Below are 136,758 nucleotides of genomic sequence, written 5' to 3' on the forward strand. Positions count from 1 at the left end.
TAAGGTTTTGATTGCTTAGCTGGTGCCAAATTCATAGATATTGGACAACAACCTGAACCGTTCAAGCACGGGAAACATCATGGACCCAACGTTGACCCTGAATAGCATCCCTGATGGTACGGGTGTTTCTTACTCTTGCTGGGACCGCCGCCCAGAGATCTGGGGCCAACATTTTGATGGAGCAACCATTGATCCATCTATCCATCCAGAATAGGGTGCTAGCACCATCACCCACTTGAACAGTCACCAAGGCCTCGAAGAATGCCTTGCCAGTCGTTTTCTCCTTAAAGGTGAAGCCTGATCAAGTCTTATCACCATCCGTATATGCCAACCACAACCAGCGCATCCGAAGGGCCAATCCCATGAGCTGCTGATTGGGAATTCCTAGGCCCTCGAAATCCTTAGGGCAGCAAACATTGATCCAAGCGACCATGCACTTGCCGCCCGAGGCTACCTCACTCCCGCACCAGAGAAAACCTCTAATGAGAGTGTCAATAGCCTTGATGGCCCAAAGTGTGATCTCAATCTCCATAGAGATGTGGATGGGGATGGCACTGAGCGTCGTTTTGGTGAGGATTAAGCGACCACTTCCGTTAAGCATCTTACCCTTCAAGGCTAGTAGGCGCTTGGTGACCTTATCCACCAGTGGCTGCATGGTGTAACATCCCTACTTTTAGAGCATTTAAAAATATGGACCTTTTAATATTTTTCTTTAATTATAACACAAAATCCTTTTCCCAGAATATTCAAAACCATTTTACAAATAAATTATGCATTAAACACACATGAGTGATGCATTTGTTTGCTCTAGGAAAATATTCTAAATCCAAACCCCCAAGACTCCAACAATAATATTCCGATAATTCATTTCTTTTTAGAACCCTAGAGTTAATATTCAATTAAAAACTCTCAAACCAAGCTTATATAAAGTCCCTATCTAAATTTAGCCCTACCCAAACCATCATCAAGCCTCAAGTCTCATCAAAAGCCCCATTTTTATACCCTACCCTAGCTCACATCTTAAATCCAAACCAAATTTGAAAACCATTTCAAATTTAACTTACAAACTCACATTCAAATAAATGAAAACCATTCCAAATGCTAGATGGGCAGCCAACGGCCTATTCGGCCCATCCTCTCTCCCGGCCCTGTCCACCTCCGTCTTCCTCTCCCTCTCCTGGCCCGCTCTCCTCTCTGGCCTAACGGGCTGAAACTAGCCAACCCACGCACGCCGGCCTGGCTTGCCCCAACCTCCCCTCCTCCGCGCTCGCCAGCGCCGCCACTGGCGGGGAGGAATCCCCCCACCGCCGCCATGCGCCGCCACCGTTCTTCGCCGTGCCCCGCGCCGCTACACCCGTGCCTCCTCTCCGGCCTGCCCCTCCCCTCCCTCCTCCCTCTTCCGTCTTGCCACCATCGCATGCACCACACTCGTGCACCGGCGCTCCACCTCATGCCGCCAGTACACCTTGCGCCACCGCCACCATACGTCGTAGCTCCGGTCAGCCAGCCACCCTCGCCGACGCAGCCTCCACACCACGCCACTGCTCACCCCTCCTAGCCTGCGCCTCGCCACACGCCGTGCGGTGCCACGCTGCCCTCGACCGTGCATAGTCACCGCGCATGCCACGCGCGACGTCGCGCCGCGCACACCGTCGCCTAGGTGCCTCCTCCTTTGCCGCTGCCACTGTTTCCCACCACTACCACTATTCCCAGCTGGCGCCCCTTCCTATCGGTATTTTATATACTCCAGGGGGTGGGATTACTAGTCGGTTATAAGGTAGGAGTCCTAGTAGGATTACATAGGAATCCTAGTAGGAGTCCGTCTTCTTCCTTTCTTGCGGGTACTAGGGATCTATCCCCGACAAGCCCCCGTGCGCTTTATAGTAGAGTGTAGCAGCCTTCGAGTACTTTTCAGATCCTCGTCGAGTAGTTTTGGTGCTCTTTGAGTACTTTGTCTGGCTGAATCTTCAAAGTTCCTAAAAGCTGCCATGAGGCTATAGTGTGCTCAAGCCTTGATAATCTTGATTTTGTAGTCTTTATATTTAGAATGTGATATGGAGGGTGGCGAAAGTTGCACTCCAAATGGAGTAGCCCCCGAACCTTAGGTTGATTCGAAGGATCAGGCTGAGGGTCAATAAAATCTTAAATCTTCTTCCTTTGTCTTGAAAAAAACAACCGCTCGGTGTAGCTAATCAGCCCCTGAGTCTTGAAGTGATTAAATAATAAATTCGAGGGTTTTTAGTCTTAATGCAAGTCATCTTTTGAGTAGTCATTTGGCGTCCAGCCCCCGATCTTATGTACCAAGTGAGCCGTAGGAGCCACGTCGAGTAGTTATTTGACGGTTAGCCCCCGGGCTTGGAAGCTAGCTGAGCCACTGGAGATATTTGGAGTAGTAATTGGCGCTTAGCCCCAAAGCCTGGGATCTAGCGGAGCCATTATAGGTACACTTAACGTCCTAGAGAGTCGTTGCTGAAGCTTGTCGTAAAAAAAGATATGCATACATTATGTAGCATATTTGTAGAATTTGGAACTACTGAAATTTATTCACTGATGAATATAATATAAATTTTGTGTGTCATACTCTTGTTCTGGCCATATTTTTTCGAGTAGTTAGTCTATTACGCTTAGGCTCTCAGTCCCTGCTTAGCCAATGCCACTGCGTATGAGATCTTTGTCTCATGTACACGTACTAACATTGCTGCTACAGAGATCTTTGACTCGCGTCCTAGCATTTAGGCATGACAGAAGATCCGAGGCTTTCACGAATTGAGGTGTGTTTTGCTTGAGTAGATTAACAACCGCTAAGAGAAGATATTTAAAATAAGTAGTTGGCATTGCGACAAAAAAGACAACGCGATTGCGCGTAAAGTAGTCATTGAGACTTTTCTACCTTTTTGGTGAGGAGAGCGCGTGTTGCCGTGCATAGGATTTGTGCCTCCTTAGGCTGTACCCGTTGCAAGCCTCCAGCACTCAGTGCACCAAACTTTGTGGCAGAGCCTCCTAATTCGGTGTACCAAGCCTGTGGCGGAGCTTCCAGAACTTATTGCACCAAACACGTGGCGATAGCCTCCATATTCAGTGTACCAAGCCCATGGCTATCGGTTAACATGCCCCAGAAATAATTGGCAAAGTGTTGCTTTGAAGGGTAATTCCCATCGAGAGGCGTAGACAAATAAGTAATCGGCGCGCTGCCCTGCATGTGGAAAATAAGCTAGAAAAATTATGTAAAATAATGAAAAAAGTGACTTAGTTTGATTCGTGGACAATTGTTGATGAAGCCGTGGCAGTCGTCGTTATCGGGGATAGATCCCCAGTACCCGTAAGGAAGAAAGAAGACGGACTCCTACTAGGATTTCTCTATAATCCTACTAGGACTCATACCATATAATCCTATTGGGGCTCGTACCTTATAACCGACTAGTAATCCCGCCCCCTGAGTATATAAAGGAGGGCAGGGGTCCCTGAATCGGTACGCGAAGACCTCATAGAACCACAACAGAGGACCAAATCCTCAACACCAAACAACATCCAAGCGCAGGGCGCAATATATAACACCCAAAACTCGACATAGGGTATTACGCTACTCTAGTGCTCCGAACCTATATAAATCCGTGTCTTGTGTCCTCGCTTTTATCTTCAATTTCCAAGTCCGGCGATTCCCCACCAACCAATCTACTACCTCGAGATACCCCTCGGTAGGTTGTCGGGTATAAAACACCGACATCTGGTGTGCCAGGTAGGGGTGATCGTCGAGATCAATGGGCGAGCTTGAAGGACCTCATCATCAAGATCAATCTACTCGACAAGAAGCAAGTCGTTGAGTCGGAGTTCTGAGCAAACAAATCTACATCGAGACAGAATTGATGCGCTCCGCGTTCCAATCGAAGACCAAGTTGGTTTCCGCCGCAGGCTGCTTCATACGGCTTGTCGATCAAGTCATGCGCGGATTAAGGCAAATAATTAAGTCACCGACGACTACTTCGACTACTCATCTCGACTAGAAAACTAGTTGAGGACGCACTACTTCGACCACTCGTCTCGACTAGAAAATTAGTCGAGGACGAACTATTTCAACTATTCGTCTTAACTAGAAAACTTGTTGAGGACAGTCTACTTTGACTACTCGTCTCCACTAGAAAACTAGTTGAGGGTGGGTTCCACGTGATCAACAACTAGTCGGAATTGACTCCGACTAGTTGGCTTCAACAACAATCGATACGGCTTTATCGACAATCGTCCACGAATTAAGCTAAGTCACTTTTTTAATTATTTTCCGGTATGTTTTCCGCATGCAATGCAACACACTGACTAGCTATTTGTGTACACCTCTCAATAGGAATTACCCTCCAGAGCTAAACTTTTCCAATTATTCCTCAGCATGTTGACTAAAAGCCATAGGCTTAGTACACCGTATTACGGAGGCTATCGCCATGGGTTTGGTGCACCGAGTTCCGTAAGCTCCACCACAGGCTTAGTACACCGAATTAGGAGGCTCTGCCATGAAGTTTGGTGTACTGAATGCTGGAGGCTCGCAGCCGCTATACCCTAAGAAGGCACAAATCCTATGCGCGGCAAGACGCGCTCTTCTTTCCAAAAGGCAGAAAAGTCTGAATGACTACTTTAAGCATAATCGTGCTTTCTTTTTATTGCAATGCCAACTAGTTATTTTAAATGTCTTCTCTTAGCGGTCACCAATATCTTTGAGCAGAACACACCTTAATTCGTGATAGCCTCGGGTCTTCTGCCATGTCTAAACGCCAGGATGCGAGGCAAAGATCTCCGTAGCAGCAGTGCCAGTACGCGTACACGAGACAAAGATCTCACACGCAGTGGCAATGGCTAAATAGGGACTGAGAGCCTAAACACAATAGGCTAATTACTCGGGAGAAATATGGCCGAAACAAGAGCATGACACACAACATTTACATTATATTCATCACTGAATAAATTTTAGTAATTACAATATTCTACAAATATGCTACATAATGTATGCATCTCTTTTTGCTGGTCAAGCTTCGGCGATGACTCTCCAGGACGCTCAGCGTACATCCAATAACTCCGCTAGCTCCCAGGCTCGGGGGCTAAGCGCCAATTACTACTCGGAATATCTTCAGTAGCTCAGCTAGCTTCTAAGCTCGGGGGCTAAAGCGCTAATTACTACTCGGAATACCTCTGGTAGATTTGCTAGCTCTTAAACTCGGGGGCTAAGTGCCAATAACTATTCGACGTGGCTCTTACAGCTCACCTGGCGCATAAGCTCGGGGGCTGGATGCCGCAAAACTACTCGGATGATGATTTGTGTGAAGACTAAAGATCCTCGGATTGATTAATTAATCATTCAAAGGCTCGGGGGCTGATAAGCTACACCCAATAGTTGATTTTTTCAAGATGAAAGAAGAAGATTCAAGATTTTATTGACCCTCAGCATGATTTTTTGATTCAACCTAATCACGGGGGCTACTTCATATAGAGTGCGACTTCCACCACCCTTCATATCACATTCCAAAGATGAAGATTACAAAATCAAGATGATCAAGGGCTTGAGAACACCATAGCCTCATGGCAGCTTTGAGGAACTTTGAAGATTCAGCTAGATAAAGTACTTAAGAAGCACTAAAACTACTTAGCGAGGATCTGAAAAGTATTAGAAGACTGCTGCATTCGACTATGAAGCGCTTGGGGAGATTGTTGGGGATAGATCCCCATTACCCGTAAGGAAGGAAGAAGACGGACTCCTTCTAGGATTGCTCTATAATCCTACTAGGAGTCATACCATGTAATCCTACTAGGACTCCTACCTTGTAACCGACTAGTAATTCCACCCCTGGAGTATATAAAGGAGGGTAGGGGTCCCTGGATCGGTAGACGAAGACCTCATGGAACCACAACAGGGGACCAAATCCTCAACACGAAACAACACCAAGCGCGGGGTGCAATATACAACACCCCAAATAGGATGTAGGGTATTACGCTATTTTGGCAGCCCAAACTTGTATAAATCTGTGTCTTGTGTCCTCACTTTTACCTTCGACTTCCAGGTATGATGATTCCCCACCAACCAATCTACTACCTCAAGATACCCCTCGGTAGGGTGTCAGGTATAAAACACCGACAGTCGTGAAGCCACGACGGTTGTGGATGAAGCCGACTAGTTGGAGTCGATTCCAACTAGTTGTCGACGGTGTGAAGTCTGCCCTGACTAATTTTCTAGTCGAGACGAGTAGTTGAAGTAGCCGTCAGCGAGTCGGTGTTGCCTACTATTGGTATTGCCGCAAGCACTTCAAGTCTTCTGGTGGCCTCCCATGTTTGCATGTAGCATAATTCCATGTATTTCCTTCCTTGGCACGGGAGCCAGCAGAAACGTGAAGGGGTTATTCTGCCTGATCCTTGTGTGTGTTGACCGATACTGACTCGGAGTTGCTATAGTACTCTGTTAGATTTATTCCTTTTTAGACTCGACACGGTAATCAGCTCGACCTTGAACTATTGTCCAGTTACCACGATTTGTACTCAGAGCTCTGATCGAATTAGATTCCATCTTGGAGTTGACGCTGCCCACGATGCAAAATCCACTGGTTGAGGCAGATCAACTCGCCGATCTTGCTTGGTAGTTAGCATAGGACAACGAACGTGCAGCTTCAACTAGATTCATTTTGATGATGAGGTCCTTCAAGCTCGCCCAATGATCTCGACATCACCCCTACCTGGCATGCCAGATATCGGTGTTTTATACCCGGCAACCTACCGAGGGTTATCCCGAGGTAGTAGATTGGTTGGTGGGAAATCGTTGGACCTAGAACTCGATGGTAAAAGCGAGAACACAAGACACAGATTTATACAGGTTTGGGCCACCAAAGTAGCGTAATACCCTATGTCCTGTTTGGGGTGTTGTATATTGCGCCCTGCGCTTGGGTGTGATTTGGTGTTGAGGATTTGGTCCTCTGTTGTGGTTCTATGAGGTATTGGTCTACCGATCTAGGGACCCATGCCCTCCTTTATATACTCCAGGGGGCAGGATTACTAGTCGGTTATAAGGTAGGAGTCCTAGTAGGATTACATGGTATGAGTCCTAGTTGGATTGTAGAGGAATCCCAGTAGGAGTCTGTCTTCTTCCTTCCTTACAGGTACTGAGGATCTATCCCCCGACACTTCCCTTGCCCGAATCGGTCCAGCTTGTTGGAGGTATGCCCTAGAGGCAATCATAGAGATGATGATATTCCATTTGTATCCATGATTTGTATATTGTGTTCATTGAATATCCATTAAAGGCTACTTGAATTGATTTGCAATTATGTGAATTGTATGTGAAACTCTTTACTTGTATGGTTATTCTAAAGTTGTCCCTAGTCGGAGTTCATGTGAGGACACACATGAATATTAGACTAGCACATGTGTTAGTTGATGACTATGTTTCACAAGTCATGGACATGGAGATGTTGAACTAATAATGTGGACACATGTGGAGACATGTGTTAGGACTGACCCAACACGAGAAGTAGTTCTCTCTTTAAAACAACATATACGCTTTGTCCTTAGACCTGAGATTGTCGCATGTATTCTAGATGTGGATCGACCTACTTAGGGGCTATCAAACGCTACGCCGTAACAGGGTAGTTATAAAGGTAGCTTTCGGGTTTGTCAAGAAGCATGCTATGAGACATGGTCAATCAAGATGGGATTTGCCCCTCTCTGATTGAGAGTGATATCTCTGGGCCCCTCGAGTGATCGGATCAGAAAATGCATGGCCATGCTACGTACGGTTAAGAGTTAACCTACAAAGGGATTCCGAATCACAGGATCGAGAAAGAGCGGTCGGCTTGAAGCTAGACCAAATATCGTGAGGCAAAGGGAATAGCATGTATATTATGTTGTGATGGTTCGTCTGATATGATCTTCGTGTGCGTATAGGAGTTGGCACGTCTTGCTAGAGGCCGCTACCGACTATTGGGCCGAGTAGGAGTACTCGGGCCATGTCTATACGTATCCGAACCCATAGGGTCACACACTTAAGGGGCTGGAAGCCCAATTCGGATCTGATCCGAGTTGGATTAGGTTTAGGAGTACTAATGGGCCTCGGATCCAGAGGCCCATCAGGAACCTCTATAAATAGAGGGGTGGGGGCGCCCTAGGGTTGACACCCTTTTGGCGAAACACACCTGCCGCGCCTCCCACGCCCTCGCCTGTTGCAACTCGCGGATCTAGCAATCTGGCTTGCGACGCTTCCTCCCTGCACGTGTGGATACCTTGGAGGTGTTGCGCCTGCAGCACTTGGACAAGCCGCCGACGAGCCACGACGAGCCGACGACGAGCCGCGGTACCGGAGGCGATCTTGCTGTGCACGTGGACGAGCTGCTGAGGAGCTGCTGGACGTGATCGACTACGTACGACTACGTTGATCGACTACGTACGACTACGTGATCGTCTTCACTGCACCGACGCACATCTACATCTTCCGCACCAGTAGTGCGTCGAGTGGTAATCCCGTGATCCTTATACGGCAGTTCTTCCTGGTTATACGCGGTAGAAATTTTGATTTGCGCTAGTGTAGCCTACCTCGTATTCCAACACAGCTCGCCTTCCTATGTTAGAGCAGGCCACCTAGCCCAACTCATCCACCCCTGGTCGTACTTATGACCGTCGAAAGGTGCACGTCCCCTCCTTCCTTCGCAGCTAAGCATGCTGGCTGGCCTCATCCACCTGACACCACGCTGGCGCCCTTATCCTCTTCTCCACCGGTGTGCTCCCTCCTCTCCTTGCTTCACCGCCACACTATCCACCCGGCCTCATCTACCCGAGAGGCGTGGCCGCCTCCTGTGCGCCTCGGGAATCTTTAAAAGGCACCCGCTCCCTCCTTCTCTCAACGCTTTTCACCCCTCACTGAGGTAGAGAGACGGGCTGCGCCCGTCACCACTGTCCCCATCTATCCCCTCCTCTTCTTCCTTTACGGGTGGCAGGGTGTGTTGGGCACCCCAAAAGATCCACCTTCGGTGGACGCCACCTCCTCCCTTCCCTTGGCTGCTAAAGCTGAGCCCCGAGAGCTTGAGCTCACGCCTCCCCATGGCCGCACCCTTTCCGGCCCTCCTCTCTCCTCCATGACAACTAAAATGGGTTCGCCTCTCCTTCCTCTTCATTTTGGTGCAGGCCACACTGTCGGCGGCGACCAAGAATGCCAATCCGGCGTGTCCGCGGTGCCTCACACGGTGGCGGCTATGGCCACCCGGTGGCGCCGACCCGCCCCGGCAACCGAAACGGCATGCCTCTATTTTATCCTATTCCCCGTCGTCCCTCCTCTCTCTCTCTCTCTCTCCATTAATTTGACAAGTAGGTCCAGCCCATGATGCCATTCCCCCCTGGCCATCCGTGCCCCTTCACCCCGCCTCCATGAACAGAGGACCGTGGACATGGGCAGCGCCCGATCCACTGCGCCCATAGGGCCAGTCCACGCAATAGTACCAGCAGCCCCCGCCCACTTGCGCCAACGCATCTAAAAACGCTACACGCACCCCAACTAGTGCACCCCAAATCCTAGTTCAAGCCCTTAGCCACCTCCAAAAGGTCTCCAAAAATCCCATAAAACCCCAAGAGCCAATACATTCCCTTCTTCTGTATAGTTCACCTTATATGAGTCCCTTTTTCATCTTTTACGAAGATCTTAGAGCCCAACCTTATTAGGAAAGATGCCACACCGCCTCCACCCACCGCTGTGCCCTATCCCCTAGGTGCAGGAACGGGTCGAAGTTGAGTGCGTCGTGTGGTCTCTAGCCACTTTACCCGCGTTGTTAAACAACACCCAGTGAGCTGTTCCTCACTGCCCTATCATCGCCGCTAAACCCTATCGCTGCCACACATATGTTTAATCTTGCCTGTCCCCAACCCCTTTAGGATCTATCTAAAGCCTCTGGTCCATTCCACCGAACCTCAAATAACGTCTAGGTATAGCCGTTATGCCATCTGCCTAAAACCTCAAGTCTCATCCAAACACAACCGTTACAACGCCCGACTGAAACTTTAAGTATCAACCCCATCTAACCATTATGCCGCCCGATAAAAATCTCAATTATCATCCAAACCTAACCATTGTGCTGCCCAATCAACCCTAGGGAATTAATCATTGAATTCCCTAGAATTTTCTGAAAATCCCGCCACCCAACCCATTAATTATTTAGAAACTTATTTCTAAATAATTAGTAAATTATTCTTCGAATACCCGGGAATTCATCTTTAATTATCAGGTAATTCCCATAATACTCATGCTTTTCCATCCTTTTGATTTCTTAGGAATTGATTGGTGTATTATTTTATTGATTGTTAATTTATATGCTTTTGCCATCCAATAGACGACTAGGCTCTGCCTAAAGTTGAGGATCCAAAAGGCGTCCGGTCAGCACAGGTTGACTATTTCAAGGGTCGGAGGCCCTAATTATATATTTGTGCACATTTCCTGGGAGAGGATCCGCAAGGTAGATGTTATTGGTCCCTATTTAGGCCCAGTATATCCGTGGATGGACCTAGGGAATGCTGTCCAGAGATGGACACGGGCGGGTATTGATCTCGTAGGTTAGTACCACCTTTTTGCAAGGGTATGGGCTGATCGGATATATGGGGAAAGTGTACACCTCTGTGTAGAGTATGATCTATTCGAATAGCTAAGGCTCACGGTCATGAGCCCACTAAGTCAAAGCCCCCATGATTACCTCTTGAAGCTCTTTGGGAAAGGGATTAGTATTTTGAAATACTGGTGGAAGGTCGATGGACTGGAATCCAGAATAAAACCTGAGGACTGGTAGGGGAGGTAGTTTTCCCCCTCCAGGACCACAACTTTCATTCTATAAAATAATAGTAACCTTCTTACAACTTTCATTCTATAAAATAATAGTAACCTTCTTATAGAGTCTTTACAAAACTCATCTTTCTAAATTCACTTTGCATATGAGAGATGCTTTAGGCTTAGGAATATACCCATTAACCTCTTCCTTGTCCACATCCTGTAATGTGTATAATTACTTTGTAATTGTTGGGATTTGCTTAGTACCAACCTTAAGTGTACTCAACCTTACTTTCATCACACATGTTTAGGCCTCTAGGTGTTTAGACCAACTTGTTAGTGGATGGGCACCACTTCGTAACGCTAAGGTGAAAACCTTTTCTTATTAAATTATACACCTTTTTATTGCTTGAAATACCGAACTGTGGTGATAACTGTATTAGCCTATTGATCCAGGGACTAATGCAGATGATCAGCGGGACTCCCGAAGGATGGTCCCCACACATGGCCACCTTTGGTAGATGATGGATGGAGAGGGGACCCCCAGGTAAGTGTAGGGGAAATCCGTGACCTGACACCTCAGCATCTCAGTGATGAGGTGAACCTGCTCCTCCGAACAATGGATTGGGAAGGCTTGACTCTTGGAGTCGTTAGCCACCAACCCCGAGGCCCTATGAAATAAGGATAGGATTTCTCTAATGAGAACAAGATCCTGAGCGATTAGAGATATGAAAACGACCACATCGTCAGCGTAGAGAGAAGCTCGTTGCTTGATAGCTACTGGATGTAGTGGCTAGAGTAGCCCCCTACCATCCGCCAACTTGAGCATGGCATTAAAACACTCCATGAGGAGCATGAAAAGCATAGGTGAGAGGGGATCTCCCTGCCTAAGCCCACGACCATAGCAGATCCTTCTTCATGGCACACCATTAAGTAGAATCTTGGTACTCGCCGTGGAGAGTAATGTCGAGATCCAGTTAGTCCAAGTCCTTGGGCAGCCAACCGCAGAGAGCAGTTCAGGAAGGAAGACCCAGTTGACCGAGTCACATGCCTTGGCGAGATCAATCTTGAACATGACCCTCAGGATCAACATTGACACTAGCGCCTTCACCGTCCCCAAGACATACATGAAGTTGTCATGTATTTGGTGACCCTGAATGAAAGCACTCTGATTTTGTGAAATAAGCTCGTGCAAATAGAGCGCGAAGCGGTTAGCCAGTGCCTTAGAGAAGATCTTCCTGAAGCTATGGATGAGACTGATTGGTCTATAATCTCTAAGGCTTTTAGGATCTTCCTTCTTGGACAACAAAGTTAACAAAGCATCGTTCAGGTGATGAAAATTTTTGCAGTCCAATGAAGATAGGGCATCGAAAGCCCTAACAACATCCCCTTTAATAATCGACCAAGCCGACCTATAGAACCAACCAGTGAAGCCATCCAGACCTGGGGCCTTGTCGAGAGGTAGTTCCTTAATCACCTCCCACACCTTGGCTTAGGTGAAGGGGCGCCCCAACAAGGAGAGGCCCAAAGATGGTAGACCTAAAGCTTTGAAGTCAATGGCACAGCCTATCTCATGGCTGGTCCCGACGATCACATCGTAGTAGTTAAATGCTGCCTCCGCCTTGTCGTCCTCAACCACGACCGTCATCCCATCAACCTCCAGAGATGGGATGAAGCTCTTCCTCCACCGCTGGTTCGTGTGCAAGTGAAAGAACTTCGTGTTCACATCACCTTCATGTAGCCATTGCATACTGGAGCGTTGCCTCGCTATGGTACGCTCAAGCGAGATCAGGCCCAGGAATCTAATCTTCAGAAAGCAGCGGAGCGCTTGCTCAGCTGTTGAAAGCGACCGATGGTCCTGCGCCAACTCGAGGCAGAAGATAACCTGCTTAGCAACCTGAATCTGAGTTTGAATGCTACCGACTATCTTAGCACTCCATCGCTTCAGATGCTTTGCCGTCTCACGAAGCAGAAAGTCAATGGTGCGCAGTGGGTCAGCGACCGGGCACGGGCCATGCCACACATCTTGCACAACCTCTAGATAACCATCAAATTAGGGCAGACGGCCTGGAAACTAAAATGGCGCTTTGGATGAAACCCGTCATCGAACTGAAGGAGCAACGATGCATGATCAGAGCACCGTGTCGCAAGCGCCTGCAGGAAGCAATGTGGGAATAATCCCTCCCATTCAGTTGAGACGAACATCCTGTCTATGTGTTCTAGGGATGCGACCGTTCATTGCTCCAGGTGAAAAGTCGACCATGAAGGTGAAGCTCCACGAGCTCAAGATCATTGAGAAATCTCCGAAAGCGACACATCATCCTTCTAGAGAAGCGACCATTATTTTTATCAGTGGCCTAGTAGATAAGGTTAAAATCCTCACAAAGAGCCTAGGGTCCATCCATAGATGCGTAGATCTGAGCTCTTGCAGGAAAGCGACCTTGTGTGCGTCCTCCTACGGACCATAGACCGTGGTGAGCCACCAATGCTGGATAGGAGAGCTCAGCATAGCGACCTTCACCGAAATCGAGTGAGAGCCAAAAACTGGGGAGGATATCGACTAGATATTTGTATTCCAAACGACTAGGATCCCACCACAAGTATGAGCCGCAGGCAGAGCAAAGTAGTCAAAATCCATCCCTAACATATCCAAAACCAGATCCCTAGTTACAACATCTAGCTTAGTCTCTTGTAAATAAAGCAATGAAACATTCTCCGACCTAGCGAGTTCCCGAATCGCACTGCGTCTCGCACGGCGGTTTAGTCCTCGCACATTCCACACGGCTAGATTTTCATTCATTACAACACAATTACAAACGACCTTACGACCTAACATGGGTTGGCTCAGACCAGCCGTGCCCCATCGACCCGTGGTCCTCCGGGAACAGCTCCTTGGAAGCTGTCAGAAACTCCTCGTCCTTAAAAATGCAACTGCCAAGAGCTGGCCGTCGTTGTGCCGCCGAGCGAGAACGACCAGCTCGCAGCTGCTCCTAGCTAGGAACCATGCATCAGATCACGTGCCGCGCTCGTTGATCCGCCGGCCGGGGTGACTATCCAGGCCGTTGGGTCATGCACGGACGTCTACTAGCCGACACTCAAGTTGCTGATGTGGCTTCCATCAAATAATCATCACCCATCAGGTTGTTGTTTTCTCTTGGGTGCCAATGCAACTTGTTCAATCCCCCAGCGCGTGCAGGTGCAAGCGCTGTGGCTGTCACACAGGCTCACAGCCATAGTATGGATTCGGTGCCAACTGCCAACTGATGGAGCAAGAGGGATTATGCTCTGTATGCGTACCGCAACATTTCGAAGCCGAAGTGCATCATTCCAGGGTGCCTTGGCCTTTAGGTTTGACACAGAGACGCGTCGAGACACCCGGCCCGACGTCGAAAGACCAGATGGAACAGATGACAAGGATGCAAATTAGAATATAACAAACGAGGTGAGGTCCAGGATCAATCGCGGTGGACACGTTAGCAGAAATTTTTTTCCCCGTTCGATGATGTATCTATGGCGCTCGCCACTGGCTGATGCTTCCGCACGTTGTATTTGGTCCACGCGTCAAACCGGAATACGGCGTGCGGAAAATATCTCCGTTCCGAAGGCTCGAGACCCCTCGCCTGCTTCGCCCGGCAGAGCGCCGCCTTCCCCGTCTACCTCTCGCGCTCCCACGTCCATTCGGCCGCTTCGCCTTGCAGATCGCCGTCTTCCTCATCTCCCTCTCGCTCTCACACATGCACACGGCCGCATTGCCGCATTCATTTCTCATCTTCTCGTGCACCTATGTTCTTTCCCTAGTCTTCCTCAGTCAGCAAGATCGACGACGGCGGCGGCGGCGGCTCCCTTCGGCGGATTGCCCACGGGAGGGGATCCTCGGCTAATCTAGTGGCCAGGGTGGCCGAGCTCGCCGGCCCACTGCTTGTTGTGGATTCAGATTGATTCTATTCCAATTATTTATTTTGATTTCCTAGAATAGAATGAGCCTGAGCAGCAGCTGGATTGGCTGCTCGGTGTCCGTGCTGATATGGGTGCTCAAGCTTTAGGTGTAGGAAATTTGGGTTGTCCACTACTTACGTGTATATCTTTACTTGGTCAATTTTATTTATGTGAAGAGATTGTTCATTTGTAGATAAAACTACATGCCAGAATGCGGAATCGTCAGCTGCAGCAATTGCCACCCGTGAAGTAGTCCACAAGTATCCTTGGGCTGCCTGCCCCGGCATCTAGCTGCACATGAGGCCTCGTTGCCAAAGAGGCCATCAAGGATGTTCCTGAAATCTAAATACATCGAATTGCCGCAGCAACAACGATCAATCAGCCATCAATGGTGTGTGATCAGTTAACCTTGATCCCTTGGTGTTAAGTTTGCTATTGATGTACAAAACATCATACGTGGATTGAATCGTCCCAGAACAACTACATAGCTTTAGTAATTTAGTAATGCAGTTTCTAACCAATGGTTCGTCCAGTTAATCATGAATGTTTTTTGTTACATTTTTAGTTTATGTCCAACATATCACAAAACAATTACCGCATAATCAGCTAGGTTCACTGGTTCAGGATCATGTAAACTATTTTTTTTCCTGAATCTCTGTCGAATTTGCAGGGTTCGATGCTATGTGCCGCATTGAGCTAGGTGGCAAGCATATGGCTTCCTATTGCTGAGTTTGGAGAAGACCTGGACAAAATTGTTTGAACATCTGTTTTCTTTTCCCTCAAATGAAACTTTGGTGCTGATATATCAATTGCTTATTCATACCTTGCTTTTTCTATTCTTTGAGTTAGCCTCCCTGTTCCCCATGTTTAGAACGCAAGAATTGTTCACATTCTGATGCATACTGCACATGTTACATCTTCGTTTAAGATTATTACATACGTTGGGTTGTACCGTTGTAGCAATGGTACTTTGTTTAATTACCCAGCTAATATTTGATTTGTGGTGATGTTATATAGTCCGGAAACAAGGCTCTTTTCTTATATCAAGAAGAAAAAGTGCCTTCTGTTTTATCCCCGTTCATGCTGGCTCTTTTTCCATGTGTCAATAATCTGAATGTTCTTTTCCTAACTTTTGAATTTTCCTTTCAGATTGAAGGTTGTACTAGGTAGTGTAAGTCTCTGTGCAGATTTTCTACTGATAGTACCAGATAAGTCAATGCTTGCAGCGTGTAACTTCCAGGTAATCATTCAATTATGCAAGTTCAGACTCGAACTTATTGATTTTGGAAAATATATGTACCTACCCGTACTCAACTATTGTCAATTGTCAAGCTTAGTAGTCTCAAATTATTAGGAACAATGTTTATATATTGTACGTGTCATTCTTCGCTTATCCAGTATGCTTCCATCAATCTACTATCCATTCTAATATTCTCTACGAAACAAATCAAATGTAAAATAGTGTAGTCATACGCACGCATGGGCGCCAACCACTAGTAACAAAATTAATATCCCGTCTTTATCTACCTAATTATTAATTCTCACTTCCTTTAAAAAGGTCTAGTAGGCATACACGAGCACTATTGATAAACATTTTTAAACCATCCATTTTGTTTATGGATAATTTTATTCTTTATATATATATACCTATTCTTTTTTCCGGACAATATCAATCGATCACAAGGGTAGGTAGATTTCACCACAACGACGTAACCTAACCAATTGATGAGCCATACTTAGTTCGCTTTAAGGTGCTCCCACCTACTGGATCTATGAACTATGGTCACCACCGTGGCAGCATAACCATGCATGGTGTCAACTTCACTCATCTACGCTAAATTTACGCAAAAGGCGGTCATCCTCTGCCAACCTACCTGCAGTCCAGAGTGATGGCATCGTGCAAGCCCAAAATTTGTTTGAGAACATGATTTGAAGCTTTATACTTGGCATGTAAAGATTCTGGGCACCGTGCTCATGTTCTTTCTTCAGGCGTATGCGCCGCTGGGCAGGATGAAAGTCGTTGCAAATAACCCGGTGGTGACATCAATAGCCGAGAGCTTGGGGAAGACTCCAGCGCAAGTTGCTCTACGGTGGAAGTTGCTCTACGGTGGGGGATCCAACAGGGTCAGAGCGTGCTTCCTAAAAGTGCCAATGAGTCAAGGTTGAAGGAGAACATCGACCTGTTTGGTTGGTCTATTCCTGAGGAACTGTGTGCCAAGTTTTCTGAAATTGAACAGGTAAAGCCCCTTTTCAGTTGTTTAGCTGAGGTGCATAAAATGCATTTTTTTTACTCTACTTTTCGTCAGTAAAATTTGGATATGTGCAAGTCTGCATATATAAGGTTTGTAACATAGAAGTACTTCAGTTTAATAGAACGCCATAACTAACACATAAGTATATGGCTGCTTTGCTTACTGATTTTATATGAGAAATTGAGAATTGATAGAACTGCAACTGAAATATGTCTTCTTCATGGTGAACAGGTTAAGCAAATCAGAAACGATTCCTTCGTGCACCCTCAGGGTATGTACAAAACAATTGAGGAGCTCTGGGACGGTGAGATCTGAATGAAAATCATCGCCGGTATGAAATCGAATCCGTGATCAGTGTTGAAACTGATGCCACTCTCTAATGCTGAAGCTAGACATTTCCAAGGTTTTCGACTCTGTGCGTTGGGACTACTTGCTAGACCTACTGCAACGCCGAGGATTCCCGCCGAGATGGAGAAGCTGGGTCACAACTTTACTAACCACTGCCACATCCAAGGTCCTCATGAATGGCATGCCGGGAGAGGACATCCAGCATGGCAGAGGTCTCCAACAAGGGGATCCGCTATCACCACTTCTTTTCATCCTAGCAATCGACCCTCTGCAAAAATTACCGCACCTTGCGACTGAAAACAGGACTCTATCAAAACTAGAGGCAAAAGTGCTCGGCTACGCCTATCTTTATACGCAACAATTTTCATAAACCTGACGGCAACAGACGTGCGAAACATCACAGACCTGCTGGACAAATTTGGCTGCATCACAGGCCTAAGCACTAACATTCAGAAAAGCACGGTGGCTCCCATCCGTTGTAATGGAATCGACCTAGATTCGATCCTAGCTCCCTTCCCGGCAGCTAGAACATCATTTCCGGTCAAATACATGGGCCTACCTCTCTCTCTGGGCAGACTGAAAAAGTTTACTTCCAGACACTCTCCGACAAAGCGAGTGCAAGGTTAGCCAACTGGGCTGGCAAGCTGCTCATCCTAGCAGGTAGGAGAACACTAGTCAGAGCAGTCCTTTCTTCACAGCTGATTTACTACCTCTCCGCCCTGAATGCTCCAGCGTCAATACTAGAAGAAATTGACAGACGACGAAAGCGTTTCCTTTGGACTGGCACATACCAGATCGCGGGAGGGAAGTGCAAGGTTGCATGGCACACACCATGCAAGCCAACTAAATTGGGTGGCCTAGGAATTCTACATCTAAAGAAGTTCGCAAGAGCCCTAAGACTACGCTGGCTATGGCCCGAATGGAAAGAGCCGCGCAAACCATGGGTCGGCATACCAACACCGTGTAATGAGAGAGACAAAACTCTGTTCGCTTCAGTAACGACCATCATGTTAGAAGACGGGGAGAAGGCTAAATTATGGGAGTCAGCTTGGCTAAGGGGGAGGCACTGAAAAATATTGTGCTGGCGGTGTACGAAATATCGAAAAGAAAGAAAAGAATGGTCAAGGACGCATTAACAAACGACATGTGGATATCAGACATTAACGTGGCTATCATTTCATACCTATCAGAATTCACTTTACTCTGGGCTCGAACAAGATCATTCAATTAAACTAAGTAACGCCAAACTCCATAACCTGGAATTTGACCAAGCACGGCGAGTACACAACTGCTTCGGCATATATGGCGCAGTTCCAATCTTCGACACCCTCTAACATGGAGCGCCTCATCTGGAGAACTTGGGCACCGCCCAAAGTGTAAATTTTTCTCGTGGCTGGTCTATCAAAATCGGCTATGGATAGCGGACCGACTAAGAGGTTGGCCCAACCAAAAGCTTTGCATGCTCTGTCACTCGCACGACGAAACACTGCTACATCTCCTTACGCAATGCCGATATACTATACGAGTCTGGGATAAAATATTTGAGTGGACAGCTGCACACGTACCTGCTAGAGGGGATTGGTCTCAATTCCAAACTGTTGACCAATGGTGGGCACAAATAGGATCGATGAGCGGAGCCCCACTGAAGGGATTACGATCTCTTATCATCCTAGTATCTTGGGAAGTTTGGAAAGAACACGATGCTAGAGTTTTCCAACGCAAGTTCCAATGTCTTTTTTTTTTAAGGAAAAGGGCACGAGAGTGTGCCTATTTCATTGATAGAGTAGGGTTACAGCCGCAAGTTCCAATGTCTGGAACAAATACTCGGTAAGATCAAGGAGGAAGCGCGATGTTGGATCTTGGCCGGCGCAAAACATCTGGGCTCTATCTGCTCTAGTGGCTAGTGCACGTTTTATCGATGGCTTTGATCGTAGCTTTTAGACAATGCAGTAGTGAATAGTCACATCCCGGTCTAGCCAAGTTTCTATTACATTATCTCAGCTGTTCAGCACATAGCTGATCACGGAGCTAGCTTTGGGCATAGCATAGCCCTTTTATTCCATAATAAACACAGTGATAACTGGTGAGAAAAGCATCGAGCGGCAACACTGATTTCTTCTCTGAAGCCGAAAGAGAAGGCAAGCTAGATAATCAGCATTTGCCGGCATTCAGATCACCACACCCCCAAGTTATGCAACAACAGTCGCAGGCGTGCAGCGGCGCTGGCAGAAGTTGGTGAGCAAGTCGGCGTACCGGTAGACGGGCGGTTCCTGGCTGATGCTGCTGCCGTCGGCAGTGTACCTGACGCATTTCCTGCACGCCGGGTGGCACCCGCGCTCCGAGAAGTCCATGCAATTGCACTGCGGCGGGTACATCAGGAGGCACAGGCCGCACTTGTCGCAGCACGGCCACGCCCTCGCGTTTGTGTCCATGGCGAACGCCGCGCCTCCTTCCTCCTCCTCGCTTCCTGCGGCAACCAGTTGAGCCGAAGTAACCGTGCGTCTCCCAGCTAATAACAAGTGGTTCTGAAAAATTGGGGGAGGAGTTCTCTCACCTTTGCGGAGTGGCAGAGTTGCGAGGACGGCGAGAACAGCCAGTGCGACGAGCAACACCTGAGGCCTACTCATGTTTGTTTCTCCTTGCAAGAACGAACAGGAACAGCCAGTGTGGCGAGTCTGTTGCCTGGATTTCCCTGCTATCGTCAGGCCATCTTGCAGGACAACAGGAGGGATGCCCGTCAGGCCGTCACAGCTGTGTGTTGCCCCGCTTGCTTGCGCACAGAGAAAATGATGAGAAGGGAGCAAAATGACAAATAGTAAAAAAGTGGGTGCTTCGAAGAGGACGTATGACACGTCTAACAGTTGGCACGAGCAAGAGCAAGCAATACGGAACGATGGACCGCATCATCGTTCCTTATCCATCGACGGATAGACCTTTTTTCCTCCCCAAGGACTATCTCCCCGCTGAGGCATTTCTCGGGTATAACGAAAATAACGACATCTAAGAGTAAGAATTGTAATGGCACGCTTCAAACATTGCAAATAGGCTGCCTGACCAAATGTTACATTAAATCATTTCAGCACATAGCTTTGAGCATACCACAGCCCATAATTCCAGAAACACAGTTTACAGTAAGAAACGATGAGCAATCACCACTTTTATTTCCTCTCTGGTCTCTGCATCTTGATGAAGTATTCAGCCGACCGCCCAAGTACTATGCACCAGCTGCTGCAGGCGTGCAGCGGCGCTTGCAGAAGTTGGTGATGAAGTCCGTGCACTGGAAGAGGGGCGCTCCGCGGACGCCGCCGGTGGTGGACTGGAGGCAGTTCCTGCACGCCGGGTGGCACCCGCCCGGCGACAGGTCCCGGCACGAACAGATCGGCGGGAGCGACCTGGTGCACACGCCGCAGGTGTCGCAGCACGGCCAGGCGCGCGCGTTCGCGTCGTTGCCGGGCGCTGCTCCTCCTCCCTCCTCTCCGCCGTGCCCTGCGTGGCAACCAAAACAGTTGATGAGCCGAGACTGATGCGTGTTAACAAGTGATTCTGACCGAGGAGGAAACTCACCTTTGCCGAGTGGCAGAGCTGCGAGGACGGCGACGACGGCCAGCGTGACGAGCAGCATCTTGGGCCTCATGTTGGTTTCTCCTCGCAAGAACCGGCTGGCGGCAGCGACGACGACTCTCTATAGATGGGATGGAACGTAAGAGGTTACTTGTAGGAGGGGGTGCCCGTCACAGGCGTGTGATCCAGTGGCTGCCCACTGGAAAAGAGAGCAAAACGACAATTAAGGGGTGTTTGGATAGGAGGTGCTAAACTTTAGTAATGTCACATCGGATGTTCAGATGCTAATTAGGAGGATTAAATATGAACTAATTATAAAACTAATTGCGTAGATGGAGTCTAATTTGCGAGACGAATCTATTAAACCTAATTAATCCATCATTAGCAAGTGGTTACTGTAGCACCACATTGTCAAATTATAGACTAATTAGGCTTAATAGATTCGTCTCGCGAATTAGATTCCGTCTGTGCAATTAATTTTGTAATTAGCATATATTTAATACTTCTAATTATTATTAAACATGTGCTAAATTTTAGCAGTGAGTATTCCCTAGCTATGACACACGCGAGCAAGACTGCAAGACCAACATGGTCGTCTGCGCCTAAAGACAGACATGAGGTCTGCTGGAGCCTGGCAGTACTCTCACTCACAATCCATGCGCGTGCAAAACCCGGAAAACCCAATCCCACGATTCCCACCCAGCGAGGCCCGTCAAACTGCACGCGCCACCACACACGGGCCAGCGCAACTCCACTCGGCCCAAAGACACGGAACGCTTCAGGCCGGCTCACCGCTCGGGCGCTCGGCTTGCTCCTTCGCCAGTTTGTCTCATCCTCGTCTCTTTTTTTGGAAACATTTTTCATCCTCGTCTCAAAAAACTCTGCAGCGGCGAAGCCTAGCAGCCGAATTAAACGCCACTGGAACATTCAGCGATGCGCGCCATACCATTTCAGCAATCAAATACAAATAAATAAGATAACAGTAGAAATTCACCACGAAATCACAGTATTTTAATATAAAATTCTAAAGATAGAGCTCATTAATATATTGACATCTACATAATATCTTGAGTTATTTCTAGAACATCCAGAAAAACAAATCATTCAGGAGGTAGTACAATAAGCAATCAAATCAGATTAATATATACATTTTGGACCATCAATATCTATAATTTAGAAAGCTGAGTACAGAATACATATAAAATATAAATTTGCTATCCCTGGCCGCTGCATGAAATTCAGATCTCGCGTAAATGTTGTGTGAAACAACCATAACTTATTTGAAACACAACATGAACTCTTCCTTAAGACATGTTCTGTGCTTTGATTGCAGCTCAATCACCAGACACAACACATACTTGATTGGATGAGCAGGCAAACCACTGTCGTCCATACATCTATGGGCCCACCAGAAGGTTTGGACAGTCCTAAATACGGCGTTGTACACCGAGACGTGTCAGACATGAAGACTACGGTGCAAGACGGCGTGATCTACGTGGAGGACAAGAACTAGTCGAGGATTAGAAAACTACTCGTAGCAATTAGAGTAGGACTCCCTAGTCGAGTCCGACTAGTATTCCTATAAACAACCGACCTGTAACCCTGCTCCCGGTAATATAAGGCGAGGCAAGGACCCCCTCCAAACAAGTTCAATCAATACAATTGAACCAACACACAGGACGTAGGGTATTACGCGACATAAGCGGCTCGAACCTATCTAAATCGTGTATTCGAGATCACCTTTGAGTTCCTGATCTCGGCAAGCCCCACGTATAAAACACTACCTCAGGTACCCCCTCAGTAGGTTGCTGGGTCTAAACACTGATAGCTAGCACGCTAGGTAGGGGATCTCGCTAAGAATCCACTAACGAACTCGATGGCTCAAGTCATCATCAAGCCCACCGTCGCGTTCGAAGCAGGCGCGACATTCATCTTCGGCTCTTGGGTTTGCGTTGTGGACGGTGCTGGAAACTACCACCGCCACATCGCCCCGGAGGAGAAGCAGTACGATATCAACCTTCATCGCCAAGCTTTGGAGGATTTCGTCGAAAAATTCAACGAAATTTTTGACCTATTTCGTTGCTCGAGGGCCGAGTCCGAGTACAACTCGACTTCTTCCACTAGTCGGATTGGTTCCCACGAGCTGGCGCTTAAGCCAGCGTGCGAATCAGTCTACAATACAAGTCGATTCTCGTTCGGACTCCAAAACTCGGGTGCTGCTTACCAAGCTACCCTGTCCAGATCACAATCCTACTCGAATGAGATCGAGGACCTCGATTACTACTCGGATACGGACGAGGAGACTCCTTTATCAGGTCCACAACAAAGCCCGGTGATTACATCTACTCCACAATGCAGATTTGTCTACTAGCCCAACATAAAGCCACCTGCTCTTGCCAAGGACGACGAGTCACACCTTGTCGCCTACTTTGACACCCTCCCATACCAGGAGGGTATCCCTCTGTCGCCTATCTACGAATAAGACGGCTCCACAGAGGTCATCACGTCAAGTTCGGGTAGCTATTCTCTAGAGTAGGAACTCCTCACCATCGTTGCTGTACAAGGTGGTGAGGATGAAGATAAATCAGAAAGAAATCCGCGATGTGAACGTCATCCTGACGACGTTTCGCAGGAGGAGCTCACCGCCAATGTGGAGGGAGAGGAAACCAAAGCTTAAAGGAATCGACGTCGAGTAAGAAATGCTGCCAGAGCAGAGCGTCGTCGCCACCTTGTAGCTGAACTACCCATCATGAACTTGGATCACGCGTTTGAAACAGTTCAATCACGTCACCACCATACTCCTCTCGCCACTATTACATCCATTGACTTGATTACTCGAGCCGTGCCACAAGAACGGCAATACGAGGAGGACACATTATACTCTGCCTCCTCGTAATTATTGTACTCTGCATTATGGTTCAATAAGGCCATGTTATATATGTGACCCGTATTACAATAATGCATAAACATTGTAAGTTCATGACGAGAGCTCACCTTATGCGTTATTGCATAGGGCGCATTATACTTGACTATATATACAAAGCTGTGGAGGTTCATGCCGTTCTTGAAGAAACAGACCGAGTCAGACCGGTCAAACAAAACAACATATGTAAATTATTGATTGTATAAGAGAACTGTTGGTAAAACACACTGTCCTACAGTCAAGGTAACAAGGCAATATCTTGACAGGTTTCATGTAGATGAAACAAACAAATAGAACAAGGCTGGCTCAGCAAGCAAACCAGACCCTGAATTATCTCATGTAAGAGACATAATCGTTCTTTGGCAAATTCTAGCTGTTTTCAAGTGCAAAACGGTGAATGAAGGCAGACACTGCATTACAGAAACTAGCACTACGCCGTAGTACCAGCCTCTTCTTTCCTCTTGCGGGCCCACCTTGGGCTAACCTCGATGAGCCGATGTGGCATAAGCTGCCGCTCCTTTCTGGTTAGCTTCTTGTAGTTGCTCACCCTGAGTTTGGCAATCTTTGCCTCTTCCTCGGCTGTAGCTTCTCTAACCACCACTGTCAATCTGCACCTTGGTCGCACCATGACACCACACCTCCCCTTGTCATGGTAAGACAGCCTCTTCAGGTAAAGTCCCTTTCCCACAAAGGCCTCCTCTGCAGTTTGAAAGGTTACAGGAAAGTACTTAGTTTATAACAAATATAGGGGATGGCACATGCTTTGTTTAAAAACCTTACCAACAATGAGCTTATCAGGATCCAATCCGTGATTGTGGGCTGCATTTGCGCGAGCAGAATGGATCACCTGCAGTAATACTGATGAAAGATGACTTTGGTCATTTTGACACTACGTATCAAGGGAAGCAGTTGAGTAGTCAAACGTTCACTAAAGAGGACTCGGTAAACAGTTTTAGCAGCCCTTTTAACTGTCACTTGCAGCTGCAACAAGCCATCTTCCAGACGCATACCTTGGACCAGCTTTGCTACTAGATTCACCTTCTTTGGGCTCTAAAACAGCCAAAAAGCTTCAGAAAATCAGAGATAAAAACATCTCTTAATGATATAAATTACAGTAAAAGCAACATGCAGTGTATTAATTGATGAAATTTGTGCAACCTCCTTCCCTGTTACCATATATGCTTAGTACTATTTTCAAGTGTTTTTAGTAATTCAAATTGAACCGAAGTTAAGCCATTAGTGCAGCTTCTAGAAACAGGCACTCAGCAACATAGAATCAGCAACTTGCATCCCTGCGACCATTGAAAGGCTCGGGACAAAATGTTTTTGTTGTTGATGATGACATAACCACTGAAACCTCATGAAGCCATATTTAGCTATTTCAGGGAACACAAAGTCTAAATGCAGCAAATTTATGATATTTTCCACATTAATAGATACGCCATCAGCAACATACTCGCTGGCACCTACAGCTGAGTAATGTACCTGTCTTTAGCTTGGTTTTGTTTCTTATACCCGATCTGACCAGTACGCGGGTAAAATTTTGTACCCACACCTATATCCATCAGTGCGAAACTCATTGGTGCATACAACCACGGATCCAATTATCATCCTTTGTACTTGCATCCATTCTTGGTCAATCTTCGACCGAGAAATTTTCTTGAAGTTTTATATTAGCGCAAACTCAAGAATCCTAAAATCTTAATGGTGTGGTTGGCAAGCAACGTGAAAAAATATTAAAAATTAAAGGTGCAACTGAGGGAATAGTCCAAATATCTTGTTTGGTTTCTGATGAAATTAAGATGGAGAGTTTAAAGGAGGATTCTAATCCTCTATTTGGTTCGTGTGTTCGAGAATGGAAATTATACCATATAAGTTAGGATGAATGGTCTTAGGATATCGATCTTTCACTTAAATCATGATTCCCATCCAATTACCACTTCAGTAAGTTATTAGTGGAATTGTTACTCTAAACTTCCACTCGTTCTTTGTCCCACCAAACAAACAAATAGATTTCTAGGTTTGTATAAAACTCTGATTCTCTCTCAACAATTATCTCTAGAGAGCATTTGGCAACCACTTGGAAAGAGAGGAGAGAAATCATTGATATTAGTTGATAGAGAGAATTAAGGTGAGACTTTGATTTTTTAGTCCCAAAATCTTATTTGTTTGTGAAGGGAATTAAAATTAGGAATTTAAGAAGCAAATCCAATATTTTGTGACGGTAGTAGGCGTTTTGGTGAGGGTTTGGAGGAAAGTGGGTATGAAAGTCCAGAGGGTCTAACTACCACCATCATTTCGTTGGACAAATGATAATTGGTTGGGAAATGTGTTTTGAGCGAAAGGTAAATGCATTTGTATTGCTTATTATAATATACGTTATAATTTTCCGATGCATAAACAAACTCCCATTCCATTCTCCTACTTACCTCCAAGCAAACAACGTTAATCAAATGATTCTACTCAGTTGGAGCAGACGAAGTAAAAAATGCATTGACAAAATTTAATATGATAAAAAAAGTTAAGAAATTTTTTTATTTGGTGAAAACCGCAGTAAATTAGACGCCGGAATGCCGAATTGGGGTGATTGTGAGAAGAGAAAAAGGAAAGGAGCAGAACAGTTTTCGTGTGAGTGCTGAGTGCGTCTGCGTGCCTGCGCAAGCGCGAGCCTGATAAAGGCTTTCCACTCTCAGGGGCAGAGCGGCGCCTCCCTCCCCACACCGCGGCGCGAGAGGAAACCCTAGCCGCCGGTGATGTCGGACCCCTTCTACCCGTACTCCCGCGGCGCCTTGCCGGGCGGCGACGGCGCGCTGCCGCCGCCGCGGTACTCGGACCTTGAGGTCGACCTCATCGCGGCCCGTTACACCGGCACCCCCCCGCCCTACCCCTCCTCCGCCGACGTCAGCGCCTTCGATTCGCACGTCGGCGCTTTCGACTCTGGCGTCGGTGCCTTCGACTCCGCACGTCGGCGCTTTCGACTCTGGCGTGGGCGCCTTCGACTCGCACGTTGGCGCTTTCGACTCGCACATTGGCGCCTTCGACTCGCACGTTGGTGCTTTCAATTCGCGCTTCGGTGCGAAGCGATCCGCGGAAGGTGAGAGCTGCCATCTCCCCTGTTTCGGTTGGTGTAAGGCGTTTCCCAGTGTGCTCATCGGACAATGCTGGCCGATGTACGGGAGGGGCGTGGGCGATTTGTTTCCTGGTCGTGGTTACCGTGGTGTATGGACGTATGGCTGCTTTGTTAATCTGAAACTTACTACTGTAGTACGAATGTACGATGATCCATTGACCATTGGCAGTGGCATTTGGAGCATATGTTGGTAGGCTGTATATAAGTTATGGATCCTATGAATTATCGGTCAGGTGTTGTTAGTGTTAATGTAGCTCGTACTGCTCTACTATATATATAAAGTAATTACCAACAGTTTATTATGCTTCGTGGAATTGTGAGGGTACGTGAAACTTACATTGAAACACAGCAGAGAATAGAGAACGGCAGTAACTGCACAATTTAGTATCAGCAGTGCCATTGCCTTCGACTTATATATACTGCCTGTCTCATAGCCTTATAGCCTCTCAGGTGTTGGGTTGTTTGAAAGTATTTATTTGAAAGTATTTATGTAAATGTTGTGTAGATTGTAGTTTCATGGTTCTAAAGGGTCCTTTGCGAATGATCTGAGCAATTAAGGACAAGAGGATCCAGGGGCGGATCCAGAACGGGGCTGCGCCCCGGGCTGAGCTGTTGAATCACACCTAAAATAGTCTAATTTTGTCTCCTAAACCTCATTTTGTTAGACTAAACAACACATAGGTTAAAGGGACTCCATGGTCTCGCCCCGGGCTGCAGCCCGGGCAGCCCAGGCCCTGGATCCGCCCCTGAGAGGATCACCAGCCTAGTTCTCTGAAGGTGCTTGAGTCGCGAAGCTTCTAAAGGAGTTTCCAAGTAGGCTGAGATCGGTTTTGTTTGCATTGAACTTTGTTTTAGTTTTGTCCTTTTCAAACATCTGACTATCTGAGACCTTTGTGTATGGAATAAGCTTAGAACATTTGAACAGGGAAGAGCCTTGGTAATGCTAGGTAGTAACTGTACCAGAAAACAGAATACTGGGAGTTTAGACCTTTGGTCGTGTGATTTTGAATGTAGTTAAGACCTTTGGGCGTGTGATTTTGAATGTGAAAACGCTATCACATTTTTTCTATTGAATAAATCCAGGCCAATTTTGAGGTTAGCTACCAGCTATAAACGTACTTGATTATTGCTATTCTACTGTAACGAAACATAACAAGTTACACTGTTGGAGTACTTCTAAAGTGAGTGATACCAAGAGGTTCTCAGACATAGCATTAGATCTAGGATTTTTCCTTATACTAGTATTACTTTTACATTGGATAGCTATGCTTTCATTCATGTAAGTACTTTGTGATTATTTTCAGTATATGGTTGCCTAATACAGATGGCTTATAAAGTTCTTTTGTATATCTACTATAGCTCTCTATCATCAATCTTTTATGGGAAGTCATAGTACTGTTGCCCAGAATGAGGCTTTATATTCACCAAATACTATGGCTAAACGCCCTAGGCTTGAAAGTAGCCTTCCTATATATCCACAACGACCAGGGGAAAAGGACTGTGCCTTCTATATGAGGACCAGAACCTGTAAGTATGGAGAGGCCTGCAAATTTGACCATCCACAATGGGTTCCAGAGGGTGGGGTTCCAAACTGGAAAGAGGTGACTATCTTATATTTTATTATTTCAAATGTTAATTCTGGTATGTTTTTTTTTGTGGTGCGTATCTTTACGGCTCTATCGTTTGAGAAAAAAAAAACTTTATGGCTTTATCCATGTTATTTGCAAAACCATGCTTGCATTACTGTTAGTTGGGAATTAGGTATGGCCACATGAATAGAAGGTTACACAGGTAGCTGGCCTCTATTTCTGCATTGAAGTGTTAAACAGATGCATTGCAACAACACATTTTTTTTTTATAAAACAAACTAGATCATCTAGCTGCACTTTGCAGGGTAGCCATTCAATCATGGTCGAGAGAGCTCACGAGGATTTTCAAGATATTTTTTTATAAAACAAGCTAGATCATCTAGCTGCACCTGGCAGGGTAGCCTCTCAATGGTTGAGAGAGCCCGCGTGGATTTTTAGGCTTGTCCATATTTTGATTTACAATGTTCTATTTTTAAAAAGGAAAAAAATAACTTTTGTCCCTCTATTCTCTTCGACAAAAAGAGACGTCTCTGTTTAATTCATGAATAAAAAGATTAATATAGTTTGTATCATATTCCGAAATTCCTCACTTGAGTGTGTGGTGTGCCTGTGTGTGATTGTGTGCGTGTGTATGTACTCTTCCTTGCGGAGGGGTACATATAATCTGTCCAATGCTCTCTTTCTTTAATACGGAGATATGCTGCTCTCCTGGATGTTCTAGAAAAAAAAAATTGCCAGAAACAGTGAGAGTGGGCAGGGGTGGGAGGGAAGGAGAAGAGCGAAAGACCGGCCAGGAAATCTTTACTCAGCAGGGCCAATCGACCTATGTTTCCCCTGTCCCTGCCGGCTTCAGTGGTCGTCGATTTGGATTGGGCAGTGGCGATGCTTGATCTGGACGGGGACAGCGGCAGGAGTTGTTATAGGCATGGCAGATTTGTTACAGCTCCCTCTCTCTGTGTTCGATTGCTGCTGGCGATGCACTATAGCATCGTTGCTGCTAGCAATTTGCCCAATTGGGATGGGTGGATCGCAAGGCTTGGATTATCTCTTTCTCAGAATAGGTGCATGAGTTAGGATTCTTAGAAAGGGTGGTGGGCTGGACTAGTTTAGGAAAGCCCAATCTTCCCTCTATTTTCTATATTAATTTTCTTTTCTCTTGACAAGTGAGCATGTGTACCATCATGTATGGAATCTCCTTGCCTAAGCACCTTAGGTATAGAGGGTTGGGTCACCATGCGTCACCTTATTGCTGTAAGAACCATGGTACACTACTCCTACCATGTGTATTCCTCCAACTCCATGTTGCTGCTTTATTTCCTTCTGAATTGCATGCCTCGGCTTTATTCCTCACCATCGTGCTGCAGAACATTGACTCAAAATCATTACGTGCCATCCATTGTCTTTTTGTCACTTTTGGTTCAACATGACCTGGTTCCAGTCTATGCATTTATTCTAGCTTCATCATGCTGGACAAGTGACTCCTTGTGCATTTGCATCTGCACTACAAAACTGCGTGCCCGTGCCTTGCTCTCACTACTACAATTCTTGCTGTCACTCCCATTAGACAATGTTTAACTAATACTTAATCAGCTGAAGTGCTGATAAACATTGACAAAAGCAACTATTTATGTGGGGGCATGCCTGGTAGCTATAAAACAGTCGCACTTTCATGGGAATGCTGTTTCTGGAGTCACTTTTTGAAATTTCCTTGACTATTACTTGGTTTCCCTTTCCATATTTATTTGGTGCCTTCTGGAATAATCACCATAATTTTATGTAATTGTGCCTTCTGTCTTGTAATCCTCTGAATGATTTTTTTCCTGGATTACTTTTGCAGGTCCCAAATGTTGAAGATTCTTATCCTGAGCGACCAGGGGAACCTGATTGTCCTGTAAGCAATTCATATTCTTGTTTAGAATCTGTTTGATTTGATATTCATAATATTGTTCTTGACTTTGCAGTATCTTGTGAAGTCTAATACATGTAGATTTAAATCCAGATGCAAGTTCAACCATCCAAAGGAAAAGGTGAATGCACTAGAGGCTGGAACAGACAAAGAAGTAATCTTTTGTACAAAATGTTTGCAAACGTAAAACCCCTATGTGAGGAAAAAAAATCCATCGTATGCCTTGAAAATAGAAAAAGGAAACTCATTGTGATCAAATCGTTTCATAACACAATGCAAAAGTTAAATGCTATCACTAGCATATATGAAAATCACAAAACTGAAATTATGCATTGGGGGTCCTGTTTCATTCATCCACCAAAACCTCTTTGGGCCTGTTTGTTTCATTGGAATCATGCGAAATTGGAATTAGTTTTTAGAGTCGGCTTGTTTGGCTCCACCAGAATTGGAAACGGTCTTTCCTCAAGTTTCCAGCGTCCAAATCATTAGCCTGCGACACATTCTGACCCTCAAAATAGGAAATCATTTCTCCCTCGACCCCGATCGCCTCTCCTGTGTACCGCCACCCCCCAACTCTTTCTCCCATCGACTCCCCGAGCGTTGCGCCACGGCCCCCTCCTCCACTTCCTAGTGCCCCTTCCTCCGCCGCCCCCTCTTCCTCTTCATGCTACGGAATCCTCCCTACGGCATGGCAGCTAGGGTTTCCTAGTGCCGAGCCGTTCTCTTCCTGCTGCCGGAGCCAAGGCCAAGCGCGGCGAAGAAGACAACGTCAAGCATCACCAGGGCCAGGAGCAGTGAAGAAGGTGACGCCGAGGAGCTCCAGGGGCGGGCGTGGCGAGGAAGGCGGCGTCAAGGATCTCCATAGCCGGCGGCCCCGTCTACCTCGCCGCCGTCCTCGAGTACCTTGACGCTGAGGTTCGTGCAACATCTATTCTTCTCCCTGATTGCACTTCGCTCTTACTATTTGTGCCTTGATCTGGTTGTAGCATGTTGTCTGATTTGAATGTCTAACAACAATGGAGACTTCATTTGAATGTCTAACAACTCCATGTGTTAAAGAGAGAGCTATGCTAGTAGCATGTTGTTCCATTTGAATTTCTAATCAACCAAACAATATTTGGAATCTAATTCTAAGAATTAGTTTCTTTGTACATCCAAATTAGAAAATTGAAATGAATCTGATTCTATGTAATTTAATTCCTATTGAATCCAATTGCTAGAATGAGATTCAATTCCGACGAAACAAACACGCCTTAGGTATATGCACTTTGAAAACATCAAAAGCAAAATGTCTCCATTGAGAATAGACTTAGTGATACCACTAAAGCTAATTAATTTTATGGACCATCTTCAAGGATTTATTTAATTACTTTTATTTAGGTTTCATGTGTATATAAGACGACGAAGAGTCATGGAAGAGCTATCAACAAATGATTAAGTTGTCTTATTTTGATCTCGTTGAGAAACTAGCGGAAAATATATAACAGATAGCCGTGTTATTGTGTACATGCTAAAAGATAGTTGATTTGGCAAAGTTTGAGTGGACTTTAGTGGCGAGAAGAGAAGTTTTTTGTTCTTGGAATGCGTCCCTTAGGGCTTACAGGATGCCTAGCACGATCTCACCTTGGTTATTGAGCTGGACCGCATGCAGGTTGGGATGTGATCAGTCGCAAGTCCCTCTGCAGTACGGTGGAGAGAAGAGGCTCGTCAGCAGGAGAAGAGGTTCCTTTTAACTTTAAGCTTCTACCTTTGAGTCACTATCATGCGAGCCTCCTTGCATTTGAGCTCACATGGCATTAACTCAAAAGCAGAGGGATCAATCGTTCCATCAGCACAATACTCTTGAGGACAAACTGGAGGCTCATTGCGTTATTGTCGCTCTGGTATTTGTAGTGCCTAGTCAGAGTTGAATTATTGTGCTAAGGTTACATTTATGCCGATGTATTCATAGAGCCATGTTTGAGACATCAGCAAGTGCTGCATTACTAGAATTGTGACATCCGCGGAAGGAATAACCTGAAACGTTCAACAATTTAATCTGGGGCATGGCATGGGTTGGAAGCTTTTGATTTGGTTATGGTCACGGTTAATAGATGGATGAATTGAAATGATCATGCATGTCTACCAATGCAAAAAGATGGTGTCTTCTATTTTCCTCAAGAAATCGTAGTTGATCTTGGTAGAAACTTTGCATCGAAGTGCCCGAGTGGAGTAGGCATTTTGACTATTGATGTGGTCGGGGGTAAGTGCCACGTTAGACTGGAGACAAAATGGAATGACGTAGGCCCAAACTGGCACTGTGTCCTTCCTTGAAACAGCTAGAAATTTAGAATTTCTCTAGTTCGTGTTCAAATCACTTCGTAGCACGGCACTAGCTTCTGTGAAGTATTTGTTTAGTGAACAGAAAGAATATGGTCCAGCAACTAGCAAAGAATTCATGACTTTGTAGCATGGTACTATTAGCTTGTGTGAACTATTTGGCGAAGATGTTGCGCGCGGCGCCCTGGCAGCAACTAGCAAAAGGTGGTGGTTGGGTTGAGAACGAGCACGGGACGGAGCGAGCCACCTTCCGCGTACAGCGACGTCGGATTTACGATCGAGACCGTCACACCGGCGTGCCCTGCAATGAGCCGAAGACGTCGGATCCAGTCCATGATGCTCTACCCCCAGCCTGACCAGCACCCTTTGCCCCCCAAATCAAAGCTAGGGATGATTGGGCACCGCCACATTGCCCGGCGAAGCATGCCCGGAGCGGCACCTAATTAACCTGCTCTCGTCCCCCGAATGCATCCGGTACGGGACTAAAACGCCATTGCATTGTCAAGGGTTGTCAAGGGGAGGAGTAGCGGGATGTGTACGTGAAGAGGTTGTCGTGACAGCTGCCGTCTCGCGTGGTCGTCCGAACGTGTGGAAGGGATCAGGGAAGCGTGGTCGCACGCGCAGAGCTGTTACGGGTTCCCCTGCGAGGCGAGCGCCCTCGTCCTAGAGCTGCCATTTTGCCGAGCGAGGACGACCAGCTGGCAGCTGTACGGAATGGACGCTGCTAGCCGTACCACCCGCCATGGTAGCTTTCCCCCTTGGCATGCACGTACGGAATGGACGCCGCTAGCTGCCGGTACCACCCGCCAGCCGGAGACTATCCAGGCCCTTGGGGCATGCAAGTGGCCAGCACGTACTCCAACACTCGATTCTTCAGAAAATCTGTAGGCTGTATCAGCCGACACTCAAGTTGATGATATGGCTTCATCAAATCATCATGCAACACGCATGCTGCTGTTTCTCTTGGGTGCCAAATTGGCAATGCAACTTGTTCAATCCCCGGTGGATGCAAGTGCATCAGTTTCAATAACACTTGAACCACAATCGCCACTGCTTTACTCGTGCTCTGCGTTCCAGAAAAGAAGACAGGTTCAGGCCGAGGTCAAGTTGACTACGAGCGAGCTTTAAACATTTTTAAACCATCCATTTTGTTTATGGATAATTTTATTCTTTATTTTTATTTTCATACAACTGACGATATCAATGGTTGATCACCATACGAGTAGTCTCGCTTCTGTCTTCCTCCAATCGAGCACACATTATTCATAATTCATCTTCATTCCAGTTCTTTCCTTTCTCGAGCACTTGCCCCCGTCTCACCGCCCTCCACCTTTTTTTTTTGTCAAGATCACACTCACCCATATAAGGCTAGATTTTGATGGATTTCCAAAATCTGAATTCTAAGCAAAATCTGAATAGTGTTGTTTGGATCCCTAAGTTTTAGAAGCTGATTTTATGATTGCTTGTTGGATAGATGCCTTTTATGTCCTTGCTTCAATATGGGAGAATTGGGTAATTACTAGAAGGATGATGGGCAAAATGGTAATTTACGTGTGCAGAATATGGTGGAAGCAACCCTTGTGCAACTTCTGGGATTCTCTGAATCCAGAATTTCAGCTTCTTAAATCTTGGCCAGCAGCTGCCCCGTTTGGAGGCGCTCCAGATTCCATCTTCTGGATTCTGGAAATCTACCCCAATCCAAACAGGATCTAAATACATGTATAGAATCAACCCTACTAGAATCTTCAAGAGACTGGAATGACGGATCTTGAGATTGACGAAGGAGCCTCACTCTTGATACGTATGTTACATACCACTAAAAAAATGACACCTTCAATTCCTAGAATTAATCTATGAAAATACGAGCACCCGTGCCAACTTAAGGACTCTAATTTTGGTGATAGATTCCATCAAAAAAATCTGACCAATTGACGGTTTGAAGGTGCCCCCACCGGTGAATCTAAAATATGGTTGCCGCCATGGCAGCACAAACGGGGTGTGAACTTCACTCCTCTATGCTAATTTTACCCAAAAGGCCATCCTCTGCCAATGTGGCTGCATTCCGGAGCCACGGCAAAGGCGAGCTCACACTGTAAACTTGCTACCAAGGTCTCCACCAATAGTGCCAACTAAGCTAGCTTTTACCATGTACACGTCATCGTATATTCATATATGTTATAAGAGACAACCTAATTGTCTCTTATACACCCATTAAGTAAAAATAATAAGAAACAACTTTTTCTAGAAAACGTAATGAGAGACAACCTTAGAGATAATCTATTGGAGAAACTAATTTTAGTCTGGTGCTCTTAGATGGCATGCATTACCTTAGAGTAGACCTATCTCGACTATTGGTGGAGGCCTAGCATTACTAGCTACTTCCTCCGGTGTCAAAGTATCTACCATTTCGGTATGCATGTAGTCCTCATATTATAGTCCTGAATATCTATATCTCTTTGTGAGAAAATTCCTTATATGGCACCGGATAAAAATCTGATTTCCTATATGACACTAGAAATTTTTGCCTCCCTTATTTGACACTGGGATTTATTTTCCATTCCTTTCTTGACACTTCTGTTCCTTATTTGACACCGGGATTTATCGTTCGTTCCTTTCTTAACACTTCCACTAGATCTGTTAGGAACTTCCATCAAATTTACTATAAACATGTACCAAAATACCCCTGAAATTTATACTCTCATCCCTGTCCGATTCCTTTGCAAGCTGCCTGAGTGCACCATGCTATATATTCACGCTGGCGAGGGGCTGGTGATGCCTCGATGGCGAGTAGGGTGAAAGCAGCAGGCCGAGAGCACAACCATGTCATGAACTCATGATGCGCCCGACACCAGGTTCTCATCCACATAAACGATAGGCTGTAGGATTTTTTTTTCTATAGAGGACATCAATCCTGTAATGTTTGTGTTTTATTCTAGAATGGGAGGATCGTTAATCTATAATTTTTTTATTGAATAATTATCTAGCTAAAGCTGTCGGAATTCGCAAACATAATGTCCAGCTTTTATATGATCTTTAGGATAATTCACAACAAATTATTCAATTTCATTGTATCACGTTCTATATATTTCACCATATGTCACAAGGACTTCTGGACGTAATGCAGCCGCATGAAGCTCACCATATATCATTAGATAAGATGAGGGGAAAAATGTCTTTTTAGGTGGGACTTACCAGCCAAACTAATAGAAGTGCTAAGAAAGGAATTAAAAATACATCCTGATGTCAAATAAGGAACATAAGTATCAAGAAAGGAATGAAAAATAAATCCCGATGTTAAATAAGGGAGGCAAAACTTTATAGTGTCATATAGGGAACCAGATTTTTATCTAGTGCCATATAGGGAATTTTCTCTCTTTAAATATGTCAAATTAGCTTTAAACGTATCCCAGTTTCAAATATTAGACATTAATTTGCTATATTTTGAATGTGTTCGAGAAAGGAAAGAACGATTCCTGCAGTAGTACCTGGATCCGAAGTATATTATTGCTTTGTAAATATAAGGGAAGATCAAAAGCTGAACATAGTAGAAGCAATAGCCGATGCACCTTAGATCAATGGTTACTTCTTTTCCAAGAATACAAACCAGAAACCAAAATATTTGTGTTAAAAAAAATGTATAATTGTAAGTATAAAAGAATGTTAAAATTACAAAACAATGATTTTGCAACGGTGAACAAAAGGTGGTGGTTCTTTAGAGTGCGCAGCACGGATACGGAGCGAGCCATCCCACTTAGTGTAGGATCATACGGATTTACGATCTTGGTCCTCACGGTTGCCGGATTTACGGTCGTCACCGTCACACCAGCTCCGCTTCTCCTTGACCGTCACAATGTTTGGACCTGCAGGGTGGGTGTCGGTTCCGGTACATGGTGCAATGCCCCCGCCGAGCCATCACCTTTGCCTCCGCTTGGAATGACGTGGGCCACCGCGACGAGGCCCGGCGACCTCTCGGCGCAGCGGCACGCCATTTGAGGTGCTCCTGACGCTCGAGGTCGCCCGGTGTGGGACAAAATTAACCAAACTGCGGCGCTCGCGCACGGCATCGATCCCTTGTCGTGCAAAACAGAACTGGAGTCGGAGATGGTGCCGTACTGGCGTGTGCGTGTGCGTGTGCGTGCACGGTACGCCAAGACAGTGGTGCGCGCGCCGCATGGGGGCCTGGACCGGAGCTGGCTCGTAGCAACAGGCGTGCGGCGTCACGGGCTTTGGATCCATCGCCGCCCGCACCGATCGAGCTCACGACGCCGCCGCGTCAATGCGTCATCTGCGTACGTGTGCCAGCTAGACCGTAGTAGATGAGAGAAATACGCCGGCTGTGAGCAGAGTAGCGCATGCGAGTGTATGACGCAACACTATACGCGTGCTACACAAGGGCGATCCTGCTTGAATGTCGATCAAGGACGATCGGCACGACATTCAGTGCCAGTTTGGGCCTACGTCATTCCATTTTATCTCCAGTCTAACGTGGCACTTACCCCCGACCACATCAATAGTCAAAATGCCTACTCCACTCGGGCACTTCGATGCAAAGTTTGTACCAAGATCAACTACGATTTCTTGAGGAAAATAGAAGACACCATCAGTTTGCATTTGTAGACATGCATGATCATTTCAATTCATCCATCTATTAATCGTGACAATAACCAAATCAAAAGCTTCCAACCCATGCCATGCCCCAGATTAAATTGTTGAACGTTTCATGTTATTCCTTCCGCGGATGTCACAATTCTAGTAATGCAGCACTTGCTGATGTCTCAAACATGGCTCTATGAATACATCGGCATAAATGTAACCTTAGCACGATAATTCAACTCTGACTAGGCACTACAAATACCAGATGGACAAGAACGCAATGAGCCTCCAGTTTGTCCTCAATTGTATTGTGCTGACGGAACGATTGATCCCTCTGCTTTTGAGTTAATGCCATGTGAGCTCAAATGCAAGGAGGCTCGGCATGATAGTGACTCAAAGGTAGAAGCTTGAAGTTAAAAGGAACCTCTTCTCCTGCCGACGAGCCTCTTCTCTCTACCGTACTGCAGAGGGACTTGCGACTGATCACATCCCAACCTGCATGCGGTCCAGCTCAATAACCAAGGTGAGATCGTGCTAGGCATCCTGTAAGCCCTAAGGGACGCATTCAAGAATAAAAAACTTCTCTTCTCGCCACTAAAGTCCACTCAAACTTTGCCAAATCAACTATCTTTTAGCATGTACACAATAACACGGCTATCTGTTATATATTTTCCGCTAGTTTCTCAACGAGATCAAAATAAGACAACTTAATCATTTGTTGATAGCTCTTCCATGACTCTTCGTCGTCCTATATACACATGAAACCTAAATAAAAGTAATTAAAGAAATCCTTGAAGATGGTCCATAAAATTAATTAGCTTTAGTGGTATCACTAAGTCTATTCTCAATGGAGACATTTTGCTTTTGCTATTTTCAAAGTGCATATACCTACGGTGTGTTTGTTTCGTCGGAATTGAATCTCATTCTAGCAATTGAATTCAATAGGAATTAAATTACATAGAATCAAATTCATTTCAATTTTCTTATTTGGATGTACAAGAAACTAATTCTTAGAATTAGATTCCAAATATTGTTTGGTTGATTAGAAATTCAAATGGAACAACATGCTACTAGCATAGCTCTCTCTCTAACACATGGAGTTGTTAGACATTCAAATGAAGTCTCCATTGTTGTTAGACATTCAAATCAGACAACATGCTACAACCAGATCAAGGCACAAATAGTAAGAGCGAAGTGCAATCAGGGAGGAGAATAGATGTTGCACGAACCTCAGCGTCAAGGTTCTCGAGGATGGCGGCGAGGTAGACGGGGCCGCCGGCTCTGGAGATCCTCGACGCCGCCTTCCTCGCCACGCCCGCCCCTTGAGCTGCTCGGCGTCACCTTCTTCACTGCGCCTGGCCCTGGTGATGCTTGACGTTGTCTTCTTCGCCGCGCTTGGCCTTGGCTCCGGCAGTCGGAGATGGTGCCGTACTGGCGTGTGCGTGCGCAGTACGCCAAGACAGTGGTGCGCGCGCCGCGTAGGAACTGGACCGGAGCTGGCAGCAGCAAAAGCTCCATCGCGTTGATAATCAAGAGCTCAGGCAACGACAGCCTCATGCATTTGTCAATTCAATCTTCTTTTCTTCCCTTGCACGAGCCCTTGACAAGGCCTCCTCGGCCCTACCCGAGTTCAGTGGCACAGCAACTTTCAGCAGATCAACAAAAGTTTCGACATCCTTGAGCTCTCCTTCATCTCCAAGATACTTGAGTATCATCTCAATCATTGAACAACTAGGGACCCAGCCACTATTTGGGACGTATACACGGAGGGCATTCTTCGCAGCTCATAAGCTTTCACAACATTACCTTTCTTCAAGAAGTCGTCCAGCAGCCTCTCAGCCTTGTCCAGCAGGTCCTTCTGGCGGTACCCAGTGAGCAGGACATTTGGAACGTGGAAGTCGAATGCATTTCCGCTAGACTCCCACTCTTTCAACAGAGCTTCAGCTTCTCCGATCTCATCAAGCTTCACGAGTACCGCAAGCATTCAGTTTAGAAATTGAAATTTACCGAGATAGAAGAAAGAGGGTTTTAGAATTATTACAAAAGGTATACTTGGAAAAGATTCTAAAGAAGTATAGTATGCATGCGAGTAAACCTACGTCTACTCCCATAGTCAAGGGCGATAGATTTGGGAAATTTTAGGTCCCAGAAACCAATATGAGATCTATCAAATGAAAGCGGTTCCATATGCTTCAACTGTCGGAAGCTTAATGTATGCTCAAGTATGTACACGCCTTGACTTAGCTTTTGTGACCGGGATACTTGGCAGATATCAGGATAATCCAGAAATAGATCACTAGAAAATGGTAAAGAAGGCCTCGTGTTATATGCAAGGCACGAAAGGCCTCGTGTTAACGTACAGAAGAACTGATTCCCTAGAAATAGAAGGTACTCATATTCAGATTTTGCGGGAGATGTAGATGATAGAAAGTCCACATCAGATTATGTATTCTCTCTTGCAGGTGGAGCCATATCGTGGAAAAGCTCCAAGCAAACCGTCACTGCATCGTCCACTATGTATGCCGAGTTTGTAGCGTGTTATGAGGCCACGGGACAGGCAAAATGGCTTAAGAAATTTGTACCAGGTTGAAAGTGGTAGATAGCATTCAAAGGCCACTCAAGATGTACTGCGATAATGAGCCAACAGTATTTTATGCTCACAACAACAAGTCAAGTGGTGCTACCAAACATATTGACATCAAGTTTTATATTGTGAAAGAGAAAATCCAGGATCATACCATTAGTCTACAGCATCTAAGAATAAAGAAAATGCTCGTGGATCCACTCACGAAAGGCTTACCGCCCAATGTGTTCAGAGAACACTTAGCTGACATGGGTTTACGGGAAAGCCTATGATCCCTGGATACTAAGGGTCCAAAATAAGAATCTGTTTCAAAATAGAAAGGTGTGTTGTAACTGTTGAATCTGATAGTACGTAACCGACTATTATGACGAGGCATGCTCTATACACTGATTTGTAATGAAATGGGTGCTAAGTTAAGTATTCCAAATTTAAGACTAAGCTAAAGTATAAGGTGAGATCAAGGGGGAGAATATTAGTGTTGATCTCCACTGACTCGGTCCAATGACGGAGTCGGACCCTGATCCCACGTCCTGATCGGGGGTGCACAACCAACTCATGGTTGTGGGTCCCTATCGCGTAGTGCTATGAAGAGAAGGTGGGGGCCGGGAGCATGTATGCCAAGGTTTGTTGTGCCCACCAGACCCACCGGTAGAACCCTAGACCCGATCACCATAGCGCTGAGGCGGCGGGAAGCACCGCTGCCACCTCGCCGCGCTGCCGCCACCCTCGCTGTCAACACCACCGTCACCACCATGACGAGCTCATCCTCCAAACCCGATGGTGGTGCCCCTACTCTCTCTCTCCTCTCTCTCTCCCTCTCGGTTGTTCCTGTTTAGACTAAGATATACATTTTAACCTAAAAAATGAAGTTGATTACTCGCTAGGTTTACACCTAGAGATCCTAGATTTCTATCAGTCACAACAATTGATGCTATAATATAGTCTAGCAACGTTACCTCTCTCCTTGGAAGGCCAGCAAGAGTAAGTGTCACAGGCTGCTCAGGATCCCAATTTCCGTTGGCACCAGGTTCAGAGCGGTTCATAGGATGGTGAAACTTGCATTTATGAGAATACTTGCAAAATCCTGTCTTCATGTAAAACTGCAATACACCAAAATGAGAAAAGGACAAAAAGCTCAAATAAGCACAATAAATCAAACACATAGATGAACTGAATTGGACATTTAAGGAGATGGTCATGCCACATACATCACAAACAGTCTCTCCAGGCCTCTGAGGATATATTGGCACAGGTTCAATTAGTGTTTTACAAAAAGAAAGTGTTGACCCCAAAAGTGTGTTGACGCAAAAAATCGGACGGTGACCTTCACGTACTAACACACGAAAGGCCTGGGATATTTGCTTCACTCCCGTGCAGGTCCTGTAAATCGGCGCGCGTGGTGTGCGCAGGTGTGCCAGTCAGTTTGACCATTCAACTGACAAGGTGTAGATGATCTTTTTGGAGTTCGAGGCAACTGGACGATCAGGCCAATATGATCCTGGCACCAACGGTGATGATGACGTAGCAAAATAAAGCATGGTGAATAAATATATTGGCTATTAAGCTGATTCCAGTATCTTGATGAGCGTGGTTCATCGGCTATCCAGTCGATTCAACACAATTGGCGATAACCATCGGTTAGAAAGCCGATAGGAGACAGAGCGTCGTTGAGCTCTTGCTCCACCGTAGCTAGAGCCACAAGCCAATGAGATTCAAACTAACATTACTGCCAGTATTTCTAGGTGAAACCACAGCGATGTGCCCAGTAGTTGCAGCCTAGAAACACTCAATAGGACGCCAATCTAAATCTCGCCAGCTGATGAATCTAATCACAATAGAACTCAATTCCAACAGCACTCGAGGGGTAACCAAGATTAAAATGCAACAGGCTATTAAGAGATCTATCGTCTTCAATGATACGATCTAGAGCTAATTAAAGCAAACTAGACAACAAGATGATAGAACAGATAAATATCAGCCGATGCAAACTTAACCAAGGTAGGATAACTGGTGAATACCGTAGATTGAGACAGAAGTGATGCGCCGTAAGTCAAAGATCCAAGATACTCGATAACTGGTAGTGAAACCAGACCCAACGACAGCGATGCACTCGGAAGTTGAAGTCTGATACACTTGATGATGGGAACTTGCAGCTTGCCGGAGATCGAGGTCGATACAATCCAGCCTGCTAGAAGGAACTCGTCGAGAAGCTACGTTACTCCTACTCCTAGGGCAATGGCGTGAAGCCGAAAGTTAGATGCGTAAATGTAAATATGTTATATTGATCGTGCGATGATTTACAATGAGCCACGACCCTTTATATTTATTTATATTTATAGGGTGCAGTGGACTTTGACATTACACAGCAAGACTAATCACATACAAGGCAAGTCACGTACACAATCTTTTCTAATCAAAACTCTATCTCTAATCAAGCTTATCTCTAACCAACTCTATCTCGAGAATATTTTATTCTATAAAACAACCTCCCGTACATGCGCTTCCCCTGGATGCCAAACAAATTGGAACTCTTGCCGTGTACATGTGTGCGTTGATTTCCTTTTTTTAATCTTCTAGCTTTCTTGCTTTCTCTTTCTTCATGCACACGTTCCTGATTTCTGCGGTCAGCTTGCAAATAGCCTTATTCAGGAGATTTCGTCTTTTTTTTGCATCATCGGCCAATTCCTTTCTTTCAGAGCATATTTCCAAATCTTGGTGTTAACAGAAAGCATATCTTAGTCTGCAGGTTATTTTAGATTCTTATAGGCTATACAGTAGTCCTGTATGGAACATACAGCACCACTTTGCCATTTCTAGATTCTTAGCCTCCACTTACCGGCACGAGTCACATGAAAATCAAAGCTTTGCAGAATATTTGCATCTGGGTTTAACATCGGCGCCGAGATAATGGGTGCTGGAGTAGGAAGAGTAATTTGAACCAGTGGAGCCATCAATGCTATATCCACAACTGTGCATGGCGCAAAACAATATCAGAAAAAAAAAGGGTATAACAACGATTCCAGATGTGTAAAAAGTTGCATCAAAAGTGGATGCCATGCAATTGAAGCACTAATGCTGCTGTGACATTGAAGTTGATAGGTACCAGTTTAAACATTGAAAATGGAATGAAAAATTATCTTGTAATCACTGTCTAAAATTTTTTATGGTATAAGGTCAAGATGTTTTATCATGGCAATCGAAAGCAGCTAGACACTGGTAGAAAACTCACCTTTAGTCCCGGTTAGTAAGGAGCAAATCTTCTAAAAATCCATCCGGGATAAACTAATCGAGATAAAAGAGGGGTCGTTTATCTCGGGTCACTCAATCGGGACTAAAGACCCCCTTTTATCCCAGTTGGTATTACCAACTAGGATAAAAAGGGTCGCCACGCCAGGCGCGGCAAAAAAAAAAAGAAATCCCGAGGTATACCCGGGAGGCCCCCACACACGCACGCCGCAAGTCACAAGTCACACATTTTTTTCACGCGAAATATGCGCGTGCGCGGTGCGTGGGATTCGAACCCACGACCTCCAGCCTCGCGCGTAGCTTCCACGCGATTTTTCATGCGAAATATGTGCGTGCGCGGTGCGTGGGATTCGAACCCACGACCTCCAGCCTCGCGCGTAGCTTCCTTGCCATCCCACCTACACAGCACATCTGACTATATAGGAGATGCAATCCTTTTGTATTAACTCGTGGATGACCCTTTTATCCCGGTTGGTATTACAAACTGGGATAAAAGGGTTCGAGGCATTTAGTCCTCTTTCAGCCACCCCGTGGGGACCCTTTTATCTGGGTTTGAAACACCAACCGGGATTAAAGATCCCCTTTTATCCCAGTTAACCTGGATAAACCGGGATAAAAGGCCTCTGAGGGCTGTTTTTTTCCACTAGCCTTTGCAACCGGGATAAAAGGTCCCGGTTGGTGAGCCCCCGACCAGTGACCGAGCTTTAGTCCTGGTTGGTGAACTTTTTGTCCCGGATCAACTTTAAACCGGGATAAAAAGGGGCGCATGGAAGGTGGGTTCTCTACATGAAAATGGCCATAACCGTAAGAGACTGTCAGTGTCCACAAAACCTAAGCTAATGAGTAACAGACACTTAAGCAAAATTTTGAAGTGTTCCTAGCATAACTTCATGTGTTTTTATCATAACCTCACAACAGAACATATAATATCAGAAGTTCCGGTTCTGTCTTGTCTATACTATTAAGACTTTCTAGAACCTCTAACTTAATGTCAGTGCAAGCTTTGCTTTCAGCATGATCTGTACATGGCAAGGCTTCTGTTCAACAGGATCAAGCCAATACATTGCAGGCTAAGTTATGACATTGATTAGAGTGAGCTCCTCATGGTTTTTCTCTACCCTCCCGACAGTAACACAACAAAAACAGAACAAAATGACCCATAGCTTAACTTGAGCAAATGATTAGTTATGAAAAAAATGAACCTGGCCGATAAGGATGGTTGAAGCGACAAATAGAACCATATTTGCAGCTGTAAAAGCACAGCAGGAAAAACAGTCAGATCCCTCCAAACTTTTATTCGGAAGAGTCAAAGGCAACTAAGATGCTGAATTAGTGATCCTGTTGGAGAAGAAGGTACCTGCCTGTCTTCGTATAAAACGAGCAGTCCACTTCACCCTGCAATATGGGAGAAGAGGTGTTAAGCAATACAAGCTACTTGGGTAGTCAATGTAAAATGTAGTATTAAACTTTAGTTTAGTGACATGTGAAAAGATACTCTAGCAGACGGTACTTTGAGAGAACCAAGAACAAGGAGAGTTGTAGAGAGATAACAATTTGCATTCATCAAAACCTCTAAACCGAGCCTGGATTACCGACAGAATCTCCAGTAGGCATAGAGCATGTTTTACCTTGTTACTTTACTGCATATTTTGCGACAGACTTATTGATACGGTTTCCAAATGAAAAACATGAATAAAACCGGAACTTACTGTATCTAGTGCCACCATAAGACAGGTACAGAAATAAAGTTTACTGCTCTAGCTAAAGAAAAACACCACTTATCAACATGTATGATGTGAACCTTACCAAGTTACTATCTTAGCCACTAGTTAAACGACCTTGTGACTTGTGAGTGTATGACAGACTGATTTGCTACAGTACTGTTGTTCCAAGCAATTACGGTAAATGCAGGTCCAGCAGAAATTTGGGCCTACCTCTCCAAATTCGTTTTCTCCCAAAGGGCCCAACCTGCAAAAGAAGCCTTTGGGCCTACCTCTCCAAATTCGTTTTCTCCCTAAGGGCCCAACCCGCAAAAGAAGCCTGGTCACTAGCAGAGAAGTCCTCTAAACCCTACGGAGCGATCGATTCTCTCCAGTTCCGCACTTCCGCAGCCATGGCCGCCGCCACCTTCTCCGCCGCCGGCCGCCGGCTCCTCTCCACCGCCGCCGCGGCCGCTGAGAAAACCGAGCTTCCAGTACCTATCGCCCAGCTTCGCCGGCTCGCCCGCGCGGGTCGCCTCGCCGATATCGACGCGGCCCTCGCGCCGCTGCTCCCCTCCCACACCGGCGCCGCGCTCTCCTCCCTCTCCTCCGTCGGCCTCCCGCACCGTGCCGAGGAGCTGTGGCGCGCTATGGTGCAGGACCACGGAATCGCCCCCGACGCCGCCGCCTACAACTCCCGGATCACCTACAAGTCCGCCAACGGCACGGTGGACAAGGTCAGGGAGCTGTCAGGTATGCACCTACAATTAAGATTTTCTGAACAAAGACGCATACTCAGAAACTGTGAAATAAGCCAGCACTAGTACTTGATGGATAGATTGGAATAACATTTCACTTCTCGTGGAGAGACCGGTACCATTTGAAGCTATAAGGGTCATAGCACCCATATCAAATGGCGAAATAAGGAAAAAGTTTATTCCAAAGCATCAACAACCCGATCAACAACTGACTAAATAAACAGAATCCGAAGGGGGAAGGTCTGATCCTTTGATATAGCTATTATCAGCCCAAACAGACACTATCAACATCTTAAAATTACAGCAAGCCTAAGTTGTCGAGGGTCCAGATCGAAGCTAGGGTGGTATGAATACAAGAACATCATGAAGCACTAGAGGGAAATCACGCGCGCACCCAAACCGGACGGAGCATTTCCGCTGCTGCTACAGATGGCTGCGAGTACACCGCCATCGCGCCCCCCAGCCGTCTTCGACGCCGCGCTGAGCCGGCAAAGAATGGTGCGAGCACCAGCCACCTGCCAGCCCGCTATGCCCGATAATCGCCATGGGCCTCCGCGCCACCGTCACCGCCTATCGAGCAAGAAGGGGAGAAGGAAGGTCACATGAGGAACAAGGAAGCGAGTCGGGATCCCTGGTTGAGTTGGGCCCGTTGGCTGTTGCTCGTGTAGTTTTGTGGCCGGGTATTATCTTGCGGTGGTCACACCGAAGATTTTGGGCCATGCAACTTTGCTCGGCCCACCGCAGGAGCCCACCCGGCCACATAACTACACGAGCAACGGCCAATGGGCCCAACTCAACCAGGGATCCCGACTCGCTTCCTCGTCCCTCCTGTGACCTTCCTTCTCCCCTTCTCGCTCGATAGGCGGCGGCGCAGAGGCCCGTGGCGATTATTGGGCATGGCGGGCTGGCGGGTGGCTGGTGCTCACGCCGTTCTTCGCCGGCTCAGCGCGGCATCGGAGACGGCAGGGAGGCGCGATGGCGGTGTTCTCGCAGCCATCTGTAGCAGCAGCGGAAATGCTCTGTCCGGTTTGGGTGCGCACGTGATCAGGCCTTCCCCCTTCGGATTCTGTTTATTTGTTGATCGGGTTGTTGATGCTTTGGAATAAACTTTTTCCTTATTTCGCCATTTGATATGGGTGCTATGACCCTTATAGCTTCAAATGGTACCGGTCTCTCCACGAGAAGTGAAATGTTATTCCAATCTATCCATCAAGTACTAGTGCTGGCTTATTTCACAGTTTTTGAGTACGCGTCTTTGTTCAGAAATATCTTTTTTTAGCTAATCTTAATTGTGTTGCATTCGTGCAGGTCAATATGCAAATTTATTCAGGGCACAAACATTTGCCTCAAGGAGTATTCCAGTAAACTTTCATCAGCTGATCCGCAATGCTGTAATTCACTTGTCTCATGTTGGTTTATATGGTTATGACTATATATTTTGTAAGGATAATAAGAAAGGAACAGCCATACTAAAGGATGTGTGTTTCTCTTTCTGGTGCAACCAGACGTCTTTTATATAAGAATTAATTTGAACTTTGCAATCATTTCTGTTTGATACCAGCAGAAAATGCTTAACAAAATACTTTCTGTCATTGTTCAGTTTTGTGGTGGGTGTCATATTGGTATTCCCATCACTTCGCTTGCATCTCCTACATGTTCTATGTATGGGGCAAAAATTACATTGTCATTCTGTATTAAGTTTCTAGCTAACTATTTATATGGACTTGGCATTTCGTTGCAGGGAATATCGACTACAAGGAACTTGCTTGCAGATGATGCCATGGTTCCTATTTCTTCTCCTTTGACACCTCCACTGGGTGACGGTGAAGAAACTGACAAAAAGGGAGCTGTGGTTAAGCGACTAAAGGTCCAAGCCATAAAAAAGGATATCAAACAGGTAACAACACTGCAGTACTAGTTATATCTTTCCATGAAACTATTTATTGGCTATGTGAGTATGTTGATGGCATATCTATTAATCTGGAAAATATCATAAATTTGCTGCATTTAGACTTTGTGTTCTCTGAAATAGCTAAATATGGCTTCATGAGGTTTCAGTGGTTATGTCATCATCAACAACAAAAACATTTTGTCCCGAGCCTTTCAATGGTCGCAGGGATGCACGTTGCTGATTCTATGTTGCTGAGTGCCTGTTTCTAGAAGCTGCACTAATGGCTTAACTTCGGTTCAATTTGAATTACTAAAAACACTTGACAATAGTACTAAGCATATATGGTAACAGAGAAGGAGGTTGCACAAATTTCATCAATTGATACACTGCATGTTGCTTTTGCTGTAATATATATCATTAAGAGATGTTTTTATCTCTGATTTTCTGAAGCTTTTTGGCTGTTTTAGAGCCCAAAGAAGGTGAATCTAGTAGCAAAGCTGGTCCGAGGTATGCGTGTGGAAGATGCCTTGTTGCAGCTGCAAGTGACAGTTAAAAGGGCTGCTAAAACTGTTTACCAGGTCCTCTTTAGTGAACGTTTTGACTACTCAACTGCTTCCCTTGATACGTAGTGTCAAATGACCAAAGTCATCTTTCATCAGTATTATATCGTACTAATTACTGCAGGTGATCCATTCTGCTCGCGCAAATGCAGCCCACAACCACGGATTGGATCCTGATAAGCTCATTGTTGGTAAGGTTTTTAAACAAAGCATGTGCCATCCCCTATATTTGTTATAAACTAAGTACTTTCCTGTAACCTTTCAAACTGCAGAGGAGGCCTTTGTGGGAAAGGGACTTTACCTGAAGAGGCTGTCTTACCATGCCAAGGGGAGGTGTGGTGTCATGGTGCGACCCAGGTGCAGATTGACAGTGGTGGTTAGAGAAGCTACAGCCGAGGAAGAGGCAAAGATTGCCAAACTCAGGGTGAGCAACTACAAGAAGCTAACCAGAAAGGAGCGGCAGCTTATGCCACATCGGCTCATCGAGGTTAGCCCAAGGTGGGCCCGCAAGAGGAAAGAAGAGGCTGGTGCTACGGCGTAGTGATAGTTTCTGTAATGCAGTGTCTGCCTTCATTCACCGTTTTGCACTTGGAAACAGCTAGAATTTGCCAAAGAACAATTATGTCTCTTACATGAGATATTTCAGGGTCTGGTTTGCTTGCTGAGCCAGCCTTGTTCTATTTGTTTGTTTCATCTGCATGAAACCTGTCAAGACATTGCCATGTTACCTTGACTGTAGGACAGTGTGTTTTACCAACAGTTCTCTTATACAATCAATAATTTGCATATGTTGTTTTGTTTGACTGGTCTGACTCGGTCTGTTTCTCCTGCTTGCCCTCATTATCTGGGCAAGCACCAATTTGTTCGTACTCTTTTCATAGCACAATCATTTATTGCTGCACTGCAAGCTGAAATGGTGTTGTGATCAGGTTAGTGTTTGATCCATTTCTACCTCTTGTTGCTTTCACGTGATTGTTTCACCGCTACCTGTTAGCTATGCAGAGTGGTCAACGGGTTGTATATTGATCAATGGTACTACTTTGTTAACGGTCTGATGTCGAAATGTGCATAAAGTAGCTAGCTGTTAAATATACTTGAGCTGTGTTTATTCCTTGAATATTTTATAAATCTTTGATTGTTCAGTTGCTGTTTTAGCTCCAAAGATATCCTAATGCATTAGGATGGTAGGAATGTTCTGTCACTTGGAGTACTGTACAATGAAACCATCTAGTACTTTACAGTTGCTGTTAGGATAGTTTTTGAAATAATGCTGTTAGGATACTGGCCTGAGAAAGAGAGGTCAGCATTGTACTTGAGGTACGTAGTATGCAATTTGCATATAGCATTATTTCTGGATCAATCTTCACCATTTTTATTTGAGACCTCATGATATGCATCTTGTTATTAGCCAATACAGCTTATATTCGCTGTATCTTTTACTTCTTATTATTTTGCTTTCATTTAAACTATTATTGATTATATTTAAAATGTCACTAACTTCCTTTTTTATGCGATGAAAACTAGATTTATAGAAGATTGTGCTAATGCGAATAATTCTTGCTCTTAACAGTGGCTATCCAGTCCTTGAAGAGGAAAAAACTTTATGAGCAACAAATTGAGCAGCTTGGAAATTTCCAGTTGAGAATCCATGATCAGGTTAATAGTCCTATTCAAACATTTGGAACCTTTGTTTACTATATATTATGTGTGCTAACTATATAACACCTTCTTATACAGATGATCATGTTAGAAGCAGCTAAAGCTATAACAGAGACTGTCGATGCATTGAGGACTGGAGCTGCAGCTATGAAAGCAATGCAAAAAGCAACGTTAGTATTAGTTTTGAGTCTATTTTAGGGTTTTCCCACATAATCGTTGAAGGTATCTAAATGATTATTTACCATGTCCCTTCAGGAATATTGATGATGTTGACAAGACTACGGATGAAATTAATGAACAGACAGAAAACATGAAACAAATTCAAGATGCTTTATCAGCTCCTCTTGGAGCTTCTGCTGATTTTGATGAGGTAAATCACTATAATCATTTAATTTTACAACATTGCATTGCATTGTTTTCTCTTGACGTACTTATCACCAATTGCACCAAAAAACTTACAGGATGAACTGGAAGTGGAACTTGAAGAACTGGAGGGAGCAGAGTTGGAATCTCAGCTTCTGGAGCCTGTTGCAGCTCCTCCTGTGCATCCACTGCATGTCCCTACCAAGCAACCAGCTCGCCCTGCTCCACAGAAAGCTACAGCTGAAGATGATGAGCTTGCTGCACTGCAAGCTGAAATGGCGTTGTGATCAGGTTAGTGTTTGATCCATTTCTACCTCTGGTTGCTTTCACGGGATTGTTTCACCACTACCTGTTAGCTATGCAGAGTGGTCAACGGGTTGTATATTGATCAATGGTACTACTTTGTTAATGGTCTGATGTCGAAATGTGCATAAAGTAGCTAGCTGTTAAATATACTTGAGCTGTGTTTATTCCTTGAATATTTTATAAATCTTTGATTGTTCAGTTGCTGTTTTAGCTCCAAAGATATCCTAATGCATTAGGATGGTAGGAATGTTCTGTCACTTGGAGTACTGTACAATGAAACCATCTAGTACTTTACAGTTGCTGTTAGGATAGTTTTTGAAATAATGCTGTTAGGATACTGGCCTGAGAAAGAGAGGTCAGCAGTTCTGATGAGGCAAGTTGAATGCTGGAAACATGTGCACGACAGTTCTCTGTTTGATGGACTTCTCAAATAAAGAGGCATATGCTTCATGGAGAAATTATATCCATCCAGTTGTCCAATATTACTAATGCTCCTTAGAATTGAAATGCCAATTTTGTCTGACCCATTGTTGATTGTAAAGTTTGAAAGTTCTAATGGGCTGGGAACCTAGTTTCATATAAGTTGTCCTGTGTATGAAAAAACTTATTGCGTCCACATTAGTTTGCCTCCATTTTCATTTGGCCGCTTATTACTCAAAGATTATTGTAATTTGGAAAATCAAATATTTGCAGAATTTGCTTGGAATTTAGAGTTCAGTTGTTCATGTTTATGGTGAATGTAATAGAGAAGAAATCTGGACGTTTGGTTTCTGACTTTCTGTTTTGCATGTGTCTACGTTACTGTTTGTTCATTATTAACTGAACTGAAAACCTGCAGGTTCCCAATGAAGAGGTGAAATGTGTAAATGATTGGCGTTACACTAAGGAGGTCCAAGCGAGTCTGGCTATAATATATTTGCCCATGTGTGTATAATCTTGGGGGTGTATTTGGCAACCCAAGCAGAAAAAAGGCTGCTCTAGCCAATGTTTGTTTCAGTGGTTTTGGGGTCTGTTCTCAATAGACGGTTTCATTTAATGTGGCTCGGTTTGCTCCATCCATGCTAACCTCCCACATCAACGTGCATTGTTGTCACACAGTATTTTTTGTTGACCCATATTGTCTGGAGCCATGTAAAAATGTTATAAATCCCCAGGGTTCACATTTGATGCGCCAATAAGCAGCTCTCAATTTTTAAAGCAAGCGTGTGTTTTCTTGTACCCCATGTACCAGTAGTCTTTGTTACTGCTTCGCGCGTTTCGCTGGAAAGACTTCCTGGAACATGCTCTGCACTAGTTGAAACCTGAACTGGTCAGCAGTATAACTGTAAGCGATGCAAACCATTATTTGGGAGGTTGCACCTCAGGTCGAAAACACCAATTAAAAGATATTCGATGAAGTGTGTGGGCTATTAAAACATGACACCGCATACAGCTGTAACAATGCTTTCTTCTTTTTTTCCTTTCAAAGATTACTTTTGTTTAATTCAATCTGAAAATTTTTCAGTATTCATGGCGTTTCCGCCCTTTTCAAATGATGTGTTTTCACTAAGTTGCACTTGCACTCCCCTAATATTTGGACACAAGAATTTACCGATAGCACTCCCCTAATATCGGAACGAATCATGTCTCGAGAAAAATGCTATTATTACATACACGATTTGGGAAACTTGAAACCAAAGGCAGTTAATGTGAAACTGATCTTGAATTTTGTAGTTGTAGGTTAATGAGATTGATTCAAAGCATTAAAGACGCTCTCGATTCAGATGGATGAGGGTACTGCTGCATCCTTTTGGCAGAAATGCAGTGGCCTCTAGGATCAAGGACCAGCCTGAGCGAGCGAGATGTGACGAAGCACACAGTGGCAACAGCAGGCGCCACACCCTGCGGAGGACGCTACAATCAGGCAAAACCCAGCGGGCTGCTGCCGATTTAATTTTGACCGCAGCGCATTCTGAGCCGCCTCCTGCCCAGCATCAGGCCATTACCCTACTCGGCCGTGCAGCCTTCAGAGCGCCACATGGAGCCAACCGGACACGGCCGCCCTACGCGTGTACGAGACGCGCAGCACGGTTTGAGTGCGCTGGGCACCTCGGCATGGCGTCGATCTGGCCGCTGGCAGCTCCAGGTCCGGCCCTCACCACCTCTGCAATGCAGCTACAGTGCCCTCATACTCGGGCAGAGCCAAAGAATGCTCTTCAATGCGAAGTTACGTACGGCCGGGCAATGCGTACAACGAAGCACAGGTGCGTAGTGGCAAAGCCAAAGAATGCGTTGCTGCAATATGGCAACATGACCATTATGTGCCAGGTTACTGTTATCTACGGCAACAAACGAAGGTAACTCGCTAGTACCACCAGCACTGCTCCGATAGACTCCTTCCGGTGGTACTCAACTTCACAGCTCAGAAGCCCATCAAGACCCAGGCAACCATCAACCCGACAGCGCGTTTCGCTATGTATTACAAGCCCGAGGCAGGTGGCAATCACGGGACGACGCTCCCTTCCTTTGCTTCACCTTCTTTCTTCTCCTCATCTTCCTTTCCGGCCGCCTGCAGCTTGGAAATAGCCTCCTGTGGGGGAGGGTGGTCGAACTTGCAGTGCGCGCCATACCTGCACGTGCCAGACCTCATGTAGAAGGCACACGCCTCGGCGCTCTGCGTAGGCACCAGTGAAGCGTCAGTTTGAGTTAACATTAGAAGTCCCAGCTGAGAACCAGCGTACAACACAAAAGCTTTCTTTCCGGTGAGAATGAACATAGAGGTCACAACAATTGATGCTGTAATATAGTCTAGCAATGTTACCTCTCTCCTTGGAAGGCCAGCAAGAGTAAGTGTCACAGGCTGCTCAGGATCCCAGTTTCCGTTGGCACCAGGTTCAGAGCGGTTCATAGGATGGTGAAACTTGCATTTCTGAGAATACTTGCAAAATCCTGTCTTCATGTAAAACTGCAATACACCAAAATGAGAAAAGGACAAAAAGCTCAAATAAGCACAATAAATCAAGCACATAGATGAACTGAATTAGACATTTAAGGAGACGGTCATGCCACATACATCACAAACAGTCTCTCCAGGCCTCTGAGGATATATTGGCACAGGTTCAATCTGTGTTTTACGAAAAGAAAGCACATCTTAGTCTGCACTAGGTCATTTTTAGATTCTTATAGGCTATACAGTAGTCCTGTATGGAACATACAGCACCACTTTGCCATTTTTAGATTCTTAGTCTACACTTACCGGCACATGAGTCACATGAAAATCAAAGCTTTGCAGAATATTTGCAGCCGGGTTTAACATCGGCGCCGACATAATGGGTGCTGGAGTAGGAAGAGTAGTTTGAACCAGTGGAGCCATCAATGCTATATCCACAACTGTGCATGGCGCAAAACAATATCAGAAAAAAAAAGGGTATAACAACGATTCCAGATGTGTAAAAAGTTGCATCAAAATTGGATGCCATGCAATTGAAGCACTAATGCTGCTGTGACATTGAAGTTGATAGGTACCAGTCTAAACATTGAAAATGGAATGAAAAATTATCTTGTAATCGCTGTCTGAAATTTTGTGGTATAAGATCAAGATGTTTTATCATGACAATCAAAAGCAGCTAGATGAAAATGGCTACAACCGCAAGAGACTGTCAGTGTCCACAAAACCTAAGCTAATGAGTAACAGACACTTAAGCAAAATTTTGAAGTGTTCCTAGCATAACTTCATGTGTTTTTATCATATCCTCACAACAGAACATATAATATCAGAAGTTCGGTTCTGTCTTTTCTATACTATTAAGACTTTCTAGAACCTCTAACTTAATGTCAGTGCAAGCTTTGCTTTCAGCATGATCTGTACATGGCAAGGCTTCTGTTCAACAGGGTCAAGCCAATACATTGCAGGCTAAGTTGTGACATTGATTAGAGTGAGCTCCTCATGGTTTTTCGCTATCCTCCTGACAGTAACACAACAAAAACAGAACAAAATGACCCATAGCTTAACTTGAGCAAATGATTAGTTATGAAAAAAATGAACCTGGCCGATAAGGATGGTTGAAGCGACAAATAGAACCATATTTGCAGCTGTAAAAGCACAGCAGGAAAAACAGTCAGATCCCTCCAAACTTTTATTCGGAAGAGGCAAAGGCAACTAAGATGGTGAATTAGTGATCCTGTTGGAGAAGAAGGTACCTGCCTGTCTTCATATAAAACGAGCAGTCCACTTCACCCTGCAATATGGGAGAAGAGGTATTAAGCAATACAAGCTACTTGGGTAGTCAATGTAAAATGTAGTATTAAACCTTAGTTTAGTGACATGTGAAAGGATACTCTAGCAGACGGTACTTTGAGAGAACCAAGAACAAGGAGAGTTGTAGAGAGATAACAATTTGCACTCATCAAAACCTCTAAACCGAGCCTGGATTACCGACAGAATCTCCAGTAGGCATAGAGCATGTTTTACCTTGTTACTTTACTGCATATTTTGCGACAGACTTATTGATACGGTTTCCAAATGAAAAACATGAATAAAACCGGATTTTACTGTATCTAGTGCCACCATAAGACAGGTACAGAAATAAAGTTTACTGCTCTAGCTAAAGAAAAACACCACTTGGTAAACACATACTGGTCTTATAGGAAGCCCCTTTGGGTTATGTGCCTCAGATGAGGCAGTTGGTGCATGCATCTTTGCTGGAACCAGATCATCTGCTGCACCAATGTGTGCTGCTGCATCAGTTGTTGCTGTATATATGGTTTCCTTTGCAATCACAGATGGCATTGGATGATTGAACTTGCAATTTGCACCAAATTTGCATTTGCCTGTTTTTGCATAGAACTGAAATGAAGGACACTTAAGCATTGCACAATGAAAACAATAAAGATAATTGCTGATAATAAAAGATGCAAAGGTAGATCTTACGGAACAAACAGGCTCAGAAGGCCTAACTGGTAAGATGGCACTATCGGTGATTAGAGAATGCTGTATTTCAGGAAAGCAGAGTCATTGAGACTTCATCATGGAGGATTAAAAAAATCTAATAGGCTAGTCAACAAAAATAAGTACAAAATAAATTTCTTACAAAAGGTGGTGGCTCGATAGAGTGCTGGCATTGATACGGAGCGAGCCAGCCCCCTTCGTGCAGGACCATCCGGATTTACGGTGACCAGGACCGTCATCCTTGACCGTCACACCGTCGGACCCGCAGAGCCAGGGGTGTCGGTTCCAGTACATGGTGCTCTCCCACCCCGTCGAGCCAACACCTTTGCCCCCAAGCTTGGGATGACGTGGGCCACCGCTACGAGGCCCGGCGAACTATCGTCGGAGCAGCACGCCATTTCAGCTGGTCCTCTCGCTCGACGCTCGCCGGTATGGGACAAATCCTCGAGGACTGGCGCGTGCGCCTGCGTGCGCGGTACGCGTAGATACGGTGGCGCGCCGCGTGGGGTGCTGGACTGAAGCTGGCGGGAAGCTGGCAACTGGCAAGCCTGCATGTGGGGGCTCGGTCGATCGGAGTCGGATCGACGCCCGCACCGTCGGCACCGAGCTCACGGCGCCGCGCCATCTGCGCAGTACCTGTGCCCAGCTAGACAGTAGACGATAAATACAGGAACTCGAGAGTCCGGACAGGATCCCAAGGATGTTCGGACTGTGAGCGTGTAAAGTCTAAGACTATCATCACGTACACGGACTTGAGAGTCCAACTCCACGGCTCCGTCCAGTGATTGTGTAAAGCGGCAAACCTTAAAGACAGTCACGCTGACAGCACGCAACGCAACTCTCGGCGTTGCACTCTCACCTGATTCAGTTTACTTCAATCTTTTGTTTGCGACTATTACTTGGTTCTCACTTTTCTTTGTCCATTTTAGTTGATCCTTCACTGCTCTCCACCAAGTACATACTCTAGAGTGAATGCTCTCCTTTTTTTTTCCCTTCGGATTTGTAAAGTGTACGGGCTTTTGCCATAATCGATCTGATCGTCAGATTCTCCACTACCATTTCGGTATGGATGTAGTCCTCATATTATAGTCCTGACTATAGAGATATGAGAAAATTCCTTATATGGCACCGGATAAAAATCTAATTCCCTATATGACACTAGAAATTTTTGCCTCCCTTATTTGACACTGGGATTTAATTTCCATTCCTTTCTTGACACTTTTGTTCCTTATTTGACACTGGGATTTATCTTTCGTTCCTTTCTTAGACCACACGTTAATGCTGCCCTTAAAGAGGTTTCTTCGGCGCTGCAGTGGTGATGGCTGATGCACCGCAAGATGATCAGCGTCAGTAGCGTTACGGGGAGTTAGATGAGTTTCCACGTCATTCCATTCTACCACCGACCACAACAATGGCCAATCTCCATTCGGGCGGGCACTTAGATGAGCTCCTACAAGATCAGCTACGATTTCTCGAGAAAAATGTAATTGCCATTAGGGGTACATAGAAATACACGAACATTTTCAGTTCATCCATGCTAATCGTGACAATAACCGAGTATAAAACTTCCAGCCCATGCCAGGCCCCAAATTAAACTGCTGAATACATAAGACCAAATGGTACCGAAACTGTTTCAGGTTATTCCTTCCACAGATGTCACAATTCTAGTAATGTGGCACTAGCAGATGTCTCAAAGTTGGATCTATGAATACATTGGCATGAATGTAATCTTAGCACAATTCAACTCTGGCCAGATACTAGAAACGCCAGCAAGGCAAAAACGCAATGCGCCTACTCTGACAGGGTCGACTTCAGCTCTCCGCTCTTCTCCATCTCGAGAATGATATCACAACCCCCTATCAGCTCTGATTTGTAGTACAGTTGAGGGAAAGTAGGCCAGTTGGAGTATGCCTTCAGACCTTGTCTAACTTCCTCATCTGATAAGATGTCAAAGGATCCAAAGCTGATCCCTTCATTCTTCAACGCGTTCACAACCTTCGAACTGAAGCCGCAACGAGGAGCATCTGGGGTGCCCTTCATGAAAAGCATCACTGGGGCTGAGGAAATCAAGGCCTTCAGTCTGTCCTCAAGAGTTTCCTTTGGTATAACCCCTTTCTCAGACAGAACCTTCTTCAATTCACCACTCTTATGCATCTCCATCACTATGTCGGAACCACCAACCAGTTCACCTTTTATGTACAGCTGAGGGTAACTAGGCCAGTTTGAGAAAACCTTTAGACCCTGTCTAACATCATCATCTGCAAGGATGTCAAAACTGGAGAAAGGAATGTTCTCTTGCTTAAGGATGTGAACCAACTTCCCACTGAACCCACACTTTAGCTCCTCAGGTGAACCTTTGATAAATACCATCACAGGGCTGGAATTAACAAGGCTTTCCAAACGAGCTTTCAGAGCATCAGTAAGCCCGACTGGTTCAGAAACTGCACCACCCTTTCCAGTTGGAGCCTCAGGTTCCACTGTCTCAACGTTTTTGCTTCCCTGTGGTTTGAGGGGAATATTGTGCTCCTCAAAAACATCCTTCAATTCACCACTGTCATGCATTGCAATAACAATATCACATCCACCAAGCAGCTCACCTTTGCAGTACAGCTGAGGGAAAGTGGGCCAGTTGGAGAACTTTTTCATTCCTTCACGTACATCATTGTCTGTGAGAATATCAAAGCTCCCAAAATCGACTCCTTCCTGCTTCAAAATGTCAACCACTTTACGGCTGAAACCACACCTTGGTTGCTCAGGGGTTCCCTTCATAAACAAAAATACAGGATGTGAATTGACAAGCTGCTCCAATCGCTTATTCAGTGAATCTGGCAGGCCAACAGAGTTTGTGCCCTCATCAGCAGAAGATCCATTCCGCTGAGCCAATTCTTGGACCTTTTCAAGTACAGCAGGCCCAGCAGCCACTCCAAGGCTAGCAGGTACAGCGGACTCAGCAACACTAGCAGGCCCAGCTATTTTTGCAACCTTATTGGCCAGGCTAGCTGGATTTGCTCCCTCAAGAGTATCAACAGTTTTGCCTTCCTGCAATCAGATAGTGTAAGCATGAGCATGAAAACCTCCTAATAAAGAAAAATCATACAAATCTATAAAGAATTCAGTAAGAAAGATTTTAGGAACTCCTGAAGTTAACTAACAAGAAACCAATTCCTCCAGGAAAAAAAACCAATCACTAATAGGAAAATAATCTACACTAAAAATAAGAAAAGAAAATAACCAACTAGGTTATTTGACATCTTCCAAGCAGTCCTCAAACTGTGTCTTGACACTATGTTAAACAAATCCGCAATACAAATACATAAAAAAGACAGCTAAAATAGAAAAAACTGTCCATATTCATATCATACAGAAGTCGTGAACTAATGGCCAATATGTATAAATTGCTATAATTAGTGATGATCAGCTTGTTCACTCAAACAGTTTATTTAATTTGGCTCAAGTGAGGAGCTGACAAGGTGTACATCACCTGACCTCACTTGTTTGCAGAGAACATCGTATGAAAGTATCACAACTGTTGGACATACATAGTATTGCACTAGGGATTTCCATTGGCACTGCATGGGTTCAGATAACAGAAAACACTTCAAAATACGCTGCAAGGCCTTAAATTTCTGAAATGTACATTCCACACAATCACAAAATACCCCTAACCACAATTGTCGTACGCCAAATAGAATCTTAATCATAGAGTATTGACAGCAACACTAAACTAATCTATACAAAATCTTTAGTTTAGAAACGTTCAAGTGAATTCGGTGGATAATACCAAGTTGTTATCGACAGTGCATATGAATGCATATTAAAGGATGGCGTTATATGAGACTCCCAGGTCTCATTGAGAAGGGAGAGAGAGAATGGAGAACTTTCATCTATTATTGCTTAATTTCAATGGATAAAAATATATCCCATTTATAGAATCCTTGTCCTGGCTTCAAAACACCTAGATAAAAGAGCTCATCCCTAACACATGGAATCTATATGGGAGGACACTAAAACAGTACCCAAACCTCAAACCAATATCTAACTACTAAATAAATAATGCTGCATAGCCTTCTGTTTGAGCAGTGCGCAGATGCTACGGTAGCCATGGGACTAGTTATGCACTTATGCTATAGTGCCATTATAGCATTGACTACATTAAAATTTCCTATTTCTAAATAAAATGCCAAATCATTCATTAGATATACTTAAATGGTGCACGATTGTAGTTCATGAAAAGATTAATGTTGTGGATCCTTACAGAACTGCCACTCATTGTGTTAAATATACTGCACTTTACGAGAACTTTGACGATATAAGAGATCCATTCAATTATTCAACCTCAGTGAAGAAGACAAGCGACATAATTCTATCAGAAACCATTGTGCAAAATTAAAATAACAACATGATAAGAAGCAAGAACAAACAGTCGCAGTTGGCCTACCTTGCAGAAAACAAAATATGGCACCGCTGAAACTCCATATGCCTCTGATATTTCAGGTTGTTCTTCAGCTTCAACCTGACAGAAGTTACCAGCAAATAAGTGAATATATTTTGATTTCGTTGACTGTTAATGAACTTACTGTATACACTAAGCACCCTGAGCATAATGACCACAAAGAAGAAATATTGAATAGCATCAGCAATTACTCAGTCCAAATGTCCAATGATTTACTAATTCAGTGAAACTGCTAGATATAGGACCAATAAGGAAACAGGTTGACAATGTTTTCAAATGTGCTGTACTAAAAAAAAAAGTCTTAAGCTGCATACAAATCACAAGCTAGCGTGACATTGAACGGAGTGACCTTACCACAACTGAACACAATACTAAACAAACACCACACGGAAAAAAAAATATTGAAACATATAAGCATGAGACTTGAAATACCAGATCATAGAGTTAGCTACGATTAGCTTAACAATTATGCACCCTGACAAGTTGGATACTCTGTAGAGTTTTGAAATTAAACTTAGTACAATTTGAACAACAATGTACAAGGAAGTTACAGCAAGTCCAAAACAATCCTGTGAACAGATGGCTCATGCGCAGAAGAATTACAGCGACAGAAGTACAAGTTATTGAATTTAATCAACTGCTCCATAACATTCAGCTCTAGTTTTGCGCTTCTGCCTCACGATCAAATCAGTAACATCTCAGAATCTACAGTCTACAGACTCATGATTTTGCCGAAACAACAGGGGGGGGGAAACATTCACAGCATTCACAGTAAAGCAACCCAAACCAACAAGCACCCTCCGCCTCAACCACACAAAACCCTAAACTCTAACCCCGAATCCGACCCCCCCCCCCCCCCCGACGAGCCCACTCATCGGCTACCGAACCGAATCTACCGCGATCGGAGGACGAGGCGAAGGGTGGCAGCGGAAGCAGGCGTACCCTGAGGAAGACTGCGTGGGGGAAGTCGACGGCGAGGTGGGCGAAGACCTCATCCATCTGCTTCGACGCCTCGCACCATCCCGCCCAGAAGTGCACGGCGGCCGCCCGCGCGCCGGCCACCGCCGCATCCAGCTCCGCCTTCGACCCCACCTCCCTCACCGCCCCGCCGCTCGCCATCGCCTGCACTGCACCACCACCCTTCGCAGGATGAGACGGGAAGAAGAGATGCGGGTGGAGGCGGCGGTGGTGGAGGACGCCGGGTGTGGAGGTTACGGCTTGGGGTTTTCCTCTGCTTTGCGGCCGCGCGATCGAATCGATCGATCGGGTGGGTCGTGCAGAGCAGCGCGGAGCGAGCTCAGAGCCCGGATGGGTCGCCTCCTTTTTTTTTTTTTGTGCGGCTTTCCCGTGCGGCGATGAGACGGGGGCGGACGGCGGCGGAATACATTCGAGAAAGGGGGCGCGTGGGAAAGCGACGGCCGGGAGCCGGGCCGCGGTCCGGCGACGCACGTGGGGGCCCGTGAGGCGTGACCGGCCGGGCCAGAGAAAAGAAAAGGAAAGGTCACGGCGGTGGGTTTCGGCCCACGAGACATTCAATTGATAGGCACCCACAGCCCAAGGTGGTGAGGTTTCGGCTTGTTTCGGCCTGGTCCGGCGCATTTTTTGGGGGACGTGCGTGTGCGGTGGACCTGGTGGTGGTGGCGCCGCCGGCCTGGCAAAGTGACGTTGTGTGCTGCTGGGCGGCGGTGGGGTCCAGCCGCCGTCTGCGCGGCTCGCTGCCGGTCGAGGAGCCTATAAAAGGGGAGGGTCTCCGGCAGCTGGTGAGCGCCCTCGCTTGCGCAGAAACCCTAGTCGCCACATCACGGCCGCCTCGCTCGATCGGCATACCGGTCGCCTGGCTCCCATTTCTCACCTCCATCTCTCTTCAGTCTTCAGATCTGTGCACGGCCACATCAAGCATGTGCCTCTCCTTTCTCTGATGTTGGGAGCGTAGCATAGTAAGCCGGTTGCCGCGAGGTACTGTGATTTGTGTTTGCGTCTCGGTCCTTTTGATTGATGCGGTTTTGGTTGTTTTTTTCTTCCGTTTGTGTGCGTCTTTTTGCCGGATCACACGGATCGATGATGCTGTTCAAGAAATACTGCGTTATCTTCCTGATACAAATGTGAGGCCGTCGTTGCGATGGCCTCCTGATGACTCAACTGTCTTGCTGAGATCCAAGTGACAACAAATCGGCAGCTCTTCTTTCTGTCGCCTCCCCGCCTCAATCATCTGCCTATGCCTATCAATTGAATGTCTCGTAGTCGTAGGACAGGTGTTTTTATTTTCGTCGCTCCATCCATCTTGCCGCCCTGCTATAAGAGCATATGTAACTGCCTTGCTTGCTTCATATGGTTGAATTAATACGATCTGACTAGCCAGATTTAGAATGGTTGCTTCATCAAACCATCAAATAATTGAGCCCAATCCATCGATGTTGCAAACCTATGTGACCTCAACCAGACCAGTTGCAGTTTCAGTGCAGAGTTCAGACAAGCATTCCTGAAAGGTCACCAACTCTTTGCTGCATATTAGCTTTTTTTATAGCAATTACTCAAACCGCTTTTCAGACCATAACCGAAATTAGCAGCACATGACGTCTGAGACAGACAGAAAGTATGGCATCAGGGAAAAAAAAAGGTCCCAAGCTAAACAGCAAGTGTAAAGCCAGCTAATGCAGTTCACAAATACTTGCAGCGACTTAAACTGCACCAATTAACACAGTGAAGATGAACACAGCAAAGTCAAGTACGTGCATGTTAACCGAACACAGCCGAATACGGTGCTACCAGTTTACTGTGATGGTATCTGGCGGAAGAAAGGTTAACTGAGTTATGACACGATTACATTACAGGCAATGCGGAAGCAAACTACGGTGTCAGCGTTTAACACCACTTTTCACAGTATTGTCAAGCAAGCTTATGTACAGCTGCTCTAACGAATTTACAGTGACTCCGGCAAGCTCTATCTCACGACTGATGATGGCGGAGCTTCCCCTAGTGTCTCCTAACCGTCAGCGGCATAGAAAGGAATCGACTTCAGTGGCATCACCTTCTCCTGCAATATAAGGAAGTGCTGTCAGTGAATTCTAACCTATGCCTGGTAAGAAAATGAACAGGAATAGCGTGCCTTTGTTGCTACCTCAGAGTTCTCCAGATGCTCTGAGGGGAAATGAAGCCCAGTGGAACAGTTCTCAAGCACCTCCGGACTCTTCAGCCATGCTTTGTGAGCTTCAATGGCTTTCAGCTTAAAGCGAAACATCTGCAAGTGCCAACATCCACCCATTTTCAGGCACACCACATATAATGTACAGAAAAGTGAAATGAATTATCCTTAAAGAGAAGAGAAATAAGTAGCTGACAAGGAGTAATAATGTGCTACAAACCTCAGATAAAGAAATACTTGGCTTCTCCAGTTCATCCCCCTTGACATGAATTCCAGTACCTTGACACTCTGGGCAAAATATGGATGTTATTTTGCTCTTCTTAGGTGCATTCTTTGCCTTTCTTCCTCGATTGCTCTTCCCCTTGCTAGCTATTTGGTCACTCAGCATCTCATATTGACACAAAATACTCCAGTGTAAGAGGCAGGAAGTGTGAAACAGATGATAAGCCTGCAAAATCAAGTGTAGCAAACTCATTACAGCAGCAAATTAAAAATTTAAAAAAAGGAGACTTTCTAATTAGTATATTTAATAAGATGGAAGAAAAGGAATTCTGCCACTGCATTTTTGTCTCAGGGAAGATAGCTTTGTATTGCTAATTGTGAAACAAGGATGCAGAAGGTCTAACTTTTGAATTATGTTCTCATTTACTTCCTCTGTACAAAAATAGTAAACCTGTCCATGCTGCTATGTTCAAGAAACATTATGGAATAGAAGAGCAAAGAATGCTTGAAATTACTCACCCCACTCGAATTTCTACTGCTGCAAGCTAGGTTTCCTGTATTGCAGTTCAGCAAGGTAGCAACATCCTTTCCAGGAAGCATTGGTCTCCCACAGATATCACACACTTTCTCAGCTGCTATGCGCTTCTGCTTCCTCAACTCTTTCCTCACTGATTTGCTGGATAAGAGGCCAACTTGAAGATTGTGTGAGGTACCTGTTGGGGAACCAGTCACAATAGCTTGGCTACTGCCCTGGGGAGAACTGCTTTGACCATTCGACTCTTCTGAAGATGCCTCCTGGTCCGAAAAGGACTTTCTCATTCTCTTTCCACGATGCCCAGCATCATCAATAACAAAGAAAGATCCAGCAGAGATAGAAAGGTCCTGTTCATCAGAAGACCACTTCCTGCCCAAATCATGAGTATAAGAGAAGTTGACTATGGCAAAGCCAGATTGCTCATAAGTGTTACAACTCTGAGAGCCATGGGAGCCTTCTTGTCCTACCCAAGCACACCAGATCTTGCTTATCTTCTTGCAATTCTTGTTACCTTCACAGATCCTGTATGAAATATTTCCATACCCCAAATGATGCACAGGCAAGTCTGAAACAACATCTTTTATCAATACACCAGGGATAACAAGAGGACCATCAGTTCCACCGTTTGACAGCACATGATCTTCAGATACAGCAGCAACTCTACCACTAGCATGGCCTTTTGCACAATTGCGTGCACCTTCCACACCATTACGGGAGCTAGAACCATCTCTCAACTTTGAAGTCACCTCGATCTCATTCCCTGAAACCTCAGGCTGTGGAACTAGAGCTAGCTCTCTGGTGCTCTGCGAGCTTGAATCCAGCAGGAGCGGATCCTTCTCTCGCGAGTTGTTGAAGAACAGCACTCCGTCATTAAACGGCCATGGCATCGGCCCAAACAGTGTGACCTTGGCCTCGGCGTACCGCCTTGAGTGCAGATTCCCCTTGAGGTGGTCGAACAGCACATTGTCGCTGAAGCACTCGGTGAGACAGATGGTGCAGAAGAAGATGACGCGCTTCCCGACGCGCCGGAGCTCCACATATGTGTGCCCATTCTGCCGCACCTCCCGGAGAGTGGCCTTCGCAGCAATCTCACGGATGTCCACAGGGCCATTCCTCTGGACCACCAATTCCTTCCCCACCATGGTGAAATACTCGGAGCCACCAACCTTAAATTTCCGCTTCTTTTGCTCACAATTCCCTCAAATTTCCCTCCAAAAACTACTTCCCTAACCTTCTCTTATTGAAATTATATGAAACTACAACCAAGACTAACACCTCTTCAGATCTATGCTTCCCTCCAAACCCTAAAATTACAACTTAACAGCGAACTAACGGAGGTCGGAGCGGGCCTCGATTACCCCACCCGTTTTTCCAGCTCTGTATGCATAGATAGGAAGCCAAATCGCACGAAAGCGGGCGGAATTGAGCGCCCATCCCAGAAACCGAAATTTGAGTTCCCTGGCTCACAGCGATGAAAGGGAAATATCAGCACGAACCTAGCTCGTCGAGTAATCCATCCAATCAAGCAAGGTAGGCTCCCTTACGAACCAGAGCAGGAGCCACTTGAAGCCCGGATGGATCTGCGAGGGTTGGTGGTCACCAGCAAAGGGGAGGAGCGTAGCGACCGCGAGGGATGAAGAACCGGACCGACGTGCTTCGGTGGAAGGAGGCGTGGGTGGGGGCGTGTTCCGCGGCGCGGTGAGGCAGCGGGGCCTTGGTCGCTGGTGGCGGGTGGCGGGAGCAGGTTCGCCGGCGAAGTGGTGGCTACCGGCGTCGGCGTGGGAAATTTGGGATGAGAAGGCGCAGGAGGACGACGAGAATTCGAGAAGAGAAAGGAAGGCTGGTAGAAAGCGAAACGAGAGGTGTTCGGAATAAATATGGTCACGGCGTGTTTCAGCAGACGGTTTTTTGAATGGCTCGTGACTTACCGGAAGTGGGGTGATAAAAATGGTCGGAAGCCCGGAAAAGGCAACAAAATTGTTGATGGAGTTGTTTTAACTTTTAAGCAAACATCCCTTTCTTTTTTTTGAGAAATTTTAACAAACATAGAAAAGATAAAACTATAAAATATTATCATTCACCTAGATGTTTATATACGCATATGCAACTATGCATACACCCTACCTCTATGAGCATCGACGAGATATTGAATTGACAAATCTTGGTATTAACAATATCACCGTAGCTGATCAACAGAAATATATACCACTAAAAATATTGTTAATTTCTAAAATAAATTTAGAAAAATACGAGCACCCATATTAATTTGATGATTCTAACCCAAATAGACGTGCTTGATCGTAAAGAACCTTATGAACTGAGCTGTGCTTTGATTCACAAATTTACTGTTTACATTAAGATGTATTTTGGGATAATGAAACTTAAAACTAATAATGAAAATAGGAGCACTCCCAAAGAAATCTGTTCAAAACATGATTTCCTCGTTCATTTCCCTACCCTAATCGTCAATGTTTTGTGATATCGGCAGTTCGGCACATCGTCTTATGATTTCATTGGATCGTCCCATACGTTGTTTTGTAATATTGGCAGACTAGTGTTGTACTGTTAAACACGGCTCTATGTTGACCGGGACCGGGATCATATACTTTCTTTCCTCTTAAGATATATGCTCACACACGATGGGAAAAAAAAATCAAACTATACAGAAACACATGCAGCAGTTCTCATGACCGCCTCCGGTGCCCATTTCTATCTGGGCAGATAAAAAAAAAGGCATGCATCACACGCTTCGTCTCCACCATCATCAGAAAGGAAAGCGAAAGAAGATAAAAACCAGCTCTTTTTACATGTTCGCTCCGTTGATTTTGCGTCAGGCTGAACATTTCTTCTGCTTTTCGTGAGAAGGAAAAGAAGTTTCAACTTTCAACTCTACTATGATCTCTTCGGTGGCTACGGATATGCCACATCTTAATATTCTGATACTAAATTCCGAATTGACACTTGACCTGTGCACCAATCAACAACGACGTGACACCCAACCTCAGTAACGTGGTGTGTTTTCCAATTTATCTATTTTCTAATAACAAAAACAATGCTTTTGTGCCGGTCAACATCAGGCAGCAGAAACTGAGAGCCATGAGCCCATGAGCATCTTCAGAGTATAATCCTTTCTGAGGTGGCAAAGGTGCAAGGGCATATCCGGACCCAGCCATGTACATTCTTTCTGAGATAACCGGATAAAATCCTTCAAAAGCAATAGAAAAATGAAGCTGCCAACAACCAGCACATGAATCATCAACTGTCGGTGCCCTCGTTGAACAGCCGAACAATCATGCTTATACAAAATCGAACGCAGTGCTACTCCCAAAAGAGTTTCCCAGCGCCCAGGAAAGCGCCAATCACATGGTCCATTTCATATGGCATATGATCTCCAGCCTGGAGGATCCGTCGCCGAAGATATTTCGTTATCCCGCCACAACAGGCAAGCAAAAGTAGATAACGCAATATTACAGTTTATTCAGGCTAAGCTGAGCTACCCTGTGAAGAAGCAAAACGGGGCATCAGGCAGGCATGCAGAGCTGTGTCAAATGAGAGTAACGGAGGAAAGGGGATGCTTGCGAAAGGTTGCTCCAGAATGTTTATGCAGCCTCCACATTTGGTTCAGCATCCCCATTATCTTCATCAGGCCCCCCATCCTTCTTCACAAAGTCAAATCCATATTCTTCCTCCGAATAGTGCTCCTCGGCGCTTCTGCCAAAGATGAATGGTCTTCTACCCATCGTTGTAAAAGGCATTAGCCCAAAGGCACGCGCGGTTTTGATCTCTCTTGCAATCTTACGCTGAGCTTTCGCACTTATGCGAGTCTGCGAAGAAGATCAGTAAGTCAAAAACTGTGGCAAACATATGTTCAATGCAGAATTACATGTGCAACGGCACTCTCTATGGTAGTAATGTAATGGTTAAACAAGGTAACACATGAAAAAGAACATTGGCAGTGGGTTTGCAGATATGAATATAGATGTCATGCATGGCTCTTCATTTAATACGTGGATTGAATTTATAATCAAGTCAATGAAAAGATAGACATCCACCAAGAAGATCTACACACAGCAGCAAATGCTTATCTTTCTAAGAAGAAAAGGTATACATGGATGGGGTAATGCATAGAGGACAATGGCACTCAAACCCTACACTGCTATCAGCATGTATGATTAGCATCTATCTAACACAACAGGATCTGATATTACAAATGCAGGATTATCTTCCCCAAAAAAGTTCCTCGTCAGTCATCATGTATAACAAGTAGTGGTTACCTGGCTTCTCTTGATGATAATTCCAGCTTCTGTAAGAAAGTTGGAGAGGAATCTAACATTCTGCAAGGAACAGTTCCGAATATGTTAAAAAAAATGAAACTGGAAGATACTTGTAGCCACGCCATAGGAATTCATCAATCAGATCAAATATATAATCTTTGGAGAAAAGTTATATTAAATCTAATCAAACTTTTGAAACTTTGACCAACAATAGCTTTCAAAATATTTACTTTGGAAACACAAAAATGTATATGCAGATTTATCTTGGAAAGCACTTTCATAATCTTAATACTTTTATGTAGACATTATAACTATATTCTAATAGGAAAAACAGTGATCAAAATTGCACTCTGAAGCTCTTAAAAGTCAGAAGCATCAAGTATTTTTTACCGGTAGTATATATGTTCCTTGCGGAGAGGTGTCTAACAGTAAATATATAATGGCATGGTTTATAGACTAGATTTTGATTTTCTTTGCATGTAGATCTGATTTTTCAAAAGATATGTATGCATCATTGTTTCACACCTCGAAACTCAGAATGCATGGCTGCTTTTCAAGTATGTGCTTTGATACTTACTGCAGACAAGTGTTTGAGACCAAAACCAACCCAAGATATATTTAAGCTTCCTATGTGCATTAGTAACTTAAAACGAGTAGTGTACAAACTAATTTGCACTCCCTCCATTTTTAAATATATGACATTTAGGACAAGCTAATTAGTTCACCTAAATGTCATATATTTAAAAACGGAGTATTTCACTGTAATGAAGTACCTACATGTGCTAAGTTAAAATATAACAAGTAGCACAATCACAAGAAAATGTCAAGAGTACCATAGATTAGGACTAACGGTGAATATTGGTCCTGTTCTATTTGTAAATAAGATGATATTTCAGGAAAATCACATATTGACAAATACATGATAAATTAAAGGGCGGCAGGTACATTGCTTGTTAACACTATCCCGACTTTCTCGAATGGAAAAAAAGGGTGCCATTTTTAGATCAGCACAGATTTGTTCCCAAAATTCATGCTATTTAGCAGTTTAGGATTTACAAAGCAGTAGAGCACTACTAATCAACAATTCAACGTAAAATAAAAGAAAATATAGTCAATTTCCTTGTGTTTCCAGGCAGATATACTAACCCTAAAATCAGCCTTCCTCAAAACCTCCGCTGTAGTTGTTTCAAACTGTGGTCTAGGAGGGTTCTTTGCGGCTGCAGGTCTTTTAAGGTCAAGGTCCTACACACATTAGAATTGAATGAAATATGGCATTAGAATAACAATGACACAAATGATGAAAGAAAAATGTAAATCACATGTGGTATTATAAAGACTAATAGCATCAGCATTTGGTGGCTTTTAATGATCCAGGAAATAACTTATTGGAAAAGCAATGCCATTTGTTTCGCAAAGATCTGCCTAGTAAAGCATACAATTTTGCCATACATAGACAAGGACAACACTGGCATTTCTAGACAACACACTTACACCCTGAATTACTGAATGCTTAGCTTACACAGGATAACAAAACCTCAAGACTGCAAAAGATTTTAGATGTCACGTGACTACGCATTGATGAACAAACTCCCTCTTACCCGAACATTATAAGTCGAACCTCGCCTAAAGTCGACATCAGGCCTGAAATCAAAATCTTCATCATCCCAGTCCTCATCATCATCGTCGTCATCGTCCATTTGGAAGTTACGTGCCACATGAGCCAGCGTCTCACCCATTCCATCATTCAAAGAGTCAAAACCACCCAATGGCCCAGAGCTGCTCCTGTCGCCGAACACACCAAAACCACCCATGGACCCAGAACTGCTCCTGTTGCCCAAACCACCGAAACCAGCCATGGATCCAGAGCCCATGCCGTATCTCTTACTGGTATTCTCAACCTTATCGAGCTTCCGATAGAGTGACCCCTCGTCCACCCCCTTGTTGCTCCCAAACAGACGCGCCTCGAATTCATCCATGGTCTCACCAATCTCGCCATCCCCTGCGCATCAATCAGCACCAGAAGCATATCAGCAGCAGCGTAATTAGGAGATCACTATAGGATCAATTCTTCAATCTCATAACATAACACCTGAAGTCACTAGAAATGACGAGTTTTAGCACGCAAAAGCTGGGCAACTAATATGCGTCAGACTCAGACCTAGATCTCTAAGGCCATTCGATTCACCTTATTGTTACGACTAAATGGGAAGAGTGGGCAAGTACGAGAACTACGCGCATCACGCGGCACAAAAGGGGAGGGAGACACTGCATGGGACGGCTAGGGAGCGGCGGGGACAGGAGGAGGAGGAGGTGTGGGTGCTCACCGGACTGGAAGGAGCGGCAGAACTCGCTGGCGGCGGGTGGCCGGTGGGAAGGGAGGGCTCGTCGGAGCGAGGCGCGCCGCGGGAGAGATCGCCTCAGAGCCGAGCTCGCCATCGCGCTCGGTGGTGATTCGTCGGCGCCGCCGCAACCCCGACACCAGGGAGGAGCGGGGGAGGAGTGGGTGAACAGGGGTTAGGGGTTTCCTCCTTTTTGCGTTTTGGACCCCGTGGATGACCCCTTTTTGCGTTAATACTATCACTCCAAGTTCTTGCTTAACCGAGGGGGTGTTTGGTTATCACATGGAATGTATAGATATTAATTAGGAGTATTAAATATAGATTAATTATAAAACTAATTACATAGATGGAGGTTAATTTGCGGGATGAATCTATTAAGCCTAATTACTCCATGATTTGACAATGTGATGCTACAGTAAACATGTGCTAATGATGGATTAATTAGGCTTAATAGATTCATCTCGCGAATTAGCCTCCATCTATGTAATTAGTTTTATAATTAGCTCACATTTAGTCCGAATATTCGATGTGACATGAATTTTAGCCCGGACTAAATCCAAAAACCCCCTAAATAACTAGTACAGTAACTTTTCAAAAAAAACCTAAATAACTAGTTCAATGCTCTCAGTTTGTTTTTTGTGATGTTTCGCTGCTGATGCATTTGTTTCGTTGTGTGATTGACTGAATCCATATACTGGTAACTAGTACATAAAGCATGAAACAACTAAATATCTCGGTAAGTTTTTATATTTCAATTACTCGCAAAAAAAGGTTTTATATTTCAATTAGTTAAGTCTAACTTTAGATCGAGATGAAAAAAAATCTTGTGCGCCATAAATATGGCATTGGATTTTTTTTATAACCTTACTACAAATTAATTGTTTGGTTTATTAGTATTTGAAAAGCTCATGCTTTTATAAAAAAAATATTGACTAACTGTTAGTCAGATAATACACATTCATTATGAAAATTATATTAATCAATTTGTATTTCACAAATACTTTAGTATAACATCATTTTTGTAGTGTTGGCATATTATAATGATAACTTTATAGTTAAAGTACTCCAATTTTTTCTAGGCAATGAAAACTTCTAACAATTTTTCAGATTAGTCTTGTAAAAATAAGCTAAGGGAGTACAAGTATTCTTTAGCTTGGCGTGGTACCTATTACATTGTAATTATCTCATGCCTTTTGCTTTGTGAAACATCATAATGTTGTGGTAATATGAAAGTTTGGCTGAATATGCCTCATTTTGGCATGAGGTTTATGATCGAGAAAACATGTAGCCAACACTAGATTGACGCATTTAAGTCATGTAGATGCTTAGAGGTTGCTAAAGAAATGAAAAAAAATACATACACAAAATGCTTGTTCACAATAGAACAATCATCTTTGTAGATGTCTTTGTGTTGAATTTGTGCGAATGGCATTTGCAATAAGTATATAACTATCTTGATCTTTTTACTTACAATAGTACGAGATGTCGTTCCTAGCTTATCTAGGAACTCTATGTCGGTTTTTAGACCCGGCAACCTACTAAGGGGGTAATCCAGATAGTGTTTTATACGTGGAGCTTGCTGAGATCACGAACTGGGAGGTGAACTCAAACACACGATTTAGACAGGTTCGAGCCGCTTATGTCGCGTAACACCCTACATCCTGTGTGTTAGTTGAGTTGTATTGATTGAACTTGTTTGGAGGAGGTCCCTGCCTTGCCTTATATTGCTGGGGGCAGGGTTACAGGTCGGTTGTTTACAAGAATACTAATCGTATTCGACTAGAGAATCCTACTCTAATTGCTACAAGTAGTTTCCTGCACCGTAATCTCTATGTCTGACACATCTCGATGTACTGCCCTGTATCTAGGATTGTCCAAACCTTCTGGTGGACCCATAGATGTATGGACGACAATCCCTCGAGTACTTTTTAGTAAAACGTAGCCGTTCTGAGTACTTCTATAGATGTCTCCGACTAGTTTGTGGTGCTTCTTTGAGTACTCCATCGGATTGAGTCTTCAAATGTACTCGAGTACTGCCATGCAACTAGAATATGCTCAAGCCTCATTTAACTTGGTCTTGAATCTTCAATCTTGAATCTTATATGGAAGTGCGATGAAAAATCGCACTCCATATGAAGTAGCCCCGAACCTTAGGTTGAATTGAAGAATCAGGCTGAGAGTCAATCTTGTAATTTCACATCTCTTTTACCTTAAAACCCCAAAGAAAAAACTTTTTAGCCGATGGGCACGTTTCTACATTGCGGTGTAGTTGTTTCTTGAATCACTCTTGGATGGTTCGTTGATATGTCGCGTCTGCATTCTTCAACCTGAAGGGCATCATAGTATAGCAGAAAGCTCCATACAGGGTGATGAACGCGATCTTGATCTGGTCTTGTTCCTTGAGAGCTATCTGGTGATACCCCGAGTAGTAATCAAGAAAACATAGTAGAGTGCATCCAGTCGTTGAGTCGATGACTTGATCAATCCTTGGGAGCCCGCAGGGATCCTTTGGACAGTGCTTGTTGAGGTTTATGTAGTCGACACATATCATCCACTCGTTGTTGTTTTTCTTCCGCGCCAAGATGGGATTGGCTAGTCATTCTGCATGATAGACTTCTTTTATGAAACCAGCCGCAAGTAGTTTGGCTAACTCTTTTTTGATTGCTTCTCTTCTGTCTTGGGCGAATCGGCGTAGTCGCTGTCATTTTAGGCCTTGTTTAGTTGCTTGATTTTGGGTGTCCAAAATCACTGTGCTAGCACTGTAGCACACTATAGCGTTTCGTTTGTATTTGTGAATTATTTCCAAATATTGACTAATTAGGCTCAAAAGATTCGTCTCGCAAAGTACAACAAAACTGTGCAATTAATTTTTGATTTCGTCTACATTTAGTACTCCATGCATGTACCGCAAGTTTGATGTGATGGGAATCTTCTTTTTGCATAGTATCAAAGTTGGGAGTTTGGGGGGAACTAAACAGGCCCTTAGTATAGTTTTGGGATCCACATTTAGTGAGTGCTCGATCAACTCCCAGGGCACCCTCGGCATATCAGATGGCTTCCATGCAAAGATGTCTCGGTTGGTCTAGAGGAAGCTGACGAGCGCATCTTCCTATTTGGGATCCAGCCCTGAGTCAATCATGGCTGTCTTAGAGCTATCGCTGGTCATGGCTTTGATATTGACCTCACTTGCCGGCTTGACCTTTGTTGCCCCCGACTTCTTCTCTAGGATCTCGAGTTCTGTCGGGGAAAGTTTCTTGGAGGCAGTGAAGACTTGCATCATCGAATTTGGCACCTGAGTAGTCGCTGCCAGTTCGACAGCTTTTGTGTCGTAGTCGTATGATTTCTTCAAGTCTCCGCGCAGGGAGAGTACTCCCTTGGGTCCCGGCATTTTGAGTACTAGGTACACGTAATGTGGGATGGCCATGAATTTGGCCAGTGTGGGTCTTCCGAGAATAGCATGATACGACGTTTCGAAATCAGCCACCTCGAACTGGATGTCCTCGGTTCGGTAATGATCCTTGGTCCCGAAGGTAACTGGCAAGACTACCTGATCAGGGGGTACAGCCGCGTTTCCTGGGACAATCCCGTAGAATGGGGAGTTCGTCGGGGTGAGCATATATCCATAACGTCAAGGCCCATTTTCCTCAAAGTCTTGGCGAAGAGTATGTTGAGACTACTACCGCCATCAATGAGTACTTTTGTGAGTCTAGAGTCTACAACTACTAGGTCCAGGATGAGAGGGTAGCGTCCTGGGTCAGAGAAACTAGTCCACTGATCCTTCCTGGAGAAAGTGATTGGTACCTCGGACCACTTGAGGAACGTAGGCATTGCTAGCTCAATGGATATGATCTCTCGGAGGGCTAGTTTTTGGGACCGCTTGGTAGCAGTACCCTGTGTGCCGCCGAAGATGATGTTGACATTGTTGGACGGGTTCTAAAATTTGTCGTTGTCGTCATCATCCTCGTCTTCTTTCACCTTGCCCTTATCCTTTGCTCCAGAAGGTTCCGACAGATCTTTCATGACCCTGCGGAGGCTATAGCAATCCATCGCAGAGTGCTTAGAGTGTGGGTGCTACGGGCGCTGTTTTTTCAGGAGCTCTATGAACAGAGTCCTTTCTTGATTTCCGCCGCCTTTCTTGGACGACTGGAACATCACCGTGACAATATTATTTGACTTCCTCTTGTGATTTTAACCACCCGAGTAGTTGCCTCGGTTGTCATTATTGGGTCAATTATTACAGTTCACGTCATTGCGTTGGCCATTACTTTGCTTGTTATTGTTCTGACCTCAGTTACGACTAGACTCGAACCGTTCAATCTCTTTATCTTTTTCATCGACCCAGGCTTGTATCATGATCTTGAGAGTTTTGATGTCTTCCGGGCGTATCCTGCCCAAATCTTGGAACATCCGGCAATCAAAAAGACCGTTATGGAAGCAGTCTATGGCGTCCCGCTTCGTGATGTCCATGATAGTGGCCTTCTTGTCGAAAAAACGGCATAGATAACTACGTAGGATCTCGCCTTGTTGTTGTTTGATTTGAGACAAATCAATCCTATTGCCAAGGCGTTGCATTGCCCCTGTGAAGTTATTTGTGAGCGCCGCCTTGAGGTGACTCCACGTGTTGATGGAGTTCTCTTCTAAGGATTCAATCCATGTGAGTGGCCCTGCCTCCATGCAGATGGGGAAGTAGATGACTTTAGTGTTATTGTTTGCTCCCGCTACCTGAACTGACAGCGAGTAGCACCGCAGCCATTGGACTGGGTCCTGCTTGCTATCGTACTTTGTGATACCTGGAGGTTTAAACTTGTAGGGTAGGACCATCTTGCGTACTCATTTTGAGAAGGCGGGAAACCCGTTAGAATCTTCTTCGCGGTTATTGTTGAGCTTCTAATGGAGGTCACGTGCTGGGGGTTCAGGCTCTGGATAGGGCCCACGGTGGCCACGGCCTCTCGAGGGTCCTACCTGTTGGGATACGAGGTAGACTACGCTAGCGCAAAACAAAATTTTCTACCGCGTATAACCAGGAAGAGCTGCCGTATAAGGATCACGGGATTACCACTCGACGCACTACTGGTGCGGAAGATGTAGATATGCGTCGGTGCAGTGAAGACGATCACGTAGTCGTACGTAGTCGATCAACGTAGTCGTACGTAGTCGATCACGTCCAGCAGCTCCTCAGCAGCTCGTCCACGTGCACAGCAAGATCGCCTCCGGTGCCGCGGCTCGTCGTCGGCTCGTCGTGGCTCGTTGGCGGCTCGTCGATGGCTCGTCCAAGTGCTGCAGGCGCAACACCTCCAAGGTATCCACACGTGCAGGGAGGAAGCGTCGCAAGCCGGATTGCTAGATCCGCGAGTTGCAACAGGCGAGGGCGTGGGAGGCGCGGCAAGTGTGTTCAGCCAAAAGGTGTAAACCCTAGGGCGCCCCCACCCCTCTATTTATAGAGGTTCCTGATGGGCCTCTGGATCCGAGGCCCATTAGCACTCCTAAACCTAATCCAACTCGGATCAGATCCGAATTGGGCTTCCAGCCCCTTAAGTGTGTGACCCTATGGGTTCGGATACGTATAGACATGGCCCGAGTACTCCTACTCGGCCCAATAGTCGGTAGCGGCCTCTAGCAAGACGTGCCAACTCCTATATGCATACGAAGATCATATCAGACGAACCATCACAACATAATATACATGCTATTCCCTTTGCCTCACGATATTTGGTCTAGCTTCAAGCTGACCGCTCTTTCTCGATCCTGTGATTCGGAATCCCTTTGTAGGTTAACTCTTAACCGTACGTAGCATGGCCATGCATTTTCGGATCCGATCACTCGAGGGGCCCAGAGATATCACTCTCAATCAGAGAGGGGCAAATCCCATCTTGATTGACCATGTCTCATAGCATGCTTCTTGACAAACCCGAAAGCTACCTTTATAACTACCCTGTTACGGCGTAGCGTTTGATAGCCCCTAAGTAGGTCGATCCACATCTAGAATACATGCGACAATCTCAGGTCTAAGGACAAAGCGTATATGTTGTTTAAAGAGAGAACTACTTCTCGTGTTGGGTCAGTCCTAACACATGCCTCCACATGTGTCCACATTATTAGTTCAACATCTCCATGTCCATGACTTGTGAAACATAGTCATCAACTAATACATGTGCTAGTCTAATATTCATGTGTGTCCTCACATGAACTCCGACTAGGGACAACTTTAGAATAACCATACAAGTAAAGAGTTTCACATACAATTCACATAATTGCAAATCAATTCAAGTAGCCTTTAATGGATATTCAATGAACACAATATACAAATCATGGATACAAATGGAATATCATCATCTCTATGATTGCCTCTAGGGCATACCTCCAACACTACCCGACTACTCTGCCCTGTGCTAGCTTGATCTCGGTTCTCAATTCTGGTAACCTCATTTTGACTTGGTCTGGCACCCTCATTTCGACTTGGTCTGGTGCCTTCATTGCGACTTGGTCCCCTAAGGCTACTGCCATGATGGGATGAGGTGTGTCGAACCGAGTGTATTGGGCTCTGTTGATCAAGTTGCTCGTACGCACGCTCTGCTAGCTGAGCCAGTTGCCTGGTATACTTGTCCTATGGCATTGCCCAAGTAATCAGGTCAATGGATGCAATAGTGGTGAGAGGAGTGCGAAGTTGACGCGATTGGACTGCTTCGAATGCGCGGTCCAAGTTCATGATGGGTAGATCGGATGCAAGGGGGCGACGACGATCTGCTCGTGCCGTGTTTCTTGCTCACCGTCGATTCCTTTGACTTCCGGTTTCTTCTCCTTTTATGTTGGCGGTGAGCTCATCCTGCGACACATCGTCTGGATGACGCTCGTGTCACGGATGCCTTTCTGGTGTTTCTTCACCGTCGCCATCTTGAGCAGCTATGATGGTGAGTAGTTCTTGCTCCGCAGAAAAATTACCCGAGCTTGACATGATGATCTTTGTCGGGCCGTCTTCTTCGTAGATAGGAGACAGAGGTGTTCCTTCCTGGTATGGGAGAGTATTAAGATAGGTGACAAGGCGTGACTCATCATCCTTGGCGAGAGCAGGTGGCTCCATGCCGGGCTAGTAGACGAATCTACCTTGTGAAGTTGAAATAATTACCAATCCCTGTTGTGGACCTGATAAAGGGACTTTCTCATATGGATCTGAGTATTATTCGATATCCTCGATCAAATCCGAGTTAGATTATGATCTGAACAGGGTAGCTTGGTAGACAGTACCCGAGTTTTGGAGTCCGAACGGGAACTGACTTGTATCTAGACCGATTCGCACGATGGCTTAAGTGCCAGCTCGTGGGAATCAATCTGACTGGGGGAAGAAGTCGAGTTGTACTCGGACTCGTCCCCGGAGCCTCGGAATAAGTCAAAAATTTTGTTGAATTTTTCGACAAAATCCTCCAAAGCTTGGCGATGAAGGTTGATGTCGTAGTGCTTCTCCTCTGGTGTCGGCGCAATGTGGTGGTGGAAGTTTCTAGTGCCGTCTGCGACGCAGACCCAGAAGCCGAAGATGAATGTTGCGCCCGCTTCAAACGCGAAGGTGGGCTTGATGATGACTTGAGCCATCGAGTTCGCCAGTGGATTCTCAGCGAGAGCCCCTACCTATCGCGCCAGCTGTCGGTGTTTAGACCCGGCAACCTACCGAGGGGGTACCTGAGGTAATGTTTTATGCATGGGGCTCGCCGAGATCAGGAACTCGAAGGTGAACTCGAACACACAATTTAGACAGGTTCGGACCGCTTATGTCATGTAACACCCTACGTCCTATATGTTAGTTGTGTTATATTGATTGAACTTGTTTGGAGGGGGTCCTTGCCTCGCTTTATATTGCTGGAGGCAGGGTTACAGGTCGGTTGTTTACAAGTATTTTATACATTGGAAGTACATTTGCTAGCAAATTTATCGATATCTTTCATTTTAGTCAAAACATTCAAACAAGTGTTAGCCATAGCCCAAACAGTAGTAAGAAGAGGCAATTATTTTCATCTCAGGACTGCTCGGTCAGAAAGGGTCAGAAAGTGTTTGCCATAGCCCAAACAGTAGTAACAAGTGTTAGCTCGCCCCCTTTCTGCCAGGGGTAAGGATGGCGGCGGCGGCGGCGGCGGCGGCGGCGGCGATACTCGAGCTGGACCCGTCGCACGAGCGCGCCGCCCGCGTCATCGACAATATCGTGCGGCTAGAGAGGAGGATCTTCCCGAAGCACGAGTCGCTGGCGCGATCCATCCACGACGAGCTCAAGCGCCGGAACTCCGGCCTGATTTACATGACATCCAGCGCCGCACGAGCAGGAGGCGACGGCGATGAGGTCGTCGGGTACGCCATGTACACCTGCCCGACCTCCCTCTGCGCCACCATCACCAAGCTCGCCGGTGAGAACACAACTAGAGCCTTCTCTATCCTCTCTTCCCCCTGAAGCTGCCAGCTAAGACCGTGCGCAAAACTTCAACTCTGTGCGCAGTGAAAGAGAGCTGTAGGCGGCAGGGCCACGGCGAGGCTCTGCTGAAGGCGGCCGTGGAGCGGTGCCGGGGGAGGAGGGTCCAGCGGGTGATCCTCCACGTAGATCCGGCGAGGACGGCCGCCGTCGCGCTGTACCGGAAGGCCGGGTTCCAGGTCGACGCCACCGTCGAGGGATACTACGCGCCGCGGAGGGACGCCTACCGGATGTTCGTGGATCTTCAGTGACATGGGAGCCGATCAAGAAAACAAGCAAGCATCGCTTCTTCGTCGTCCTCGTGAGAGAATCGAGCTCGCTTGCCAGTTGCGAACGAGCAGTAGCTCTGATTCTCCTCACAGTGTCAATAAGATGCTCTGATGCATTCTGATTCTGCGAATGCTATTATGGATGATTCCCTAGTTCCAAATTGCTGGATCTGTACAAACGATCCATTCAGTTCAGAGGATTCCACAAGATCAGTTCAATCCCCACTGGGATCTGAAAAAAAATCTCACAATTCCGGTTGAAATTCAGACAAACTTTCACATTTTTGAGCTTACACGACTAAGATACTTTATGCAGTCACTAACTCTAGATAATCTTGCAAGTGTTGGATAATTCGGTTCACCGTTGATGTCACATCATTTGTCCTGCTAGGACAGGCTAACTCAACAAGTGGTGGGCATTTTTTGGAAAATTTTGAACCTTTTATAAGCTAATAGCAACAGTCGTTCCTAATAATGGGGGGCTAGATTCATTGACACTAATTAGCAGCCTATTTGCAGCAGAAACTTTCCAACGCTCAGACCTTTATGTTGCTTCACTAACGGAAACATGAGATGGTCACAAACAAGCCTGCCTCCATTTGGGGCAAGCACAGAGTTCTCTATTAACAGAGCCAAGTCAGATATGTACAGAGTGGCTGGATATGATTTAGGATGCATGCAGGCACTAAATAAGTTCTAAAGCACGACCAGACGGCTTGCGGCTCCAAAGCAATTCAGGCACTTCCAAAAGCTCGAGTAAAGCATGGAAGTGGATAACAGGGGCATAAAATTCACTGGAACTGGGTACTGACTGAAGGTCTTCGAGGAGGCAGCATCACGGTCATTTTATGTGGGAATCATAAGCAGTGAAGATGACGTCTGGGACAATCAGAGGCAGCTTGCTTATGTACATGAACAGCCGTCTGAGGTTCTCACTCGACACCGTCTCCATGTCAACCACGTCTTGGTCCTCAACATAGATCCACAGGTCACCAGGACAGGTCTTCTTCAGGTTGTCACGGCAGAATGGGCATGACTGCGATCTTGAATTCCTGCGAGAAAGCAATGTTATGTCAAAGCATAGTATCTGGAACACGAAAAATATCAATTCTAACAGTAGTCACTATGGTGAAAACCTTGGAGCATGGAATTCAGTGACTCAAAAACCAAGACACGCTAATTGAAAAGGTGCATTGGCTAAAAGAATACAGACAAACTACAATTATCATAGTCATAGGAACACCTAGTACACAGAATAAATTGCAGGCACCTACTATCAGTGTTTGCTAACATATGAAGCTACTATGAATGGCAGGACCACAACTTAATGAGCTAAATTGTTAGCTGAAGAGAACAAAGGAGTACAGTGTTTTCATCATAGCCTAGAACTGATGCGCTGTAAACAGAGTACATGGTTGACACAGAAGATGAATGATTGTGTTCATGGAATGGACCAAAAAAGAAAAGCAATACTTGATACACTCAGGTTTCTCTTTGCAATGAAGGAATGGGAGAACATAGTTAAAAGAATCAGGTGCGAATCAGCACATTTAGCATACTTAACAGTAGTTGGCAAAATTACCTGAATATCGCAATGCTACTTTCTAATGATCACTTCATTTTCAGAATGACATCGGGACAACATATAAATCAATACAAACATGCTTCACAGAGCATTATGTTCTGTTCAGCTACTGGCCATTCAACCCCAGGGGCTTCCTTACAAGAGAGGTTAACCTTGTACAGACACCATAAGCATGGAGGGTCTTAGTCTTGTTTATAAGCATATAAGTTGGTGAAAGAACTAGAAAGACAGGTTTAAGCTTATCTGCAGAAAGAACCATTCTCAGCAGCTCATGTTTAGCAGGCCCTCAAGCTTCAAATATTATCAAGACACAGAATATACTTGAATCATCCAGCTAAAAAGCTTGTTAATTGGGAAGATAACGCAAGAATGTTGCACTTGCACAGCAGTAAAAGTTTAAGCAATTGGGAATACAACGCTCAATGCAGTCACGCAAAAGGCATGGGCAGAAACTGAAATTTCGTGCATACCAGTCCTGGTAACATCTGAGGCACATAGCATGGGTGCAGTTGGGCAACACAACTTTGCTGTTCATCTCCATGCAGATCCCACACTCTTCTTCCCTCTCAACATCAATATCAGATAAGCTGCTTCGTTCGTCCTCATCTTTCTTTCTGTACCTCTCCATGCACACAGCCTTCTGCTTCTTGTCCTCCACATCAGTGATCCCCCTTTGCAGTTGCAGCAAAGAAGGAAATATCACAGCTGCCCATGCCAACCACAATGAACTCCGATCAACAAACCAGCACAAAAGATAACATAGTCAGGCAAAGTTGTAAGAACATCATGTACTCTCACCATAGAATTCTTTGATGCTGGCTTTCCTCTCATGAGTCGACATGGTTGTCGTGCCATCGACATAAACCTGCAAAATGGGCCACTAATTCAGCAGGGCACCTCCAAAATGTGAGCACTGAACCAACAAACACACAGGGGCAGAGCATTCCACAGACCTTGTATATGAGAATCCTCAGCAGACCAAGCGCCCCGGCAAGGCTGCAGTCAGTCCACTGCACCAGGAAGAGGAATATATGCGCGGCGGAGCTGTAAGACAGCCGCATCTGCAGGCACGCACCATCGCAGTCTCGGGGAAATTCAGAGGCCCTGCTCATTCAAACAAGCAAACAACTAGCATCACTTGGCAGATCACATGCGCTCGGAGAGTCGGAGAAGAGACACCACCTTCTCCTCCCCTTTCCCTCTAGGCAAAAACTATAATACTCCAATTTAGAACGCTGGAGCACATGGGAATGAAGCAGTGTTTTCTTTTTAGTTAACATGCTAAACACATGCGATCCCCTCCCGATCTACCGCCCTGCGCCGCGCCCGTGCGCGCGCGGATAACGCAATCAGCAACCAGCGCCGCACCAACCTCCCACGACGAATCCCTCCGCGGGAGACGAACCGGGTGGGTGCTCGATTGATCAACCCGTCGCACTCCCTACCCGCCGCCGCATTGCGCAGCGCCGGCAGCAGCACGAGGCGGCGTGGACCCAGCCCCGGCAGAACCCCAAGCGCCGACTCGATCAGGAAGTCAGGCAGAGGGAGACGAGAAGGACACGAGGCCCGTACTAGTGAACTGGGAGCGGAATCGGCAGGAGACGGTGATGTGACGCGGCGCCGGAATCGGGAGGGGGGCGGAGAGGGGGAGGGAGAGAGGCGGGCGAGCTGGGCTTACAGGGTGTTGGCGTGCTGGATGTCAGCTTCGAGCACCTTGATGGAGTCCCTGTACGCCTTCCGCATCCTCCTCCGCCGCCGCCGGTGCCGCCCTTCTCATCCAAGTGCCGCCCGGTCCCGGCAAACCCCCCGCCTCTCTCTCGCACCTGGCTGCGCTGGTGGCGTCGGATTGGGAGGAGGGAGGTGAGGCGAGAGGGTCTGGGGGGTCTCGGGCGCCGCGCGGTGGGGGGTGGGGTGGGGTGGGTGGCGTGGGGGAGTGGTGGGATGAAGGAGACGATGAGGGCGCGGCGCAGGGGCAGGGGCAGGACGCGACGCGCGAGTGGGCGTGCCGGGCGCGCAGGGTAGACAGGGGAGAGCAGAGCGCGCCGCGTGTGCCCGCGCCGGGCGTGGCCGCGTCGGGATGCGTGAGATCCCCGTGGGTCTGGGGCGCCTCTGCCCTCCTGCCGGCCCCGCTCTGGGTTTTCCTCTCCTCTTTCGGGTGGTAACTGGTGTCCGGTAACAGCCGGGTAAATGTTTATGCGTGGAAAAGCAGCCGTGCACCGACGTCCGGCGACGGAACTCGGAAGCTACCGAAAACGGTAGGAATAAGGTGAGGCGGAGGGTCGACATTGTTGTGTGGTTATATAAGAGGAAGATTTTGCAGATTTTGTGAGAAAGTTCTAAAACTTGTGAATAAGTAATTATAGTATTTTGGATGCGTAAACTTCTAATTTAGGAAATTTATGGCCTAAGAGTTGTTTCTCTACGGACTACGGCACACATACAATGCAACACGAGAATTTATTATGCTTGAGATCCCCGTACCATATTTTACCCAACACAAAGTAACCTTTTTAGATTAAGGAAATCAAATTCCGGCCTCAGCTATCAGAAGGTTGAAAGCTTGCAGAGAACTAAGGCCGTCTCCAGTGGGCCTGTTCGCTTCAGCTTATAAGCCGGCTGAAAAACTGAAACAGTTGATTTGTTGTGAGAGGAAAACACTGTTTGATAGCTGATAAGCCAGCTGAATAAGCTGAAGCGAACATACCGAACGCCAGTAGAAATAATATTCTATTTGCTAAACAGTAGCAAAACTGTGACGCTAGCGCAGCTCGGAGCGATAGTCTCGTGCAGCTCCCGATACTTTTCTCCCTCACCACAAAACTTGAAGCTGTCTGCTGCGCCTGATCATCCCGTTTTCCTTCCGGCTTACAGCTACCAGCTGTCTTATACCGCTGGAGCTGCCCTAAGGTTATAATGTAACCAACATGCATATGCAGTGATCATTGACCAATTAGTGGGCAGCCTAGTTTTGCATTTCTTGATTATCTTCACCAACTGGAATGTTACACGCAGGTGGCCTGTGGTTATCCTGTTGCTTTCAACTCTTCCTTTTCACGAGGCCAACTGAACAACTTTCATTATCGCTAAGTGCACTCCGTAACACTAATCAACCTTGTTTCGTGTAAACTCTGAACCTGAAGTAGTACTTGCACTGTGGTAAGTTAGCTGTATATAACGAATGATCCTTTTATAATAAGTTGCAACAACATTCGATCTACAAGCATGCTCGTTGAAATGCTGCTACAAACTTACGATTTATTTTTGAATTTCCTATAACTATCCTTGTATATTCGACGGAAAAGAACTTTGTTACGTGCTTCATGCTCTATCCTACCCTACATATGCATTTTTTGCTGTTGCTATTAAGTTATCATAACTATGTTGTTGGCCCTAACATATCTTTTTTCCTATTGGGTTTTCACGTCAGGCACTATTTTGAATTGCCTGGTGTGTTTGGTTGCTGGAATCCAGTAAAAGATACGTAGGGATCCGTTATCAATCTTGAGGACTATTTTGTTTGTCAAGCAAATTAAGGATCCAAAATAGAAAAGAAAGATGATTTTGGATACGAGATTGCAAGGTGATGAACACCATTATACTGGCTTTTTCTTTCCATTTCTCAAGTAAAAAGTGGCACCTCAAATTTGAATCTTGTAAAATTCAATATCATGAACCTATATTTTTTTAAATGGATTTTTTATTTTAAAATTTCAAAATTGTTTGAATAAAAGTCAATATTTAAAAGTTAAAACTTGAAATTTTGTAATATTGGAATAGTTATATTCGAAGTTGTTTTCTAACCTCATGAAGTGCAAACTTTCATAATTTGTTAATTGTATTTCAAAGGTGGTCAGTTTTATGTAATTGTGAATTTAAAAGGCATAATGAAGTGCATTTTAACCCCAGATTCCAATTATATTTTAGTTTTTTGTATATATAAAACTTCTAGAAATAGCTCAAACTTTCCTATGAAGCAACCAGTTTTGACATAATACACTTTGTTGGTAATGTATTATTCCCAATATCCTGATTGAGAGCAACCTCATATTTGTGGGTATTTATCGTTAATGAAAGCACCCTAATCTTGGACCCTCATGTCAATAGAGAAGATAGCTGCATTTTGAAATACGCTAATGGAGGTTCACAGCTACACGAAAAAAAATCTACTTGGGTGTATTCAAGCGAAATAATCTATGAAGTGTAATTTTTGGATGTGTTTTCTATGCTAAAATAATCAACAAACTAATCTAAGTCATATTTGTTATCAAAAACTATGTATTTAAAAAAGAATAGTAATTTGGGTTGGAGGGAGTACAAGATAAGATGAATTTATATGCTTAGTACCTAGGAGCAGGTAGGAGTATATAGTGCAGTCTAATTCTAGGATGCACCTAGCAATTTGCCTCTTTGGGACCCGGCAGACTCTGGCCTGGATGGATTTATGAGGCCGGCAGTGGATCTTTCCAGTAATTAACTAGTTTATTTAAGGCATGATACCCGCGGATAAAGTTTTTTTTTTTGGGTTGATCGCTGATGGAGATTACAGGTAGAGAACAGTGGACGCGACAAGGCAGACAAGCTCAGGATATTTCTAGACTGATCAGCTGCAGCCCCTTTGAAATCAAGCGTTGCCTTATCCTGTACGTACGGCATGTGGTCCCGGCTTTGAAAACGTTTTTCCTCTTTCTCGGATCTGATCTTTCGTCCATCATTGCGGCCAGATTCATTATTCATTCTCTCATTTTTGGGAGTTTTTTTTGACAAATTCTCATTTTTTGGGAGTTGAATTCATCCTCTCATTTTCACTCCGTTTCCCCTCTTTTATGCAATTTGTCAGTCTCGAACTAAACTTCCTTTTTTTGAGTGAGGAAGTATGTATAGTAGCAGTACTAAGTGACTTTTAGAAAAAAGAAGATAATTTGCACACGGATCCTACGAAGTTGCCACGTTATGACCAGTATTTCCACACAAATTCCTTGCCGTCCTTTTGACAAGTGCTCTTCCCTCCTCTGCAGGCTAAATCACATATTCACATGCCTAATCTCTTTTTTCTTGAGAAACAAACGACCATTGACGGGCGAGAGGAGGAGGAACCAATCCAAAGCAGGGAGCTTTCTGCAACATACAGGGGGGTCATATAGAAATGTTCCGGTTGCGGTTGCGATTAACAATCGTGATCCATAATAGGTGCACTTTGTAAATATTTGTAGGTATGAGATGAAAGACACTCGCGCGCGCACGATGCGGATCCAGTCGTCATTTAGGGCTAGTTTGGCAGTGAGGGTAGAAAAACCAGGGAAGAATTCCCACGCTGGGAATTTTGATGGCAAATCAACTTCCCGGTGGGGAATTCTGATTTCCCGGGAGGATCTCCCCGCTGGTTTTTGGGAACCCGGAGGACTTACCCGAGCAGAAGGGCGAAGGCGCGGTAGGTCGTCGGCACCGAGCAGGCGGGAGGGCGATGGCTGAGGAGCGAGCGACTGCGGTGGCAGCGTTCAACGGGGGCGAAGGAGATGGGGTGCAGCGGTGGAGGAGGAGACGGGGGGTGGCGGCGACGGCTTTCTGACGGAGGGGGAGACGGGCGAGATGAGGACGGGAACGGGCGACCGATGCCTGAAGGTCGGGAGGTATTCCGCGTGGAATATTGGGCTGAGATGGGCCAGACTCCCCCGCCTAGCAGGCTTCCAAAGGCGGTGGTAAATTAACCCGTGGAAACTTTTCGTGTGGGCTTCCTCCGCGAAAAAAAGACCAGAACCTGACGGGGAAATGGGCTGCCAAATGAGCCGTTACGGCGTTGGATTACCCGCAAGAATTGGCTGCGCGCTCCACCTTCAGGTAATCGTGCGTACTCTGAAACTCATATGCACATCTGTTGTCAGGGTCACCTGATTTTACGATTGACATGAGAAAGGTGTTAACACGGTGCTTTTGGTCGTCCAGGTTTAGTTAGTGTAACCGGTCTTGGCTGCTATTCTTAGCTACGATCCGTTTGACTAGGCAGGAGGTTATGTTTCTGTTACAGCACGTTGGTGCTTTGTACGTGTATCTATCTCTTCCACAAGTCAATACAGATTGCTCGCGTTGGCTCACATCTCTCTCTCTCTCTCTCTCTCTCTCTCTCTCTCTCTCTCTCTCTCTCTCTCTCTCTCTCTCTCTCTCTCTCTCTCTCTCTCTCTCTCTCTCTCTCTCTCTCTCTCTCTCTCTCTCTCTCTCTCTCTCTCTCTCTCTCTCTCTCTCTCTCTCTCTCTCTCTCTCTCTCTCTCTCTCTCTCTCTCTCTCTCTCTCTCTCTCTCTCTCTCTCTCTCTCTCTCTCTCTCTCTCTCTCGTTCATCATTCTATCTCCCTCGTTCAGAAGGGAAGAAGATACTCCTTTTGAGAAGCAGAGCAAAGGAACTGCTCCATCGGAAAATGCATGAGACAGTAATGGCCAGATGCTAACGAGCTTGTGGTTTCTGTGTTTGAGTTCTGTTCTTGATAACGACTGTTGTATCTCTGGTCAGTAAGAAATGAAATAGCTGTCATTAATGCCAAGAAGGTTGGATGGCTAACATTCTTTTCCTGATAGGGATGGTTTACAATTGGAATGGAACTGTGCTTGAGATTACGCTGACCTGGAAATAACAGTTGAAACTCAATATAAGGTTGCCACTGATGCTTCCTGTTTATTAAGTCTGTAGCTGTTTGTCTGCCAACAGAAGTTGAATTAAACAAGCAGTCGTGTAAAAAGATTAATGGAACTTTAAAAGAATTTTTTTTCCTAGAGCACAGTTGATGGAAATTTTAATGGTGGATAAGAATACGTTGTTGATGAATGATGAGGAGCTATCCAAATGGATTAACTTTTTCTTTAGTTCCAAATCGATATGGAATTTCTTTGTATGCAGCTGATATGTTTCTGAGCAGTACTTCCTAACCCCCACGTCACCCCTCCCAGGCGACTCGGTCGTCACCGCCGGTCCCTCCCCCACCGGACCTCGTCGACCGTCGGCGGCAGCCCCGCCCTCCACCCCCTCCCCTCTACTCTCCTTGCTCCTCTCCACACCTTCCCTCTACCCTAAATCCCGGTGAACCCTGGTCGCATCTTCCTGCTGGATTGTTGACGCCGGCCGCTAGAAGTTGGCTCCACGCCTCCCATGGCCGGATCTACCTTCTCCACCACTAGATTTGTGTGCTGGTCTCGTCTTTGCTCCTTTCTGCTGCCGCCATGGATGCATTGCACCCAGTGCCACCATGGCCCGGTCGTCCGCCGTCCGCGGTCGTGCGCTGTCGCTACCCTCGCGTACCTGGGCAGGCCATCCGCCGCCGGCCCGGTGGGTCACCGCCCTGGCCGCACCCGCTACGACCTTGGTGGCGCTCCCCGCTGCCCCCTAGCCGAGGCCCAGCGAACACCGCCTGCCACGCGCCGCGCCGTCGGTCCGTGCCGCTCCCGCCGTCGGCCCGCCTAGCTGGCCGCCGCCGTGGGTCTGTTAGGCGCTGCCGCGGCCACGTCGACAGGGGACTGACAGTCCGGCCGCGGACAACTAGGGGCCGTCGGTTGTCGCCACGCCCAGATCCGCGAGGAGGGGCCTCGGTGGTGCCCCAACCTCACCGCGACGGGTTCGACGGCTATCCCCGCTGCGAGCCATCGCCGTTGCCGGATCTGGGTAGATGGACCTGTCCGACATGGCGGATGGTGACCGCTCTCCTCCAATAGGGACTGCCGAGGGGTGGCCCACCCTTGGTGCATGGCGGCGGCGCTGGAAGGTTGGCGGTGTGCTCTGGGGGTGGGGGCAAAGCGAAAGCCTCTGCTTGCTTGCGAGCAGACGATGGCGACGCCCTCAGGCGCCATTTACCTCCTTGGAGGTGTCATTCTTCTGCTCCTCTCCCCTCCTATACCTGCGAGCTTCCTGGGTGTAAACCTTGACCGTGTAAGTCGGACGACGGCGGCGACAACGGCGTCGTATCCCTCCTTGGAGACGTCATGTTGGAAGTTCATGCTAGAGTGCGGTTGTCGTGGTGGTGGTCGTCATCAACTCTACACGGGATAAATTTTCTTCTGCGCCTGCCTTCGCTTTGAATTGTCCATCGTTGCCTTGGTTGCTTGGATTGCTGTCTTCTGACGGATACTTTGCCGCCACGGTCATGTAGTTTGGTGCTTGCCCTGGGCGGATGCTTGTCGCCCAGGATGTGGTCGTTGGGTGGGTGCTTTGCTACCATCCTTGGTTGAGCTGGATGCTTTGCTACCGTTTACTTGGGCGGATGCTTTGCTACCATGATGCTACTTGGGTGGATACTTTGCCACCACTGATTGGTCCAGGCGGATGATTTGCCACCATTCTTCTTCTCTAGCGGATGCTTTGCCGCTGTGGTCGTGTGCTTCGAGCTTGCTCTCTATAGGCATCTTTGGCGACGGTATATCCCTTTTGCAGGTTTATTTCTTAGGGTAGCCTTGTTAGGGTAGTTGGGTTGGGTGTGTCCTCCCCTCCCTTCGTGCTTCTTCTGTTGTTAGTTTGTTGTGGTTGCGGTTTCGATCGCTTGCCGGCTGTATGTTGATTGTACTTTTCTTCAATATTTCTGTCTTTAGTCCTTTATGTTCTTACGTTGGTCTACGTTGGTCAAGTACTACTTGCAAGATTTGTCTGTAAAAGAAACTACTTTCTTCTTTCTTCTTAATGAATGCTAAAAAAGTTCTTCTTAATGAATGCTAAAAAAATTTTCTTTGTATGCAAGCGTCGTGACTTTGTTAAATCTATTGTTTGGCTTTGGTGAACCTTATGTGCCAATATTTAAATACGACGTGCAGCACTGTACAGAAAAAAAAAGCTGCTTTCATACATGTATTGAAAGTTGTTACTACTCAGCAGCCTACTCAGCAGCAGGGGAATCTACCCCACCTTTCTTGATTACACCATGAGAAACCGGACCTGGCAGTAGAACACACATGCAGTTCCTTTCTACATCAAATGTAACATCTCAATGACATTTCTTTTTTTACTTTTCCCCTTACCTCTGCAAGATTATCTTTCAAAAAAATTCCTCTGTAAGACTGCAACCTCATCATGTGCAGTAAAAATTTCATTCCTTTTAACCTTCCCTTTCATTTCACCCCTTTCTTTTATCCCTGAGAATAAGGAATCGTTGGATATAATACAAGAAAAACAATAAAACGACAAGAAAGGAAGAGGTAAAAACCATTAAAGATAATCACGCATTAGGTGTTTTACCGTACCAAGGGCTATCGCACTATCACTATAAAATGGGGGCATGTACTCGTTTCGTTTGAATTCCTGTGCCCTTTTGGGAGACAAAACAAAAATCTCCTATCCAATAGAGAAAGAGTTTAGTACAAAACAAAAAAAACAAAAAAGGGTAGATGATGAAGAAGGGGAAGTGGTCCAAGGAAGAGGATAACTTGATCAAGAACCACGTTGAGAAGTATGGCATTGGCCGTAGCTGGCAGGCGTTGTCCAACACTCTAGGTTTGTATTTTTGAACCCAGTCACCATCACCAATCATTTTGAGCTTCTGACCTGTGAGGCTGTGATATCACTGCTTGTTCGGCTTGGAAATGATCTGTGCCTTTGAACTCCAAACTTTTCAGTTCTCTGTTCTTCTGTACAGGCGTTTATGAGCAGTAGTAGTAGATATGTAGTACCACTGTACCAGTTCAATGTGCATTATTTAGCACGAAAATTGCAAGTATGTGCATTGCGCAATGCTTCTGTTCGTACTCATGTTCAAGTTTTAGTGCGCTCATTAGTTTATGACTTAATTTTCTTGGTGTATGACTTCAAGTTTTTTATGGTTCAATGCAGGGCTGAAGCGGTGTGGCCGGAGCTGCCGTTCCCGGTGGCTGAACTACCTCCGACCGGGGCTGAAGCACGGAAATTTCACGCTGGCCGAGGAGAGGATCATCTGCGAGATGTACAGCAAGAGGGGAAGCTGGTAAGGCTCACACGAACCCATTCTTCCTTGTCTGCAACTGACAGGCAAGGCTTCCCATTAACACCACTGATCTCCAGGACTATTCTTCAGAAAGTTAATTCTTTCCCATGTTCATGTTGAATCTTGATCTTGTTCTGCAAGAACTGCACCCTGTTAATCACTGATCTGATCGAGCATATGAATCAAACTGCTGTTTATCGAACTGAAATTTAACGTCAGTTGCATCAAATGTAGTGTTAGTGCATCCTGCTCTGCTTCTAGTGCAGAGAAATTAAGCACTGTTTTGCTTGTTGATCAATGAACACCATCACTGACATGCTACAAATTTCTTCTAACAGCTGGTCCGTCATCGCTGCCCAGCTACCGGGGAGGACAGACCTCGCCATCAAGAACTACTGGAACAGCACGCTCAAGAAGAAGAACCCGGCGGCGAGAACCCCCCCGGCCTGCAGCACGTCGTCCGACGCCGGGACGCCGGCGCGGGACCTGCAGCTGGTTGCCTACAGCAGCGAGGAGAGCTCCACGGCAGGGTCCAGCCCTGCCAATGCCAAGCCCGTCTTGGCCGACCCGCCGCCGGTTCCGGTCGTCACCGACGGCCAAGGACCGATCGCGGCAGTCCCGGTTAGCCGGCCGGTGAGGATCGAGCAGAAGCAGGCCATGGTGAGCCGATCGCGTCTGGAGAAGCAGCAGCAGCCGCCGCCACCGGCGTGTGATCAGACCGGCGAGAGGATCATGGACATCGTCTGCGCTCCCATGTCTCCTGTTCCTCTGAGCTTCATTGAACCGGAGGAGCTGGCCTGCATCTACGAGTTCGATGATATCGATAGCTTCTTGCCGTGGTTTGATCATCACTAATCTAACTGTATCGTCGTAGTCGTAGCTCCATGATTAGTTCACACCTTAGAGTTAAGTTACCAATAGTGGTCAAAATTTAGCTGCAGGATTTGTCATGTGTGTGCGTGTCCTGTCTCTGTTATCTGTGCGTTTTACTGTGGAATTAGCACAGTCTGCTGTTTAGGATTGGGGAATGTTGTAGTGTGACTCTGGTTTATCAGAAACTAAAGAAAGCTGTGCGTTGATCCAGTCATTTCACCTTTTCTTTGTTTCTGAACATTGCACATGGTTCTTCTTCAGCCATTTTCGTCTTTACTGACAAGGCATTTGGGAGATCAGTCTTACATGCCAGTGGCTCAGTGCCTTTTATTTTCATTCTGCTTTAACTTGTTCTGTTTTGGATCCAGCATATGCATCATTGCAAACAGTGCAAAGTTGTTTATCTCTGTGATTCTCTGCAATAGGAATCAAACTATTCCAACTTTGAATTCAGCAAGTAGTTTTCACATACAACATGTTCTTTTACCTTGCAATCTTACAAACAAGAAAAAAGAATACCGCCAAGAATAAAAACAAGAAAAGAATATTTGGTTCTAAAAACAACCAGAAACTGTTGAACTCATCAGGTAACCGGGTCAAACGTGGTCAAAACTCCCGGCCTTTTTAACCATGGTGCACAGATCCTTCAGAGTTCAGATTTAAGTGCTTGAGTACCCGACCTCCTCCTTCTTGCAGTGTGGAACAACGATCTTCGGAGCATCAACGTGCATCCTCAGGGAGCTGAATTCCAGAGCGAAGATGGGCTTTGATAGCAAGACCGAAATGCTCTGGCTTTGCGCATATGAGTCAGCTAACGTGTTGGATCCCGCGCTGTTGATCTTGCCATCAGAACACTCCTGTAGCTCTGTGGTTGTAGGATTCCAAATCCGAGCAGGCTTTACAGGACGCACCCTGTGCAAGAAAAACATTTACTTAGAAAGGGAATTATATGTTAAAGAGATAAACGTTATGTCATCGATCAATGTATATCTCAGGACGTCCAGAGAGTATGATCATGCCATCACCTGCATTCTACTTGGCAGGAGTACTTGAGAAGATCAGGATGGTCCTCAGTCTGTCCACTGAAATTTGCAGAACAAGTGAGCCATGTTCATGTTCTGTGACACATCAAAGAGAAATAATAGTATATATTTTGACGAGGATTTTTATGCTTTCTCTAAAGAAATCTGCGCGTGGCTACGTAAAGCATTTATAGTACGTCTATTTTACAAGTATTTTTGGGGGGCCTGTCAGTTTTTCTTTTGAGAAATTATGGAGGCCATCCGGGGTTTGTTTCACCTAACCTGAAGCTTGGAAGCGACATTCTGATTGCTGGGCCCATCCACTTGTGGTGCCTATGTGATCCTGTTGTCACTTCACATGATCAGAAAGTGAAATTAAGCATTAGATCAACAAAGTGAAGCTTTGTGAGTCCCATTTCGAGAGAGGGAAAAAAGAGATAAGGTTAGGAAGATGTCATTCGGAAAGACGTTTTGGAAATCTCAAGTGTCTGTCATCGATCGGTTTTCAGTGATGAAGCGAGATAAACGTGCCTACAGATCGCAGTACGGACTAGGATAACTGAATCACAAATTGAGGCGAATGTATGGTTCTTGATGAGCCTATATGCCTAACTAGTTGCTAAAGCTGGGGGGAAAACATACCTTTTCCATGTTTTATGGTGTAACTGAAAAGTTCAGGCTATTTTACAGAAAAATGATTTTCTGTAAAATAGATCGCATGACATCAATGCATTAGGCAGATAAAGAGGGGCCAGAATCAGAATTACCTGTGAGCGGCATGCTGATGTTGCACAAGTGCTTAGTGGATGAGCCTTTGGTCTCGCAAATCTCAATCTCGCGGCGGCTCTCTTGCTTGGGGACGGTCGAGCCTATTCCGAGCACGCTCAGGAAGCTGTTCGATTCCACCAAGGGTTTGTTTCCTAGCGCAGAAGCCTCAGTCTGCCCCATGTGACAGGCAGGTTACGAATCTCACGAAGACAGGCATTTATCAACGCAAGGTTAATCACACAAGCACCCTGAAGCCTGAACACCAACCCTGCCTCTGATGCGCAGGCCGTTACTCAAGTACCTTTGAGAATGTTGCGACATGGCTTGGGAGGCCTACTTCCTGCAAGCAAGAATGGGGATGGCTTCAATCAGTTAGGGGAAAAAGGAGGCAACAGGATTTCAGAAAGATCAGAGAGGAAGGAATCCCAGTGGCACACCTTGCGGCCGTGCCGGCAAGCTTCGACGCTGTTCACCAGCACCCTTGCTGCCCACCTGATGAAAATAGGTTCAGGTTCAGAGTTTCAGACTTAGCAGGAACCACTGAAGTACTCCTGGGTTTCAGGCAAAAAAAAGGGGGGGAACTATCCTAAAGAAAAAGAATTCCAATGTTGATAACTCAATTAGTTTTAGCTTTCATCTGCCTCTGTTTGCCACATGCGCATATTCCTCATGTGACTGATCTCCCATTCAGGCTGGTGAGCTGCGCACCGCAACTTGGCCACGCGGAGCGGAGCCTGTACGGTGCAGCGCACCTGGCCGGCCGGCCGGCCTGCCGACCCCAGGCAGGCAGCCCACCGATTCCCGCAAATAATTGAAGGGCCGCAAGGCGAAAGTCCGTGCGATCAAGTACACCCAAACCCAAGTGGGGGTTGTTTGTTTATTCCCGCGGGCTCGATCGCTCACCCGGCCCTGGCGCGCTCGAGGTCTCGAGGCTTTTCTAATGCAAGTTGGTTTGGGTGTCTACGGCGAGTCGGCGGCGAGCTGTGATGCCCACTGCAGTCTGGTGATCACGTCCCCTGAACGGCTGAACCCAAGCAGGCGAAGCAGCAGCAGCTAGCAGAGTCGAAGCAGGGGAGGGGAGGGGAGTAGAGCAGAGCGGCGGACTCACGCGCAGGAGGTCGGCGGGTTCCACACAATGCCGGCGATCACCACGAGCTGCAGGCGCAAAGAGGAGAGGAACGCGAGGATCATCATCAGCAGCAGCAGCAGCATGGCCGGAGAATGAAGAGACGGAGGCGTACCTCGTCGAAGGCGCCGGCGGGGCTGTCGTGGTAGCGCGCGAGGAACATGCCGCCGAGCGTGTAGCCGAAGGCCTCGACGAGGCGCAGGCCCCGGGGCACAAAGGCGCGCGCCGTCGACGCCTTCACCAAATGCAGCTGGTACAATGCGCTGCAGGCCATCACAATCGCAAGAAAAACACCATCACACACTCGAGCTCCTGCACAGACACGATCATTGCAGACGGCAAAAACAGAGCTAGCTAGCTGTGCGGCCTTGCCTGCCCTTGAACACCCACGGCGGCCCGTGCCGGTACCCCGCGCAGGGCTCCTCCTTCTCCGGCGCCATGGATCCTCCAGCTCGTTCTCGCTCCTCTCTCGAGTCGCACACGCAGCAGCCGACGAGCTCTCTCCAAGAAGCAACAAGAAGAATGGAGCAGGGAGGGGGGAGTCAAACAAAGGCCCGGATTTATAGGTGGTGAATGGTGATGTGAGCAGGCAGGAAGCGAGCGAGGGGTGGGAGGGGCAAGGGGCGATGAATGCTGATGCACTGACTGATGCTGGGACGCAGGGCAAGGCTTAAACAAGTGCTGATTATTGCGGCTTTCAGAGGAGCGAGGCAGGGAAGGGATGCCATGAGAGAGGGGAGGGGATGGATGTGCGAGGACCTTATCCGGTGGCCAGGTGGCGGCAGACTAGAGGCCCGGGGTGGGGTGACGTCACCGGGTGGAGATCTCCGTGCGGGGCCCACGCGGTCTCGCCTCACAGTCCGTGCCCGATTGCTGGTCGACTGGGGAGTCGGGAGTCGAGACCATACCGGGAGTGTGGCCGTCTGTTTGCGGCTGCTGTTTTTTTGGTCAACGACGGCGATGAACGGAGAGCGATGATTGATCTTGAGCCGGAGTGAAAGCAGCAGTGGAATGGAGAGCGCCGGCACTGTGCGTGCCGGGTGTGTCGTGTGCGCAGGTGCAGAGCATGCTGGAGCCGTGCTAGAAGGGAAGGATGCAGCAGCGGTCGGCGTCGAGTGCTGGGGAAACGGACAAGAACGTTGCTAGCATTTAAACAGTTCTAAACAGTTTCGTAGTGCAGGACGTATCCCCTTGGCATTTAAATAGACCGGCCATTGTGTTTGTAGTGCTCCTTGCCTCTTTAACCACTGAAATGAAATGGCGAGACTCCCCCTACTCATGCTGACAGCGAGGGAGGGTTAGTCGGTGGCAGGGGAGACTGACGGGGGCCGTTCGTTTCACCGATCCAAGCAAACGGAGCTAGGCGACCAGAGGGCAGCGCGGGGCCGCACGAGTCTGAACTCTGAACCCAATCCCTCGCCGAGGCGGCGCGGATTCTCTGCCGTGCTGAAGGAAAGTCACCAAAAAGCACAGTTAAATGAGGCTAGATGAAGAGTACCCTGCCTTTATTCGCTGTAGCACGGGTAACGTGCCGATTTTCACTGTGCGCACAACACTGTACCAGGAGATCTCATCCATCCATCCGCGAATGAACGGCCTACAACCCACCTAAAGTTACTGCTACAGTGATTCTCTGACTTGCCTTCAGCAGGGTCAGAGAATCCACGGCGTGTTGGAGGAGCATCAGGCTCCAAGCCTCTCCCACGGCGCGTTGCACCGTGGGCGCACGACCAACCTACCTAACCCATCCTGCGCCAGTGCGGGAAGCACCATCCAGTAGCCCAAGCGACCGCGGCGTCCGTCCGCAGGCGTAAGGCAGGCGCCGAGCCGATCGCGCGCGCTCGGCAACCGGGGAATCAAAAATCTTTCGATCATCTGTGCATCTCCATTCTTGCAAAGACAGTCCACACTTTCGAGTTCTAAAAAAAAAGATCAATTTCAGTTCTACTCCTGTAAGCAACAGTATCTGGTCCACTACCATCTCTGAGGCTGAGCAACATCCATGCACGAGACTAGTGTAATGTGGTGACATCTGCTGGAGGATAACTGGATAAGGCTACAACACGAAGAAGCTGACTGCGGCAGCCGCGGAGGCGGCCGATGAAACTGGCGGCCGGCGTGGGTAGAGCTGGGACTGGGCCGTGCGGTGCTGGCGCGGTCCGGCCTTCTCGTGCCTCGTGCCGTACACGCTAGGAGCATCGTGTCCGTATTGGCATGGCACCGCAAGTTTTTTATCAGGTCCAAGCACGACTCGTGGAACACTGGCACATCTTCGTACCATGCCAGCCTAAATACGACTCTCACAATGCATATATTTATTTTTTATTAGTGTTCATTTCCTTTGCACATAATTTTTTTACAAGGCACCTCGCGGGTTGCCGGGCTTGCTGCTCCAACCAGCAAAAGCTGCAGCCTGCAAGTATTAACTGGGACGGCAGCGAACGAGCCAGGGGCTCGTTGGTAACGCTCGCAGCGGCGAGACTGCCCTCAGCGTTCGATCCCTACGATTGCAACGCTGGTATCGCACTTGGGTGTACGGTGCAGCACCCTGACAAGAACAGTCTCTGTTTGGATTGATTCCAAACGTCCGCCTCTCATGCGCGAAGCTACAATTGGAACATGACGCGCCCGTCGCTATAGAGTGAGAGGATTCTGGTGATTTCAAGAAGGACATGGTCTTCGGCGCTATGGAGTGAGAGGATTCTGGTGATTTCGGGGGTGTTTGGATAGCAGGTGCTAAATTTTAGCACCTGTCACATCGGATGTTTGGACACTAATTAGGAGTATTAAACATAGCCTAATTACAAAACTAATTGCACAACCTCTAGGCTAAATCACGAGACGAATCTATTAAACCTAATTAATCCATCATTAGCGAATGGTTACTGTAGCACCACATTGTCAAATCATGGACTAATTAGGCTTAATAGATTCGTCTCGCGATTTAGCCTAGGGGTTGTGCAATTAGTTTTGTAATTAGACTATATTTAATACTCCTAATTAGTGTCCAAACATCCGATGTGATATGAGCTAAAATTTAGCACATGCCTCCCAAACACCCCCGTTCAAGAAGGACATGGTCTTCAGATCTGTAGTTGTAGGTTTTTTTTACACAAATGATGTGAGTGGTGTGCATGTATTGAGTGAGTGTGCGTGTGTATGAACACATACTACAACTGTACCCAGAGGCGTTAAAAAAAAACTGGGGACGTACCCAGAGGCGTTAAAAAAAAACTGGGGACGGACAGCCAGACGGAGGAACGAAGCCGACGGGAGACCTGGGCCGGGCCGAGACCTACGGGAGTTTTTGGGCTGCGCAAATTGCTTTATCTGGTGGGAACGCTCGGAATCAGATGGTCTAAAGTGCGAACGGGCCAGGTTAGATCCCAAGCCCAACTGTCTGCATATTCTCCCTCTCAAGTCTCGAGAACTTTTGATTCGCTTAACTGTTCAATGTCTGCCATCAATCTCTACAGACTGATTTTGTAGTGTTAACACCAGCTAAACAGATTTAATATTTGCAAGTTGTCCTTTCAATTCTACGCCATGGTCAGGCCGTCAGGGTTAATAGTAAAAACAACGAATATCCAAGCATAATTATTAGTCTAATTGCAGGATGTACCTCATCTTACACCAAGCTACTAAATTTTGAAGCATACGTTTGAACTAAACAGGACAGCTGGATCTCTACCCTCTAGCAATCAGCATTGGCAGCATGTCAGCATATGCCAAAATCTGAAAGGTATGCACCTACAAAAAAAAGAACTGTGAAATCGTGAAAGTCGGTAGATATAAAAGCTCAAAAGACAACAACCGAACCAATTTCCATGAATCGTCTGTTAAACAACAGTGTAGTTGCGAGTACCAATCTGTGAGATGTAGGAGACGTACACAGAATGGAGCACAAAGCCAATTGGTGGATGAAAAAGGCAAGCTTAGTCCCACAATGACCTTAACTCATCCACACATAATTACTTTTTTTTTCAAAAAAAAACTTCATCAGCGCAGAATTACCAGTAACAAGCAAGAAAGAAAAACTTAACTGCAGTTTCCCTCCCATGAGCATGATACCACTAGTGTAGTACACCACCAGGCCCAGTTGAATGATGGCAATTGGCATACTAGCCATGTTTAAACATATCAGAAACCATTCCTTCCAGTGAATTAACAGAAATATCTATAGATAACATTAGCATAGCATTGCCACTGAAAATAAAACTACAGGTAGTTCCGTGCCAACACAGATTTGTACTAATAGATTCCAAGAGAATATCAACCTAGATGATTTATTAACATGGTATTTTTCTTACTAGCACATAGAGGTACACATACTGGCTCAAATGCCTGTCCATTGCCAATTAAACAAATTCAGGATACTTGTGAAAGCAGCAATTATTTTTCAATCTTTATTCAGAACAAATGGTTCCTGATAATCGAAGTACTTCATTGGAGGCCCTCTTAGTTTCTTGTAGATTGCACAAATCTGTTGGTGTTCTAATGACCAAATCTCAAAATCAAGAGGGAAAATTAGTTTACATGAGCATAGAGTCAGATCACCAAATATCAAATGAATATTTGGAGGACATAAATAAATATTAGTATCAGTTTATCAGCAACATACAACCAGCAAAGTTGTGATGTATATACAAGTCAAACATGGAGGATTGACTAGAAGAGAGAAAAATCAGTTAGATTGTAAAAAAGAGAGGAGATTTTCTGTCACTTCTGTTTCAAAATTGAAATGATTCCTACACTATTGCTGGATTTGTGTCAAATAATGCCTCTAAAAGATAGCAAATTGGAAACTAAAAGAAGTGCCGTAAAGATCTGAAATTCTAGTTACAGATTCCTCTATGCCTCATCAAGGGGGATGAGAAAGAACCTGGAATCCTTCTTCAGGATGCCAATGCACATCCCAACATCTGTGATGACAAAATCGTATCCAAAACAGAGCCGATAGTGAAGCTCCTCCACCTAGGCAAACTAGTGGCTAGCAGGCGTCATGCGATTAACATTACAGGTTATCAATTTACCTATAAGGAGGGATAAACAGCTATAAGTTGGTAATCACTTATCTGCAGCTCAAACTTATAATTACTATAAAAAGGTTAAGGGAGGTGATGATCGTACCTTGAAATTTACACTTCAATTACAGAGATAAAGATGTATTCTCATTTAACACTAAAGTGGGGACTGTGCTATCCCTGTTGGGCTGGGCCATTCTCATAAGGCCCCACTGTCAAAAAATGTTTAGTCAGAATGTTATAGCTACACAAAGCTTCATCCATTTGTGGAATCCATTGAAGACCGATATTTTTCTGGGAGGAACTTCCGATGGTGTCGATATTTCCCACCAGTGAAAACAGATGTCAACAGGGAAGAAGTAGAAGCTTCTAGGGAGAAATGATTCTCATCAATTTTGGAAAGGTAAAACCCAGCTCTGCTTACCTCACCTCTCTGCAATAGCCTCCTAACTACAGAATTTAGCATACGGGAGTCAGGGGCACAACCATTCTCCTGCATGGACAGAAACAGACTATCGGACTCTTCTAGCAACCCTTCTTCTATAAAATGTACCATCACTAAGGTGTAGGTTACAACATCAGGCGCCAATCTATTGGCCAAGATATAAGAAAACAGATTCATGGCCTCTCCCTTTCTGCCACCTTTAAGCAGTGTGCCAATCATTATGTTTAAAGTCCCAATTTCCAGCTGAAAACCTTTTGAGCATAGGTTCTGAAACATTTGGAGCGCTTCGTCAACATAATTATTTTTGCAAAGTCCTCTGAGAATTATGCAGTATGTGATAACATCCAATGGCACCTCATCCATGGTCATACTGAGATAGAGTATTTTAGCACTAGCAGCCTGACCACTCTGAAATAATGCTTGCAGTATTATACTATGTGTAACAGTTCCAGGCGTAACTCCTTTGTTCAACATTTCCCTGACCAAGGCAAAGGCTTCATTTACTCTTCCAATCATGCAGAAGCCATTGATCAATGTATCATAGGTAACAGCACCAGGTTTCAAGCCAACTGATACCATAACATCAAGTAATTTCATGGCCTCGTCCATCTTACCAGCTAAGCAATAACCATTTATTAGTGTAGTATAGGTAATGACATTAGGCTCCTCCCCTGCATGTTCCATTAAGTCAAAAAGACTTTGGGCTTCTGCGACCATTCTTGATTTGCACAGATCACCCATTATTGTATTGAAGAACACTATGTCAGGACATATACCTCTATTCACCATTTCAAAAAATAATGCCTTGGCCTTCTCCCAATTGCCACAGGTACAAAAACCATGAATTAGGGTGTTAAAAATTATGATATTAGGATGCAATCCGCGACTGATCATCTGATTGAATAGTAACATAGCATCATCCAGTTGACCTATCTTGCAAAGTCCATCAACTAATGTTCCATAGGTGACAATATCAGGTCTCAAGCCTTGATGCTGCATTTTGTTAAATATAACCATTGCAGCATCAACCATATCATGCTTAACATATGCACATATTAAAATGTTGAAGACATGATTATCAGGTTCAACGTGATTTTCTACCATCAAATCATAGAGATTATGTACATGAAAAAGAGATCCTTCAGTGGCATACCCATGAAGCAGAACACTATAGGCGGTGGCATCTGGTTTTGGGCCCCTCTGGATCATAGAATCAAAAATCTTTCTGGCTTCAGAACACCGTCCACTCTTGCAATGATATTCCATCAATGCGGTATAGATAACAGTATCTGGTTCAACACAAGCTCGGGACATTTCTTGGAAAATTCTATCTGCCTTGTCCCCCTGTCCCAATGAGCAATATCCATGCACAAGACTAGTATATGTGGTGCAGTCTGGTGTCACACCATCTTCAATCATCCTACGAAGGAACTTCTCAGCCCTGTCCATTGCTTGAGCTTTGCACAGACCATCAATAATTGAGCTGTAAGTTACAAGGTTTGGTGAAATCCCACGTTCCAGCATTTCATGAAACAGGGCCAGAGCTTCATCTACGTCACCCTGTTTACAGAAACCATCGATGACAGTATTGAATGACACCACAGTTGGAGGGCTGCTATGTACCTCGTCATCCATCATGTAGAGCAGCTCTAGAGCCTCCTGACTTTTCTTCTGCTCGCAGAGCCCCTTGAGCAGAACCGAGTAGGAGAACACATTGGGTGTGCAGTCAAGCTCAGGCATCTGCCGGAGCATGATGTCCATTGCGTCCCCGATCTTCTTTTGGGCGCAGAGGGCCTTGAGCAGGTTGGTGAAGGTGATGGTCTCCGCCCTCCAGCCCGTCTTGAGGACACGGCCAAGGGCGGCGAATCCGAGGTCCAGGCGGCCCAGGCGGCGGCAGCAGCCGATGAGGAGGCCGTAGGTGTGCACGGTGGGTGCCACCTTGTCGGTCCCGGCCCTGGCGACGCGGTTGAAGAGGGAGACGGCGAGCGCGGGGCCATCGCGCGAGACGACGGCGAGGAGGCAGTTGATGGCGCGGATCGAGGCCGGCCTGGCCTGGGGGAGCAATTCGTCGAACAGGTGGAGGGCGTCCTCGGCGCCGATGTCCCCCGCGCGGTACCGATCTACGACGATGTGCTCCAAGAGGGCGCCGCCGGAGGCTTGGGGGCGGCGGAACATATACCCGGCCTGCCAGCGAGGCGGGAGCGGTGGCGAGGCGTGGGGAATCTATAGAGAGGAGGGCGGCGGCGGCGTGTCGGGGTGGGTGGCGGCGGCGGGATGCCGCTGCCCGCGGCGGCCGTGCTCCACGCTGCAGCCGCAATGGCGGGATACGCGCCTAGCGCCGCTTGGGGAGGCGGGCGGGATGGGCAGACGGCGGCGGCGGTAGCACGCGCGCTTGGGCGTGGCCGTCGGCGTGGCGGCTGACGGCAGTGACGAGGGGAGGGAAAAGAAAGGGGACGGTGTAGAGCAGACATGGAGGCTGTCCGTTTTTGCGTTTTGTTTCTTTTTGTTGGAGAAACAAAGCAAGTGATGCGCTAATTTGCAAGCTAAAAACATCATAATGAGATGTTATAATTCCTAGGATTTTTTTATCTTGCCCTATTTGGAGTGCAATTATTTTATTACCCTTATTTTTCTAACTTTGTGATTTTACCCTCGACTATTCACAGGTCACTGTAATTTTGCCCTTGATCCTAGCATATTTACCCCTGTTTTGACCATTGACTAGGGGCAAAATGATGTGAACCCGTGGTGTTAAATTCCAATCTTTCGATGAGAGAAGGTGGGGATAACTCGATTGGTGGATGGAGACGACGTTCACAGCCCAACTGCAGCCTTCCAAGGATGTTGCGCCTTAGCAATCAATACACCACCTTCAACGGCTGCCGCGATCTTGTGAAGCGCGTCATTCGACCACTAGGGCACTCATCCTGCAAGCAATCAAGAACTAGCAAGAATAAGTATAATAAGTACCGAATTACTAGATGTAGATAAATATTTCAAACTCAATCTCAATTATGGTAGGGTTCTGAAGATAAGAAGACGTGTGACCGATCCAGCACGCACGTTTACGAGCAAGTAGCAAAAGTTAAACTTAATCTAAACGAAACCCGAGTATTCCTGATGGTGGCTAAAGGGTATAAGAACGTGGGAGGATGACCACAAGGTTTTGGGGTCGTGCTCCAACCCTAGGACATGTCTCTTGATACACGACCCATTGGGCCAAAACAAGGCGACACAGCACCTTGTACAGAAAAATCTCTCAATACTAATTTGATCATTGCGGCCGCCTCAGGACAGATATGGATATGAGTCCAAATCCATATGAAAATATACTTCATTAGGATATTATGAAATACTTAAATGTCCCAATCCGAGTCTATATACGACCGTGGTGTCCGTCACAAGTTGGTGCTGTTCTACAGTCCGAATACAACTCCAAAACATGTTGGGTTGGGTTTGATCTCTTTTTTTGCTTGGGCCAAAAGTGATGTGATGACCTGATGGGGAACATTGGGAATTCTTGGACTTGATCCCCAATCAACTTCTTTGGACCTCTATGCCTTCCATGTGTGTTTAACACTCTTTTCGATCCATATATATTTCTGAAAATGATAATAAACACACATCATGGTGCAGCATCAATTCATCAAATGTATCAAATACAATCATGACAAAGAATTATTTCACTTTTGAATCAAAAGTTGCTAATGTGGTTCTATTTGAACAGGTAATGTCCTCGTCATAAAATCACATTGACCTGAATAGTCAAGAGCAAAATCACAAAGTTGAAAAAATAAGGGCAAAATTACAATTACACTTCAAAACTAGGGCAAGAACACAAATATTCCTAATTCCTAATAAATGTGCAGTATAAAGTCTAAAAGTAAATCCAATAGAATATGGACAAGCTCTATAATATATATTGTCTAACAATAAGGAATATAACTTAAATCAAACCACTTTCATAATAATGAATTAAAATATTATTTAAATAAATATAAGGTGTTATTAATAAGATATTACAATTTACACTATTTTTAACTTATATATACATTATATTTGTCATCGTTGAAATAAATAACTCTTGAGGGGCTTGCTCGGAACAGCCTTTCATCGGCTGCAGCTGCGCTGACAGCACAGCTGCTCGGCTGCTAGTCCAAGCCATTTGAATGCACGCTTGCTGGGCTGGTTGGAGCAGCTGCTGCTGTCTGGTTTGCTATGCTGCTGCTGCGGTTGGCTATAGGTCCTGCAGCAACTGCTGGCGGCTGCGCGGCCGCAGCTGCAGTTCCGAGCAGGTCTTACAGCGTGTTTAGTTCCATGGACTAAAATCTAGTTCGTATTGAATATTCGGATGCTAATTATGAGGATTAAATATAAGCTAATTATAAAACTAATTATACAAATGGATGCTAATTCACGAGATGAATCTATTAAGCCTAATTAATTCATCATTAGCAATTGTTACTGTAGCATCACATTGTCAAATCATGAACTAATTAGGCTTCATTGATTCATCTCGCAAATTAGTCTCCATCTGTGCAATTGGTTTTGTAATTAGTCTATGCTTAATACTCCTAATTAATATCTAAACATTCGATGTGACATGAATTTTAGGATCTCCTAAAGAACAAACACCCTCTAACTTTTATCCATGGGTTCGAGTTTTCGACGTAGCATAGGTGTTCATAAGCTCAAGATCTCAACGGATCTTTCAAAGCAGGACGGGATGAAAAGCTTGAAGCTCGCTCGGCTTGAATTATTTTCAAGCTGAGCCGAGCCAATTTAGCTCTTTAATTTTACTAGCGAGTTCGAGCTGCTCATGAGCTAATCAAACCAACGCATATCTACCGAACTGGCCATGCGAAGCAGCCCGATAAAGCCCCACCGGCCCAATGACTAACCCTAAGTCCCTAACTTCTGTCCGGCCGAGCCCCCCTTGATCCTTCTTTCCCCTTGCTACAGCGGCAAGTGGCGACTCCAGGGTGATTCCGCGTCTCCTCTGCCGATTCGTCGTCGTCCTCGCCTCTGGCGCCCTTGCCGGCATCGGAGGGGAGGGGGATCGAACAAATCGGTGATGGATCTGTAGTTGCCTTGCATATACTATAGTTAGAGAGTACTGGTGGCGTTGTATAGATGGCTGCTGGTTCTTTTGTTCCTCTAGAGAGTCGTCGGAGGTTACGATGGTGGTAGAGCTGGCGTCTGCGTCGGCAAGCCTGTTGTTGCCTTCTTCGGTGAGAATCCATGGACGATAGTCTATCCTTGGGTGGTGATGCATTGCTGCTTAGGTTACTGTTCCTCCTTCATCTCCGTCGGCGGTGTGGCCGGTCTTTCCGGCAGAAGTCTTAGGAGGTATGTCTACCAACATGCCGAGAAATCGGGTTGGATTTTGTCTCCCACCTGTTTTGGTGGTTTACTTCCCCTTCGGGTTGTGTTGTTGTCCGGTGAGCCGGGGCCGCTGGTAGTTCTTGAGGTGCCAGATCCCTTGACTCCTCGCGATGCGATGGCCGATGGCCATCTTCTTCTGCTAAGGCATTCAATGGTTATAGAGCATGTTCTTGCTGGCAATGAAAAATTATGAAGTTCCTTCGTCGGGAAGGAGATCGGCTTCAAGCTGCAAGCTCGATGTGTCTCCTCTCCAACCTTTTGTGTGATGAGAGTGCGTCGTGTGGCTGCTCCGATCACCGGCGATGAGGATGACTGGGAGGATCTTGCAAGGACTAGGCTGTAATTTTTCTTTTCTTCAAGGGTGTCTTTGTAAGAACTGGAATGTAAACACTATGTCAAATATAAACCCGGCTTAAAAAAAAACTCCTGTTCGGCCGGCCCCAGGCCCATCCCTTCTTTGGCAGTTCCCCGACTCCTCCCCTACGTGATGCCACCTCAGATCACGCCTGTGCCACTCCACTCCCTCCGTCCCTCAGGAATGATGGCCACCGCGCGATAGCAAAACACCCTGTAAAACCTCTCCGTTGTTTGCTCGTTGTACGAGGACTCCACCATGACTGAGGCTTTGCGCAACGGCATAGTGGTCATCGGGTGGCCTACAAAAACAACCAATGCCCACGTTCAGCGCCTCTGCCAACTTCCCGCTACCATGCAACTTGGCCCGCTGCAACCATACCCATGCCCATGTTTGTCGTCTCCTTGCACACCTTTTGGCTTTTGCCAATGGCTGCCATGTGGCGGATCCACTTCAAATTTTGCTTGGTTAAACATGATTAAGCCGCATGATACGCGACACTCACGCCTAAACCAAGTAAACACGAAGTGCCGTCAGATTTCATCCGATTTAACCACTTGAACAGGATCGAATAGCAAACCCACACGAAGGTGAGCGGTTCCAGAGAATACAACCGGTCCACTGATTTAACAAATTAATCATTTAGTTTGGCCAAAAAACATCATCAGAGTTTTACAAGGTTCAGAAGAAAAACAACAGAAGGTAAAAGACTAGCGGAAGCTAACTCGTCGGGGTCGGACATCCCTGGTCAGGCCAACAGGGACATCAGTGATCCCTCTCCTCGCCGTCCGAGGAGGGATCCCACTCAACCGTCCAACCCGGAGGGAGTTGGGGCGGCCAAGTGCCAGCAGAGGGAGGCTCAGAGGCAGCAACTTCACCTGAAAAAAAGAGGAGCCACAACAAGGCTGAGCTACTAAGCTCAACAAGACTTAATTGGCAGGGAGTACGCTACTCCACCTCTTCTAGACATGCAAGGCTTTTTGGCTGAGAGGTTTGTTTGCCAAAAGCGCTAGGCGTATCTCTACTTTCAAGTTTTAGCTCCGGTTCTAAGTTCATTATCCGGTCTAGGTTTGCAATCTATTCTAAACAAACATAGGACCAACCAACGGTATATACATCATCATCAAAACCATGTCATCATCAGATTCCTTATTTACTCAGGGTGACATAGCGATCAAGCAATCTCAAACTGTGAGAGGCAGACGAATCGATCCGAGTTTCTTAACCATGCATGGCGAACCTAATCTCATGACATCCACGCACCACAAGGGTCGCTTCCTGTGTCGGCCGTCCCCATCAATTCCCAGGCGCGTGTCAGGTCCAAACTTCCCTTGGCATGCAATACTCCACAGTCCCGGCCTCTACCGTACTGTGACCGCACTTGCACCCACATGATGCACCATGGGAACCTCGTTCCAGGGACAGCAGGGGTATAAGCCACGTCCTAGTTCAATCAGGTACTAGGCTTCCCCATCCCATACTAGGTATGAGATTAGTACTTTCAAACACTTGATCACGAACATCACCACTGTCGGGCCTTAGCAAGTTTCATAGACAGACGGGGCGATCATACAACCACACAAAAGTTACCCAAAACTCTGCCCCGTCCATCGTCCTTATAGTTGTAACAGAAGGGAAAACAACCAACTCCTACAACTCGCGAGTGACAGGAAATCACTCGGCTTTTACCGTTTCCTAATTAAGCAAAGCATCTACTCGGTCCAACAGCTAGTGATCAGATCAAGGGATCTAAGTTATGCATCTATGGTTCCAAACAACTCCTATACATAAATGCACAAGCACGTTAAAGAAGACATGCGCAAGTTTGGTAAAACATTGGGGATTCATGCATCCGGGGCTTGCCTTCGAGCAAGGAGGAGGGAAACTGCTCTTCTGCTTGGGCGGCTTCAGCTTCTGGAGGTAGGAGCTCAGCTACACCTTCTTCTTCTGGCGCCGGGTGCAGCTCGTAGAAGCCGTCGGCAAGACGCAGCTCTACACGAATGCAATGCATTGGTTAGCACTTAGACGGTTATTTCAACAGCAACACTTGCAAGTTTGAGCCCAGAAACTTGCGGCAAGTTACAGGAGAGTGGGAAGGTTCAATGGAGTCGGTGGAGATCAAGGGATAAGGGTCGGATGGGGAGAAACTTATGATCTGACCCTTAATCTAGAGGAATAGGTGTGCTGGGGGTCCTCAGACGTAACGCTGAAAAGTCCCCAAGTTTTACACTACACCCTCGGTTCAAGAAAAAAGATACAGCCGAGCCCTCGGGCGAGGCGGAGAAAGGTCGGCGGAACAGACAGGGTCGGGCGAGACGAAACCGGGGTCGAGCGGATAGGAGGGGTCGGACGAGGCGAACAAGGGTCGGTAGCTTACCTTCGTCTTACAGATGAGGCTTGGGGTCGGGAAAGAACAGGCTTGGGTGGAAAGACTAAGGCTTGGGACAGCGGCGAGGATGTCCAATGGTATGCCGGCGGCGGCGGTGCTTCTTGTGGATCACCAGCAAGCTCTTGTGCAGCACTGAAAGCAGTGGCTGGTGGATTGAGGAAGGTGGTGTTTGCGCGGAGAGGAGAGTTCTTCAGACTTAGGTGGTGGCGCTGTGAGCACGAACAGGAGCAAGCGAGAGGGCAGCGATGGCAAAGGGGAACTCCAGCGGGACTCCGGCATTCCATTTTATAGCTGCGCGGAAGCGAGAAGGGGGAGCGGCGCGAAGGCCGGGGAAGAAGCGATGGAGTGCTCTGCCGGCGCGGCGATTGAGCGACGAGGGCGGTGGAGCAGGACTTCGGGGATGACACCGGCGGTCATTGGGCACCGATGTCAGGGCGGCGCAGGCGCGGGTTTGCCGGTGGTTGAGATTTGGCGGAGGTGGGCGTCGTCGTGCGGTGGATCTGATGGAAGTGACCTGGAAAACGACGCTAGAAACGAGGGCGCACAGGTGAGAAGACAGGCGGCTGCGGTCGCGCGGGCGAGCGCGGAGCAACAGATTGTCGGGGCGGAGCTTCTGACAAGGTGGAAAATGAGCTGTCGCTGCCGCGGTCTGGGTTGGCGGAGGGGGAATCGTCGCGTAGCGAGGACCGGGGCGGCGCGACTGTGGAGAGGTGACGGAAAAGACGCGCGGTATCGGGCTCTGCAGTCGGGATCTGGCGATGTGATGATGGGCGCGGGCGGCGAGGTGCTGCAGACAGGGTAGCAAAGGAGCTTCCGCCGTGATTGGGGAAAGGGGGCGCGAGAATCCATCCGGTCGTGGCCGGCGACGAGGCGGAGCGGCGGGCGTCGGAGGAGTTGAGCCACGCGGCTAGGGAACTCTGAAGCGGGCATGCAACTCGAGTGCGCCTGTCGCGGGAGATCTGAGAGAAAGATCTCGTGGGTCCACAAGTCAGTTTCGGTGGTCCACGGCTCGAACTGAAGGGCGGCGTTGTGGGAAGACTTAGAAAGATCCGACGGTGGGTTGGGGGTCGGCGGGGTCGGAACTGGGGAAAACACGGCGAGGGGTCGGATCGAAGGGGTCGGAAGATCTGGAGGTTGAGCACTTAGGCTTGGAAAAACTGAGACAGGTGATCAGGGACTCGGATTAAGACTAACGCGAAGGATTTTTATCCGAGGCCGTTACATGCCACCTCGTCGCAGGCACACAATTTTGCCTCGGTTGTGTTCGCATTCATCGTTGTGATGAGTGTCACAACCCAATTTGTCCTTTGAATCGTCAAGGTGTTCTCGAGGTTTATTTTATACAAAAACGTGCCAAATGAGAGAGAGAGAGAGTGTGTTTGCGGCCATAAACATCTTCTTATACTGCCTAATGAGTAACCAAACAAAAAATATATTCGGTATTGTTTCAAATTCTGCTATATTTAGATCCTCTTACCAACAAAGCAAAGACTATATTCAGTTTCTTTTTCATGAAAAAGACTATATTCAGTTACTTTGTTTCAAATCATACTATTTTGCAATACCCTTAACGTTGCATTTACGTTTCTGAACCAAATACTACCCAGGGTCCAGACAATTGTGTTAGGGAAAAACAATTAGTAAAAATTGTGTAGCCGTTCGACCACTTGGCAACCGCGCTTCTAAGTGCTCGATCTATGAAGTAGAGTCATAGTATGATATGTGCTAGTAGAAAGTTCTGATGTTTTTATTTATTCATTCAAAGTGTTTTTAGAAATCCTTTTAAGTTGGTTAGATGCATATTTTGAGTTATAGAAGTCCAAAGATTGTGATTCTAGTTGTGTTAGTCTTGTGATGATACTCTCTAGCTAAGAAAAATATTGAACATGCTAGTTGTGTACTGTTTTTATCATGATTTAATAGGCAATTTTAGCTTGTTGTGCTATTCATTTTCATATCTGAAGTTGTGGTGCTCCAATTTTTATGAAATTTTTATGGTAGGCTGTAAATGATTATCATGTGCCGTGGTAAAAATTACATATTTATTGGTGCATGTATGACTGAGTTATTGATTTAACTTGTTTAATGCTTGTTATGTGATTTATAAATATTAGGAGTATCTAAAAATTGAACATATGGTTCTACTACCTTTTGTATGTGGTTGTTCTACTATAATAACATATTATATGGCTATGTGTTTATAGAAATTGATGATCTTTAGAATTATCTTGCTTTTACATGTTTTCTTGCATTAGCAATTTATCTTTTTCATAGCAATTAAATTATATAATCTGAGTATGTGAAATTTTGTACAGTAGTCATGTTTTGATAACATCTATCATCCATAAAAATCTCAGCTCCAAATGAGATGTTTGCCACATCACCTATAATTAATATATGTGCTTACTATATAATTGGATAATCAAAGTTTGCTAGTAGATAGCATATACTTAAGTCATGTGATACTTTTAATAGTTGTTTTTGAGGGGTACATATGATGCTAAGTTATGATAAGTAGTGGTTAAGTTTTGAATATAACTCATATGTATGCTCTCATGTTAACATAATAACTAATGATTATGTTGCTTATATAAGTTCTTCATCCTTGCTTTAATTCTTGTTTAAGGTGTTTAGGGCGTTCCATGTTACCTATAACTAATGCTAATTAACTATGTTCATAGTAGTTGTGAGCTATGTGTTTAATTTATGCATATGTTACCTTGTTAAAGAACTAAATGGAGAACCTTGTTGCATATGTGCTAAAATGGCTGCTAGAGTAGTTTTATTGTGGTAATATTTTTGTGATGTAAATGATATTTTTTTATGAATGTGTGTAATATAAAAGTTTTAGGTAACTTTATAATCTAGCTTGTGTTAAATTTTCATGACCATAGGCCTGATGGTTTGGGAGCTATAGATTTTACAAGTTCATTGTCAAGTTTTGCATGCTCTCTGTATAGGTCTGAATGATTGTGTTGTTTGACTTAGCTAAGATTTGAATCATATCTTGGAGATGATAGAAGAAGCGTAGTGATTTTCATTAGATTTTAGAATTATTAAAGATAACCTCTTTTGGTAGTCTAAATCTCCAGTTATGAGCTTGTGAAGTGGAATATCAGAATCTGTCCTAATCTGGATAGAGATGTCTTCTTCGTGATGTTTGACCTGGTTAACTTTGAAATTAGCTTATGGTGTTTATAAAAAGTTGTGCGTGATTTGCTAAGCTTTCTAAAAATTCTAGAAGCACCTTTGAAGCGTCCCCACATAAGTAGAGACTAAATGTGATCCAATTATCAGTCCTAGGAGGCTGATAACACATTTATTCAACAGATAGTTCAGAAACCGTACAACTCCCGAAGGAGCGGGCGGGCAAGCCACATCCAAAGAAAAACTAAAGCGATCACTATACAAATCCAAGTTGCAGTCCAGTCGGACTCCGGGCTGCAATCGGAACTATGTGTCAGCGGAAGCATCCTACAAAAGGGCCAACACCGCAGACAGCGTTGGGTGCAGACGCAACCTCCTACTCGAAGTCCTCGGCGACGTAGTCCGGATCCTCCTCTGAAGCAGCAAAACAGGGGTGAGTACAAAAGTACTCAACAAGTCCAACCCCATCCACGGAGGGGAATACAACAAGAATATGCATAGGATTCAACAAGGATAGGGTTAAGGTTCATTTGCAAATAAGCTATATTTTTGACTCATGCAAGGGTTCATTTTCAAAGAGTTTTCACAAGTATTTTATTTAGTAACCGAAACATTAAGTGGGGTTGATCCTACACAAAGGATCCAAGTTTTATCGCTACCGGACTCCCCGTCCGCCGTAGCGCACGGCACAACTGCCGGATACTTCCAAAATCCAACACACGCCATAAAAACCAACCGTCTCCAAATTCTAGTTATGTGACCAAGCCATAACTCGTCCAATGTCGTGGACACGGCTACCCGGATAGGTTTTAACTCTGCAGAGGTTGTACACATTTCCCACAAGTAGAGTACCGCATCACGATCACCTTAGTGACGGTGCGGATCCTAACAAAGCTATTACCCACCTTAGCCAACACTGACTAGTCAACACGGAAGCACCCAAGGGGTTAACGACCCATCCACGAGGCCGAAACCGGGACCTAAGTCACCAAGAGCTTAATCCTTTTCCATGGGCCCCCGTCGCTCACCAGCACACCTGAAGCCTAGCAGTTTAGCTAGTGGGATTTAAGCTAAGCCGTCGCCCATACAACGGTCGAGTGGTTGCATGATGGTTGAGTTAGGCAAGATGACACATCAACTCGGTCCTTAGCCATGACAAGATGGATATCTCCCAACTTTGCTCAACCACTAAGGTACGAGCTCAACAATCCGGCATTTCACACAAGAAACGCCCATCCATCTCATCCACACACCACTTCTTCTTACACCCGAAAACCCAACTCCTCAGTTAAACACACTCACACATTTATTTTTCGAATAAATAAGTGTAGTCATGATTGATTTTGAGTAATGAGTTCCTAAGCATTCTAGCAGTGTTTATCATCCAAACAGAGCAACTCATATTTAGAGATAAATATAGGACAATAAGGAATAATCATAACAATCAAGGGGTGGCTATCCAACCATGTCTTGCAATAAAAATAATATGCATGTTATAAAACAGGCCAATAGGTTGTGTTTGAAAAGCTGGGTATTAAATATGCATCAAAGGATCAGGTTGGACTTGACGTTCTCAAAGCCTTCCGGGAGCTCCTGCTCGCGGTACTGGTCCTCGGGCTCAGGCTCGCGGTCGAACTCCTCCTCGTGCTCCCCGTCGGGTACTCCGCGATCTACAGCACACACAAGCGAGCACACAATAAATAAAAAGGAAAAAGATTTTACCCGTTGAGCTCCGAACAGGAAATGTAAACGGAAAATAGGTAGGAAGGGTATTTTCATGAAATTTGGATATGCCTCGGCAGAAATATATGAGAGGAGGCCGTGGTCAAATTTGGGATCAATTGAAGGAAGGTTGGCGCATGAAATGACGAGCTAAAGGAGTGTTAGGGGCTTAAAACAAGGTTTTAGGACTAAACTGCAAGAACCAGGGACCTATTTGTAATTTTTTTTCTGGAAGGTGGAAGGGTGTATTCGTGAAACTTCTTTAAGAGAGGTGGGAGGGCTGGTTTGTAATTAGAGGAAAGGAGGGGGTTAGATCAAAATTGAAGGGGATTCTCCCCTTCTTCTTCCTGGAGCACGGGTACAGGGAGGTAGGAGGCAACTCGGCGGTGTGCCGGCCAATCAAGCTTGCCGGTGGCGAGACCAAGCGGCGGGGGAGGTAGAGGAGGCCGAGGGGACTCCATTTTGACCCTCACTTTGGGGATTCGGCGATGGAAAGCGAGGGGGCCGGCGTGGGAAAAAAAAAAGGTGGTGGGCGGAGCTCTGGTGGCGGCGCACGGGGTCGGTGGAGAAGGGGGGGCGAGCTAGGAGGAGAGGCGAGGTGGTGGCAGGGGCGGCCGGCCACAGCCCCTTTTATAGGCAATGGGAGGGGCGGGCGGAGGTCGGAGGTGATGATGACGGCCGGACTTTCAGCCGGTGGCGTGCCGGAGTGGACGTCCTCGTGGATGGCGTGGTGGCTCGGTCGACGAGGAGCACAGGGAGTCCACCGAGGTGATGGCCGGCGTGACGTGCGGTGGGACCGCAACGACCGGCGACCGGCGGTCGGCGACGCGGCGCGTGCGGCCAGGCGCTAGGCGCCAAAGGCCGGGCGTGCGGTGCGTAGGCGGGCGTGGGCGACCGGGCGCGCTGGCGTATGCGCTCGGGCGGGCACGTGCGGCGAGCGGCGGCCTGGCACAGGGCGGCGAGCGGAGTGCGGGCGGCCTGGTGCGGGCAAGCGGCGTGCTATGGTGTAGCGGCGGCAGGAGCCTGCGAGGGGCCAGGGGCGCGCTAGCGCTGGTGGGACCGAGGCCAGGCGCCGGAGGTGACTGAGCGGGCAGGCGCACAGGGCCCGACGCCAGGTGCAGTGTTGTCTGCGGTAGAGGATAAGTGCTGTGCGTGTTGGAGCCAGGGAACGCTGCATGCAGGGACCAGGCAGGGCCACGTGCAGGCACGTGTGCCAAGGAGAAGCAAGCACTCGGCCACTAAAAGGAGAGAGAAGCCTGCATGCGGAGCTAAGCGATGCATGCGGCTAGCACCAGGTTCCAAAGGAAAAATAAAAAAATGGTGCATGCATGCATGCGTAGGAAAACGATAAGGTGCTGCTGGTGCATGCATGCATAGGAAAAAAAATAAGGTGCTGCTGGTGCATGCATGCGTAGGAAAAAAAATAAGGTGCTGCTGGTGCGAGAAGGAAAAAGGAAGAAAAGAAAGAGAAGGAAAAAGAAAGAAAAAGAAAGAAGGAAAGGAAGGGAAAGAAGGAAAAAGAAATAGATGGCGGCAATTGCGGAAATGGTCGCGGGCACGCGCGGCGGTCTTCCGTCCCGCACGCGGCGAAATTTGCAGGGAACGAAAAAAGAGGGTTGACGACATCGGGTGCCGGGACGGCGGGTCCGACGGGAAGGAAAGGATTTTTCGGGAGCTCAACGGTCGGAAAAATTTGGAATGCATTTTTAGCAAATGATTTAATTTGGTAGATTTTTACGGGCGTTACAACGTTGTTGTGAAAGCTAGAATTCAACTTATTGTTGTCTAAAGTTGCATGTCAGATTCAACACATATTTTGGACAGAATTGTTAGTTTGTGTGTTTAGGGCTAAATAATTGTTGAATCACCTAAAGATGATCAGAAGAAAGTTGTAGATAACTTAATAAGATTTCTATGAAGTTAAGATCATGCTTGTTGGATGATTAGAACTCCAGTTATACATTTCTGAAGTTCATGTTAGTTTTCTGTCCTTATCGGTACAGACCTAAGATATTGGTATATTTGATCATGTTAACCTGTGAATTAGCTTTTGGAATTAATAACAAAGTTTTAGATAATTTCATTAAATTTACATAAAGTCTAGGGTCACCCGTGTCGGATGCTTATATCTCTAGTTATAGCTAAAATAAATGACTACTGTGCTGTTGTCCAGATTCTGTAAATGTGCTTAAGTTATTAGCTTTAACTTGATGTTGCATTGTGTGTTTGTTAGTTAGCTCATATCACTATTAGAGTTAAATTGATCTACCTGAGAATCTTATAAATGCGTCATATAATGTTGGTCAAGAACTTAACTAATAAATGGTCATGTATATATGTTGCTACCAAATAACCTTGCTGCATAGTTTACTAGAACCTTAGTGATATTGGTGTGTGACTTGCTTGTGTATGAGTGATTTAAAAACAAATGTAATATACTTTGATCACCTTCAACTTGCTGGTTATGTGATGCACTTATGTGTGCCATGTTGATAAGCACCATCACCCTAGTTCTTGTATGATGCTAGGCTTAATTAGCTCTTGACTGTTAAATGCTTGCAATAGCTTGACTTGAGTTAACTAGTGTGCCATGCTTGTTATGCTTGCTATCTTTGTGGAGACTTGAGTGATAATTAGTTAAATAACTTGCTCTCTAAGTACTTATGTCTTGTGGTGTAACCTTGTGCTTGTTCTGAATGCTTTTATTTAATGCATCTCATGTTACCATTCTTCGTATTCATGCATTTGCATCTTGCATCTCATCTAGATACGCTAGATAAATCACGTGAAGGACATGATGATAGAACCGAACCTGAAGACGGTGTATGGTGGACCTATCCCGAAGATGGAAGGACTAAGCAAGTGTTGAGATGGGAGATACTCGCCGAGCGAGTGTCGTCTAACAAACACTAACCTAGTGTTGGATTCCAGGCAAGCCCCGGAGCATGATTTCATATCTTTAAATACTTGCAATACAATTGATTGCTTGATTGTGCATTTACGTTCCAGGAGTTGATTGAAACCATAGATGCATGAACTTAGTACCCTTTTGATATGAACACTAGTATATTAAGTTGAGTAGTTGCAATGCTTAATAGAACTCAGTAAAAGTCGAGTGATTGCCTATCACTCGCGAGTTATAGAAGTTGATTGCTTTACTTATGTCGCAACTATAAGGATGATGGATGGGGCCGGGCTTATGTTCGGTACTCGGTGGTTTGCCCCATCTGTCTACATGAAATTGGACTAAGGTCGAGATGTGATAGCGTTTGTGATTAAGTATTTGAAAGTACTAATCTCATACCTATATGGGATGAGGAAGTCTAGTACCTGATTGAACCGAGACGTGAGCGGATCGTCCCACTGTCTCTGGAAACTTAGTTTTCCCCTGGTGCATCATGTGGTGAAAAGTGCGGTCGTAGTACGGTGTAGTCCGAGTCTATGGAGCCTTGTACCCAGGGAAGTGGGCCCAACACGGGTCTGGGAATTGACGGGGACGGCTGACAAATAAAGCGACCACTCATGGTGCACGAATGTCGTGGGATTAGGTCATCTTGCATGGTTAATAAATTCGAATCGATTCGTCTGCCTCTCACGGTTTGGGACTGCTTGATCGCTATGCTGCACTGAGTAAGAAGTGGAACAAAGGATGACGAATAATACTGATGCTTGATTAAATTGCTTGTTCAAACATGCTTGCTTAGAATAGGTTCTTACCTAGAATGGTTAATCAACTAGAACCTGATGCTAAAACTTGAAAGTAGACCTACTTTAGATGCTTTTGGCAAAACAAACCCATCAGCCAAAAAGCCTTGCATGTCTAGGAGTCGGTGGAGTAGTTACCACCTGACAGGTAAGTCTTGTTGAGTATTACTATACTCAGCTTTACTTGTGGCTATCAGGTTTGCTGTTGTTTTGGGTGCTAGTCTTACTTGGCCTACCCCGCTCCCTCCGGGTTGGACGGTCAAGTGGGATCCCTCCTCGGACGGCGAGGACAGGGGTCATTGATATCATGATCGGCTTCGTCATGATACCGTGTATCGACGTTTAGCTTCCACATATTTTACTTCTTCATTGTTTGAAACCTTGCAAATTCTGTTTGAATTTCAAAAATTATGTTTGAATTTCAAAAACTCTAATGTAATAAGTTGTTGAACTATGTTAATGTGATGGGAATGTTGTAATCTCTGTAACTACTCACCTTCGTGTGAGCAATACTTCTCAATCCTGAGTATGTGGTTTATCGGATGAAATCCGATGGACGACTAAGTTGACTTGTTAAGGTGCAAGATCGCGTGTTAGGCGACTTAAGTGCACTTTAGCTAGGTTAATAGGTTAATTTAGACGGTTCTGCCACAAAATATCACATGATTAACTAAAAATATATAGTACATCATAATGCATTCATTCATAAAAGTAAGAAAACACCCATGCGAATTCATATGAACAAAAAGAATAGTAAACACATAGTACAAACTCAATAATTCTAGTCATTAAGTACATAAATATATAGAATTATGCATGACTTCTAATCAAGCACTTTTTAATAGACACAATGCTCACATATGAAAAACTCTACTGGACGTATAGTTAATATGTTGCAATAAATTTTTGTTATTAAGTAATATGATAGATATAATTATATAGCAAAAAAGATTGAAGGTAGAAAATCTATATATTCTACACTTGTTTAGTCTATATCACGAGAATTGCAACAAAGTCATACTTATTTTTTCAATGGTGCTCATGTTCTCCCTTAGAATTCCTAACAACATTAAGTATATGAACATTTCCATTATTATACATCATATCTTACATACTAGTGTATGGTAAATCATAAAAATACTATCGTTATAACAATGTGTTGCATCAACTAGACTATATAATCAAATATAATATCACATAATTGTGCAATATGTTGAACACATTGTATGATCTTTCACTATTTTCAAACCCCATGTAATTTCTTATTTAACTGCCATACATGTCCGTTATTTAAATGGTACCAAGTGGACACGAGTTTAACATCAAGTTAAAGGCACTATTAATTTGTATGAAACAAATAATCAAAGTCATCAACAACAAAAGGGTGTCTTATAAATTTAAAATTGGATATAAACCATAAAATCCAAACTAAGAGCATCTCCAGCAGTCTTCCAATAAATATTTCCCAATAGCTTGTTAATGGGAATATCCCAATCTCTTTCATTGTTATTAGGAGAGTTACTTTTGCAGTCTCCTAGTAATCTCATCCAAATCCAACTACCATATTGGGGGAGTCAAAACTCCTTTATTTAGGTAGAGTTAGGATGAATTATTGGGAAAAGAAAAAAGTAAAGGAAGTCTGCTAGAGCACTATTTTTCACCAACTCTCTCAATATGGTAGTCAGATTGGGTAATTGGTTCTTCTGGAGATGCTCTAACTCCCTTATGTTTGGTCATATGATAATATATGTTTCTATACAACTGAGTTTAGATGCATTAAGTAAAGTTGAAGTCATTCAAAAATCAAAACAAAAAGAAATAAAGATAATTACATTCACGCCGCACTTGTTGCACTCATACTTGCGTAGATTGAATTAGGTGTAATATTGACTCTAAATCAGCTGTCACTCCTTAGAAGCCATGATTGACGAGTTAGTGGATGGAAAAAAAATTATTGCTTGGTCTAAATAATTAGGCCTCCTAATGTCTGTGGACACACAAGGAAAACCATGACGTGATGAGTTCATCCAAAACCTGAACTATCTAAGGGGACCTTAAGAAGTGGCTTGGTTGCCAATTCTGCCATAGGTTAATACCAGCATGCCCACGTGCATGCCTCAAACTAAGTCATATGGTGGCATCAGTCATCAGCACTAGTGCGCAACCATCACCCACTCCATTGACACAACATAACCAAGCTATCTAGCACATATAGGAGGAGATCTTCACTAAAGCCAAATGGCTTCTTTAGTAGGCAGTGAGTTCATTTCCACTCCAATGTCTAAGTGGTGTAAGATGGCTACTAGATGATTCCTACATCTATACATTGATTAAGTTTGTGTCAAATAAAAATGGAACAACCTAGAAATTTTATGTTGAACTATATCTGGGCATTAATTTAATTAATAATGATGGCTCATGGACCAAACTTGTTACAATAATGAATTGCTTAATTAATGAACTCTAATAAACATTTTAAGCCATGCACATTAACAAGCCCATTTTGGGTATAAGAATTTGGTTAGCCTTTGGATATTTCTTAGTTGGGCCATTCATGTTGTTCCTGACATCAAACAACTTACCAAAAGTAATGGGCTTTGGTCCAAGATGGAGAGTATCCTAGCCCAACTATCGGACCTCCCTAGCTGTACTACATCGACTCACCAAAGCTCATCGCTTCGGCCTCCGGTTGCTACCAAACAGCTTTCTTTGCCTCAACTATAGACTTTACATCCATTGCCCCTCTTCACAGTCCTACCCAGCCTCCTTAACCACCTCTATCAAAGAGGAACACGATGACGCGAACTCCATGGCACGTGCCTCTGGGCTCCATAAGTCTTGTTGTACTTGATCCTATTCCTAGGCCATGACCTCTAGGTGCTCAGTGATCCCCTCTGAAACTAACATCACATCTTCTAAGCTTCCCTCAATGGATGAAGCTCATAGCCTCCACCCAACAACCTACTATGATCACCCATCCTAGGATGTTGTGATTCACACAAATGCTCATGTCAAAGCCTTAGGAAATTAATCAAGCAAGAAACAAGCTAGAGGAGAATGCACACCTACAACAATAGTGTCAACCCTAGCAAGCAGTCAGTTAAGTGGCGCTCGGCCAAAGAGAAGCCTAGCCCCCTCCCGTTGCAATGAGTGGCCAACTTGATCAAGGTCAAAATAGAAAGCGTCGACCATGACAAGGGAAACAATGAGTGGCCAACTTGATCAAGGTCAAAATGGGAAGCATCGACCGTGACAAGGGGAATGCTAGGACCTTCTCCTGCTCTACATTGGACGAAGTAGACAAGCCCCTTAGCCCAAAAGCCCTCATGGCCACTACCACACTGGTGGGCCTCTGTCAATGTTGTGGGTGTTGGAGGTTGGGCGAGCGAGGAGGTGCAGCATGGTTGGTGCTTGTGGTGGCTTCATGTGGTAGCTGTGGGGCAGTAGTGGCAATGGCGGTTGCCTTAGAGTGATGAAGCTATGGCGGTAAGAGAGTGGTGGCTGTGGCTTTCTAGGTGAAAGACAATAGTGATGTTTTGAAGGCCATAGGGACGAGCACACGTACACATAGCACCATGCTAACACTTCCGTCCCCACTTCATGTAAAAGGGTTTACTCGAAGGTTCTGTGGCTGAAGGACAAAGACTTATAAGATGTCTCCACCCTTATAACTAGCAAGGTGGTACTAAACATGTGCATGCAGCAGTAATGGGCTACTATTGGGCCATCCAAATTTGGACCGGGTGTCACATGCAACCTCAATGGATGTCCTCGTCGGTCCAACTCACCCACAATTGGGCAAATATCCAGGAACATCCCCTCTTTGTGCATGATCGTACGCCCAGTGCCGGGACCATGTGCCATGCAGTGTGTCCTCTCTGGGCTCACACGTGCCATGCGCCATATGCATGCACACTGACCCGTACGTGCAACCGTGAGGGTCAGCTCTAATACTACTTGTAACACCCGTCCTCCAAAGCCACACTACCCAGACCTTCTGAGGGGGGACATGCACACACATACCACCTTGCACTTTTATCCTCACTTCGTGTAAAAGGGTTAACCCGAAGGTGTTATGGTTGAAGGACACATGCTTATAAGTTGGCTCCACACTTGCTCAACTACCAAGGTGGTACTAAACATGTGCATGCAGCACTAATGGGCCACTACTAGGCCATCCAAATTTGGACCGGGTGTCATGGATGTCGTTTAGGCACCAACGTCTTCCTTGATTTCCTCGGGTGAAAACCATGCCTACGGTCTCTGTTAGCGCGAGTGACGGTGGCACCTTTTTGGCGTCGCGTTCCTTCCTAGAGGCATTGCTTTGGAGATCCCTTTCTAGACTCTCCAGTCTCCACCTTGTTGGTGGCTCATCCATGATGATGGCAATACTTTTGATTGTCCGGTGGTAGAGGGTTCGGGCGAGAGATGAATTGATCCTTCTCTCTCTCCCTGCCCCTCCTCAGTCCTAGACTGTGTTGATGCCTAGGGGTCCACGATATGTGTGACGTGCAGAGTGGCGTTCCGCTTGTGGTTCCATTGTAACTTGGTGGTGGTTGGTCACGCTTAGCGATATTTGGTTCGGTGCCAGGTGGTGGTGCAGCTTATGATGTGTGGCATTGTTTATTTGTTTTCTAGTTTTCTTTTACCTTGTTATAACCTTCCATGAATATAATCTTTTTTCTACTGTATCAATAGAAAAGCGGTGCTGTTCGTTTAAAAAAAGATAGCATTATCGTTTGTCATTTCACTTTTGCCCTACCTTAAATTTTGTGTTGGGTACCCCACAAGGAGGAAAGGTGAGTAGTATAGTATATAGCACCACTATCTATCACCGCCTAATCTTCGAAGACTACTTCACCTATTGTTTTTATGCCACAACCCACCGCAAGGTGATGAATGCCTAGGTCGTCCATACACATAATGAATTCATTGGCATCTTTGGATCACATTAGTTTCTTTATCTTCTCCATGCTCAATCTGATTAAAAATAGCTATCCTTGTTTAACTTCCAACTATAGTAAGGACATATTATTTTACTGCGTTAAGTGTAAAGAATCCATATGTACAAGATCATACGACTGCCCTGTTCTCGCCTTACACATGCTAGAAGCTCGCATAGAGTCTATACGGTCCTAAAGAATGGGGCCATCATGCTGGTTAACTGCTTCCTGTTTTGTTCGAGAAATACGTTATATTTTTGACGAACAGAAATACGTTATATTTTTAGTTGTGCACTGAGGTTCAGCTGCGAAGAAAAGTCCATGGCCCTTGTGCAGTCCCTATCCTGGAAGAAAAGGACAGAGCAGTACTGTAGCCATTAGTCAATATTTAAAACAAAAACTACACTACATACAGCTGGTGTAACACGAGATTCAAGCACAATGTTTGGGCAAGAAAAATCAAAAGAAAGATGCACTACCAAATCGAGCTAAATAATGTCATTTTTTCCCAAAAGATTTGGTTCTCTCACAAAGGCGATTTGTGTGTTTATAATGGTGCGGCATAATGCACCGTTTCAAATATCATTGATGGAAGTGGGCACTCACTATTCTTGGTAGATGGTAGAGAGCCAAATCTTGTGTCAGAACAAACTGTTTCTCTTTATCTAGGATATAGAAGAATAGTTGGATTCTTAACTTGAGAACCGTTTGAATTGGATCCGCAGCTCTTGCTCAAATATCAGCAGGTTTTTAAATGGAACAAAGTTGTATCTTGGTTGGCTTAAGAACATACATGGAGGGTTTCAGCTTCTGTGTTAAACTGGATAATAAGATTTGAAGCATTCATGACCAAATAAAACGTTGGAATGGTTGGATGATTTTACCTCCAAAATCCAGCAAACATCCGGAGGCTCATGTAGATCACCAAAGCTACCCAAATTCCAGTAAAACCGCTATAACTTGCTAGAGTGAGTATGCAAATGATACTGACAATACCAACAAGGACCTAAGGATGCAGAATTCAGTAAAATTTATAGGAGAAAAAGTTTTAAAAAATACAGGACAACTAGAAGAACAGAAGTTTGTCAACTTGCCATTGAGTAGGCAGCATATCCAAAATCTGACGCTCCATAATTGATACCATCAAAAACAAAAGCTAAAGCGTTGATTGGTTGAGTAAGACAGACAAACTGGACAGGGAAAAAAATCAAACAGTTTAGCTGAAGAAATTTTAAGTAATAGTACTACCTCCAGTCCTTTCGGACATGGCTCATTTGCCCCCGTTCTTTCCTAATTTCTCTCTTTTTGACGAAATTCCTAATTTCTCTCTTAAAGGCTTGCATGCAGATTTCTCTCTCTAAAGAGTCTCAGGAAACATGCAGGAGTAGTCAAAGGTGGAGGAAATGACAACAAATATGCAGAACATCATGTATACATGATCCTTTTGAAAAAGCTTCCAGCATCATGTAAAGATGACCTGAGGTAGCGTTCGTTTCAAGCTATCAACATCAAGAAAGATAATATGAACCTAACACTAGCATATCTGAGAATTGCCATACTCTTAGCATTCAGTATACTGAAACATACCGGTATTCCTATGTAGATATGATGCAGTACACCCTGATCACGTGTAAATAACCCAGATCCTATACGCAAACCAATACCAAGAAGTATGCTTAGGAGAAGTCCCAAAACCAATGCCAGCTGCAAAATAAGAAGTGAGTCCCTAAGGCCATGGAAAATGCCTCAAATAGAAAACCAAGATAATATACCTGTAAGACACGCGAAGCTGTGGCAGTAGCCTTTGGATAGTCCTTACGAGCAAATGCACTTGCAAGTATAGCCTGTTGAAATGCAATCCGGATTTATGAGCAATAAACCAAAAGACAAGATGCATGTCACATCACTCCCAACATATCATATAGGCATTATCCTAACACCGATAAGAATATTAGATGCTTTGTATGTTTCAGTTGTTGGCCAGTATCTCATAAATTTGTCTTGTGTCAGTGCATCAAGAAAACCATGTTATCAATCATGTTAATTGCAGCTTAAATGTCATAAAAATTCCAGTAAAAAGGTTAACAAGCAAGGGACAGCAAAGGGTTTCATTACCTGACCAGCAAAAGCCAATCCATCCGCAAGGAGCGAACAAGCCAACCAGGTCTGCAAGCAGATCTGGAATGCAGCCATTGGAGTTGAACCTAGTCGTGCAGCCATTGACGCAGATAGTGTCACACAACATGTTGCGGCAATAACTCGTGCAAGCAACAGAAAACCTAGTGTGAAAGGGGATCTTAATACGATCAGTATGAGATTTAAATAATCATTGAAGACAATATCTTTAATGTAGAATTAAATGGTGCATGGCTCAAATGTAAATAAGGAAAAAGAAGACTTGTAATGACAATGTCAACTATAAACCTAATGAGCAATTTTTCCGTATACAGACAATCCTGGAGCAGTAATCAGTACAGTCTTCTACAGTGGAAAAGAGTATTATATCTTAGTTGGAGTCAAGTGTATTAGGAACAAATTACCATTTTTAAGAAACCGACCAAACTGCAGGTGTTTCAAGCTGGGTGGCAACAAATCAATATGTAGCCTTAATCTCCATAAGAGTATGGATGCAATAAAATATCTGCAGAATGTTCCACCATACACTATCACAAAAGATAGAACACAAGAATTATAAACTTTTGGATGTAATGTGACTCCCATCTCGATAGGTAAAAAGCAAAGGTATGCATCAAAAGAAACAATAGCACTACTTACTGTGATACAACATGAGCAATGGCCGCACCCCTGACACCGTATTGGAACACAAACATAAATATTGGGTCCAAAACTATATTGATAGCATCTCCAGCCACTGGCCGTCATAAAATCATTAGACCCATCAGGAAAACAGAAATCCTTCCAAGAAATATTGCCACAAACCATTAACATTACATTACTCATCACGTAGCTTAAATATGTTCAACTGTCAAATATTATCTTGAATATATTGCAGTCGATGTTGGACCCTTCAATCCAAATTGCATATTTGAGAAATGGATTGAAAAGAATGTGCTCAAGAATATTGAGAGTAATGTTAAGAGCATCAAACTACAGCTACTTGGAGAAGTGGAAAAGGTTCACTTTACTCCTCTCAATTATCGACATAAGTTGGTGTAATTCAGATGTTCACATGGCAGATAACTTAACATCCAAAACTGGTTTGCTTAGTGGTTGTATGGCATGAACTTAGTTGGGTGTGGAATTGCCAGGTATGAGCTTCTATGTCACACGGGCTTACTAACATCATCAAGTCAAAGAAAACACTCTTCTCTGCATCTTTTTCTTCTATCCATTGGGGGTTCCTTTGCTTTCATCAGAATTCAATTTGCCAAATATATACAGTTTACTGTTAAAGAAATGAAATATTAATATACCAGTTGCATATAGAGGCGTCTTCGTATCCTTAAGTCCACGGAAGACTCCTTGCATTGCCAAAGATAAAAGAACAGCAGGAGCACCAAGAGATCTGAGAACCAAGTACTGTAATGCGGGCTTCATCATAGCAGAATCCTGTTGGAAAATAGAAATTCCATTCAATAAGTACTCGCTAATGGGGAAAAGCAACAAAAAGTAAATCCCGAAGGCCAAACAGATTCTTGCTAAAATTTTCAAAATCTTCACAGTTTTCAATTATTAATCTGATAATGACACTACTCTATTGCAAAAGTTTCTTACTAAACTAAACTACAAGAAGAAGTGTATTCTAACTTTTCTGCACTGGAAGTTTTAGGAACCTAAGAGAACATTTATTTAGCTAGTTAAGTAAAATAGCAATAGCAGTGTCCTCAATCAAAAAGAAATTGGTAAAGGTAAAGTTTGTTCTGTTGTTCGCTGCTATAATTTCAGAATTATAGGGAAAACCATTATGCTATCATTTTTTTTGTAAAACGGATTAAATAACATCAATAGTTAAAAAGGCATAAAGAAAATGTTACCGGTGTTACACCCATGTAGCCTAAGATAGGTTTTGCAGAGAGAACAAGCAGTAGGGTTTCAAGTAGGCCGAGCACCCCACCAAGTAGTAGTGCTGTAGAGACTGATGGAATGTTTTTCCTCTTTTGCTCAATATTGACCTCGCATGAGTCAGTTTCAAAAGATGATTTGCTGGTAGTGGCACTAGCCTCTGCAAATAAATTTTAAGGTGTCAAGAAAAATATGGATTGACCATCTGTCCATGCTTTTTAAAAGATTACCTTCAGAAGAAATCAGTTCCTCCATTTCACTATTAGAAACAGCGTGTTCATTTTCTTGATTTATTTTGTCTTTGTCTCTGCCATTGGACATAGCATCCTCCTCAGCAACAAATGATGTTGTGACACTAACAAGGGGGAATATTGCAATTCTTGAAACTTGATTAAACACAGCAATTGCTACACCTACAGCTCCGAGTTCAACCGGACCTGTTTGTCAGAAATGAAAAGATATTAGACCAATGACATTACCTGCATAAAATGCCCCAGCGGTCCTGAAACTTGTCCTATGGTCTCATCTAGGTTCGTAATCAAGCTTAAGGACCAATGCATTTATAAGGGGAAAAAGAAGGAAAAATGAATGTGTGTGATTATGGTAGCAGAAGTGTATGGTTGACCGTCAATTTGCTTTCAGCTAGAGAAAAAGCTTTTTCCAGGACCGCAGAGTTAGTTCAACACGTATAACAAGGAGAATTTGGTAACGGAATTGATTATAAAAATGATATGGCCTATATAGACCACAGCTATCTGCCAAAGCTTCCATTATAGAAGACTAAAATGAGGTAATTATTTATTTTCTGTTCCAGCTATATGAATGCATTACCAGGTTAATGCTAGTTAATCTTATCCGAGCCACTGGTTTAAACAAATTTCTTGATCGAGTAACACCTCCAGTATGCCAGTATGGGAATTTAATTTGGAATTAAAGAGAACCTCTGGAAGGATAGTTTATAATAAGCCAGTGTCAAATGTCAACAGGACAGAGGCAGTACCATACTGCAAAATAAAGAGGGGGGAGTTGTGGGGTGGAAACTCTAGCGATCTAGCCACCTCCTCCACTGATCGTACCTAGATTGCGGCTGTAAACGGGGGCTAGGCTGCTAGCACATCATCTCTGCGTTTACGGTGTTGCAGTCCTGTATGTATCGATACCATGGAGGCGTTGTTGCTGTTGCTACGGTGCTGATGATAATTTTGGTTGGTAAAAGGAGGAACAAGAAGAAAGCGCAACTGCACAGGTTTGACCTCTATATATAGCCTTTAATAAGAATTAAGGAGCAGGCAGCTAAGTCAGTGGTTCATCAAATTTTCTTTCAATCAGCAGGTGCAAAGCGTGGTATGTGGAAAGTCTCCGGTCTTAACCTATTTTTAGTTTCGTTCTCGGGAGCAAGCTAGGACGGGGTGGAGACTTCGCAATGACGAGACGACGGAAAGCAAGGAGAAAAAACAAAATAAGAGAATTATATAAGGCAAGAGCCGTTTCAAAAAAAAATTAAGGCAAGAACAAACCTATGTGGCCAATGAAGGCGGTGTCGACGAGGGAGGCGACCGGGTCGGCCATGAGCGCGAGCGCGCCGGGCACCGCGATCCCCATGATCTCCTGCCCGAGCTCGTCCCAGCTGAACGCGAGCCTGCAGCACGGACCAGCCAGACCAGCCGGAGGGGGATGGAGATTGATAGCGGGGAAGAAAGGTGAGCTCCGAGCTCGACGCGCGCGCGCGCGGAAAAAAAGAAGAGAGAAAGCTAGCTGGCGATCATCGGATGGCTCACCTCGCGTCCCGGAAGAACACCCTGAGCGGGTGGTGGTGGTGCTCGTAATCGCCGGCCCCTTCCATGGCGGCGTCGTCGTCGGCGCTGCGGTCCAGGAGGCTCTCCTCGCGGGAGCAAGCGCCGCCCGTGTGCATCGCGAGCGGGCCGAGCGCGACGCCGCCCACCTTTGCGAGTGGAATCGGAAAGGGAATGGAATTTCTTGTTTCAAAAAAATGAAAGGGAATGGTATCGTGGATGGGTGGGTGGGTGACACGGGGGAAGGCATATGTGCGCTTGGCCTGCGTGAGGAGGAGGACGAGGCGGCCGGGCTCAGTTGGCGCCTCCCCGCGGCGCGGGCTGGGGCGGGGCGAGTGGGCGCGGCGGGTTCCGGAATGAGATTGGTTTTCTGATTCGGTTGGGACGCTGGGTTGATTTGTGTGTGCCGGAACCGGATCAGTCGGTGCAGTGACGCACAAACCGGATCAGTCGGTCCTAGTAATGGTTTTTCAACAGATGCTAAACGTTTGTAACAGAGCAAGTGCATGTCAAACGAAAGGAAGAGGATGCAGGCAATGCGGGCTTGTTTGGATGGAACTCTGAGCCAGGCAGCAGTCGCCAGGCAACGATCCTGACCCCAGGCTGACAAAATCAAGCGCCTGGATGCGCTGCCGGGTTCAGCCAGCGTTTTGTGGACTCCATCCATGCCTGGCGGCTGGCGCAATCGGACTTGGTGGACTCGCCGCCGGTCACGGCCACCTATGGGGAAGCAGCCACCCTATGCGAGTGCTAAACTTTAGGATATGAGGTGCTAAACTTCAGGAGGGTCACATCGGATGTTCGAACGCTAATTAGAAGGATTAAACATAAGCTAATTATAAAACTAACTTCCGAACTCCTATACTAATTCGCAAGACGAATCTATTAAGCCTAATTAATCCATCATTAGCAAATGATTACTGTAGCATCACATTGTCAAATTATGGACTAATTAGGCTTAATAGATTCGTCTTGCGAATTAGACTCTATCTGTGCAATTAGTTTTATAATTAGACTATATTTAATATTTCTAATTAGTATCAAACATCTCATATGATAGGTACTGAAGTTTTAGGAGGATGTATCCAAACGCCCCGCAGTCACCGGAGAAGCAGTCGCCCGTCGGCCATAGCCTCAGCAGTCAACGCTCATGCGATGCAGCACCCCGCACCCGCTCGCTAGTGTAGTGGCAGCCCCCGGGCGAAGCAGTCGCCGGCTGCTGCGGTGGGGAAGCCGCCGGGGATTGCTGTTGGGAACAGTTCCAAGCGCCAATGGACCTTATTTGGGCCGAAACCAGTACTGGAATTTTAGTGGGCTTCAATTTTGGCCCGCGCGCATCTAAGGCTGAGATTGCCGCTAAACGACGCCTCGTTATGCAAATAAGCGGCGCTGCTCTTGCATTGCATCTCTAAATATGAAGGAAAATACATGTCAACAACATGGATGTTCTCAAACCAGCTGTCAACACCCATGTAGAATTTTAGACAGAGCAACATATTATACTTAATGAAGGATGTCAAACTAAGTTTTTCAATCCAAAAATAAAGGAGTCTTAGCTACTAAGCACATGACAATCAGTTTAAACTGAAATAATGGTTATTGAATGTCTGATATATGGTAACTCAATCATAATACTGATTACAACGACTAACGAGTCCATTCCCAAATCAATCAAACCCGATCTTGGAGTTCTGATGCCGATCAAAACTCGGTTCATGATATCTTGAAACTTGACAAAATGAAAATCAGATGTAGGAAGGGTAAAGCATCTCTGGAGTTCAGATGCAATTTTACCTGAGAAAGGTTGCAAGAGGTAACCTGCATACACTGCAAATAAAAGCTTTGCATAAAAGAGAACATCAACTCTCAGTTAGCAGTCTGTAATCTATAGTTAGCACCCATATAACTGGGAAAGATCTCAATCATCTCAGGACTCTGGGTTCCAAAACAGAATGGAATTTTTCAGGAAGAAACTTAACTTGTTTCTGATATTTCCCCTCTGAAAGAATAGAAAACAGCAACTTGGCTGTGGAAGCTTCAAGGGAGAAGTCCTTCTCATCAATTTTGGTGAGGTAGGCCCCAGCCCTTTGCACCTCCCCTTTCTGAAGTAGCCTTCTAACTACAGCATTTAGCGTCCGTGAGTTGGCAGGACATCCATTTTTCTCCATAGACCGAAACAGATCATCGGACTCTTCTAGCAACCCTTCTTCTATATGACTTTGTATCATTAAGCTGTAGGATACTATATTAGGTACTAGACCATTGGACGAGATAGCAGAAAACAGGCCCTTTGCTTCGTCAATCCTGCCAACTTTCAGCAAGGCACGAATCATTATATTGAAAATACTAACATCAAGTTCTTTTGGACACAGGATCTGAAACATTCTCATCGCTTCATCAATACACCTATTATGACAGAGACCTCCAAGAACGATTCTGTATGTGTCCATTTTCAACTGTGTTCCACTTTCAACCATTCTGTCATAGAGTTCCCTTGCAGCAGAAGTCCTTCCAGCTTGAAATAATCCTTGCAATATTATGTTATATGTAATAGAATTAGGTTTAATATCCTTGCTGCACATTTCTCTGAAAAGAGCAAGCCCATCATCTATCCTTCGGTTCTTACAGTAACCATTAAGCAAAGCATTATAAGTAAAAACACCAGGTCTCAAGCCAATTGAGTCCATACCAGCAAGTTGCTCAATTGCTTCATCCATATTTCCATCTAAGCAATATCCATCTATCAGTATAGTAAAAGAAACAACAGTCGGTTTCACACCTGTGCGTACCATCTGATCAAAGAAATTCTGTGCTTCCATAACCCTTCCATCTTTGCACAGGTTGTCCATTATTGTATTCAGGAACACGGCATTGGGATGGATACCTCTATTGACCATTTCAAAGGCTAGATCCTCAGCCTTCTTCCATTCACCAATGCTACAGAGACCATGAATTAGCGAGGTTAAAACTACGATGTTAGGAGACAATCCTTCAGCGACCAACTGATTGAATTGGGACATAGCATCCTCTACTCTGCCTGTCTTGCAAAGTATGTCAATTACCGTGCTGTAGCTGACTATATTTGGCTCCAGACCATTCTGTCGCATTTTTGTAAACGCAGCCATTGCCTTATCCACCATTTCATGTTTACCGTACGCACATATTACTATGTTGAAGACATGATGACCAAGTTGAATACCGTCTTGAACCATCAAATCGAGGAGATTGTGCATATCAACAAGAGCTCCTTTGGTAGCGTACCCATGAAGCATAATGTTGTAGGTAGTAACGTTTGGTTTTTGACCCCTCCGGACCATCAAATCAAAAATCTTCCTAGCTTCTGTGCATTTTCCAGTCTTACAAAGATAGTCCATCAACAAATTATAAGTGATAGCGTTTGGTTCACGGCCACTTCCGGACATCTCTTTGAGCAGTCTCTTCGCCTCTTTCAACTGTCCTACAGAGCAGTATCCGTGTATCAGACTATTATAGGTGGCACTATTCGGCGTAACACCACTATCAAACATGTGTCGTAGAACTGCCTCAGCCTTGTCCATTGCTTGAGCCTTGCACATGGCATCAATGATTGAGTTGAATGTTATAACATTTGGTGAAATCCCCTGACCCAACATTTCTTGAAACAGGATGTAAGTTTGCCCCAGTTTACCCTCTTTAAAGAAGCCATCAATGACAGTGCTATATGACACCACATCAGGTGGGCAGTTGTATCCATCATCAGCCATCATGTGAAGCAGCTCGAGAGCCTTCTGACTCTTCTTTTCGGTGCAGAGCCCCTTCATAAGAGTGTTGTAGGATAAAACGTCAGGTGTGCATCCGAGCTCCTGCATTCGTCTGAGCACCATGTCCATTGCGTCGCTCGTCCTATTGTTGTCACAGAGACCCTTGACCAGCTGATTGAGGGCGATGACATTCACCATCCATCCCATCTTGATGACTTGGCCAAAGGCAGATAAGCCGAGGTCCACGCGGCCTACTTGGCTGAAGCAGCGGATGATGATGCCAAAGGTCCAAATGTCGCAGGCCACCTTGTGGACCCCGGCCCTGGCCATGCGGCCGAAAAAGGATACAGCGAGCGCGGCACCGTCGCGCACTGACGAGGACGAGTCCGCGCGAGCGACGGCGGTCAGGAGCTGATTGAAGGCATACACCGAGGCGGGCCTGGCTTGAGGAAGCAATTCATCGAACAGGTTGAGCGCGTCCTCCCGGCCGAGGCTTCCGGAGCGGTAGCGCTCTCCGATGATCCGCTCCAATTGAAGGCACGTGCGGCCGGCAGGCCTCGCCCCGTGCGACATGCCCCGATCAACGAGCTTCTGGTGGGATGAGGCGGCAGAAGGCCGGAGTGGATGGTCCCGCCGCCGGCGTCGCCTCCCCGGCTCCCCCAGCGAGCCGTTGGTTCGGTTCGTTGCTTTCGCGAAAGGGAACGCCGAGGGAGAGACCGCGTCCTAGCAGTCAGGCACTGGACTGTATTGTTTTTTCAGCGTCAGCATGCACATCGTATATTCTTTACATCAATTTGTAATGCCGCTACTCAATCCAGACTCTGTTCCATTTTTTTTATTTTTTTATTTTTGCAGGGAACTCTGTTCAAACCTTTGAACACAGGTAAACATGCCATTTCGAGACTCATGCTGACCTGCTCTAGTTTTTGCTTCCTAAGCCATGCTTGAGAAATGACCTGCTGGGCACTACATATAGGCATGGCATGGATGAACGACTAAGGGAGCGTTTGGTTTCCTCGAGCTAAAGTTTAGTCCGTGTTACATCGAATATTCGGAGACTAATTAGGACTAAATATAAGTTAATTATAAAACTAATTGCACAGATGAAGGCTAAACGACGAGATGAATCTATTAAACCTAATTAATCCATAATTAGCAAATGGTTACTGTAGCAGCACATTGTCAAATCATGGATTAATTAGGCTCAATAGATTCATCTCGCGAATTAGTACAGGGTTATGCAATTAGTTTTATAATTAGCTCATGTTTAGTCCTTCTAATTAGCATCCGAATATCGGAGGTGACACTCCTAAAGTTTAGCACCTCGTATCCAAACACCCCTTAATAGATTCGTCTCGCCATTTAGCCTCCATAATGGGTTTTGTAAATAGTATATATTTATTATTTCTAATTAGTATCTAAATATTCGATGTGACAGGGGTTAAAAATTTAGGAGGAGGAACCAAACACCCCCTAAATTTCTTACTCATAAAAGAGTCATGGGCTCACAATAACGTACAGCATCAAGGCACAATGCTGCTTTATTAAAACCAAAAACTTAATTAAAGCATAACAGGGTCCAAATAGTTCATCGGCACCAAGCAAACACATACTCCACAAGGTCTCAACTTCAAATGAAAAAATGTTTCAGAAACAAAGGCACTTGATACATGACAACAGTTCATGTTCATCCCATTTCGTTTCACCGCAAGATGCTAACGAGGAAACAGCAAGCCCTCTTCAGATCTCTGCAAAACTCGGAGCTTCTCCGCTGCTCACTGCAGCTGCTCCCGGAACACCCTCAGCACGTCAGCGAACGTGACTATCCCGGCAAGGCGGCAGTCGTCCTCCTCCTCGAGCACCCACACGTAGCTCACCCGGTGGGCTAGCGCCTGCACCATGACGGCCACCAGCGAGCTCGCGGGGCTGCACACCACAGGCTCCTCGGCCGACCGGCGCCCGTAGCTCCCTGAAGACGGGCGCCTCAGCAGCGGCCGGCCGGTCTCCTCATCGGAGGACGAGGAGGCGGAGAGGGAGGAGAACGACGACAGCGTCTCGTCCTCAATCAGATCAAGCATGGCGTCAAGGCCCTTGTCCTTCAGCCCGGCCTTAACCGCACGCAGGATATGCTCCGGCGGCGACCCGAAGTAGTCGATGTAGGCCATGAGGTCCGCCACCGAGAGCGTTGCGATGGCCGCGGCAGCCGTCTCATCGCATGCGGCGAGAAGGGCCGGGGAGATCTCGCCGACGAGGTGGCCGTCCTCAGTGACCACGGCGACCGCGGTCTCCGTGGCGACGGCGTGGCGGATGAGGGGCGCGGCGGACAGGGCCGACTCGCCGGGGCGCACCGAGAGGAAGTCGGTGCGCACGAGGCCGAGGGAGGACACGGAGCGCGCGGCGGCATGGTAGAAGAGGCCGATGGAGTTGAGGAAGTAGCGGACGAGGTCCTCCTGCGTGAGCCAGCAGAAGTCGGCGGCGGCGCCGCCGATGAGCTGCTTCTTGCGGCCACCAGCGCGGAGCGGGACCGCGAGCACCTGCGCTCCGCTCAGGATCGCATCAAGCGCCTCCAAGATGCTGCAAAAAAGAAACACCACATTGGTCAGCTGGAAGTGAACTGAATCTATGGCGTAATTAAAAATGGGCAAGACGCGCATGACGAGGACGAGATCCCAAAAGAATAGCCACTTTTTCAAGAAAGATTCGATTAAAACGCGCAATTTTCGAACCACATGCGAAGATCCTGCTTCTATTCGAAGTAGTATCCATCAAACGGCACAATTTCCGGGCAACAAGTAGACGAAAAGATATCCTAAATTGTGAAGCTGGAAGCGACTGAAATCTTGCAAGGAGACAGGGGTGCAAGTCGCAATCTCCGGGGAACCCACACCGAACACACCACAAGATTGTCTCCAGTGAGTCGGACGATTTGACCCGAATGCGGCTTTTTCTTCACCGCATGACAGCCACTTGTTCGAATGGCGTCGCATATTCCAACTTTCCAAGCAAGTAACCAGAGTTCGTTTGGAGGGGGGGAAAATTGACGCTAACAGTAACAGGTACATCAATTTATCTTACGAAGGTTGCCTTCTCGTAATATATTTCAAGAAGCAGTTCTATTTCGCAATTTTTGTAGGGACTTTGACCAAAAAATCGTGTCTCCTTTGTGACGGGTTTTTAGCAAACTTCCAATCTTGAACGAGTCCCACGCGTCGTTTGCCGAGATCCAAGAGAGGGGGGGAGGGGTTGAGCCCTTACCTAGAGCGGGGGTCGACGCGGCGGACCTCTCCGCCGCCGTCCTTGGGCAGGAGCGCGGAGACCGGCTTGGCGAGCGCCGCGGCGGGGCGGGCGAGCGCCTCGGGCTCGGTGCAGAGGAAGCAGAGCAGGTCCGCGAGGCCGACCCGGCCGGCGACGGCGCGCGCTGGTCCGGTCACCGCGACGCAGGCTGCGGCGCCAGAGCGGGCCACCCTCCGGAGCGCGGCGGCTAGTTCGCCGGCGGCGGCGGAGAGCGGGAGCGACCTCACGGCCGGCTTGCCGATGCACAGGTCCGACACCTCATTGGCCAGGAGGCTCACTGCCATGCACTCGCGGGGCGGGCCCTGGGCGGTTTCGAGGATCGAAACCTCTCTCAAAGATTTTTTTCAGGGAGGAGGGGAGGGGCGGCGAGGAACCGCGGAGGCGTTTCTTGGTCGGGGGCAGGAGGATTTGGGAGGAAGACGGAAGGGAGGGGGTTTTTGGTTCCAGCTGAGAGGGGCGGTTTATATAGGCTTTGGGGTGGGAGAGGGGGTTGCTACGCGCTTTGGGTTCGTAGAAGGTCGATGACATGTGGGACCGTAATATGGTGGGCCCGGATGAGGCGAGAGCCGGGTTGGTTCGGGGTGACCTGGGCGAAAAGTGAAAACCCCTGCCGTGGTTTACGCGGGTGGTTTACGCGGGGCCGTCGAACGGAGTACGGTTTAGAAGTCGGCTTAGCTGAGCTGACAGCTGAGTCGAGCCGAGCTGGCTCGGGCTGATTGCTTACCGGGAGATTTGTGTAACGGGCCCTACTGTTTCGGCAGGTTTGCCGGTGGAGCAAACTGCAAAAACGTTTCCTCCTCCGCTACAGAAAAGAAAAAACATGCTAGTACTCGAACACAAAATTCTCTGTTGAAAAAGGCACCCATACAATGAAAAGAAGCATTGGATTATCGGGAATACAAGCAAAAGTTCTTAATTCGTGTTAAGCTTTAGTGAATTCTGAATTGTGCGCTTTATTTCCAGTCAAAAATATCATCAATCAATTCAAATATTCAGTAGGTCATAGTGTACTACTCAATAGTATATTGCAAGTACTATTTCTCTTTATTAAGTATCGGTGATGGTTTTATAAGGTCAATCTCAGTGCACAGTTTTATTGCACAGTTATCTAGACTAAAAACTAGGTAACTGTATGCCAGATGAGTATCATGGAGATGAAACTTTTCTCTCATCTGAAGAAACTCCCTCTATTAATTACCTTACCAAGTCAGCAATTTTGCTGATGTGGAGTTGAATTTAATATCATGAAACTCTCATGAAAACTCCCTATCGAGACTGGCCTAATACCGTAAAGTGATGTTTTTAATGCCATGTACCCTTGATCGATCTAAATCTAATGTGCCATAAATGCTAGCAGCCTAGCACCATCTGGTTGTAGGCTTCAAGGAAAAGGGAAGCGTGTACGTTTTATAAAATACTATTATAATCCAGTTATTCGGAACTAAATTTAGGTCAAGCTTATGGTTGCACCAACATTTGGTTGGAATAGTTCTCTCAATAATGGTATTCCCTGTACGGAATGAATCTTGTTTGACATTTTGGTGTTGTGACAGATGCACATAGATCATGAAGTTGTAATGATATTGTGAGCACGGCCTAGTTGCAAACCCCATAAAACCAAGTTTCGATCGCAAATTCACAATAGAACCACCACTTTGTTTACCACCTACGGGCAAACAAGAAAAGAAAAATCGATCGTATGTCATGCAACAACTTCTCGGTGCATCCTCCACCGCCCGATTTTCACCTTAAATAAACAGGCACTCACGCTCATGCATATCTAGCACAATGTTCTTCAAAATTTAAAGGACAATAGTGCACAATAGAATTTTTCTTGAATTCAGGAAACAAAACCTTTTTTCGGTTCAAAACATGGAAGATGTACGATGCACGAAACATATGCCGTTAGTTTATTTTTCAAAATTAAAGCACTAGTAGATGATTTATGTAACTTTCGTTAGAGAATTCAGCATCATGTCTTTGTGCGACCGTTTTCCATTATCATAGGCTATTAAAGAATGAAAATTCAGCATCAAAGTGGGGCTGACGTGCATATACCAACGCAACGTTCTCTAGAAAACATTATTGCTAGACGGCCGTAGTGCACAATAGAAAAATATCTAGAACCCATTTTTGGGATGAGGAGAAATTGGAAAAATAAAGTGTAAGCTGCGCACGGTATGTGGTCCCCTGTTTTTTTTTTCCAGAATTGGAGCTCCGATCTCGTTGTACTGTAATTTGTTGCCGATAAAGCATCGCAGAGTAGAACACAACACGCATGAGGGTGATTGGTTGCTAGCTACCATTTACCACACCTAACCCCTTGCAAGTGTGGTAAAGAAATTTGAAGCCACATTTTACCATGGCAAAAAGCATCTTGCCACACTTTTTGTCTTTATGACATGTGGAGCTCAAAAAATCTTTCAAAAATTAGTTATCCAATCAACCAACTTGATTAAACTTGGATAAAGTTAGGTGCGGCAAATATCCATTCCA

The 136,758-nt window shown here is 45.7% G+C and overlaps 17 protein-coding genes and 2 long non-coding RNA genes across 28 annotated transcripts; 6 read left to right on the top strand and 13 right to left on the bottom strand.

Annotated features, from left to right (window-relative positions):
- Positions 1-14,333: 14,333 nt before the first annotated feature.
- On the top strand, positions 14,334-17,875 carry LOC117835043 (uncharacterized). The gene is made up of 4 exons (XR_004635921.2): positions 14,334-15,092; positions 15,372-15,941; positions 16,691-16,938; positions 17,185-17,875. It is a non-coding gene; the product is annotated as an uncharacterized lncRNA (long non-coding RNA).
- Positions 17,876-19,490: 1,615 nt separating this feature from the next.
- On the bottom strand, positions 19,491-19,928 carry LOC117835042 (Bowman-Birk type trypsin inhibitor). The gene is made up of 2 exons (XM_034714394.2): positions 19,856-19,928; positions 19,491-19,768 (listed from the first exon to the last, which is right to left on the bottom strand). The coding sequence occupies exons 1-2, from the start codon at positions 19,926-19,928 to the stop codon at positions 19,491-19,493; spliced, it is 351 nt and encodes a 116-aa protein (XP_034570285.1).
- Positions 19,929-20,313: 385 nt separating this feature from the next.
- Positions 20,314-21,034, bottom strand: LOC117840548 (Bowman-Birk type trypsin inhibitor). Its single transcript, XM_034721067.2, has 2 exons — positions 20,866-21,034; positions 20,314-20,787 (listed from the first exon to the last, which is right to left on the bottom strand). Exons 1-2 carry the CDS (start codon positions 20,933-20,935, stop codon positions 20,516-20,518), a joined length of 342 nt encoding a protein of 113 aa, XP_034576958.1. The 5' UTR covers positions 20,936-21,034; the 3' UTR covers positions 20,314-20,515.
- A 2,946-nt stretch (positions 21,035-23,980) lies between these two features.
- On the bottom strand, positions 23,981-24,961 carry LOC117835310 (uncharacterized). Its single transcript, XM_072290425.1, has 4 exons — positions 24,899-24,961; positions 24,725-24,835; positions 24,566-24,632; positions 23,981-24,484 (listed from the first exon to the last, which is right to left on the bottom strand). Exons 1-4 carry the CDS (start codon positions 24,959-24,961, stop codon positions 24,216-24,218), a joined length of 510 nt encoding a protein of 169 aa, XP_072146526.1. The 3' UTR covers positions 23,981-24,215.
- Positions 24,962-26,425: 1,464 nt separating this feature from the next.
- LOC117836851 (uncharacterized) lies at positions 26,426-31,901 on the top strand. 2 transcript variants are annotated; one of them, XR_011897298.1, is made up of 3 exons: positions 26,426-28,516; positions 30,342-30,395; positions 30,466-31,901. XR_011897298.1 is itself a non-coding variant. In XM_034716367.2 (3 exons), the coding sequence occupies exons 1-3, from the start codon at positions 26,539-26,541 to the stop codon at positions 30,473-30,475; spliced, it is 405 nt and encodes a 134-aa protein (XP_034572258.1). In that variant the 5' UTR covers positions 26,426-26,538; the 3' UTR covers positions 30,476-31,901. The 2 variants fall into 2 exon arrangements, 1 of the variants encoding a protein (XP_034572258.1); XM_034716367.2 differs by having other exon boundaries at positions 26,426-26,879.
- Positions 31,902-40,474: 8,573 nt separating this feature from the next.
- LOC117837035 (zinc finger CCCH domain-containing protein 8) lies at positions 40,475-56,161 on the bottom strand. Of its 2 annotated transcripts, XM_034716586.2 has the most exons (9): positions 55,459-56,159; positions 55,299-55,358; positions 55,005-55,214; positions 54,569-54,606; positions 54,414-54,460; positions 53,625-53,758; positions 53,442-53,492; positions 53,190-53,333; positions 52,570-53,042 (listed from the first exon to the last, which is right to left on the bottom strand). In XM_034716586.2, exons 1-9 carry the CDS (start codon positions 55,525-55,527, stop codon positions 52,872-52,874), a joined length of 924 nt encoding a protein of 307 aa, XP_034572477.1. In that variant the 5' UTR covers positions 55,528-56,159; the 3' UTR covers positions 52,570-52,871. The 2 variants fall into 2 exon arrangements, with proteins under 2 accessions (XP_072146808.1, XP_034572477.1); XM_072290707.1 differs by lacking the exons at positions 52,570-53,042; positions 53,190-53,333 and adding an exon at positions 40,475-41,006 and having other exon boundaries at positions 55,459-56,161.
- Positions 42,752-44,939, bottom strand: LOC140221290 (uncharacterized). The gene is made up of 3 exons (XR_011897041.1): positions 44,510-44,939; positions 44,355-44,401; positions 42,752-42,874 (listed from the first exon to the last, which is right to left on the bottom strand). It is a non-coding gene; the product is annotated as an uncharacterized lncRNA (long non-coding RNA).
- Positions 45,227-48,849, top strand: LOC117839354 (uncharacterized). The gene is made up of 6 exons (XM_034719665.2): positions 45,227-45,605; positions 46,919-47,001; positions 47,352-47,507; positions 47,969-48,079; positions 48,186-48,252; positions 48,334-48,849. The coding sequence occupies exons 1-6, from the start codon at positions 45,266-45,268 to the stop codon at positions 48,600-48,602; spliced, it is 1,026 nt and encodes a 341-aa protein (XP_034575556.1). The 5' UTR covers positions 45,227-45,265; the 3' UTR covers positions 48,603-48,849.
- LOC117839356 (vacuolar protein sorting-associated protein 32 homolog 1) lies at positions 49,003-51,586 on the top strand. The gene is made up of 5 exons (XM_034719666.2): positions 49,003-49,717; positions 49,799-49,890; positions 49,976-50,090; positions 50,182-50,374; positions 51,228-51,586. The coding sequence occupies exons 2-4, from the start codon at positions 49,799-49,801 to the stop codon at positions 50,368-50,370; spliced, it is 396 nt and encodes a 131-aa protein (XP_034575557.2). The 5' UTR covers positions 49,003-49,717; the 3' UTR covers positions 50,371-50,374; positions 51,228-51,586.
- A 623-nt stretch (positions 56,162-56,784) lies between the features above and the next one.
- On the bottom strand, positions 56,785-65,529 carry LOC117840531 (uncharacterized). Its single transcript, XM_034721043.2, has 6 exons — positions 63,653-65,529; positions 63,132-63,359; positions 62,888-63,007; positions 60,712-60,849; positions 59,755-59,829; positions 56,785-58,355 (listed from the first exon to the last, which is right to left on the bottom strand). The coding sequence occupies exons 1-6, from the start codon at positions 64,808-64,810 to the stop codon at positions 57,108-57,110; spliced, it is 2,967 nt and encodes a 988-aa protein (XP_034576934.1). The 5' UTR covers positions 64,811-65,529; the 3' UTR covers positions 56,785-57,107.
- A 1,387-nt stretch (positions 65,530-66,916) lies between these two features.
- On the bottom strand, positions 66,917-70,480 carry LOC117840047 (uncharacterized). The gene is made up of 5 exons (XM_034720499.2): positions 70,267-70,480; positions 69,541-69,941; positions 69,089-69,184; positions 67,943-68,002; positions 66,917-67,492 (listed from the first exon to the last, which is right to left on the bottom strand). The coding sequence occupies exons 1-5, from the start codon at positions 70,376-70,378 to the stop codon at positions 67,268-67,270; spliced, it is 894 nt and encodes a 297-aa protein (XP_034576390.1). The 5' UTR covers positions 70,379-70,480; the 3' UTR covers positions 66,917-67,267.
- Positions 70,481-78,290: 7,810 nt separating this feature from the next.
- On the top strand, positions 78,291-79,280 carry LOC117839320 (uncharacterized). Its single transcript, XM_034719623.2, has 2 exons — positions 78,291-78,668; positions 78,758-79,280. Exons 1-2 carry the CDS (start codon positions 78,383-78,385, stop codon positions 78,979-78,981), a joined length of 510 nt encoding a protein of 169 aa, XP_034575514.1. The 5' UTR covers positions 78,291-78,382; the 3' UTR covers positions 78,982-79,280.
- A 293-nt stretch (positions 79,281-79,573) lies between these two features.
- LOC117839319 (E3 ubiquitin-protein ligase AIRP2) lies at positions 79,574-82,507 on the bottom strand. Its single transcript, XM_034719622.2, has 5 exons — positions 82,263-82,507; positions 81,538-81,688; positions 81,383-81,449; positions 81,055-81,289; positions 79,574-80,051 (listed from the first exon to the last, which is right to left on the bottom strand). Exons 1-5 carry the CDS (start codon positions 82,325-82,327, stop codon positions 79,841-79,843), a joined length of 729 nt encoding a protein of 242 aa, XP_034575513.1. The 5' UTR covers positions 82,328-82,507; the 3' UTR covers positions 79,574-79,840.
- Positions 82,508-89,955: 7,448 nt separating this feature from the next.
- LOC117840318 (uncharacterized) lies at positions 89,956-91,661 on the top strand. Its single transcript, XM_072290953.1, has 2 exons — positions 89,956-90,508; positions 90,847-91,661. Exons 1-2 carry the CDS (start codon positions 90,348-90,350, stop codon positions 91,361-91,363), a joined length of 678 nt encoding a protein of 225 aa, XP_072147054.1. The 5' UTR covers positions 89,956-90,347; the 3' UTR covers positions 91,364-91,661.
- A 142-nt stretch (positions 91,662-91,803) lies between these two features.
- LOC117840317 (protein NEOXANTHIN-DEFICIENT 1) lies at positions 91,804-95,019 on the bottom strand. 2 transcript variants are annotated; one of them, XM_034720812.2, is made up of 9 exons: positions 94,670-95,019; positions 94,413-94,560; positions 94,280-94,326; positions 93,609-93,663; positions 93,473-93,511; positions 93,171-93,342; positions 92,686-92,746; positions 92,407-92,463; positions 91,804-92,293 (listed from the first exon to the last, which is right to left on the bottom strand). In XM_034720812.2, exons 1-9 carry the CDS (start codon positions 94,735-94,737, stop codon positions 92,041-92,043), a joined length of 900 nt encoding a protein of 299 aa, XP_034576703.1. In that variant the 5' UTR covers positions 94,738-95,019; the 3' UTR covers positions 91,804-92,040. The 2 variants fall into 2 exon arrangements, with proteins under 2 accessions (XP_034576703.1, XP_034576702.1); XM_034720811.2 differs by having other exon boundaries at positions 92,686-92,755; positions 94,670-95,018.
- A 2,862-nt stretch (positions 95,020-97,881) lies between these two features.
- On the bottom strand, positions 97,882-102,225 carry LOC117839145 (protein Rf1, mitochondrial). 2 transcript variants are annotated; one of them, XM_034719408.2, is made up of 2 exons: positions 99,428-102,225; positions 97,882-99,330 (listed from the first exon to the last, which is right to left on the bottom strand). In XM_034719408.2, exon 1 carries the CDS (start codon positions 101,939-101,941, stop codon positions 99,578-99,580), a length of 2,364 nt encoding a protein of 787 aa, XP_034575299.1. In that variant the 5' UTR covers positions 101,942-102,225; the 3' UTR covers positions 97,882-99,330; positions 99,428-99,577. The 2 variants fall into 2 exon arrangements, with proteins under 2 accessions (XP_034575299.1, XP_034575300.1); XM_034719409.2 differs by lacking the exon at positions 97,882-99,330 and having other exon boundaries at positions 100,602-100,759; positions 100,920-102,225.
- A 19,225-nt stretch (positions 102,226-121,450) lies between these two features.
- Positions 121,451-127,444, bottom strand: LOC117840396 (protein DETOXIFICATION 42). 6 transcript variants are annotated; one of them, XM_034720902.2, is made up of 13 exons: positions 127,214-127,440; positions 126,953-127,074; positions 125,666-125,872; positions 125,408-125,595; positions 124,847-124,982; positions 124,188-124,284; positions 123,953-124,053; positions 123,528-123,691; positions 123,185-123,256; positions 123,000-123,116; positions 122,507-122,602; positions 122,297-122,418; positions 121,451-121,756 (listed from the first exon to the last, which is right to left on the bottom strand). In XM_034720902.2, the coding sequence occupies exons 1-13, from the start codon at positions 127,345-127,347 to the stop codon at positions 121,714-121,716; spliced, it is 1,599 nt and encodes a 532-aa protein (XP_034576793.1). In that variant the 5' UTR covers positions 127,348-127,440; the 3' UTR covers positions 121,451-121,713. The 6 variants fall into 6 exon arrangements, 5 of the variants coding, with proteins under 5 accessions (XP_034576793.1, XP_072147375.1, XP_072147372.1 ...); XR_011897318.1 differs by lacking the exon at positions 121,451-121,756 and having other exon boundaries at positions 122,373-122,418; positions 123,000-123,058; positions 127,214-127,443; XM_072291274.1 differs by lacking the exons at positions 122,297-122,418; positions 122,507-122,602 and having other exon boundaries at positions 123,000-123,058; positions 127,214-127,444.
- Positions 127,445-128,526: 1,082 nt separating this feature from the next.
- LOC117836529 (uncharacterized) lies at positions 128,527-132,343 on the bottom strand. Its single transcript, XM_034715980.2, has one exon. It carries the CDS (start codon positions 131,539-131,541, stop codon positions 129,151-129,153), a length of 2,391 nt encoding a protein of 796 aa, XP_034571871.1. The 5' UTR covers positions 131,542-132,343; the 3' UTR covers positions 128,527-129,150.
- Positions 132,344-132,484: 141 nt separating this feature from the next.
- LOC117839509 (CBS domain-containing protein CBSX5) lies at positions 132,485-134,690 on the bottom strand. The gene is made up of 2 exons (XM_034719851.2): positions 134,224-134,690; positions 132,485-133,542 (listed from the first exon to the last, which is right to left on the bottom strand). The coding sequence occupies exons 1-2, from the start codon at positions 134,544-134,546 to the stop codon at positions 132,744-132,746; spliced, it is 1,122 nt and encodes a 373-aa protein (XP_034575742.1). The 5' UTR covers positions 134,547-134,690; the 3' UTR covers positions 132,485-132,743.
- Between the last annotated feature and the right edge of the window lie 2,068 nt (positions 134,691-136,758).

Source organism: Setaria viridis, chromosome 9 (assembly GCF_005286985.2).
Source record: "Setaria viridis chromosome 9, Setaria_viridis_v4.0, whole genome shotgun sequence".
Taxonomy (NCBI): Eukaryota; Viridiplantae; Streptophyta; class Magnoliopsida; order Poales; family Poaceae; genus Setaria; species Setaria viridis.

What these genes read in the sequence shown, in the direction of transcription:
- LOC117839354 (XM_034719665.2), top strand. Translation starts at nt 45,266, where the DNA reads ATGGCCGCCGCCACCTTCTCCGCCGCCGGCCGCCGGCTCCTCTCCACC. An exon ending in ATCAGCTGATCCGCAATGCT is followed by an intron (nt 47,002 to 47,351) that starts GTAATTCACTTG and finishes ATTTCGTTGCAG; the next exon opens with GGAATATCGACTACAAGGAA. An exon ending in TAAAAAAGGATATCAAACAG is followed by an intron (nt 47,508 to 47,968) that starts GTAACAACACTG and finishes TGGCTGTTTTAG; the next exon opens with AGCCCAAAGAAGGTGAATCT.
- LOC117840396 (XM_034720902.2), bottom strand. Translation starts at nt 127,347, where the DNA reads ATGCACACGGGCGGCGCTTGCTCCCGCGAGGAGAGCCTCCTGGACCGC. An exon ending in GTGTTCTTCCGGGACGCGAG is followed by an intron (nt 127,075 to 127,213) that starts GTGAGCCATCCG and finishes TCCGTGCTGCAG; the next exon opens with GCTCGCGTTCAGCTGGGACG. An exon ending in CAGCTTCGCGTGTCTTACAG is followed by an intron (nt 123,117 to 123,184) that starts GTATATTATCTT and finishes CTTATTTTGCAG; the next exon opens with CTGGCATTGGTTTTGGGACT.
- LOC117836851 (XM_034716367.2), top strand. Translation starts at nt 26,539, where the DNA reads ATGTCGGACCCCTTCTACCCGTACTCCCGCGGCGCCTTGCCGGGCGGC. An exon ending in TGCGAAGCGATCCGCGGAAG is followed by an intron (nt 26,880 to 30,341) that starts GTGAGAGCTGCC and finishes TTACTTTTGCAG; the next exon opens with GTCCCAAATGTTGAAGATTC.
- LOC117840548 (XM_034721067.2), bottom strand. Translation starts at nt 20,935, where the DNA reads ATGAGGCCCAAGATGCTGCTCGTCACGCTGGCCGTCGTCGCCGTCCTC. An exon ending in AGCTCTGCCACTCGGCAAAG is followed by an intron (nt 20,788 to 20,865) that starts GTGAGTTTCCTC and finishes GTTGCCACGCAG; the next exon opens with GGCACGGCGGAGAGGAGGGA.
- LOC117839356 (XM_034719666.2), top strand. Translation starts at nt 49,799, where the DNA reads ATGATCATGTTAGAAGCAGCTAAAGCTATAACAGAGACTGTCGATGCA. An exon ending in AAAGCAATGCAAAAAGCAAC is followed by an intron (nt 49,891 to 49,975) that starts GTTAGTATTAGT and finishes ATGTCCCTTCAG; the next exon opens with GAATATTGATGATGTTGACA. An exon ending in CTTCTGCTGATTTTGATGAG is followed by an intron (nt 50,091 to 50,181) that starts GTAAATCACTAT and finishes AAAAACTTACAG; the next exon opens with GATGAACTGGAAGTGGAACT.
- LOC117840531 (XM_034721043.2), bottom strand. Translation starts at nt 64,810, where the DNA reads ATGGTGGGGAAGGAATTGGTGGTCCAGAGGAATGGCCCTGTGGACATC. An exon ending in CAAGTATTTCTTTATCTGAG is followed by an intron (nt 63,008 to 63,131) that starts GTTTGTAGCACA and finishes TGGCACTTGCAG; the next exon opens with ATGTTTCGCTTTAAGCTGAA. An exon ending in AGCATCTGGAGAACTCTGAG is followed by an intron (nt 60,850 to 62,887) that starts GTAGCAACAAAG and finishes GTGGGGTCGAAG; the next exon opens with GCGGAGCTGGATGCGGCGGT.
- LOC117837035 (XM_034716586.2), bottom strand. Translation starts at nt 55,527, where the DNA reads ATGGTCCTGCACGAAGGGGGCTGGCTCGCTCCGTATCAATGCCAGCAC. An exon ending in CTTCTGAGCCTGTTTGTTCC is followed by an intron (nt 55,215 to 55,298) that starts GTAAGATCTACC and finishes CCTTCATTTCAG; the next exon opens with TTCTATGCAAAAACAGGCAA. An exon ending in AGGGGCTTCCTATAAGACCA is followed by an intron (nt 54,607 to 55,004) that starts GTATGTGTTTAC and finishes CCCATATTGCAG; the next exon opens with GGTGAAGTGGACTGCTCGTT.
- LOC117840317 (XM_034720811.2), bottom strand. Translation starts at nt 94,737, where the DNA reads ATGGCGCCGGAGAAGGAGGAGCCCTGCGCGGGGTACCGGCACGGGCCG. An exon ending in CCGTGGGTGTTCAAGGGCAG is followed by an intron (nt 94,561 to 94,669) that starts GCAAGGCCGCAC and finishes GATGGCCTGCAG; the next exon opens with CGCATTGTACCAGCTGCATT. An exon ending in CCGCCGGCGCCTTCGACGAG is followed by an intron (nt 94,327 to 94,412) that starts GTACGCCTCCGT and finishes TTGCGCCTGCAG; the next exon opens with CTCGTGGTGATCGCCGGCAT.
- LOC117840318 (XM_072290953.1), top strand. Translation starts at nt 90,348, where the DNA reads ATGACTTCAAGTTTTTTATGGTTCAATGCAGGGCTGAAGCGGTGTGGC. An exon ending in TACAGCAAGAGGGGAAGCTG is followed by an intron (nt 90,509 to 90,846) that starts GTAAGGCTCACA and finishes TTCTTCTAACAG; the next exon opens with CTGGTCCGTCATCGCTGCCC.
- LOC117836529 (XM_034715980.2), bottom strand. Translation starts at nt 131,541, where the DNA reads ATGTCGCACGGGGCGAGGCCTGCCGGCCGCACGTGCCTTCAATTGGAG.
- LOC117835310 (XM_072290425.1), bottom strand. Translation starts at nt 24,961, where the DNA reads ATGGTAACAGGGAAGGAGGTTGCACAAATTTCATCAATTAATACACTG. An exon ending in CACTGCATGTTGCTTTTACT is followed by an intron (nt 24,836 to 24,898) that starts GTAATTTATATC and finishes TGGCTGTTTTAG; the next exon opens with AGCCCAAAGAAGGTGAATCT. An exon ending in CTGCTAAAACTGTTTACCGA is followed by an intron (nt 24,633 to 24,724) that starts GTCCTCTTTAGT and finishes GTATTACTGCAG; the next exon opens with GTGATCCATTCTGCTCGCGC.
- LOC117839145 (XM_034719408.2), bottom strand. Translation starts at nt 101,941, where the DNA reads ATGTTCCGCCGCCCCCAAGCCTCCGGCGGCGCCCTCTTGGAGCACATC.
- LOC117839509 (XM_034719851.2), bottom strand. Translation starts at nt 134,546, where the DNA reads ATGGCAGTGAGCCTCCTGGCCAATGAGGTGTCGGACCTGTGCATCGGC. An exon ending in CGCGTCGACCCCCGCTCTAG is followed by an intron (nt 133,543 to 134,223) that starts GTAAGGGCTCAA and finishes TCTTTTTTGCAG; the next exon opens with CATCTTGGAGGCGCTTGATG.
- LOC117839320 (XM_034719623.2), top strand. Translation starts at nt 78,383, where the DNA reads ATGGCGGCGGCGGCGGCGGCGGCGGCGGCGGCGATACTCGAGCTGGAC. An exon ending in CACCATCACCAAGCTCGCCG is followed by an intron (nt 78,669 to 78,757) that starts GTGAGAACACAA and finishes CTCTGTGCGCAG; the next exon opens with TGAAAGAGAGCTGTAGGCGG.
- LOC117839319 (XM_034719622.2), bottom strand. Translation starts at nt 82,327, where the DNA reads ATGCGGAAGGCGTACAGGGACTCCATCAAGGTGCTCGAAGCTGACATC. An exon ending in TGAGGATTCTCATATACAAG is followed by an intron (nt 81,450 to 81,537) that starts GTCTGTGGAATG and finishes CCCATTTTGCAG; the next exon opens with GTTTATGTCGATGGCACGAC. An exon ending in CAGCATCAAAGAATTCTATG is followed by an intron (nt 81,290 to 81,382) that starts GTGAGAGTACAT and finishes TGGCATGGGCAG; the next exon opens with CTGTGATATTTCCTTCTTTG.
- LOC117840047 (XM_034720499.2), bottom strand. Translation starts at nt 70,378, where the DNA reads ATGGCGAGCTCGGCTCTGAGGCGATCTCTCCCGCGGCGCGCCTCGCTC. An exon ending in GTTCGACTTATAATGTTCGG is followed by an intron (nt 69,185 to 69,540) that starts GTAAGAGGGAGT and finishes TAATGTGTGTAG; the next exon opens with GACCTTGACCTTAAAAGACC. An exon ending in TGAGGAAGGCTGATTTTAGG is followed by an intron (nt 68,003 to 69,088) that starts GTTAGTATATCT and finishes TGTTCCTTGCAG; the next exon opens with AATGTTAGATTCCTCTCCAA.
- LOC117835042 (XM_034714394.2), bottom strand. Translation starts at nt 19,928, where the DNA reads ATGAGTAGGCCTCAGGTGTTGCTCGTCGCACTGGCTGTTCTCGCCGTC. An exon ending in AACTCTGCCACTCCGCAAAG is followed by an intron (nt 19,769 to 19,855) that starts GTGAGAGAACTC and finishes TGGTTGCCGCAG; the next exon opens with GAAGCGAGGAGGAGGAAGGA.